The sequence below is a fragment of the Euleptes europaea genome, chromosome 1 (genome assembly GCF_029931775.1).
Source record: "Euleptes europaea isolate rEulEur1 chromosome 1, rEulEur1.hap1, whole genome shotgun sequence".
Lineage (NCBI taxonomy): Eukaryota > Metazoa > Chordata > Lepidosauria > Squamata > Sphaerodactylidae > Euleptes > Euleptes europaea.
This window is the reverse complement of record NC_079312.1, coordinates 144,923,873-145,039,177: the sequence shown is the minus strand read 5'-3', so window position 1 is coordinate 145,039,177 and position 115,305 is coordinate 144,923,873. Positions and strand designations below refer to the sequence as shown.

Sequence of the window (115,305 nt, the reverse complement as noted above, 5' to 3'; positions counted from 1 at the left end):
ATTTTGTATGGCCTGCAAATGATGTTATAAAGATCCAAATGGCCCTCGGCAGAAAAAAGGTTCCCCACCCCTGCTGTAGCGGCAGCGCATCTCGATAGGATGCTTTAGCACTCAAACCTAAAGCTATAATGTTTTGGGGGGGGTTTAGTGCTGAAGCATGCCGTCGCGATGCGGCGCTTCTGAGGGTAAACCCAAAAGCGATGTAATCGTGTTGTGTGCGCGCAATCACTGCTCCAAGGAGCCTGGCGGGTAGGCGGCCAATTGCCCGCCGCTCCCAGCAACCTGACAACCCTAGACAGGAGGCAGATAAAAGGTAGGTTGGTGAATGGCTGAGAAGGAGAGAAGGAGGTGGGGAAAGGGGAGAGGTTGTAGAGGTTGCCAGAAGGAGGAAAGAGGAAATAGTGTGGGGAAAGGGATAGAGGGGACAGTGAGATGCCCCCCCCCCACACATACACACAAGTGCTTGAGGGTTCTCTACCACGCAAGTGGGTCTGGCCCAGAGGCCAGCACCACAAAACTGGACTACAGTTTTCCTAGGTAGAGGCTACTGGGGCAGAGGAGAGAAAGCTTAAGACAGAGGGGCAGATAAAGGTAATTTTGCTGTTGGGTGGGAAGGAGATAAGGTTACCAACTCCATGTTAGGAAATACACGGAGATTTGGTGGGTGGACCCTGGGGAGGGTGGGGTTTGAGGATGGGAGGGACCTCAGAAAGGTATAATGGCATAGACACCCTCCAAAGTAGCCATTTTCTCCAGGGGAACTGATCTCATCTGGAAATCATTTGTAATTCCAGAAGATCTCCAGACCCCACTTGTGGCAATCCTGCTTAGCAAGTCTCAGCCTGGAGAGGGAAAGGAGTCACCAGCTGCCTATTGTCTTCCGCCCTTCTCTCTATTGCCCTCCCCTGTGGCTGGTTAGCTGGCAAGAGGGCTAACATCTTCCCAGGACTGAGTCCCTGACCCTTATGAGTCCCTGGGGTGTGCCCGCTCCTTCCTCTCCAAGGTGGGTTGCCCCGCCCTCCTGGGTTGATGGGTGGAAGCTATGACCAATCAAGTGTGACCGGGCTGGCCTTGCCCTCCACCCCCACCCAGCACACTAAGACTCAGGGCCACCCTATGCGCTGGCTGTTTTTACCTTCTTTGGCACGGATGGGTTGGGTATGCCACTGGCTTCTTGGGCAGGCCTGGATGTGAAGGCCTACCACGTGGATGGTGGACAGGGTTTCCATCTCTGGATTGGGAAATTCCTGGAGATTTTGGGGGTGGAGCCTGGGGAGAAGGGTTTGGGGAGGGGAAGGCCCTCAGCAAGGTATAATGCCATAGACTCCAAAGCAGTCGTTTTCTCCAGGGGGGCTGATCTCTGTCACCTAGAGATCAGCTGCAATTCTGGGAGAGTGCCAGGTGCTACCTGGAGGTTGGCAACCTAATTGGTTGACTGCCCTGCCATGTCGGACAGCAAGGGCGGGGATTAATTAGGGTTGCCAAGCATGGTGTGGCAACTGGTGGGAGGTAGGGGGAGGTGGGTACTTGTCATCTCTGCACGACTTCACTTCCAGCACAACCCAGAAGCACTAACATTGTGCCGCGGCGACACTCTAACAGTAGCCCAATAACTATGAAAATTATAATCAGCCCCCCAAATTTGGCCAGATCTTTGGGTTAAATTTCCCTGCACTGTTGACCAATAGAGTTTTGCTGGGCCTGGTGTATTTACTCAGTACACCAGTTAGGTCCAGTAACTTATTCTTGGTAACTTGGATGGTTGTCTCACATTTTGGGTCAGCTTCCTTTTGAGTTAACATAGTAGTTGTACCGAATGCTGTGTTGGTACATTATAAACTTAAATAAGAGAGTGTTTTCCTGAGGCATGCACCATGTAAAACTTAACACCAAACAGTATTTACCTCAGGTTGTGTGCGTTTTTCCTGAAATAAACTTTGTATTTGCTCCTTTTAAAAAAGAAAATGTGTTATGCCTGTCAGTTTTACTACAGTTATACTCAAGTCTAATCTGGTCCCCTGAACCCATTTTTTTTTTTTTCTAAATTCCTTATTGGAAACCCTAGTGCAGTGGGGGTAGGTGGGAAATTGTACTATTGTGGGGGGGGGCATGTGTAGTGATGGCTAGCCCCCAGGAAATTGGTCACAGCAAGTAATTCTGCTGTGCCTCTGCAGAATGATTCAAAGATACAACAGAATTAGCTACTCTAGGAGAGGCAAGATTGGAAAGAGGCAAGAGCAAAGACATCAAAGCAAACATAAATGCAACAGACAAGCTCCCACATGGATTCACAGGAGCCTTTAATTGCTTAATTGATTTATTATGCTGCACAAGCAGTTACTGTTCTCCTATAACATACTCATGGGCCCCAGTAGTTTGGAAATCACTGTCCTAGCTACAACAGAGGCCATGTGGTTAGATTGTTGGACTAGGACTGGGAAGACCTAAATTCAAAACCCTGTTTCTTATGAAACATACTGTTTGACCTTGGGGCAGTCATTTTCTCCCAGCCTAACCTACTTCAAAGGAATGTTATAAGGATAAAATGGAGGGGGAGAAGATCCACACATGCTGTTTTGAGCTCCTCGGAGGAAGGACAGGATAACAATGTATGAAATGAATAAATAATATTTGAACAGCTATTTTATTACCTGAATTTGGAGCTTCAGTACTGCACCAATGTACCTGGCAGGTTATTGGTCTGACTACCTTACTTGGGAACTTGGATCACATATGCTTTGAACTGAATGTTGGAACTCTGAAAATTGTAATACTTTTTGGAGTGAGACATTGGGAATCAAAGACATAACATTTAAGACATCTAAATCTGCTAATGCTATTTCTAAGTGTGTACAAATAAAGATATTTTACAGTTAATTTTTGGGGAAGGCACTGGCAAAACCTCCCCCCACCCGTAAACAAAGTACGCCTAGTAAACGTCGGGATGTGACATAACCCCATGGGTCAGGAATGACCTGGTGCTTGCAGAGGGGACCTTTACCTTTTACAGTTAATTTTACAAAATTATTTTTGGCAGGGTCTCTTCTCCCCTACCCTCAAAAAGGCTCACTCATTTGGCTTGCTCCTTTGTAGACAACCCCTCCTTCATTTTAAAATACAATGTGTATCTATTTTCCATTCTCAAGTACTGGAGGGTGTTCTAGGCATAACAGAGGTTCTGATTTACTGAACATTGACTAGAACAAATGTACTGTTCCATGCGTGCAGTCTCTCTCATCCCCTTCCCTGACTACCCATATAAGACATGATTCTTTGTGAGCAAGAAATGCAAGAGGTTGATGGCTTTGTTGTGATATCTGCTTATTTACACATATTGTTGTTAGATTCTTAAGGGCTTACTGCTACCATTCAGAGGGATCGGATCGTTGATCATGGTCTATTGAAAATAAAGCTTGAGTATCACACACACGCACAAAAGAAAGACAAAGTCGTTTGTCTTAATAAAAACAAATCTTTACTCTAAACCAGTGGTTCCCAACCTTTTTTGACCAGGGACCACTAGGACTTTTTTTGTTCGGTGCAGGGACCCCAAGGTTCAAAATAAAAATTCTGAGAATTTGAAAATAAACTTTAATCATAACTGTTAGTTAAACATTAAACTTAGAATAATATTTGAATATATATTTTTATAATAGAGAACTTTTAATTGAAAATATTAATTTATTATGGCTTTATAACTTTGTTTTGCGGACCTTAATTTAGTTCTCGCGGACCCCTGGGGGTCCATGGACCCCTGGTTGGGAACCAGTGCTCTAAACTCAGTGTTGGGGGTTTCACTGGGAGCAAACACAAATAAACTTTCTACATTCTAAGTCCGTGTTGGCGAACCTATGGCACGTGTGCCATTTCCGGCACGAGTCGCCCTCTCTGCTGGCACGCACGGCTCAGCTGGGCGGCGGGGCCCCGCCCTCCCTGCCACCAGCTTTGATCTGCTCTGCGCTGCCTGCAGGCAGCGCGGAGCAATTCAAAGGCCCCACCCCCCTCCCTGGACTCTCCGACGCCCAGCCTTTCCCCTCTCCCCCCCTCCCCGGCCGAAAACCCCTTTGCAGAGCGCAGAGGCGGCTGCCGCCCTCCAGCCCCCTTCTCCCTCCCCCGGCCAAAAAACCGTTTGCGGGCGCACGAGGCGGCTGTCGTCCTCCAGCCCCCTTCTCCCTTTCCCTCCCCTCCTCCCCAGCCAAAAAACGCTTTGCAGAGCGCAGAGGCGGCTGTCTTCCAGCCCCCTTCTCTCCCTCCCCCCCTCCCTGGCCAAAAACCCCTTTGCAGGGCGCACGAGGCGGCTGCCGCCCTCCAGCCCCCTTCTCCCTCTCCCTCCCCCTCCCCTCCTCCCCGGCCAAAAAACCCTTTGCAGGGCGCACGAGGCGGCTGTCGTCCTCCAGCCCCCTTCTCCCTCTCCCTTCCCTCCTCCCCGGCCAAAAAACCGTTTGCAGGGCGCACGAGGCGGCTGTCGTCCTCCAGCCCCCTTCTCCCTCTCCCTCCCCAGCCAAAAACCCTTTGCAGGGCGCACGAGGCGGCTGTCGCCTCCAGCCCCCTTCTCCCCCCCCTCCCCTCCTCCCCTCCTCCCCAGCCAAAAACCCTTTGCAGGGCGCACGAGGCGGCTGTCGTCCTCCAGCCCCCTTCTCCCTCTCCCTCCCCCCCTTCCTGGCCAAAAAACCCTTTGCAGGGCGCACGAGGCGGCTGTCGTCCTCCAGCCCCCTTCTCCCTCTCCCTCCCCCTTCCCTCCTCCCCGGCCAAAAAACCGTTTGCAGGGCGCACGAGGCGGCTGTCGTCCTCCAGCCCCCTTCTCCCTCTCCCTCCCCAGCCAAAAACCCTTTGCAGGGCGCACGAGGCGGCTGTCGTCCTCCAGCCCCCTTCTCCCCCCCTCCCCTCCTCCCCTCCTCCCCAGCCAAAAACCCTTTGCAGGGCGCACGAGGCGGCTGTCGTCCTCCAGCCCCCTTCTCCCTCTCCCTCCCCCCCTTCCCGGCCAAAAAACCCTTTGCAGGGCGCACGAGGCGGCTGCCGCCTCGCGAGCCGGCCCTCCAGCCCCCTTCCCTTTCTCCCTCGGTGCCTTCCATGGGCAAAAACCCTTTTCCTGGGTCGCAAGGCAGCTGCCCTGCAGCCCCCTTTCCCCTCTCCCTTCAAAACCCCTTTCCTGGGCGCACAAGGTGGCAGCGCGCCGGCCCAGAAGCCTCATTCTCCCCCCCCCTGCCAGAAGCCCCTTTCCTCAGCTTGCGAGGCTGCAGCTGCCTCTCATGCTGGCCCAGAAGCCCCCTTCCCCACCAAAACCCCCTTTCCTTGGCGCACGAGGTGGCTGCCGCCCTACTCACCAGCCCAGAAGCCCCCTTCCTTCCCTGGCCAGAAAGCTCTTCCTTCCTTTCTTCCTTTCCTTTTCCTCCCTCCATCCCTCCCTGAAAACCTTCCTGATTCCAGCAAATGCCTGCTAGGTCTCTCCAGGACTTCCTCAAGAATGGAGAATACAGCCCTCCCACAACTGGTAGACTGCCTCTGAATGTGAAGGTACCACTATGGATGTCTGGTTCCCATCTATATTAGCTCTAATTCAGTTTTTGTTCTAATGCAGTTTTTGCAGGCAGCGTGGAGCAGTTCAAAGGCCCTGCCCCCTTCCCTGGACTCCCCGCTGCCCAGCAGGGAGTCCAGGGAAGTTGTTTTTTCTAAGCTAAAACCTCAGTATTCAGGTTAAATTGCCGTGTTGGCACTTTGCAATAAATAAGTGGGTTTGGGGTTGCAGTTTGGGCACTCGGTCTCTAAAAGGTTCGCCATCACTGTTCTAAGTTTTCCTAATCTTGCCAGAACCCTCTGGCAGTTGCTAAGCTTACTCTCGAGTAGGCATTCTTAAACGACAAGAAAGCCTCTCCATCCTAGCAGGCTGGTATCCAAAAGGTAACTACAGAACTGCTTTCACTTCCAAACAAAGGATATAGAAAGCAGTTAAACATGCAAATTGTTTGTGTACGTGACCAGCAGGCACGATTGCAATGGTCACCATACTGACCACTTGGTTAATTACAATATTAACCCTTAACTGTTTGACATGTAGCAAAGCTCGCTATCTAATACCCAACAATCCCCTTTTCGAGGTTTAGTTACATTCAGACATACAAGCAATGCATCACGTAAGTATTCAAACTGTTGTCTAGGCAGTGGCTTCATCAGAATGTCGGCCACCATCTCTTTACTTTCACAGTTCTTCACTTTTACAAGACCTCTTTCTTGTTTGTCCTTTACTGAGTCCATTCTGAGTTGAAGAAGTTTCTTTCCTTTTCTAGAGTTCTCGCCTCTCAGTAGCACAATGCATGCTTGATTGTCCTCAAACATTGTAGTAGGTGTCAGTCCATCTATTCCAAAGTCGCGTAGCAGTTCAATTATCTCTTCCAGTTCTATACTTTGCCACTTGGCTGCTATGCATTCAGCTTCAGTTGAAGATGTTGCTACAATTTGCTGTTTCTGGCTGGTCCAGGAGATCAGGTGTTCTCCAAAGTAGAACAGATATCCGCATGTAGATTTGCTGTCTGTTCTTTCACCACCAAAATTAGCAACCATGTATCCTGTCAGTTTCAGTTCAGTATTTGGAGTTATCTTCAACTTTAAATCGATAGTTTTCTTTAAGTATTGTGTGAGATGCTTTATAGCGTTCCAATCATGTTCTGCAGGTGTGCTGGTCCTTCTACTTAGGATTCCAACTGCTGCACTTATGTCCCGTCTACTAACATTGTTCAAGTATAGAAGTTTTCCAATAGCTTCTCTGTATTTGTGGTTGTTAGGCAATAGTTCACCTCCGTCTAGATCCATATATGAAGGGTCAAGTGGCGTGTTCTTGGTTTTGCACTCCTTTATGTTCATGAATTGTAGAAATTCCAGTATTTTGTTCCTTTGACTGATTGAGAATCCGTTGTCTTGGTTTCTTTCAATCGCCATTCCAAGATAATTCTTTACTTGTCCAAGTAGCTTCACTTCTACTGATTCATTCAGTTTGTCTGCAATTTCCTTTGCAGCTGTTTGTGTCACAACATATAAGAAGGTCATCTACAAAAGTTAAAATGTATTCCCATCGATCATCCATTTTCCTTCTGAATAAACATTTCTCTGTTTCCTTGTTCGAAGCCTTGAGCTTTCAGTAATGAGGTAAGTTTATGGTTCCATGCTCTCGCTGATTGTTTAAGCCCATACAAAGTCTTTTCAAGTTTACAAACTTGATTTTTAGCATCACAGTCCTTTAATCCTGGTGGAAGTTCCATGTATATTTCTTCTGATAAGTCTCCATTTAGGAAAGCTGTTTTGACATCCAGTTGCAGTACCACTTTATTCCTAGAGGCGGCTATACTCAGCAAAGTCCTTAAAGTCGTGTGACTAATCACAGGTGCGTAGGTTTCTGTGTAGTCAGTTCCATACTTCTGGGTAAATCCTTTTGCAACTAGTCTTGCTTTGCATTTGTCAACAGTTCTATCAGTGTTCTTCTTTACCTTGAAAACCTATCGGCATCCCACTACTCTCTTGTTTGGTGGGAGTTTGGTTAGTTTCCAAGTATTATTTTTCTGCAGTGAGTCTAATTGTTCTTGGATTGCGTTCAGCCATCTTGACCGCTCCCCATCGGGCAACTTTTGCAGTTCGTCCCAACTTGAGGGTTCCACGTGGTTGTCCATTCCAGTGAAGCGACTCAGTTTCTCTGCTGGTATTCCTTTTGTAGTCCTCGTAGATCTCCTTAAGGTTTGAGAGGGTTGGACTTTTCCATCAGCACCGGGATCAACCTCTTTTGAATCTGCAGTCTCTTGACGTTTCGCAGGAGCAGGTGGATTGAATTCCCATGCTGTAAATGGAATCTCTCTGGTTTCCTCTTCACAAACTTCTGGATCATCAAAGTTATTAATTTGTTTGTTATTAATAACATTTCTTTCATCTATGTATGCTGCATTCAACGCTTGCACATTATAAGTCTTAATGTCCATCACCCTGTACCCTTATGAGAAAGGATGATACCCTAGGAGAATTCCAAGTTCTGTAGTAGGATCCATTTCCCCCCTTTTCTCCTTGGGGACGTATGCAAACACACAAGATCCAAATGCTTTCAAGTGTTTCAGACTAGGCTTCCTGCCATTCCATTTCTCATATGGAGTCATGTTGATAGCACTTGAAATTGTCCTGTTGTAAAGGTAAGCTGCTGTATTTATACATTCTCCCCAGCAGGGGTAAGGCAAGCCTGCCTGTAGCAGTAGACATCTTGGACGCTGCATCAGAGTTCTTTTGAATCTGTCTGACAACCCATTGTTCTTTGGGGTGTCTGCAACTGAGGTTGCGTGCTCTATTCCCTCAGATTCAAGAATCTCCTTCATTTCATTATTAAGGTACTCAGTCCCATTATCAGTATACAGCAATTGTATTCCTCTATTGTGCTTATTCCTCATCAGAGCAACATAAGCTTTGAATCTTTCAGCTACTTCAGTCTTTGATTTCAGCAAGTACACATATGCAGATCTTGAGGCGCTGTCTATGAAATGCAGAACATATTTTGCCCCTCCTGCTGATGGCTTGACTGGGCCAATCAAATCAGAATGTCTTAATAAAAACAATCTTTACTCTAAACTCAGGGTTGGGGGTTTCACTGGGAGCAAACACAAATAAACTTTCTACATTCTAAGTTTTCCTAATCTTGCCAGAACCCTCTGGCAGTTGCTAAGCTTACTCTCGAGTAGGCATTCTTAAACGGCAAGAAAGCCTCTCCATCCTAGCAGGCTGGTATCCAAAAGGTAACTACAGAACTGCTTTCACTTCCAAACAAAGGATATAGAAAGTAGTTAAACATGCAAATTGTTTGTGTACGTGACGAGCAGGCATGATTGCAGTGGTCACCATACTGACCACTTGGTTAATTACAATATTAACCCTTAACTGTCTGACATGTAGAAAAGCTCGCTATCTAATACCCAACAATTGTACTATACATTGGGGAGCAAGCCAGTACTCAGACAGTAGTAGACAATAAGGAAGCAGTGGTTCCCCAAAAAGCTTATGTTTGGAATTCCATCCCTGAGACTACTTCCAGCCAGCTGCAAAACTATCTTGCTGGTCATGTCAAAACTCCATGCAGCTTCTTAGGCCCCAGTTTGAGTGTATGGGGGAGTGTTCAGGTTCAGAATCCACCAACCAGCCATGATCTTTGGAGGAAAAAATTGAGAAAACTTTTTCACCTAATTCTAAGAAAATCAGCTGGCCATTCATGCTCATTAACAAGCCACAAAGTTTTTAAAAGTGAGGGTCGTAGTACATAAGAATAACCATCCTGGATCAGACTAATGCCCCATGTCCAGCATCCTGCTTCCAACAATGGCCAGATCGATGCCATAGGAAAGCCCACAACAGGGGCCTTTAGCAACAGTCCCAAAGTTCCATTTGGCTGACATAGCTAAGAGCCATTTATAAACTTCTCCTCCATAAATGTGTCCAACACCCTTTTAAATCAATATATGCCAATGGCCATCACCACATCTCATGGCAGTGAATCCCATAAGTCAACAACTCGTTGTGTGGAAGTAGTACTCTTCATTCACAACGTTTCTTCATAAAGTGCAGGAGCATCCCCACAACCAAACTTATTCATTATGATGAATGTCTAGTTAGTACCTGGAATCTTGTTAAATATCTAAGCTATTGTGGCTCAGTGATAGAGGACCAATTTCTCCATGCTGAAGGTCCCCCAGATTCAGTCCCTGGCATCTGCAGCAGAAGCAAGACCTTTCCCTGCCTGAGATCCTGGAGAGCTGCTGCCATTCAGAGAAAATACTGAGTGAGAAGGACAGTGATCTGACTCCATAAGATGAATTCTGGGTTGAAGTTGGTAAAGTAAGCTATTTTGTCAGTGCACACTGTTGACAGCAGGTGGCACCCTATAGAAGAGAGAGATGGGGGCGTTTATGCATGGTTGGTTTGTCTCACAATTCTCCCACGATTGTCTCGGTTCTCCGTTGGGGTTATGCATGATATTCTCCTCCCTGGGGGCTCAGCTCGCATCCGTCCAGCAACTTCCCAGGGTTTTCCAATCCCTGTGTTATCATGTTATTTAGTTTAGTTCCAAGCTTATCTCGATTACCAGAAGGTGTATAGTTCAGCCTCAAGTCAATCTTCCCATGTCCTGACATGCCCCCATTCTCCAACTTCTCCAGCAACTCCTCCTTCTGGCAGCCTTCAGCCTGTTGGCGTATGTTAGGAAGCGTTTACAGCTCAATAGACGAGTAATCACAGCAGACTCAGCACATATAAATAAGTGCTCTTTTATTAACAGTGTCAAAGTGCTCCGCTTGGCTATCAATATTCCACAACCCACATCTATACAAGTTCTGTACAACATATATACATTTCTGGCCCTGTCCAGCAGCCAATCAACAGTTAGCCACCCAGTGGTCAGATCTCATCTTGCTTGAACCAGTTCCGTCCAGCTTTACTGCTAAGTCATGAGCAGTCATGTGACACCAGCTGTCATCTGGATGTCACTCAGATTACAGCAATCTACCTGCTTGCTATGACCAGTCTTAAATTCCAACACTCCTCCTAGACTGTCATAGCAAGCCCCAATTTACTCCTGAACTGTTCAAACTTCTCAGTAGGCAAACACTTGGTGAATATGTCAGCAATATTTACACTTGAAGCACAATGTTTCAGAACCATCAAACCATTGTTGACCGCTTCCCTGACATTCTGGTACCTTATTGTGATGTGCTTACTTCTGGTTTTTATTCCTTGATACCCAGCCAATTGCTGTGCTGCAGTATTGTCACAGTAAACACATACAGGCATTTCCCAACTAAGATTTAGATCTTTAGCCAGCTGACTCAGCCATTCCAGCTGAATCTCACAATCGCTTAACGCAGAATACTCTGCCTCACATGTGCTGGTAGCCACATGAGTCTGTTTTAAAGACTACCATATAACCAGTGCCCCATGTAGATACAGCACATACCCAGTGGTAGACTTTCCTCCTTCTCTGTCTCCCCAACTGGAGTCACTATACACCGTGACTGTCTCCTCTGCATCAGCCTTTAAACACAACCTGGCTGAAGCTGAGCCTTTTAAGTAACGCAGCACCCTTTTTGCTGCAGTCCAGTCCTTCATGTATGGGCATGCACATTTCTGGCAAAGCAAATGCACTGCCATACAAATGTCTGGTCTTGTCCAGCAGGACAGATATAACAATGAACCCACCAACGATTGGTATTGACTTTTATCATGGAACACCTTATCATCCACCTCTTTCATATACCCTGTTGTCATGGGAGTCTCTGTGCTTTTGGCTTCTGACATTCTAAATTTTACTAGGAGCTGCTCAATCTTTTTCTCCTGGCACAACTCAAAATACCCTTCTGGGTTTCTGGTAATTTCTACCCCCAGATAATTTTGGATGTCACCAAGGTGCTTTATTTTAAACAGTTTTTCAGTAGCCTCCTTAAACCAGTTTAGTTGTTCCTTTGTGTGACACAACAAACACAAATCATCGACATACACAATTAACGCACAGTCAGAGCCCTTCACACATTTGGTAAACATGCAAGGATCAGCAACACCTTGCTTAAACCCAAGATTTGCCAATGCCTGGCTGAGGCATTGGGACCACGCACGTGCACTCTGCTTCAACCCATACAGTGCCTTGTTCAATTTTAGTACTCCCTGTTGATCTTTACATTCAAAACCAGGGATCTGCTCCATATATATTTCTTCACTTATTTTTGCATTTAAATATGCAGTGGTGAAGTCAAAATGATGCACCAACATTTTATCTTTCACAGCTTTACACAGTGCAGCCCTTATAGTTTCAGCTTTTACAGTAGGAGCAAACAGTTCGTCAAAGTCCTGTCCTTCAATTTGGGAATAACCCTTAGCCACGAGCCTGGCCTTCCAGAGTACCTTCCCTTCTGGACACTGTTTGACCTTGTAAAGCCATCTGCACCCTATGGCCTTTCTCTGATCTCGCAGTTTTGTTATAGAGAATACCTTATTCTCTTTCAGGGAATCAAACTCTGTTTGCATAGCTTCTAGCCAGGCCTCCTTTTCCCTGATTTCCAAAGCCATCACCTCCTGAAAATTCTTTGGTTCTTTGATCTGCACATGATTTACATCAGTAGTCTCAAAACCATACCTCACTGGGGGGATTCCTTTAGTGCTTCTGCTTGACACCCTAGGAATCTGCCTCCCCTCCTCAGCCCTTGGTGATGAAGCCCTCTGAGGAGATCCCTCCTGCTTCACCCCATCTGCATCTTGTGAGAGATCTGTTAATGGTAGCCCAATTTCCTTTGGCTCCTCCTGTCCATGTATCCTGGTCCAGTTACTTCCCTCACAAAAATTCGCAGCCCTGCTGTAGCTGAGAGAATTATGCTCATCTGCAAACCTGTATGCCTTTATGCCAGACTGATACCCAAGGAAAGTTAGTTTCTTAGCTCTTGCTCCTCCTTTCCTTCTCTTGGATACTGGCACATCAACCCAGGCTTTTGTACCAAACACTCTGAGGTAACCTAAGCTAGGATCCCTCTCGTACAAAACCCTGTAAGGAATGTCATTTATGGACCTGGTCCAGATCCTGTTGGAAATATAGCTTGCTGCCTTGATTGCTTCTGCCCAGTATGTCATTGGCAACCCTCCATCCTGCAGTATGGAATACATTTTAGTCTGTAGTATTCCCCCATGTCGCTCAGCAACGCCATTTTCCGCTGGCACCGCCACGTTGGCAACCCTGTGCCGCACACCTTGCACCTGCAACCATTTCTTAAATTCATTTGACATTAATTCACCCCCAAAGTCTGTTTGAAGAGAATCCAAATTATATTTAAGCTGTTTTTGCACTCTTTTGGCCCAATACTTGAATGTTTCAAACACCTCTGATTTTCTTTTCAAAGGATACACCCATGAGAACCTGGTGCAATCATCAATCAGAATCAAAGCGTATCAGTTACCTGAGTGACTCTCTCTGTAGGGGCCTACGACATCTGCATGAACCACCTGTAGTGCAGTATCTGAGAGTCTCTCACTATGCTTAGCCACTGGGTAAGCCTTTGATTTGGAGCTTTTACAAACTTCACAATCCAAGTAATTCCCACACTCTTTAACTTTTTCCTTTCCCAGTAAGGCTAGCGTTTTCTTTATGGTCTCAAAATTTGAATGAGCCAACTTTCTATGTAAAAGATGTATGCAATTATCATGGGGGCTCTTATTAGTTATCATCTTAGCCTCCACATGCCTATTTTCCACCACATACACATTATTACACATTTTCCCTGTAAGAAGCACTTTCCCATCTTTGGCTATCTTACAAGCCTTGTCAGCAAATGTTACAGTATACCCAGCCCTGTCAAGGGCATTCACACTTAATAAATTGTTCTTAATCTCAGGGACACATAGCACCTGTTTAAATGCATAGTTCAATGCTGGAAACCACACTCCCCTCACATGTCACCTCTGAATTTCTTCCATCAGCCAGGCTAACATGCAGCAAACTGGAGTCCTGTGTGTCCTTTAACAGTTCCTCATTCCGGCAAATGTTTTGTGAAGCACCAGAGTCTTAAATCCAGACACCGGCTGTGTCATTGTGTCCAGTCAGCACTAGTGATGCCTTCTGACCGCTCACAAACCCACATGAAGACTGGTCCCTTCGGCTTTTCTTTCTTGCTTCTGGGCAGTCTCGCATCAGATGATTTGCCGCTTTGCAGATGTAGCAACGCCTGACCTTCAGTGCCACATGTTGCTGTAAATCACTCGGCTTCCTTTGCTCCGCATTCCTCTCTCCGCCGGCAAAGCTCTGCGTCTTCTGGCTTGACAGGTTTCCCTCTAGCTTGGCAGGCTTCCCAGGGTTCTGTCGCAATCAATCTCTTCTCATGCTCCAAAATCCTTCCGATTATATATTGCAGAGTTAGTTTATCGGTCTCAATCGATTCCAAAGCAGTGACAAGATATTATACTGCTCAGACAGAGAGCTCAGAATTATGAAAACTTTGTCATCTTCCTGCAAAGTCTTTCCTCTCTGCTCCAGCATTTGAAAACATTCAGTCAAGTCATTTATATGTTTTCTCACAGAAAACCCCGGCAGAAGAACAGTTCTATACATACGTCGTGTTATGGCTATTAAAGAGCCAGCTGTTTTCTGCACGTAGACTTGAGATAAGGAGTCCCAAGTGCTTTCGCTTTCAGAGCTCCCGTGACATGGACAAGCTGGTCGTCAGCCACGCTCAGCACTATTGTAGCCAGTGCCTTCTCGTCTTTCACCACGTCCTGCGGTGTCTCAGGGTCCGGGGGGTTGGAGGCATAAATCCACAGTGCCTCTCTTTTAAGGTAGTGTTGCATACGTAACGCCCACACATCGTAGTTGGTAGAAGTGAGCTTCTCCACAAGCAAGGACGTTGCAGCTTGAGCCATAATTTCCTCTGCTCCCTGCTGCTCCTGCTCTGTGTCGCTCTCCTCCTCCGTCTCAGACGCACTGCTGCTGGCAGACCTGCTGGACACCTCCTCTGCTCTGTCTGAATCAACCTCAGACATTCACTCGCCCTCTGCTCACCACAGCCCTTGTTCCACAGATAGTACCTCTGCTCAGAACCTCCAGGACGTAGCGCAGTTGAGCTGTGCTGGGCCCATAGCCCTGTTGGCGTATGTTAGGAAGCGTTTACAGCTCAATAGGCGAGTAATCACAGCAGACTCAACACATATAAATAAGTGCTCTTTTATTAACAGTGTCAAAGTGCTCCGCTTGGCTATCAATATTCCACAACCCACATCTATACAAGTTCTGTACAACATATATACATTTCTGGCCCTGTCCAGCAGCCAATCAACAGTTAGCCACCCAGTGGTCAGATCTCATCCTGCTTGAACCAGTTCAGTCCAGCTTTACTGCTAAATCATGAGCAGTCATGTGACACCAGCTGTCATCTGGCTGTCACTCAGATTACAGCAATCTACCTGCTTGCTATGACCAGTCTTAAATTCCAACACAGCCATCCCCTCTGCAATGCCCCAGAAAGCCATGCCAGAGAAGGAGGCGGTCATGATGGACGGCTCCTTCTCTGGGTGCCTTCCGTGTGTTTATTTTCTTCTGCTCTGATGGAATATCGACATATCATCAAATCTTTCAAAATACTTATCAAAATCGCAGAGAGAAGCAGCGAAGGCTAGGATCATGCATTTGCTTCCCTCCCCCTGCATTTGGGTGATGAGTTGCCCACTGGGGGGGCAGGCAAGTGAGTGCACGATCCTAGGCTCCGCTGCCTCTCTCTGCAATTTTGATTAGTATTTTGGTTGATTTGATGATATATTGATATTCCATCAGAACAGAAGAAAAAAAGTTAGAGGGTGCCCTGAGAAGGAGGCTTATTTTTTTTAATCAGTTTCACCAAGTATTTGTGTGCAACCGAGAATCTCCCCTCCCTTTTTCTTTTGTGGGATTCACAGACTAAGGGACAACAGAGTACTCCCTCTAAATACCATCTGTTCTAGTCAATTTCAGCAAGTGTGTGTGTGCATCCGAGAATCTCCCCCCTTTTACTTTTGTGGATGCAATTCAGTACTCCATTTTGCAAGATGGGTTGTGAAATGGCCACTTACCAGGGGGAGAGGGGCAGGTGGATGTTTTTGTCAGAGTAAGCACTACTGCCAATGACAATGTAGTGTTTCAAGGGGCGGGGACTCAGACGCTACCTGATATCTGCTTGTGATTATGCAGTGCTCCTGAGACACCCAGGACTTTCTTCACAACAAGCCACACCATGCATAAGGTTTTCCGATCTTGGGATATAAAAGTGTGGGACAAGAGAGGGACAAGCCAGGGACATACTAACCATGCATAAAAGACCAGGGAAAGAGCAAAGTTTGGGTTGAGTTATTATCAAGGTAGTGATAACTGTTACTGGGTTTCACCTGTAAAGAAAAGTGTGATATAAACTTTGCAATTAATATAAAGCTGAGAAAAGACTGTCAAATGAGACAGAAGCTCAGGAAGCTGTACCTTAAGGATTAGAGCAATACTTACTGATTTATCAACAAGGAGGCCCTCATGTCTCAAGAATCTTTAAGAAACAGCGATATTTATCTGCCCAGCTACATTTTCACATACGATAGAAAATGTATCATTAACAACAAAGTGTGTCTTTAAGAAATGAAGACACCCTCCCCAAGGCATTTTCCCACACAACAGAGCTTTTGATGCTCTCTTAAACATTTATGAATGCTAATAACGCTGGAGAGAAAGAGAATGAGTCAACAAATCCTTGGCTGAGGGCTAGGGTTGCCAACTTTTAAATTGGCCCCTCTAGATTTACCTTTAATATGTTTGCTCTGCAGCTATTATCAGGTGATGCTATTTAGAGCCATGCCATGGAATGTTTCAGTTGCCTGTTTCCATTCACTAACAGGGACAGGACATTTCCCCCCTGTCTGGCTGGCAACCCTACTATGGGCCAGATAGACATTTTCCCTCCAGGTTTCATGCTATTTTTCCAATGTATAGGCCAGAATCTGAAGATGAAGGTTAACTCTGATTCCCTGTCTCCCTCCACCCCACCCCTCCATTCTAAATACATCCTTGCACCAGCAGCCTATCTCCACTATTTAGAGATAAATAATTATAGAAGGGCCTTTACCCTGGCCAGATGTGTAGCCTTACCTTCTGCTATGCTAGAGGGGAAATTTAAGAAGACACCCTGGGAGGAGAGATTCTGCCCTTGCAAATCAGGGGACTTAGAAACTGTTGAGCATGCCCTCCTGAACTGCAATGTTTATACATTACCCCGTTCGAAGTTTATTGAGCCCCTCTTATCGAGAATGGGACCTGACAGGGCAGGAGAAAGGATTGAGATGCTCCTACAAGGGGATAATCCTTCAATCACTCTTCAGGTTGTGAAATTTTGCATGGCAGCAGTGAAAATTCGACGCCTTAGAACAGCCTCTTAGCGCAATTGACAGATGTGTCCCAGCTGTAATTTTCTTGTTAAGTGTTATAAGACTCGGACTGTAATTCTTTGCTTGTAAGAATTTATTAGCCCATGTTTTCTGTTTTATCTTATTTTATCTGACTAAGGGCCGTAAATAACTTATCTGGCTAAGGGCCATAAATAAATTGTCTTTCTGTCTGTCTGTCTGTCTATCTGTCTATCTATCTGTTTCTGCACTGGTGGTAGAATTGATGTGCAGTGGTTAGAAGCATCTAATGGATAATTACATCATGGATGACCCAGGCTAGCCTGATCTCGTCAGATATCAGAAGTTAAGCAGGGTCAGCCCTGGTTAGTATTTGGATGGGAGACCACCAAGGAATACCAGGGTTGCTGTGCAGAGGAAGGCACTGGAAAACCACCTCTGTTAGTCTCTTGCCATGAAAACCCCAAAAGGGGTCACCAGAAGTGGGCTGCGACTTGACGGCACTTTACACACACAATGGCAGGGTACATCCTCTTCTAATAGCCATGTAATTTTTAGCAGTTTTAGGGATTTGATCCTGCTGCTGTTTTAATTTTTTTTTTTCAGAATGGGAGTTTTTTGTGTACATGAGAAATAAAAATGATGCTTAGGCATTTATGTAGCATTTTCAAAGTGTACAAAGCTCTTCACATATTACGTCTCAGTAATCCTGTGTTGCTTCCACATGGAGGTTTTTCTTAGTTTCCAAACTGCAGCGATTTTTTTAAAGCTGAAACTGGTGAGCCCTTCGCAGGTGCTACTTTCCAGGGAAATTTTTCCTGCTGCACCACTGGAGGACTTTTTTTAGGGATTTTCAAATATTGGTAATTGCTGTAATGATCTATTGCCATTTATCTCTTTCAGATGCAATACAGCTATCATGGTGTTATAGCTAGGATTGCAAATATGCCTTTCATACAGTGTTATTTACCTCCATGCCATAAAAAGCTTCAACTGCCCATTTCCACACATTAAGCCTCTGTTAAAGGGACAAGCCATTTTTCTCCAGGCCTGTTGGTAACTTTAGCTGTATCACATGTATGAAGAACAAAAACTGCTGCCTCTCCCTGCAGTAGCTTTAAGCCCCAGTAAGAAAGAAAAAATTCTGACCTGGACAGTCCAGGCTAGCCTGATCTCATCACATCTCAGAAACTAAACAGTTTCTGGCAAGTATTTGGATGGGAGACCTCCAAGGAATACCAGGATTGTGACATGGAGGCAGGCAATGGCAAACCACCTCTGAATGCCGCTTGCCTTGAAAACCCCAGCAGAGGTTGCTGTCATGGCTCCCCCTGTGACTGAGGCCTCAGATGCAGAACTGGAGCAGTTGGCCGTCCCATCGGCAGCTGACCCTCCTGGGAATGCAGCTGATGAGCCTTCTGAGCCAGATGCTGAATTAAAGGGGCTGTCAGACGCTTCTACGTCCAGCCAGGCTGAGGGATTCCAGCCCCCTTCGAGGCCCAACTGCCAGAGCCAGCCAGAGATTCAGAAGAAGAATCCTCCCCCATGGTTCACCAAAGACAGAAACTCCGAACTCTGTTGAATAAAAAAAGACGTTCGGCTAGGCTACAAAGCCTGAGAGGCATTCCAGCTGTAGAGAATGACAGTGAGTGATGACAGGACCAACCTCACTCTGATAGCTGGCCAGATTTAAGGAGCAGCGAAAAGCAGCCTAGGCCTGGAAGCAACTTACTGAATTCCGGTTTCAGCCAAGCCTCCACTCCGTTTGCTATCTTGCCTGAGAACGACCTTGGACTGTTTAAAGACAACGCATACCGCCTTGCCTGTGACCCAGACCTTGGACTGATTAATGACAACCCTTGCTGCTTAGCCTGTGATACGTAAGAGACCCCGGCCTGATTTCTGGACTGCTTCTTAGACTTTGCCTTACCCCTGCTGACCCTACTGCTTCAGTACATCTGCCAGGCTGTACCCTCCACCGCTTCCTGCCATGCCCAGTCTCAGCTCCCTCTGCACTGTGCTGCAGTGGCAGCCCCGCCAGCCTGCCCAGCCAGTACAGTTGCCATAAGTCAGATGTGAGTTAACGGCAAGAAGGAAAGAAGGAAAGAAAGAATCTGGTACCTCTCTTTTTTCCTCTACCAGGGTTTAAAGGATTCCGTTTTTCATTGAATGTGGCATGTGTGTGTGTGTGGGGGGGGAATGCCATGGTGCAGAACCATAGCCCCAATGCAAGTCCTCCCATATCTGTTTTTAGAACCAAATTCCACTCCCAGAAATCCAGCATTGCATGTAATCTGGTCCTTATTTATTTGGTAACAACCATCCTTGCAAGGGCTTCCGAAGCAAGTGTCCTTAAAAATAAAATGTAAGAATGTTTAATTAAATGTTTAATTTCACAGTGGATCTGGTTGTACTTACAGGATAGGAACCTCAAACATTCAGCAATATTTGCTATTTGGTGCAGTGGCAATATTGGCTGTGGAAAGGAAGCTGTGCACTGGAATTTGGGGTTCAGGTACACACATGTGCTCAAGTCAAAATACATCTGACCCTCATTCAGAAATGTAACATTTACAGACTTGAGAAAATGGGTTGAAAGCTGAAGGTCAGCAACTTTGCCAACATTTAACTTTTAAAATTGATGATTATACTTTACATTTCTTCTATCATGGCATTCAGGGCAACATACGTAGGGGTTCCCAAGAGGTCTCGCATCTAGACAGTGGCTTGGATCCAGATTAACGTTTCCACGGGTGCAAGGACTTCTGCCCACAGAAAACTATTTTCCTGCCTCCCCCCTCTCGCAGCAGCCTGAAATGCCCCTCAAAATCTCAAGGGAGAACGAATCTCCTAGAACAAGGTTTGGGGGCCATTGCAGGCTGCCACAGGAGAGGGGAGAAAGGAAGAAGACATCCTTGCATCTGTGAAAACATTAGTCTGGATCCACCCCAGTGATCTGACCCAGACATGCTGAGCTTCAGCAAAGTTATTATATCAGTGTCCTGTAAGCCTACTCTTTGCCTCCAGGGTACTTCCAAAGGATAGTATAAAAAAGGTAAAGGTCCCCTGTGCAAGCACCGGGTCATTCTGGGTCATTATGTTCTTATGTCCCATGGGGTGATGTCACATCCCGATGTTTTCTAGGCAGACTGTTTTACAGGGTGGTTTACCAGTGACTTCCCCAGTCATTTTACCGGCCTTCGGAAGGATGGAAGGCTGAGTAAACCTTAAGCCAACTACCTGAAATCGACTTCCGTCAGGATCAAACTCAGGTCGTGAGCAAAGCTTTGGACTGCAGTACTGCAGTTTACCACTCTGCACCACGGGGCTCCTAAAGGATAGTATAAGGACAGGATTAATCAGAGGACTGTCCCTGGTAGGGTAAATCAGTTAGATCGTATCTGGGATGTATTTGCTCCATGTATAAAATAGAGCGATGCACTTATGCTTGTCTATTTGCAGGGTTGCTAAAGTAAGAGGGGAAAACCCTCATTTTAAAATATTGCCTCCACTGGTGTCTTCAAGTTAAACACCAGAGATGTGAGCGCCAGAATTTCTTTCTAGGGTGGTCCTCCCTGTAGGCAGCAGCTGTGATCTCCTTTGCTTGTGATGAAAGTTTTTGCAGCCAGCCCTCAGCAGGGATTAACTGTGAAACATGAAATTCCAAGTTTGCACTAATCTTCTCAGAGGGCCTGGATTAACGTGGCTGCAATGCTTTTGCAACAGAGGGACCAAGAGTCTCGCCTTTGCATAGCGAATCGGGGTCAGATTTAATTCAGAACCCACCACAAGGAGATTGAAATGTTTCCTTTATCTGCCTGAGCGAGCACATTAAATGAAAGGCGTTAGCACAGAGATCTTTACCCATTGAATTAATTGTGATTTACTGCTGTGTTAACATACATAGGACTGGGCTGGTGGTTTGTTTTTGCTCCATTGGCCTGGATTAATAATTCTAGCATAACAGAATAATTCTAGAGTAATAGGAATTTTATTTTTTAAACATCTGGTAGATTTACTAGCTTTCAGCTTTGCTGTAAGATTGTCAGCTGACCAGGGGAGAAAAAAAATCCTGCTTATGCTTTTAACATAAGTGAATCTTATGTGACTCTTTGGGTTATTGTTGGTCACCTGTTCACCATTGTTATAAAACAACTCACCATTGGGAATAATTAGTATATTACATATAGTAGGTAAATAATTTAAAACGCAATCTTCTAAGCTAAATTGGTAGTTATAGTTTTAAATTGTATGTTTTTAACTGATATGTTTTATATTGTAATGTATTGTCATTGGAAGTCACCCTCAACTCAACTTGGTTGGGAAAGGGTGGGGCATAAATTAAATTAAATAAATAAAATAAACAGCAGTTTTATCTGCAGAAATCTGCAGGTCAAGCATTTCATGGCATGGATGTAAATAACAGCCCAGTGAAGATGACTACAAACAGGGTACATTGAACTGAACATCTGCATAGTGCAAAATGCAGTCATACATGCATAGATTCCACGCACAGGGTACAATCTATGCACGAATGGTGAGGAAAGGATCAGCTATCATGATCCTGCTGCACCTCCAACACACAGGTCATTTATGCATGGCTGTTTCCTCGTGGTCACCCTGCTGACTACGAAATATGAATCCAGAAAATGTGGGCAAAATGAATGGGGAGAGTGAGGTGACCTCAGACAGAAAATGCAAGCATAATCAAAGCAAAGCCCCAAAGTAGTTGGCGGAGTAACCACAAGGAAGCAGCCATGCATAAATGGCCACAGTGTATCTTGCTTGTAGTTGTCTTTACAGGATTATCATTATCTTTTCAACCTGATGTGCAGACTTCAGCCGGCAATCCCTTAACCTTTCTGCTTGAAGTAAAATCTTCCCTGCTATATTGTATCCTCACATTAGGACTCGATTGTACACGTCTGAGGCCATGAATCCTAACTAAAAATGATATTTTTGTCAGGTCCCTAGTATTTATTTATTTATTTATCCAAGACATGCCACCAAAATAGTTGACACATGGAAGAATAGGTAAACTGGAGTCTTGTGGCACCTTACAGACTAACAAATTTCTATTCTAGCATAGAATTTTGTGGTCTAGATCTCACTTTATCAAATTCATCTGGTGCATCAAGTGGCCGCAAGACTCATATTTATTTTTGCTGCAACAGATTGAAGTGGCTAGTCCAGTAGAATGATGTGCAGGAAGCAATAGTAAGCGACTGATCTTCAACAGGATCCTGGGAAGTAATATCTTCTCTGTGTGTTTAAGAAGCAGCTCAGACAAAATTTAAAACTCTGATTATCAGCTTTGCAATACATGGACTGATAGATCTTGTCCAACTGATTACAAGCTCTAAGCACCATTATTGGCCAGAGATATCTCTGCTAGAGAGCTGCATACAGCACTGTGGGCAGGAAGAGGAGAAGAGCAACAACAGCTGCAAATTATTTCCTTTATTCAAGGGCAATGATTAGAACCAGTGTGCAAATGCAAAATCCATCTCTCAAGCTTTTCCCAACATACTTTTTACAGTGCGATCCTATGCAGTTATTCCAGTCTAAACTCGGTGGGTTTAGACTGGAGTAATCCTGTATAGAAATGCACTGTTAGATTGGCACAACAGCAACGGTTTTTCAAGCTGCAATGTAGCATTGCTTTTGATTTTAAAAATGTCTGCATGCTGAAGATCTGCATCTATGTCTATAACAACAGACAGAAGTGGGGAAGGTAAAAAGATAAATCCCTATACTTTCCAAATGAGCTCTGGAGTGATGGATACCTTTTTCTGACAAGTGCAGCAATCACATTTGATATGGCTATTATCCTTTCAAGTAGGTAGCCATATTCAAGTATTATCATTTCAAGTAGGTAGCAGAAGGAGAGCAAGATTCAGGTCCAGTAGCACCCTCAAAACCACCAAGATTTCCAGGGTATACACTTCTGAAAGTCAAAGCTCCCTTTGTCAGATACAAGATAACTGGACTACTGGACTTTAAGCTTGCTCTTCTATGGCTATTATCCTGACACTGTTTGCCGGATCTCCCAACAATCCAGCCCTATTTTTCAGGAATATGAAAAATAGTCCTTGGTTCTTTCCTCCTAGCTGCCCTATCATCCTTTCTCTCCACACACAGCTGCAGACAGGACAGAGTTCCAGTTTAAGTCTTAGGGCCTAACTACGTGTTATGGGGGATGTGTGGCCACCATCCCACTTAATTCTCTTCCTTTTCCTGTTTGTATAGATAAGCCATGTTACATGATGTCATCGTGTTGGGCATTTCCATCTCCCTACTCCACTTCATTGGCTGCTGCCTGTGGAGGGCACGTAGTGCATTAACATCAAATCACTCATCATGTTAATTGAATGAGATTAGGAAGATGTACGTGTAGGGTACTGGTAGCCATGCATCTCCTACAATGTAACATTAGGCCTTTAATCTGGAGACAGTTTTTAAGAGAGCTGAAAGTGATTTGGAGAGATGCGTCAATCCTCTGAGTGTGTACACATTTTTTTAAACTACCGTCATCTGATCAAAGTACTTTCAAATCAATGTCTCTACAGACTTCCCATTCCCATATGGAGATAACTTCCACAGGGTACCTCTTCTGGCTATCGTTTGCTAGAGAAATCATTGAACACTTATGGCCTCTTGTACTATTGGCTTTATTTACAAATCTACAGGTAGAGCATAGTGGAAGTAAACAGGCACTCCTACAGCAATTGTCAGATTGCTACCTCTGTAGCCCCTTTAAGGCTGCTCCAAGTTGTAGCTAACTGCAGCTAGAAATCATCCACTCGGTCTCAGCCTCTCTCTCTCTCTCTCTCATTTCAAACTGCTTGCTGACCTCTCTCTCTGTTTCTTCCCTCAATTGGAGGGCTATCACCTTTTCTGAGATCACATTCCCAAAATCGAATTCCCAGCTAGCAGAAGACTCTCTCTTGACATCAGCTCCCACCAACCAGTTGTCCTGGAATATTACCAAATAGTCAGCTATAACAACAAAATAGCTTTCTTACCAAAAGGTGAAAGTGGGATGAATGTACATACCACAAGATGGTATTCCCCTTTCATGCCACTTCCAGCTTTCTGGAAAGCCATCCTCTTTCTCCAACTATAAGTGCATTTATGGCAGGCGCAGTGTAAGATTTTAAATCTCTTTAAGAAACAGAATAAACTGAGATCAATACAATACTCCATGTCCTTTTAACTCTTCATAGCCTCAGCTGAGTTCCTTCAGGACATCAGGATCCATTTTCTCTTCTGAGGATTTTGTTCATGGCATTTCTTTATACGATGTCAGTAATTGTCAACCCAACTATCCAAGTCTCAGGCATGATATCTCTTACCCCAAGATATCTTCACTGGAGATGATAGTTAACAAACCTTGTTCCTGACACACACGGATTCTCTCAAGTTCTTCCTATTTTTGATCTGAACATCCAGAGTCCCACAGAGGAAACACATGAATCCGATAGAAGTTATAACCATTTCTGTTTCCATTTAATATTTGGAAAAGATACAACAAGTACTAAGCATCCTCTCTGGAGTTTACACAAAATGGAACAACAATGAACTAGCTTATAGCAACTGTGGGTCTCTCAGCAGAAAGATGGCCACGCTTACTGTCCATTTTTGGTGAAGAATGGGTATAATTCTGACATGCGGTCAACTTGGCAGGACTCAAATGATCTGGATGCATTTCAAGAGTGTGTGTTTTTTTCTGTGGCCATACCTCTTCCTCAAGACTGACCAGAATCACAACAGCAGGCAAGAGATTTAACACGAACCACAAAATGCACTGGTGGCAATTCCTCTGAAAATTCTGCTGTAAGAGTGAAATTCCTTTGTTCTGGTTAGGTGTCTGAAGTTTTTGTATAGCTTTTGTAAAGACCAGAAAAGAAGACCTAAAGCCTCCGAACAGTGGAGAGTCTGCCCAAAGAGTAGAAAATATGAGGAGCATAGACTTCCAGATTGGCTCGAGACGAACATGCATCACTCAGCATGAATTCAGTTACATCCCATATGCATGTCCTGTTACCACCTTTCCAGCATCTGCAAAGATCCAGCAGGCTTCCCAAAGCATCTTTTATCTCCAAAGAGTTGGTGGTGGACTATTCTGCACTGCCACCACTCTTCCACTTTCAGTGTTAAGTTTCCATGATAACAACCTCAACTTCCCTTGAGGGTCTCCTGTCCCTTGCCAGTAAATTGATCATGCTCTCTGACTTGATCAACAAGTTGCAGCCCAAGAAAAACACCCCAAAGATGACAGTCACGCAGAGCACACACAGGACAGCGATCTGCACCATCTTCATTACGTACCGGTTCTTCTGGACACCTTCAGTTCCTAAGGTCCCAGGAATCCAGGCCTGAGTTACTAGGGTGCAACAGGAGCTGACAAGAGAGTCCACGGTAGGGGTGATTGCCCGAGGAGGGTAAGTGCTGTTCATCTTCGCTGTGCTGAGTGTAGACAAAGGAGACTACAGAAAGCTTCTTGCAGCAGGATTTTGTGTGTGCGTGGTTCAAGCAGCCTCCTTTCCAAGAGCTTTTCACTGAGCTGCTGGCTGCATAAGTGCTCACTGAGCAGGATTGTGGCTGAGGGTCAGTGACAAACGGGGAGGGCTTAAAATGTCAGGATAAGGATGCTCTTCCAGCCAGAGAGCATACTGATACAGAACAGCACCAGGCTCTTTAACATGTAAGGGGTATCGCTTGCCACTCAGCCTTTTTAACTTCTACACTAAAGTCCTTCTAATTTGTGTTTATTAAAAATAGGAGCAACAGTGATCAAATATTTGTGTTTCCTGAAAAAAACAGCACGGCTTGGCCAGGTCAGTGTTGGAATGGGCCCACCTCAGTCAACAGTTTCTAACTTTAGAAGCTTATTTAACTAGTACATTTTTTAATCCTGCCCTTCCTCTAAAGGAGCTCAGGGAGGCATATACCATCCCTGTCTTCATTTTACATTCACAACAACCCTGTAAAGTAGGTTAGGCTGAGAAAGTAACTGGCCCAAGGTTACCCAGCAAGCTTCCATGACAGAGTGGGAGGTTGAATCTATTCTGGCAATGGAAAGGGCTACAGACTTTTACAGAGGAGGAGGAGGAGGAGGAGGGGAAGGAAGGAAGGAAGGAAGGAAGTTCATAGAAACTAGTAGATAATGGAAACAGACCGTTATAACATTATTTGTGCTATAGCACAATAGCAATTACTTAGACTTAGTCTTCCACTGGTGCTGTGGGGGGAATTGCAGGGAAAATGTAGGGTGGCATGCAGAAAGCCCCCCTGTGAATGCCTGTACATTCAAGGTGGTGATGACAGGAAAATGAAGAATCTTCGCTGTGTGGGAAATGTGTACATGAAAGGAAGGGTTAAATAGTCACTCCCCTTCATTTCAGCCCTGATCCAACCCCACACACACACATACACTATTAGCTTTAAAATACCACAGATCACAGATCTTTCATCATCTATTCAAATGAAAGACTCAGATTAGTCATCATAATGATTTACGAAAAAACCAATGGTTTAGGGCCAGCTTGTCATTCTGCTCTTCAGTGGGAAATACTTTCGAATAACCATGCTGCTTGCTCTGGGAACATATGAGCAAGCAGCTGGGTACTGAAAGGCAAACCTGTATATTTTTCATTGAGGAAAATAGTGGGTCCCTGGGGTCATTTCCGAGTATGGAGACAGTGCATGTGTGCAGATTTTTTAATGTGTAACTCCCTTGAAGCGGGTCAGTGCCTTTCGAATGACTATGCTTTTAGAATTGACCCCTTCCTGAGAAGTGGTATGTTATCTTATTCAGATAGTCACCTACTAAGCAGGACTCAACTACTTTACTCACTTAAAAAGTAAGTCTTTTTATTGATGTACTACAATATAATTGTGTATATGCAAGTATTACAAAGTCTTAAAATTCAGTAACAATTTATACAGTAAAGCAAGCAAGTTCTATATAGTATTCAGTTTTAAAATTCAACACTTAAAATATAACAGTTAAAGAAATCCAATTCAGTTCAAAGTATCTAATTCACATACTAGAATAATATATTTGTAAAGCCATACATACCAGCATCATCTTCTGAGACCCTCTGAGAGAGGTCTGAAGTACTAGCCCTCTCCTTGCCTGTATTTATTCTGTTTAAGTCACCTTCAATGAGGTTGACACTGACAATCGAGCAATTGACTTTTTACTGCACATGCTCAGGGGCCTCCCATTGTATTACCAAATAAGGACTTCCTCTTCCACCAGGCTATTTTGCTAAACTTTAAACAATCAGTTTTGAGCTTTATTATCTCTCTATATAATCAATTTTATCATCATTCTCATCTCCAGAAAAATACATTGAGATTGAACCTAGTCATTAATTTATAGCATCATATTTTCATGTCTAAATCATAAAATACAATTATTGTTTACATTACATCATTACATCTTAGTCGGCCTATAATACCCTTGGATTGGATAGGATAGCATTTCTGCACTTAAAGTCATTGGAAAGGCACAAATCAAGCACTCAGTACTGTAACTCAAGAATTATATAAAGTGCTGCTAAGCGTTTCTCTTTAGCCATTGAAAAGGCTGGGAAAGGTCATAGAAAAATACAGAATGTGCTGCTAGTAAATTACTGAAACCTTCAATAGTGTAATAGAAGCATAAGCCTCTGGCAAAGAATATCCAGGCTCTCTTTCCTTTTAACAGGAAATTAAACCTCTGCTTTATGGTTTTGCAGTTTGTATGTGTAATTGGATTTTATATTGAATAATTCTGCATATGTACAACACTAATACCATAGTTCATGTGCTCTAATATGTCAAAGCCCTTTGCACTCACTCTTTAATTGGGGCCCTGCACACCTGTTTAGAGAAAAGCTTCTAGGAGCCATGCTCACGGTGCTCCTAGTATCACTTCTGCTTGAGTTTCACAGTGTATCATGTGAAAATAGAATAACTGCTAGATGTTTTAGAAGACTGATTCTCAAAATTTTCTCCTGTGATACACAGAAGCCTCTGGTCCATGCAACAAGAATTATTTTGTGCATTCACGACGAAGTTGTACAGGTAGCCCTAAAGATAGAGGAAAAACACTACTACAAAGGGCTTTTTGTTCATTTGGATCCAAGGCAACATTTGCTAACAGCTTAATAATAAAAAGGAGAACCCAGACATTTCTGCATCTTTCTCCACTATCCCTACTTGTCACCACAACTGCCAACTGTAAGTTATTTATAGTCTGCCTTTCATGCTGAGACTCTGGGTAGATTTAACCACCCTCTCTAGCTGTATCTTTAACAAACTCTTAATTTGCATGAATGGCATGGAGATATATGATCACTGGCTCATTTCTACAACCCAAGCCCCAAATGAAGGCACAGCTACAAGGGCCAGTAAAAAAGTTGGCAAACCTTGGTGGATGTCATCTGTTTTCTGGTGTTCTTGCGCCTTTGATAATCGCATGACAGGCAGAAATACCTTAGCTGGTCACCCTTTAGGGTAAAAATTAGAACCAATTGAAATGCTACTTGCCACACATCAGTTAAAAGCGTAGGAGCCTGACCTCTTGGTGGCATGCCTCAATAGAGATGGTTTAGTATGAACGTCTGCATTTCAGCAAATGAGGTAAAAAGCTGCCAAGCTATCAGGGGAGACTGAGAGACCAGAGGAAATTACCACTGAGAGCTGCAGTTTAGGCAGTGTGTCATTGTGTAGGGAATGTTGACTGTTGCAACTGGAACTTGAAGCTCTTGTTGCTGCAATCATGCAATTCTCATTTTTAAAATGGACCAAAAAATTCCTATAGATTAGGGAGAGCATAATTGAAAACATGAAGTGTACGGTCCAAACTGCAGAAGGAAAAAAAGCCCTCCCTCCATTTATTAAAAAATCCCTTCTACTCTCAGAACTGTTTAGTTACCTGAAACATTTGCAGTTGCTGCAGTTGCCATTGGTTGCCTGGCTGTGCTTCAGTGCCTTTAAGAGCAGCTGCAAAGATGGACCTTCAAAACGAATAACTATGATGACATCAGCTTTTGTGCACCACACAGCCCACATGCTCTGCTGTAGGCATGGCCTCTGCTCTGTCATCCCTGGTTGATTTCAGCACTACTAGTTTCTGGGGAAATGCTGTGGCTCAGTGGTAGAGCATCTGTTTTATACGTAGAATGTCCCAAGTTAAATCTCCAGGGTGTTGTTGTTTTTTAAGGCTCAGTTACTCTGTGAAATTAAAAAAAAAAAACCCCACCTCTGAGCTGCTGCCAATCAGAGCAGACAATAGACCAATAGCATGACTAAGTATAAGGTGTAAATTGAAAGCCAGCATGGTGTAGTGCTAAAAGTATAGGGCTAGGGTCTGGGAAACCCAGGCCTGAATCCCCCCTCTGCCATGGAAGCTGTGGTCTGACTCAGTAGAAAGCAAGTATTCACAAGAGCAGGCCAAACTGTGTTTTAACATAGCCTAGTTAGCTACTGAATGGGAGTGGAAATTCTTGAAGGAGGATATGACCCATTTCTTTAAAGGCCTTGAAAGGTTACTTTAGAGATGATTAATTTTCTGAGTGTCCACTCAGTGTCTTTCAGATGGGACTCCAAACATGGTGCTGGCAGAAGCCTAGAGCAAGCTCTTTGTGTGTCCTAAACCCCTCTAATTAAATTTTAACTGCAGCATATGTTTGGGATTTTATTGCACTAAAACGACTGTGTACTCTGGCAACGCCAACTTGTAAAATGAGGTTGCTGATCAAACAGCGTAGGAATTATTGCTGCTGGCCCAACTGTGTCATAAGATGTTGGGAGTTGTAGAGCAGCTCTGTTTTGGGGCCAGTAACACGAACTCCTCACCATATTGGTACTTCTGATGATGAGCAGACTTTAGTGGGTGACAGTGCAGCTTTCTGTGCCATGAAAAGCTTCACCTATTCATCTCTGCACATCAGGCAGATTGGATTTTCTGATCAGTGGATAACTTTATTTGACAATCATATTGTCTATTTTTATAAACAATGAAAAAAGCCCTCCTGGGGGCAGGAGGAGGAAATGGCCACTGCGGGATCATGGAAAATGACTGCCATGTGGGTGGGAAAATCCAAACTTTCCTACCCAAACAGCAGCCATCTAAGCTTTACTATGATCTTTCCCAAAATTTTGCAGCAACCTGAGTTTGAGAAAAATTGGAGAAAAGCTAAGGAAACCTGGGAGCTGTATGAATGCACCAAAATGCTGCAGGGAAACAGGAAAATAAACCTGCTTCCCAAAAGCCTTGAACTAGGGGCACACAACCCATGTGGAAATGGCCTTAAATATCAACCTAGTGCAAATGAATGTGTAGATTGCCCCCTAGTGGATTGCCCATTAGGAAATACGTTTCAACAAAATCCAAAAATTGTGCCATTCCTTTTTGTTTGTTTACAATTGCCATATTTTACAAGTAGCTGAGACATTCTACTTCCAGCTCTAAATTAAGTTGAATCCTATTAGATAGGCCCCAGAAACTCTAATTCCCCTCTGGAGATGCTACACAAAGGAGTTACCCCTATCTGCTCCAAGAATCATCTGGGGAGGAGAGGAACATCTGTGGAGCTACGAGGATTTTAACATGGGTATCTTGTAACACTGTAAACCAATGTTCAAACGTATGCAGGATATTTCCTAGACTCTTCCCAACACAAGTTAGATCCAAAGGAAAGCAAGCAGAACCTCACTTGCAGAACACACCTTTTCCTGCCTTCCCATCCCACTACAACTCCTGTACTTTCAAAAAATGGCTTTTAGAGGGTCAGAGTCAGGGGATCCTCAAGAACATCCTATGGTGCAACATGGTAGACGCTGCAATGAGAAATGGCAGTCAACAAAAATTGCCCCCCGTTCAAGTGTAAGTGCCCTTCTATTTGGGGACTTTGGAGCTAAGCCATTACTTTTCCCCCCTATGCTTACTCCACCCCAGTGAAACACTGACTTATTGCGGTCTTTTCGGTGTTGAATTCTAATTCTAGGTTTCAGCATCCTCCAGAATGCAAGGTCTTGCTTATGCATTTCTTGGTAATGGAATGAACTACATTTCCTGTGCCTTTGCTTAATGCACACTGTATTTTAGAAACATATTTGTAAGAAAGAAGCTACCTCAGCACCAGGCCCTTAGAGATAAAGGGCCAAGCAATAGGGAATGTGTGTAGATGTTTTCAGAATAAGTTGTTTGAGCCATAAAATGCTCACACTAAAGTTAATTGGGACATCTGTGCTGACACAGATGGGCAATAGCCTTGGAGTTACAGATGAAACACGTTAGTTAACGGCTGAATTGAATGGATTGTTTATGTCCCTAAGATCCACCCCATAAGGTTAAAAGGGGTAGGCTTCACTGAGGCCTTGTTTCTTTGCCAGTGGACACCCTGCAGGAGAGGAGTCGGCTGTAGATGTAAGTTGGCCTCTCAACAAATTGGGTGGCAGTCTAGCAAAGTTAGTTACTTAGCAGCTAGAACTTATTTTTTATGTGCCTGTTGTTGTCCGAGTTTGTTCTTTCCTCTAAATAATAAACTTATTTGGTTTTATTAAACAAAAGTGTGGGACTCGAGTTTGTACATGGTTTCAGAAACTAACCGTAAGGTTTGGGTTGCTTGGCTGGTTTGTCATAGAAGCTTCCGGCCTTAAAGCGAATAGGTCAACACTCCTCTAGCTTGTCCATTTCTAGGATGGCTGAGATCAGCTCTCAGAACGGGGGTCAAGGGGAGGCTTGAACCTTACAATGTTGTGACTATTTTCATAGAATTCACTGTGAGCCTAATGTGATCCTGTTTATGCACAATTTTATCATTGATCTCTTCAGTCTATGGGTTCACTTTTTGGCACTTGAAGAATTAATGTCACTAGTTCTCAACTGTGCTGCCCTAGGATAGAGGGATGCCAATTCTTCAATGGTACCAGCACTTGTGCCATCAGGAGTAGCTTGATTTCTAATAACTACCAGATGGTACGTAAAATTTCCCCACTGCCAAAAGCTTCTCCTGCTACAGCAGTGCCCTGCACTGTATCTGCTAACTGCAGTCTCCCTAGTTCTGCAACTAGGATCGCTATGATTTTTTTCCCTTGGCCCTTTTTTTTTTTGCCATCAAGTCACAGCTGACTTATGGCGACCCCATAGGGTTTTCAAGGCAAGAGATAGTTGGAGGTGGTTTGCCATTGCCTTCCTCTGCATAGCGACCCTGGACTTCCTTGGTGGTCTCCCATCCAAATACTGACCAAGGCTAATCCTGCTTAGTTTCCAAGTCCTGACAAGATCAGGCTAGCCTGGGCTATCCAGGTCAGAGCTTGGCCCTCCTACTGTATCTTTTAATAGCAGCCTAACAGGAAAAATTAGGTAAGGCTTTGTCTATAATTTGGTCTCCATGCCAGGAAAAGCTTTATCTGCTAAATGTCTGCACACCAACGGGGCCAGTTTTTCTTTAAAGAAGCTGGTAATCCCTCTCCAGGGTCTCAGATTTTTAATGGATACCATATCTGTATTTCAGATATGTGTATCCTATCAACGTAAACACACCAAAAGTGGCTCTGTGCATTGGATAAAACATTAAACAATACAAGAATAAAATCTAAGACCAACAACAAATTGTCTTGCTGTAGGCAGAAAGTGAGGGCCAGAGGCTCGAAGCTTAGTCTGGGAAGTAGTCCAAGGTCATTCACAGATCAGGCAGAATCCAAGATACCAACACAGGCAAGGGCAGTCCAAAGCGTGAGGGTCAGTTCAAGAGATCAGGATGCCATGAATCTGAAGTATAACAGGGAGACAAGGCTGATACACAGGGAAGTTGGTGACGAGTTGCCTGCACAACAGACAAGCCTACTTGATGGCTTAAATAGGCCTGGGGTGAACCAGCTGTTGCTCATTACCCTGTCTCAGCATTCCATGCCTGGTGAAGCTCATTAGTCCCATCACAGTCATCAGGGAGTGTTCTTCATTGGGTTTGCAGTCTAGCACTCCTCAAATTTTGCACTTCTGCTCCAGTAGCTTTGAGGGACTCTCTGGTGACACTGCCTGTGGCTGGACCTCTGACACAGGTGAGTCCCCTGTGCTGAATGGCTGTAGGCATGGGAAGGACCTGGCTGCCTGAGGCTGCTCCACCTAAGGCTGCTCCTTTCTTTCACTGCCTTTTGCTTCAAGTTCTTCTTTGAGGAAGCCTCAGCAGGCTGACCCATGACACAAATATAAAACTGTACCAAAAAGCTTATAGAAGCCAATTTAAAAAAATAGAGATGTTAATTAGTTTTAAAACAGCCAAGCCTTGGCACCAGGTAGTGCAGTAGTTAAGAATGTCAGACTAGTACTTGGGAGACCCAGGTTCAAATCCCCACACTGCCATGGAGTTTTCTTGGGTGACCTTAGGACAGTTGCACACTCTAAGAACAGCCTTGTGAGGTAGGTTATAGTGATGATAAAATGGAGAATGATGTAAGACACTTGTGGGGGAAAGACGGGGTATAAGCAAAAACACACACAATTGAAAAACAGCATCATCCCAATAAAACCAACAACTTGAGTTAAACCCTCTTAAAGCAAAACAGATAAAATATTCATAACTGCAGAGGATTAATAAATAAACAATCTTTGTGTGGAATGTGAAGATCGAACATACGTACCCAGGAAGAGAGCTCCAAAACTTCAGTGCTAACGTTGAGGAGGCTCTTTCTCCTGTACTCACCAACCTTAAGTTAGATGGCAGCATCTTTAAAACTGGGGAAATGTGATCACTGGCACTAACACTTGCAAGCTGTATAGCTGCTACATTTTGAATTACTCGAGCAGCCCTTCACAGAATACATTACAGTAATCCAGCCTAAATGTGATCAAACCATGGGGAACTGTAGCCAGATTATGTCTCTCAAGGAAGGGCCACAGCTGGAAGTCAAAATTGATTAAAGGGGATATGCAGTACAGATGAGAGCTGTGCCTCATTCTGAACACCCAGATCTAACAGCAGCTCCCAAGACTATTCCTAGAAAAGAGATGCAGAGCTGGGGAATTCACTTGCTCATTTCTGCCTGTTATAAGGTTTTTAAAAGGTTGAGCAGGCATGCATCAGCAAGATCTGGTTTGATAAGGGGGTGAGTTGATCTATTCAAGCTAGGCCCACAAGATTTCTTAGGCGGCATCAATCAAGGCTCAATTGTCAAAGAAAGGCATTGACCACCATCCAACAGGCTTCTGTTGTCCTCTCCAGGTGTTTTGTTGATCAGAGACCTGATGCTGCAGATACAGGACTAGAGATTCTGTTGGTGTATCACCCACTCCATTGGCTGACAGCTTTCCTAATTGAGGTGAAACTGGCCTCAGATGTTGTACTGAGGCCCCCTTTACTCCTTGGGGATGTCAACATTTATTCTGAAGCTTGCTTAACTGGTGTGACCCAGGACTTAATGGTCACCAGCTGCAAGCATGGAGTTATTCCAAAACATCTTGAATCATTTGAATGGCAGATCATACCCTCTATCTGGTTTTGTATGTTAAGACAGAATTGTTCAGAGGAAGGGAAGGGCAGGGCAGTGGCCCTGTTGTCCTCATCATAATTACCTAGTGAAATTTAGACTGAGGGGTAGGAAGGGAGTGTTATTAAAATGGTCTATTCCCATATGTGGGTGGGTCCAAGTGGCTTCCTAGTAGCTGTTGGGGAGACCCTGCTCACATGGCTGACTCGGTTATCAAAGCCCTGATTGCTCTCTCAAACTCAGCAGTGATTTTGACAGTTCAGCCAATCACCCCAAGCATCCTTTTCAGCTGCAAAGGTCTGTCACCACCTTGCTTTACTATGAAGTTAGGGGCATGGGAGCTAAAAGATGACTATAGCACTAGTGAAGAAAAACTTAAAATTCATTTGATCAAAGAACCCGAGGAGTGCCTCATCCGTCTTCAAAATTCATCTGCTGTAGCTTGCTGGTGTGGTCAATTAATGTGCTCCACAAGATCAAAGTATTAGCTAATACTGATGACCAGGTTAGTAGACCTAAAAGCTAATCGTTTCTGCCAACCTACACCAACTTCAGGATTAAACAGAAGTGTGTTTCATGCAATAATATCATAGCAGGATTTTCTTTGCACCCTGTAAGGAGGTTGCATAGATCTAATTCTTTTCTCATGTTCAGTTTGTGAAGTATGAAGTTTTTAAATGTAGTAGTATGAAGAATGGAAATAGGTCAGCTAAACATGATTTAAAACAGATACAGGTATTGTGTTGGAACTTATTTCTACCAGTAACAGAGGCTAAAAAAACTTGGTTCCATTCAGAGATTCTGACAATGTTGAATACTTCGCAGGATACTAGACTTGGTACTGAGAACTGCCAAAACAGTGGTGAGTCTCATTCAGTAACAGAAAAGGACTAACAGACAAGAACTTTAATATACACATGTGAGGACTGTGGTTATTTTGAAGGCGGGGACATTTTCATGTACAGACACTCTGATTACCTGCTTTGTAGTCTACCTAGCAAGAAACACCACTGATTTCATCAAACATAAAAATGTTTGTATCCTTGAGTATAAGCTACACCAAAAGTCAACATTTTTGGCACGTGTTCCATAAATCAAATGCAAAGGAAGAAGTCGTTCCACTAAAGGTAATGGGCACTACATGCAGGCCCACTCTCAGCATCATGTCTTAAATACAATTTTGCCTCTGATTTAGCAAGTCATGGGGCAGCCAACCTCACAGCACAAAAGCAGAAGCAGCAGCATGAATGCAGACCTAACATAAGGAGATCTACATGCCCTTCCAGTTCTGCATAGAGACATGGCAGGTTAGCTACACTAACTAAAATTACTATATAAAAGGGTTAGACATCACTATACTAAATGCTGATTTTAAAAGTAATGCATGTTTTAATTACTGTCTTTCTCTGCATGTCATACAGCACAAACGGAAGCTTGCTTACTTACTGTGAAGGTTCTTTCTATGAGGAAAGGAGGGCATCTTGATCAACGGGTGGATTCCTACTGGCTACTCAGGGAGGCAGGATCACACTTCCCCTTCCTGTCTCCTCAGTTGGAATCGCCTGTTGCTTGGTTTGACAGCTTTCCAAGCTATATCTGAAAGGAAGGAAATCTATAACCTAACTACAACAGGTAAGGAAGTTAAGGAGAACCATAACGGTATTAGAAATTAAGAGTAAACCACAATATCTCCAAATTCTAATCCGCTGATTAATCTTGCTTGCATCTTTTTGTTCTTTACTCCTATTTATTGCTGTAGTTATTTTGCTCCATCTTCACCCAGGGTGGGCAAGATGCCCTCCTTTCCTCAGAGCAGAAGGAACCTTCACGGTAAGTAATCAAGGTTCCATTCCTACTCTGAGAAGGAGGGCATCTTAATCATAGAGATCCTAAAGAGCTATGATTTCTTCGGATGGTTTATTCGTCCTCCACCACTTGCTGGAGCACTTTCCTTCCAAAGGCTGCGTCAGCAGAAGCGAAGGCATTCAGACGACGGGGAGGGGGATTGCCACATTACCAGTTCTTTGTTGTCTTAATTGGCCGTGTGGAGAAAAGCATTCAGCTCCGCCAACCTCTGGGTATTCCCCAGATGTTGAATTAGCAGAGGAAATGGCCATGTCGTGCCTTTTTCTGAGGATGCATCAGGCCTTAAGTGTTTATGCGTGATGGCCTCTTCTCCACTCCTCAGTAGAACAGCATCTGTGGCTGCCAGAGGGCTTTTGCCTGAGTTGGTCTTTTGATGAGAACAGACCTGGTACATGATCTTCCTCATTTAGAAATTCATCTTCCCCAGCATCCTGGATCAATCTGGAGTCTCTGGACGCCATCTTAGGAGACCAAAGGACAAGGAAAAGAAGGAAGCCTGAAAAGGGGGGGGGGAGATAGTATAGTCAAGCGACAGATCTAAAAGTTAAGTGTGTGTTTTTATAGAAAGATGAGTGGAAAAAGAATAAGATAGGAAAAGGAGTTTACCTAATCTAGACTTGACTCTGTAGCTGCTGCAGAGAGCTACCTCTACTGCTCCCTATTGAGGCAGGAGGAAAACTGAGCAACAGGCAATTCCAACTGAGGAGACAGGAAGGGGAAGTTTGATCCTGCCTCCCTGAGTAGGAACCACTGGATCAAGATGCCCTCCTTCTCATAGCGGGGACACTTCTCCTTGCCTATTTCCTAGTGATAGGCAAACTGTCTCTTCTGCTCAATCATAATTAGGTTGCAAATTACAAGCCTTAAACACTAGACAAGAGCTCACTTTTCAATGGTGAATTTTAACTTTAATTACCAGTATTTGGGGCACACAGGTTCACACAGTGCAGCCTGGGAATTGTGGATTCTTATGTGAGGTAATATATTGCATTGCTTAGGCGACCATACCCTGCGGACATTATAATGTCCTTCCCATGACTGAATGCTCGCCTGTGCTATATTTTTTTTAATCACCTACTTTCAGTACGGATGTCCTTGTGGAGGAGGCAGCACTGGCTCTGGTGGCAGGGCAGTCTGTGAGACAATTGGCAGTTGCACGTCTGAGAAGACATGCCTGTTGCCACAGTCAGTTGCTACTATCTAGGAACAAGGGTGCAACCACAGCAAAAGCACATAATTTATAGGTTGCCTGTACGTTATGTTCTTTTACCAGAACCTTATTTCTGAAACTTAACTAAGGATTCATTAATCCATTTTTCAAGACCATAAGGGATTAAGCAATCATGTATGTCCTGAATATGCACAAACAGCAACAGTGATGAATACCCATGACTGTGCAGACTCAACAGCAGCATATTAAATCAAAATATGCCCAATTTTAAAATTGAAAACAATTTAAGTATGGGGAATAGTCCAGAAAAATACTTAGGTATTGGCTTAGATCCAGTTATGTGCCCAAAAAAAGGTAAAGGTCCCCTGTGCAAGCACCGGGTCATTCCTGACCCATGGGGTGAAGTCACATCCCGACGTTTTCGATGGCAGACTTTATGGGGTGGCTTACCAGTGCCTTCCCTAGTCATCTTCCCTTTACCCCCAGCAAGCTGGGTACTCATTTTTCTGACCTCGGAAGGATGGAAAGCTGAGTCAACCTTGAGCTGGCTCCCTGAAACCGACTTCCGTCAGGATTGAACTCAGGTCGTGAGCAGAGCTTGGACTGCAGTACTGCAGCTTACCACTCTGCGCCACAGAGATGTGCAAGCAGGAACTTAAATGGACTTACAGCAGTTCAGCTTGCACAAGATCTTATGAAACACTGCTTTCCTTCCTATATATAGTGCCCAGAAATTGGCTGCACATCTGGTGCAAGCAGAAATGCAAGCAGGGATACAATAAGTTTGCCCTAGCACATGTGGCTACTGCAGTCTTTTTCTTATGCTTCCACTTACACAAGAGCTCTAGCACAAGATATTTCACACTGAATTCAAGTCATTAGGAGCAGGGGAAATTTACATTTCATAACGATCCATTAACCGTTCCTTTTCCCTTGTCTACAGTTTTCTACCAACCCCATTTCTCAGCATTCCCCTCTCTGTCCTGTTAAGAGTGCTGGACTAGGATCTAAGGGACCCAGGTTGAAATCATCACTCTGCCATGGAAGATCACTGACTCCTTCGGCTAGTACCACACATTCAGCCTAACATACAAATGAAATGAAAATAACGATGCAAGTTGCTTTGGACCTCTGGGGGGTTCGGGGAGAAAACAGTGTTGCACTTACCTGTAACTGTTGTTCGCCCAGTTTCTTCTGTGCAGGCATATTTTGGGGACTGCGCACACGCAGGCCTGCCACGGCAAGAATTCCTATAGCTTCTAAAAGCTTGAATAGGGGGTGCCAACTCCTCTGCCCATGCGTCCATTTTCCTGCCTGAACAGGAGCCCTCTAGAGGAGCGATGTCCCCTTATTCCCTCAGTTCTTTCTCCTGTCAATGATGTGCCCTGAAAAACAGAATTAGATAAGGCAGCTCACAGTGGGGCAGGAGGGAGGGAATTTATGCCTGCACAGAAGACACTGGATGAACAACAGTTACAGGTAAGTGCAACACTGTTTTCATCTGCGGTCTTCTGTGCAGTCCCACATTGGCAGATTGTATAGCTACTCACCAGGTGGAGGGAGGTGAGCTGTCAATCAAATAACGAGTGTAGAACCACTCTCCCAACTGCAGCTTCTTTTCTACTTTCAGCATCCTCAGCATAGTGCTGGACGAATGAATCAGGAGACAACCACGTAGCAGCTTTACAGATCTCAGTGAGAGGAACTCCACTCCTGAAAGCAGCGGACAATGATTGAGCCCTGGTCGAATGAGCTCTCAAGGATCTAGAACAGTCTAGATCAGCCTGTTGATAGCAGAGTTGAATTGTTTGAACTATCCACCTGGGTAAGTAAGGAGAAGAAGCTGCCCGACCCATCTTGGGGCCAGTGAAACAAACAAAAAGAGAATTTGACTTTCTAAACTCTTTCATACGATGTAAATAATACAATAAAGCCCTTTTAATATCCAAGGAGTGCACAGCCTTTTCTGCTGGAGAAGGATGGTGAGGAAAAAACACAGGTAATGATACAGATTGGCCCATGTGGAACTCAGACACCACCTTGGGCAAAAAATTTCAACTTGGTTTTAACACTACCCTTCTAGGAAAAAACTGGAGGAATGGGAAGAAGGCTCACAAGGCAGCCAGCTCCCCCACTCGACTAACTGACGTTCTAGCTACTAACAAACTTTCTTTGACAACAAAGAGAGTGAAACAGTCACCAAAGGTTCAAAAGGTGGTAACATTAATTTGGCTAATACCAGTGACAACAACCACTGTTCCAGCAACCTTGGGCGGGGTGGAAATAAATTCTTAAAACCTCTGAAAAATAAGAGGCGTGATGTGAAAAAACAGAAACTCCAGCAACCCAGATATGGAAAGCAGAGATGGCTGCAAGATGCAACTTAATAGATAAGACTGAAAGACCTTCCTCCTTAAGAGAAAGAAGGTACTCTAACACCATTGGCAAAGGGGCTGAGTGGGGATGTGAGTCCTTTGATCTAGCTCAGGTAGAAAACTTGAGCCACTTTCAAGAATAGGAATAACGAGTCAAGAATTAATAAGGACATCTAAAATTTTAGTAGAAAAATTCACTGTGGGTGATGGATCAACCAGGCCGTGAGGCGCAATTTGTTGGGCTCCAGGTGCAGAGTTGTGCCGTATTTCAACAGGTCTGGTACTAGGGGCAAGTGAATCAGACGTTACTATATTGGTATGCGCAAATACTTCAAAAGAGTCTCCAGAGGAAAGGTTCTATTCAACTGACCACCAGGATAGTGATCTAATGATAGATCTAGGAATTGAAAATCTCTTTGTTTGTGGGTGTGAAGTAGGATTAAGAACCTTACAAATCAATTTTGTAGGGGATGCATGTTAAACCTGGCATACTGGACTACAGCCATTGTTGATGCCATCAAACCCAATAGAGTCTGAATGTGCAGTGCAGACCGAAATTGAACAGCTTGGAAACCCCCAACTAACTTCCTAATAGAAATCTGTCTCTCACGAGGTAGAAACACTCTACTCAGACCACCATCAAGCAGCACACCTATAAAAAAAACAGACTGTCGGAACCAAGATGGATTTCTTAAAGTTTACTAACAGGACCAACTTTTGGATTTACGATGGTTAGGATGAATTGCAACATGAAAATAAGCGTCTTTTAAATCAAGAACCGTAAACAACCAAGAAGGTATTATTAAAGTTGTATTTAATAATACAACAATTAGCTTGTTGTAGAGTTAACATATGGAACTTTTTTTTTTGTAATCAAAAATTTATGAAACTTTCTCAGGTCCAAGGTGGGCTGAAGGCCTCCATCTTTCTTCTCAATGGCAAACATTCTAGAATAAAATCCCCAACCGAGGGAGTCCAGATGAAGTGTCTGAATAGCCCCTGTGTTAACCAACTCTTGAAAGGCTTGTGTCAGAGAGACCACATTAGGGTTAGAACGGGGAGGTGGAACCATAACCTGAGGGGATTCCAAAAACTTTAAACGATAACTGAACTCAATAGCATTTAAAACCCAAGCATCAGAAGTGATATTACGCCAGGCCTGTATAAATGGTGCCAACCGGTCCCCAAAATGAACTGCACCCAGCAGGCCCTGTTTAGGAAAAGGAGGTCTATTCATTACAGCTCATGTTTGATCTAGGCTTGCTCTGCTGATAGGGTTGATAAGACCTATTTTGCCAGTAGGAGGGTGCGTTCTGCCCGTTTATACTAATGACTTCGGGGATGGCGGTCCCTGTATGGAAAGCGTGGCTTTTGGAAAGTGGTGGTGGGAGGTGCGGAAACCCCCATATACCTAGCTGTTTGCTTTTGTGCTTTAAGTTGTTTCAGGGTCTCATCAGGAGAGGCCAAAAACAAAGTCTTGCCATCAAATGGTAAGTCCTCAATATGATTCTTAACATCCTGCAACAAGCTAGTAGATCACAGCCAGGAAAACGTCTCAAAGGTACAAAGGCAGCCAATGCCCTAGCAGAGCAATCTGCTGCATGGCGACCAGCATTCATTTGGTTTTTAGCCAACTTAGATCCCTCTGACATGACCACTTTGGCTAAGCGTTCCATTAAGGAGCCCATACGGCTCCATAGGAAGACCTGGTAAGCTGCCGTAACTGCTTGATAGTTCCCTATGCAGAAACCTGAAGCATCAGCAGAATAGCCTTTGCGGCTAAGGATGTCAATCTTCCTACTGTCTTTATCCACAGGCATAGAATTAATGCCTTGTCTGTGTTTGGCCTGTACCTCAGCCAAAACCATAGAAGATGGCGGTGGATGAGAAAATAAAAATTCTCAGTCAGCATGGTGACTTTTGTAAATATTTTCTACCTTCCTAGAAGTGGATGGGCAAGTGGAAGGCTTCTCCCAAACCTTAGTCATGTCCATAAAATCAGCCATCACCAGAAGGGATACAATAACCAGTGCTTTCGAACAGATTAAGAGCAAGAACCTTTTCTTTTGGTTTCGGAACCGAGGAAGTAATATCAATCTCCAAAGATTTGGCCATTCATATTCATTTGCTCCACAAACCCTCTGGAATCCTCATTTGGGGATCTGGGCAACAAGCTTCCAACTGCTTCATCAGGGGATGGTTCTGATGGAGCTTCGGATCGGACGTCCGAACAGTATGGAGCCAAGTCTCTTTTGGAATCAGAACCTCTACCCTGGACCAAAAACTAAGATTCTGTAGATTGACACATCGGTTGAGGTGGGGCTGAAGGTTAGTACAATGGAGCAGGTTGTTGTAGTAGCTGATTAGGTGGAATCCACTGCATGAAATAAGGGTTCCATTGGGGAGGATTTTGTGCTGGCCATTGCTGGGGCCACCATGGTTGTGGAACCTGTTGAAGAGGTTGTGGAAGAAAGGATCCAGAAGCCTGTACAGAGGCTGAAGGAACTTGCAAAGACTGTGCCAGAACTGCAGGAGTCACAGTGACTGCCGGAGTTGAAGTTGGAAGGAACATAAACTTGGCTAATTCGATATCTGCCATAGAGAAGACAGGAAACCCCGGCTCAGAATCCCAAGTCAGGTTCCAAGCGAGGAGAAGGGGTTCAAGGAGGAGGAGCAGTCGAAGCATCCTCCAGCACGATCGGGTCCGAAGTCAGTGGAACCGTAGATGTAGTAACTGTTGGCTTGGAACCTTTCGCGGACAAGGGTTTCTCAAGATCTTACACTTGGCCTTTTCCGAAGACGGTTCTGAGGAACTCCTCTTCTTTACTTTCAGATCCAATGAATCCGACCGTTGCTTGTGTAACGGCGGGGTCAGTTCCGAAAGCACGGATCAGATTGGTTCTGACATTACTGACTGCTCACGCCCGGCTGAAGATTTCGAAGCTGGTGTCTGAGCAAGAAAGACCCTTTTCATAGAGCCAAGCTTTCAGTCTAGCGGCTCTCACATTCCTTGCCTTGGGGGTAAATTGAAGGCAAATGTGGCAAGAAGCGACAATGTGGGCCTCACCCAAGCAACATACGCACAAGGTGTGATCATCCGTCTTCAGCATCTTAGTACTGCATTTTTGGCATTTTTTTTTTAATTTTTATTTATATAATTGAAGGGGTACAGGAAAAAAAAGGGAGGGGTAAGCGTTGTAAATATAAAAACAATAGATATAGATATTATATAAATATTAAAAAATAAACTCAGTAGTATATTATAAATTGTATATTGTAAAGCGCTTTCTATGCCAAAAAAAAAAAAAAGAGATTACTACAATATGTCATTAAGTTATTCTATTTATATTGCTATTCTATTATGTAAGAATTTGTCGTTAACTTGACAGTTATTTAAGACAAAATTATATAGTACATTGCCAGCATATTTCATCTAGTTAGCTACAAGTCATATAAGTGTAAAATGATGCCCACTTGTCATCAAATTGCTCTGTGGATTCACTGGATTTTAAATTTATCTCGAAAGTCATCTTAGCCATGCTGGCGTATTCCAACAGTTTTTCTTTCCAGTTTTCTATTTCGGGGATATGATTTTGTTTCCAAGTTCTTGCCAAAACCGTTCTGGCTGCAGTTGTAGCATACTTAAAAACATCGTAATATTTTGAAGGCAAGTTTTGTGGCACTATACTGAGTAAGTAGAGTTTTGGGTCAAATGTGAACTTAATATTTAGCATCAACTGCAGTTCTTGATGAATTCTTTTCCAATATGTTTGTATCTTTGGACATGTCCACCAAACATGAAAATAGGAACCATCCGTGTCTAGACATTTCCAACAAGCGCCCCTTTTACCGGGAGTAGTCATCTGGGAAAGCATATTAGGAGTCAGATACCATCTGTAAAATGTTTTGTACCAATTTTCTTTCACTTCTTGGGACACAGTATATTTCAGTTCATGAGTACAAAGTTTTTCCCATATATCCATATTAATCATTTCTCCAAAGTTTTGCATCCATTTTATCATATTAGTTTTCACTTGTTCTTCTTCTGTTTCGTATTTCAAAAGGAGCGTGTAGATTTTACCTAATAAATGTGAATCATTTTTAGATGTTATCTGCTCAAATTCTGTTAGTTCACGAAATTGCTGGGGATAGAAACAGTCTTTTTGTAAATTAGACCTCAGTTGTAAATATGTCAGCCAGTTCAATTTTTGAAATTTATCTTGGAGTTTAGTCAAAGTCTTGATTTCTCCTGTAGACTCTATCATTTGATTATAAGTAAGATGGACACCCGGTTTCAGTTTGACGTTATCATGATAAGCCTCGACTGGCGACATTATGGATGGTGGAGAAGGACTTATTCTCTTTTTGTATTTTTTCCATACTTTCATTAGCGCTATTTTAACATCGCAATCTTCTGGTGCTTTATCCTTTTGAATTTTTGTTGTAGTCCCACAAGACTTTGTGGAAACCTTGTCCAAGATCCGCTCGTTCTAAGATAACATGTCTGGCTTCGGGATATTTTATCCATTCTGTAATCCAAGTTAGACAAGCAGCGTGGTAATATAATTTAAGATTAGGTAGTGCTAGTCCTCCTCTTTTCTTTTCGTCTTGTAACACCTTAAATCTAATTCTCGGTTTTTTCCCATTCCAAACAAATCGGTTAATTTGTTTTTGCCAACTTTCTATTGTTCTGTCTGGGATTTCAATCGGCAAAAATTGAAATAAAAAATTTAATCTGGGAAGTACGTTCATCTTTATCACCGAAATCCTTCCCAACCATGAAATGTTCATTTTGGACCATAACCTCAAGTCCCTTTCGATTTTTCCCCAGATTTTCAAATAATTTGACCTTAAAAGAGTCTTATTTTGGGAAGATATGTTTACACCTAGATATTTGACTGATTCTTTGGCAATTTGGCATCCAATAACTTCTTTGATATACTTGTCTTCATCTGTTGTGGTATTAAAGGTCATGATTTTCGTCTTTGTTTTGTTCAATTTATAACCAGAGTATTTTGCATATTCCATGATATGGTTATAAACCTGTGGTATTGTTTGTCTAGGGTTCTGACAGATTAAAACAACTTCATCTGCGTAGCTTTTAATTTTGTGTTCTTCGTTTCCTATTGTGAGATTTTTAATCTTTGAATCATTTCTTATGTAGTTCGAAAGAACTTCCATTGATAAATCAAGAAGAAGTGGAGAAAGTGGACAGCCTTGCCTTGTACCTTTTGTGATAGCAAATTCTGATGACAGTAAACCATTGATCAAAAGGCGTGCTTTCTGAGCAGAATAAATTGCATTAAAAATCGTTAAAAGAGTGTCTCCACAGTTCATTTGTTGTAAAGTTTTGGAAATGAAATGCCAAGAGACGTTATCAAAAGCTTTTTCTGCATCTAAAAAAATCATTGCAGTCTTCAATGATTTAGACTTTGTATATTTAATTGCACTAAGGATCAATCGTACGTTATCTCTCATAAGTCTCTTCAGGATAAAGCCAGTTTGGTCTGGATGTACCAATTTGCCAATATATTTTTGAAATCTTTTGGTAATTATAGAAACAAAAATTTTGTAGTCAATATTTAACAATGAAATTGGTCTGTAGGCTTGAGGAAAATGTTGATCTGAACCTTCTTTTGGAATCAGGGAAATATGTGCTTCCTGCCAAGACGAAGGAATATTTCCGTGTTGAAGTACTTCACTGTAAAGAGAAAGTAAGACCGGGGTCAGTTGTTGTTCTAACAACTTGTAAAATTGTGGTGTTATACCGTCTGGACCAGGTGCCTTGTCTGGTTTTAAGTTATGAATAGCGTCTACAATTTCTTGGGTTGTTATCTTCTGATTAAGACTCTCTTGGTCTTCTTTTGGTAACTTGGGTAATTGTGCATCTGATAGATAAGTTCCTAATTCATCTTCTTTCAGATCATCCTTCGCATACAGTTGCTTGTAATAATCAACAAATATTCTTTCAATTTCTTCTTGTTTGTTATAAATTTTCTAATTAGCTTTAGCCCCGATTATCTTCCTTGCCTTCTCTTGTTGTCGAAGTTGATTAGCTAAAAAACGACCGGGCTTGTTTGCTCTTTCAAAAAGTCTTTGCTTGGCATATCTGATTTTTGTTTGGATTTCTTCTGTTTCTATCATCTCAATTTGATGTTTGGTCATCTTGATACCATGTAGAGTATTTTTATCTGGCTTGATTTGAGCTTTTTTTTCCATTTTTCTTAATTGATCTTGGAGATCTTTGAGTTTCTTCTGTTTGTCTTTTTTAATTTTAGAGTTCAAGGCAATCATTTTCCCTCTGATAAAAGCTTTGCTTGCATCCCATATAACAAAATCAGACATACCTGCAGTCTTGTTTAATGTAAAAAATTCCTCCACGTCACGTTTACATTGTTCAAGTGTTTGTTTTCTCCGCAATATTTGGTCATTCAAACGCCATCTTCTAATCCCTGGTCTACCTTTTAACAAAGTCAATTCGATCGGGTTATGATCTGACAGTATTCTAGGTGCAATCTGTGTCCTTTCCACACTTGTTATCATTGATCTGGAGATCCAACACATATCAATTCTAGAATGTGATCCGTGACGATTTGAATAAAATGTAAAGTCTTTTGCTCTTGGCATTTCTTGAACAACGCTGTATCGGAGGAAGGCATGCTGATAAGAAAAACACTTTTCCAAACTCACAATTGAAGTCAGAAACTGAGAAATCGTAGCGAAGCTATAGAGGTCCTTTCCCATGGTGGCAAAGAACTGAGGGAATAAGGGGATGCTGCTCCTCTAGAGCTCCGTTCAGGCGGGAAAACGGACGCATGTGCAGCGGAGTTGGCACCCCCTATTCAAGCCTTTAGAAGCCCAATGTGGGACTGCACAGAAGACCGTAGATGAAAAGCAGGATATAAATAAAGTAAATAAGTATTTCCCAACCGACAGACCTCTGAACCCAAGCCTCTCAGCTATTTTTCCTCCCCACACCATTTTGGCTCACATTTCAAATTTTGCTGAATATCTGCTCTACCCCCAGGGGGGATTATTTGCAAAGTCTGACAGCTGCAGCACGTAAGACTTCCACTTTCCCAGGCCATACCAATTAAGTTCTCTCAGAAGCTCTCGGCCCAAGCAGTGCAGCCGGCTTAACAAGCTGGAAAAGCTGGTGCCAGTGCTATCGTGTGCCTCTGAATCTAGAGAAGGAACTATGAAGATAAAATGGTGCAAACTATCTCCATGAGCTTGCCTTGGGTGGGTCTCAGAAATTTCCACAAAAATGTTAGGAAAAGCATCAAACTACCCAGATTTTAAACTCCCTCTTGAGACTGCAAATGTACAGGTTGAAGGCTGCAGACACTGTCAAATTTTCTCCTGGAAAACCTTGCAGAGACACAGCAAGTATTTTTCATTTTAAAAAATCCTTTCAACTGCAGGAAACATAGTTGGCTGACTCAAGCCAACCATCTCTCAAGCCAACGTTCCAACCATGTGGTATTCAGAACTTCATGTCCAGAATTAAAAAGAAGAGATGTTGGGAAAAAATCAGTTTAACAAATTTTGGAATGCAACTTTTTCAGTAGTCTTTGAAATGAAGGTATTTAACTGTAGCAAGAAGCTTAATGAGTTAAATAAGTTAAGCATTTCAACTAACCACTAGAACGATTTTTTATTCAGCTATAAAAACTTCCAGGGTAAATAAATGCTCTTATGGTTTGACCACCCACTTCAATTTTTATACCAGACACCAAGCTGTGTGGTGGTGACTGCACTCTGATTGGAGTTTGCACAGCATTCATAGGAGTCATGGCCTGATAGGTGCCTCCATCTTGTGGTAGAAGGTCCTCCTTTCAATGCCCAATACCTGGAGGGGGATGCTTTTACATTTATTAAAGGAAGATTCTTTTAGAAGTGTATGAGGAAAATGTGTTGACAATCCATTAGAGATTCCTGGTTTCTCTCCTGCTGTGGTCAGGGATATGGGCTATTCTAAAGTTGTAAGATTGGTTAGATAGAGGGCTATTGAGTCTGATTGTGCCAGCACACAGGGCCATGCAAGACATGTATGCACTGTTTTTGCAACGGAGATTCCCCTCTCTTTGGCCTTTCCCCAATATGTAAGCCTTCTTATAACTCCTGGCCACAGGTGCACTTTTATATTAGGCAAACTGAATGTCCTGCCAACTGCAGAGCTCGGGAACACCTCATCAAAATTCCATATCCTGACCACTACTGCTGCTGTGCATCTGAAGTAATAGAGACCACAGATCGGAGCCTTGTTTACTTACGTGAGGGCTCCTTCTGTTCTGGGATCGAAGGCATCTTGCAACTTTGGGTTTTACCATCACGTGCCCAGGGAGGCAGGACTAAAAACTTCATTTCTTGTCTTCCTGGGCGGGAGCTCCACCCATATCCAGTTTGCGGACTCGCCGAGCTAAAGGAGACAGGTAAGTGCAAGAAACAGCAACAACACTACCCAGGACTCTAAGAGAGTGAGAAGGAAATAAGAGGAAACATATCCACATGAACACATAAGGAAACACACGCTCTTGTTGAGAGCAAGTTGATGGGCGAAGAAGACGGTATAATCCCCTACAGGGTGCCCCATGAAACGCCTGAAACTGATTTCATTAAATTACTACTATGTCTTGGAAGTGAGCTCTGGGCGGGCAAGATGCCTTCGATCCCAGAACAGAAGGAGCCCTCATGTAAGTAAACAAGGCTCCGTTCTCATTCTGGGCTCTCCAGGCATTTTGCAACTTTGGGATATCCAAGAGCTACCCTGTTTGGGCGGGCTGAGGAGCTTCCAAGACGTGTTGCAGAACTCTTCTACCGAAGGCTGCATCGGCAGAGGCCATGGTATTAATCTTATAGTGCCTGGTGAAGGTGGACACTGACGTCCAGGTGGCTGCCTTACAAATTTCCTCCACCAAGGCTTGTCTATCGAAGGCTGCCGAGGCGGCAGCACTCCACACAGAATGAGCCGTGATCCCTTCCAGGACCAGAACCTTACTGGCTTGGTACGCTGCAGCGATGCACTGTCTTATGGCGTAGCTGATAGCCGTCCTAGACATCTTAAGACCCTTGCTGGGGTTGGTTAAGGAGATGAATAAAGAGTCTGACCTTCTCAGGTGAGAATTACGCTTAATGTAGACTCTGAGGGTTCTCCGAAGAGCCAAGTTGTGCCACTCCTTTTCCTTTGGATGGCTAGGGTTGGGGCAGAAAGACGGCAGATGGATTTCTTGCTTCCGGTGAAACACCGAATTAACTTTGGGAACAAATGTAGGGTCCGGTCGCAGGACCACTTTATCCCTGTGAAACACACACAAACCTTTCCTAACTGACAATGCTCCTAATTCCGAGACCCTCCTGGCCGAGGTGACCGCCGTTAAGAAGACTGCTTTCATTCTTAGCATCTTTAGCTGATGGGTTCAAAGGGAGGTCTAGTGAGTGCAGCCAGCACCACGTTGAGATGCCACATAGGGAAATGGTGGATGGCTGGAGGACTGGTCTGGAGCACTCCCTTCAGGAAGGTCTGAATGTGTAGGTGCCTAGAGAGTGCAATGTCGTCAATGGAAGGAATGACTGAACACAGAGCTGCTACCTGCCTGCGTTGAGTAGCTGCCTTCAGTCCCTGTTCCACCCCTTCTTGCAAGAATTCCAGGACCTTGGAAACTCTAGGAAATAGGGTCGATCATGGTATTGACAATCGCTGTGCTGTATCCCTGATCTAGGAGCCGGTTCCGTTCAACTTCCAGGCGGTCAAGCGCAGCCATTGAGGGTCTGGATGGTGCAGGGCCCCCTGAAGTAGTAGGTCTGGTATCGGGGGCAGTTTCCAAGGCTGCTGTATCGCCAGCTCCTTGAGACTGGGAAACCATGGCCTTCTTGTCCAGAATGGGGCAACCAGGATGACTGTTGCCCCCTCCTTCCTGATCTTTCTGACTACCTTTGGAAGAATGGGAAGAGGTGGGAAGGCGAAGAGGAGTTCTGAGGGCAATGAGGACACCAGGGCATCCATTTTCTCTGCTTGTGGATTGAAGTACCTCGTGAAGAACCGTGGGAGGAGATGATTCTCGCCCGAAGCAAACAGGTCCACTGTCGGCTGTCCGAATCTCTCTGTGATTTGGAGAAAGATTGATCTGTTGAGGGTCCATTCCCCTTCGTCGAATGTCTGGCGGCTCAGCCAGTCGGCTTGGAGATTTAGGACTCCTCTGACATGTTCCGCTGAGATGGACCGGAGGTTCTGTTCTGCCCAGGTGAATATCAGGACTGCTTCCTTGTGAAGCCTTGACGACCTGGAGCCCCCTTGCTTGTTTATGTGTGCTTTGGCTGACACATTGTCTGTTCTCACAAGGATGTGACGATGGCGAAGTGCGTCTTGAAACTGGATCAGGGCTAGGTGAATGGCTCTGAGTTCAAGGACGTTTATATGAAGACCTTTTTCTGACCTTGACCACATTCCTTGGGATATGCGAGATTGGCATGTCGCTCCCCATCCTTCCATGGTGGCGTCCGTGTAAATCTGGATCTGATCCTCCATCAGGAAGGCCAATCCCTTGCTGAGATTCCTTGGGTTGTGCCACCACTGTAGACTGGACCGGAAGCTCTGATCCAGCACTAGGCTTTTGTTCAACTTCTTGGTGATCAGCTGCTGGTGAGGCTGTAGAAGACTCTGCAGTGATCTCGAGTGGAACCTGGCCCAGGGAACACAACTCAGGCAAGACACCATTAGTCCCATCAACTTGGTTAGAAACATTACTTTTCCCGATTTTGCCCTTAGCAGTGTTAGGACAACGGATCTGATTTTTTGTATCTTGTCCGGAGGCAGGAAGACTAAATTCCTGTTGGTGTCCAAAATGACCCCTAGATGGCGTAGGCTCTGAGTGGGTGTCAACTGATTTTCCAGATTTATCAGGAAGCCATGATCTGACAGGGTCTGCACTACCTTGTGTGTGCGAGCCTCTCCTTCCACCACCGACCTGGAGCAGATCAGAATATCGTCCAGATAAGGAAAAACTCTTATCCCCTCTAGCCTGAGGGTGGCCACTAAGGTTATAAGTACCTTGGTGAACACTCGAGGGGCGGAGCCAAACCCAAAGGGGAGGGCCCTGAATTAGTAATGTTTCCCAGGGTAGTAAAAGCAGAGAAACCTCCTGTGCAGCGGGTGAATGAGGATACGCAGGTAGGCCTCTTTCAGGTCCAGGGACGTCATGAAGTCCCCCGACTGCAAGGCCTCTATGATGGACTTCAGCGTCTCCATCCTGAACCTTCTGTACCTTACAGCCCTGTTCAGGGGCTTCAGGTTCAGAATGGCCCTCCAGTCCCCGTTGCGTTTTGGGACTGTAAAGAAGATTGAATAAGTCCCGCTGCCAATCTCTGCGGAGGGAACAGCTTCTATAGCCTGCATGGACATGAGATGGGTTATGGCTGCCAGGGTTCTTTGGTGCTTTTCCCTTTTTAGTGATCTGGGGGACCTCAGGAATCTGCTTTTTGGTGTGCTCACAAACTCTATTCGATATCCTTCGGATACTACTCGGGATACCCAAACGTCTGTGTGGGGAGAGACACACTTGTGGCTGAAGTGCTGCAATCTCCCCCCCACTGCCAGTTATCCGGCGTCATTGCTTATTGCCCTTGGAGAACTTGTCTCCCTTGGGGTGGAAATGCTGTTGGCCCTGTTGGGGACGAAAAAACTTTCCACTCCCCCTGCGAAAGGAGCCCCTGGAGCTGTTCCAGCTGTCCCTACGCTGGTTTGGCCTGAAGCGTGGTAGTGCGTGGAAGGACCTGAAGGCAAGGTAGGAAGCGGTGGATCTCCCATCCTTTCTAGCTGACTTTGGTAGTACCTTCTTCTTGTCCTTGTCTTCGACCAGGATCTTTTCAAGCCTTTCCCCAAACAGCTTCCCTCCTTTGAAGGGGTAGGAAAGGGTAAGTGACTTGGTTTTGAACTCATTCTGCCAAGGCCTCAACCACAGGGACCTCCTCATTGCTATGGTGGAGGATAGACCGCTGACTGCGAAGGTCATAGAGTCAAAGGACGCATCTGCCATGAAAGCCGCCGCTTTGGAGAGGCGATTAAGGCCCTCTACAACCCTGCGGTTCTCGCCTGAATACAGCTGAGCTATCTTTCTAATCCAAACTATGGATGCTCTGGCCATGACTGAAGTGGCGGCCAAGGCTTGAATGGCTAGTGCCAAGGAGTCATGGATTTTTCTGGTCAGGTTCTCAGCCTTCCTGTCCATGGGGTCTCTTATGTTGCCCATGCCGTCCTCAGCAGGTAAGTCCGGGGAGTGGACTGCCGCGACTGGGGCATCAATGATAGGTACCTGTAAAAGCTCCATAGCCTGAGGTGTCATGGCATAAAGCCTCTTGACGCTGGCTGGGATCTGTCTGTTGGCCAGGGGTTTGTCTAATTCTGCTTTGACCTGGTTTTCGAAATATTCCGGGAAAGGAAAGGTATGTTGCCAGGGCTGGGATCTGGGAAAAAAATCCTTATACCCTTTTTTCTTAGTGCTTGTAGCCACTGGAGTCGGATCTGGCTCTTCATTCAGATCTAGGGCAACTAGAGCCTTTGTTAGTAGGCTCTGAAAATCCTCTGCCCCAAAGAGACGAGGCTGTTGTTCCTCCCAAACCAGTGGATTGTCTTCGTCAGAATCAAATTCGCCTTCCTCTCTGCTCTCCCCTTCAGAATCACCCATAATGGATGAGTCATCCTGGGATAATTTCCCCAAGGACCTGAACAGAGGGGAGAGGGAATCGCTAAACGCCTGCAGCATCTGCGCCTGCTTTTCCATAACCCCCGTAAACAAATTAAAGGCTTCCCTGCGGTAGAGCGGAGAGTCTGGGGCAAACGTGCATGCGCTCCCCACCCCCGCTTTTAAAAAGCGCGCCTTCCCCTGGCGGAGTACTCACGTCCGGCTTGCCGCCGCGCAGGACCCCGTGGGCGCCATTTTCAAACGGCTCGGCCGAGCGTGCTCTCTTTGTGGAGCCAGAAACGTCCGCGCCTAATTCTGCGGCACGCACCTTCTTTGAGGCGCCTAGGCTCTTCACGCCCGATTCCGCGGAACCGCAAAGGCGGCTGTTGGAATCCCTCTTGCAACTCCGCCTTGTTGAAGCGACAAGGGCTCGGTCGTTCTCCCCCTTGGAGAGGAGCTCCTCGTCCAAGTCGCCCCGTTCGCCCATCATCTTGCTCTCCGGAGCGAAGACGGAGGAGTGGGAAAGGGGGGGGAACGGTAAAAGAAGCAGGAGGGAGACTGTCTGTCTGTCTGTCTGTCTCTCTCTTTTTTTTACAGAGGAGGGATTAGGAAGTGAAGAAGCCAAGGGCACAGAAGATAGAGGAAATCCCGGGTAAAAAGGGTACTCCAATGGCGGAGCCTGTTGGCGAAGCTGCTTCCCTGTACAAGGCAGGACAGAAACTGGATATGGATGGAGCTCCCGCCCAGGAAGACAGGAAGTGAAGTTTTTAGTCCTGCCTCCCTGGGCACGTGATGGTAAAACCCAAAGTTGCAAGATGCCTGGAGAGCCCAGAACGAGAACACTTCATCTTATTCTGTGATCAATGGATGCCACTCAAACCTCTGGATTACACCTATCCTGAGTAAACAGCTGCCTGTCAAATCTCACATGATCTCTTTTTTGTTGGCGGACATCAAACCAGGAATAATAATCTGGCAACAGAATGGGTTGACACTTACGATTTCTTTATGCTGTTAAGATGTGTTTCAATTTGCCATGTTGTATTTTAATGTCTACTGCTTTGTATTTTATCTTCTATCTGTACTGACTTTACTCAAGACCTTCAGTCAGAGGAGCTTAATAATAAAGAAAAGGAACTAACCACTAGCTTGTCTCCTTGGTGGAGTCCATTCTACACTGGGACTGCAGATCATGATTTAGGTAGCCAGTACAACAGACAGACTTGGCACCAATTTGTTACTTCATCAATTTTTAAGCCTGGCTTCTGTTATTGAAGAGAAAACATTGCCTAAAAGTGCACTCCCTCCCCAATTTCTAGGTGGTTTTATTGTCCTCATTTTAAACATTGAGAAGCAGAGTTTCTACTGTCTAAAAAACTATAACTTTTATTTAAAAGATTTATGTTCAACACTCTCCAGAATTTGCCCTAGGTAGCGGATTCTTCTTTTGTGAACTGTTGAGTGGCTCAGCCCAGACACACATACTCACTTGAGAGCATTTTGAAAGCATTTCAGAGATCAAAATGTCAAATGCAGAAGCTCAAAGATTTAAATGAGAACTTTTTTTATTTTAGTCAAATCACAACACTTTCTTGAAACGGCTGTCAGCGTACCCACAACTTACAGATCCTATTTTCTTTTTTTAAACGCTTGCTTGGGAATATTACAACTTTCCTTCTAACAAATGAAATAATCCCACACTATTATTCCAATTAGAAATAAAGTATTCCATTCCAACAAATAGTAAGAATACATGAAGTTACAGCCAGCCAGACAGTTGACAGCCATGGAGTCTTCAACAGTTTATTAGAAATAATGTAGACATTAAAAAATCCCCACTGCTTTGAACACAAATTGAGGTTTTCAGGCTTATCATAAACTGGTCAAAAAAACAAAAATGATCCAATAGTGTATTAACATTTTGTCACTCGCTTCCATACCAACAGTGCAAATACAATTTGGTCTAAATGTACAGACTGACAAGTAACAACGTACAGATTCTTAACCCACCCCCCATATTGAGATGCAAGAGCTTTGAGGATTGAGCAACCAAATGTACAGGCTTCATCCATGTTAAGTTTTAGGGGTTGATAGTTTTAGCTAGGATATTTTGAACACTAACTAGTGATTAAATACAACGAAGTGAAGAGCATTAAACATTAGTGGAACATACCCTAAAGACACCCCTAGAGGTACAGCATGTTACCAGTTTAATTTTGAAAGCCAATTAAAACATTGCTTCAGCCAGTTCTGTTCCAGATATAAAATCTGAAACTTAAGTTATCTGCAGTCCACAATGTGAGGGGGAAAGCACAAATTTACCACTTCATGTAAATTGAGAGTTTTCCCATTGTAGTATCTTATGAGGCAAAGAGGAACTGTAAACCCTTTTATTGCAAATGTTTTGTATCGATTGCCTATACCTCAATTAGTTTCTTTTGTTTGGTTTTTGGAAGTCTGGAAAATGTTCATGCATATCATTATTGCCTCACGTAGCTTAAGACTGCCCTGAACAATGGTACGCACCAATCAGTGAAGCTGCTTAAAACAGGTTGAAGATGAGTTAAAGGAGGCATTTTTTTGCCTGTAGAGCTATCAACTCAGGAATTCTTATCTCAATTGTGAAATGTTGTGATGAAGTTCTTTCCCCCAAGCCCCAAAACACGCCATTTTTTTCTTCTTATTCCAGGTCTGGCATTTCTGGAAAATAAATAAAATCAACATATTGAATACTGTATGGCAAAAGCACTACTGCACTATGGGCTATTTTAAAAACACCTTAATCTTGTCCAAGAAGAGGTCAACCCACCCTCAAAGATGTGATTATAGCAATCCCCACTCTAAACTACTGTAAAGACAAAAACAGGAATGGTACTATGTACCTATTGCTGGTGGCTAATTCTAAAGGTCTCTCATTTCTCTCCTGCTGGGAGGAGGGGCTAGAGTGCACTGCTCACTATCCAACACCTGCCACACTACACAGTCCATGGATCCTCCCTCCTTACCCTACAGGACATTAAAGACCTATTGCCCTATGAGGAGGTTCTAACACATTTACTCAGCAACAAGAACTAATATATTGAAGGGAGGGGAAGATGACTTTTTTTTTAGTGTAAGCCACTCTGAGGACTCTACAGCTAATCAGCAGGATGTAAATGCAGTAAATACATATCTTCCCCTCTGAGGCGCTACTACAGCAGACACCTTTTTGAGCAATAACTACAATGGAAGCTGGCAGCAATTTGTGAGTAGAATCAGGATGATAATCCTACCCATGAGCAATGAAATCGTAAAACAAAAATTCACAACTTCTCCTTCATCCCAATGAAGGAGTTTAGCGATGTTATTTTAATTAAAGCATCACCCAAGTGTTCAGTCAAGCAGGCGTTCTGACAGTGAGGAATCAGTCATTCCTAAGTCAAAACCAACCTCACTGGGAGCAAAGTACACCTAACAAAACAAGGCAGAGGCCCTGTTCTCAGTCATGGAGCTCTCTTCTCCTTGTGGTGTGCCTGCATTTATATTTCCTCATGTTACAAAGAAATCTCTCTCATGACATTAATGCCCTTAGGTTACAGATTAGAAGGTTCTTACCCATCTTTACCCATGAGGAACAATTTGGTAAATATTCATGTGTTCAATTTTGCATAACTTGACCTGAAGTATACAGCTAATACAAGCAAAACTTACTTTCATCATCGCTGTCTGGTGAATCCTAAATTAGAAAGTTAAAAGGTTAGTAAACATACCAACTCCTACAGGCACTACTTATGCTTTGGAATAAGATTCTACAAAAGATCCAAGCCATTTACTTCAGAGCTTCTATATAAAGTACCACCTATATATCTGGAACTTTTAAAGGTCTAAGCTTGAGACCAAATTTAGATGGGCAGAACAATCCTAAGGGGGAGGGGTGGATGAGGTGCACCCAGGACGACGATGCTCCGCTGCCTCTTGAGCAGCTTGTTACCAGGTACAGCAAGCCGAAAATGCGATTTAAAAAAAAAAACACCTGTGGAAACCACTCCACAGGGTTTCACAGGGCTGCACCACAAATTTTGCAGGTGCAAGTTGGCACCTGCAAATGGGGTGTTCCTGGGATGAAAGGGCTTAGGGAACTGACTAAAGTCAGCTCCACCCCTGGGAACACCCCTTTTGGCACCAGCGCAAGCCCCTGCGCCGGAGCTCTGTTCCAGTGGCAGCTGTGCTGGTGCCCAAGTGAGGCACCACTGCGCTGCTCCCCTCTGCAAGAGCTCCATGACTGCGCTGCTCCCCTCTGCTCCCCTCTGCAATCTGTGCCAGCACCGGTGCCATTTTTGACAGCATAAGTGGCATCTACGCCAGCGCAGGGGTTACGCCGCCTACAGAGGTATTTTGGGGGGCCCTTTGGATTGCTCTATTACTTTGATAAAACTAATCCATACATAAATACCATAAAGAAATTTGAGAATGGGATTCTAAATGTACATTCTACTGTGTTTCAAGGTATGAATTTAATGCTGCAATCTGAAAGTGTTTCAATTCAACTGGAAAAATAAAGATACAGATAACTTCAGGATCCTGATAATAGTAGAAAGACTGTATAAATGTCAACATACAACAAGAATGGCCATCAACTGCATTCAGGACATAAATAAAATTTAATCACGATTACTCACATCATCTGCTCCATCTACTTCTGGCAAATCTACATCTTCATCACCACCCATGTTGTTCATCATCTAGATGGTAAGAAAGAGTCCTCAATGGAGACTTGACATTTTGTAGTTTGAAATCAAACACCTAAATCACAGTTCTGGGTGGGAAATGCCAACCCCAACAGCCCTATTAAAATAGCTGCCCCCAGGTACAAATAAGTCTAGCAGCACCATCAGGATGGCTGGGCTCACCCTAAGAGCCCACAAGTGCCAAATTCAGCAACCAGAAGTTGTGTATTCAGAACACAAGTTGGAGCAGGAAAATATACAGCTGATTGTGCTTAAAGTGGAAATAATAAAAAAGTATCACATCAAAAAGCAAGTTCAGTCTTTTCTGGGGATGGCAGTTTATTTTTGACACTCTGTCAATTACTACAATGAGATTGCTGTTCCTTTAATTGATGTGTGCCACAAATGCCACTCAGACATGGTAGTCTGGATGGAACAGACATTTGATACTCTTAGAAGTCAGCCTCATAGCTCAACCAATCCTGCAGGCCTCAGACTTTCAAAAGCCTTTTGTTCTCAGCACAGACCCTTTTGAGAGAGGGCTGGTAGCTCTGCTGATGCAAGAGGGGGTGGTTCAGCTGCCCCATCCTGTAGCTTTCCTGAGCAGGTGGCTATTACCAAGGGAGCAGAATTACTCCACCATACAGAAGAAATGTTTCACCATTGCCCAGGCCACAGAGAAGCTTTGTGTTTAACTGTGGGGGTGCATTTTTTGGCTAATGACAGACATTCATTGGCCTCTTGTGTGGTCAAATCATACCCTGAACCAGACTGGAAACTGCTCCATTAGGCAACTGCCTCACAGGATTTCGAATGTGAGACTCACCATACCCAGTGAGGGAAAATGTTCTGGCAGATGTTCTGTCATAAGAAAATGCCTAAATATGTAATCTCAGGAGAGTTCTTTGCAGTATTAATCCTGTACTATATGAATACAAAGGTACTTGCAGAATAAACGGGTGTCCATGTACTTCAGCTGTGCGGTTTTACTTAGCCTAGGAGCTATGTTATCACAAGAATGTACATATATGTACCTCAGAGAATCTTAGTGAGTTTTGCTGTGATTTAGGAATGTTATAAGAAGTTTTTTTGGTATACGCATGCGTCTAAAATGCCATCAAGTCACAGCCGACATTGCAATCCAGTATGGCTTTCAAGGCAAGAGTCTAAGAAAGGCTGAAATTACAGGGCATATGTTTTTATTCTTGAGACCATGTTATGGCATTTTACCCCAGAATTCATAACAGGCAACTTGCATTTGTATACCATGCAAGTTGCCTATTATGATTTTTGGGGTGAAATGCTATAACAGAGTCTCAGGAATAAAGACATTTGCCCTGTAATTTCAGCCAGACCAGAGTGTATGTCTGATGAGAACAAGGTCTGCAATACTAACTTGGGAATATTCCACTTACTTCAGAAAAGCGATCAAAATTGGACATGTCTTCATCAGAGTCATCTTCCCAGTCTTTCCAGTTGTTGAAGTCCACACTGAGCCAATTGAGCTGTGTATGTAAGTAAGCATATTAGGCAGAAGCCTCTAGGTGCGAAGTACATATAAAGATTAGAAACGTCCAAGAGAAGATTTCCTTCTAGTTGCCATCTATCCACAGATTAATTTTCTATCTTCAGGGACGCATACAAAATGCTGTTCTACAAGCTGCCCCGTTTAGGAGCGGTGACTGCATTTGTATAAAAAAGTGACTATTCAATTGTTTTAGTACTGTTTATAGGTTAGGCAGTAACGCTCTGCGGTAGGTGTGCAAAATTCCTGGCACCAGTAAAAAGGTGCTCCCTCCCCACCACCGAGAACCAAACAGGATGACTGTCTCTTGGATCCTCACTAATGTACACTGGATTTGTACAGGGAACAGGTCCCCTAACTGCCCTATCATCCCACCCCAACTGGAAAAGAAAAGTTCAGAAAAACTCATATTTATTTAGAAAATGTATATCCCCAATCTCTACAGGTCTGTTTTAGTATTTCCCTGTGTTAAGAGGAGTGGTGTTAGGGGGTTACCGCACTTGTATTCCCAGCGATGTATTAAGAGTTTGAAAATGTTATAAAAAATACTGTTCGCACTTTGTTTGGCCCCTTTAGCTGTGAAGACATCTTCCAACCATTTATAAGCTGTGGTATCCAAAAACCCTTTTAAAGTGATGTTTTTTATAACATTTTCAAACTCTTAATACATCGCTGGGAATACAAAGTGCGGTAACCCCTTATGTTTAGAACTGCCTTATTCTATTCCTCTAATACAGTGGCCCAGATTCACAGATCTTATGCCCTGGAACAGGCTGTGAAAATCACTGGATTTTCACGTGCAGAACAGATGGTGGGTGACCCCCAAACGTAAAAAAGATATAGAGAAGAGGACAAATATACACAGATTAAGAAAAGCTGAAATGCAAGCTAGTTTGTACAATAAACCAAGCCATACCTTTGCCCTCTCTTTTGTTAACCGTGGCCACGACTGGCCAGATTCTCCTTTTCGTAAACAACATAAGACAGATCTGTCGGTTCTTTTATGCTTGGATTCCTGGGAGGGGGGTTATTTTAACACAGAAGATTTAGACTAACGATCATACAGGAAATGGACTGCCACACTGCAGCCTTCAGTGGAGCTCACATGATGGTTTGCATCTTCATACCCTCCCCTCCCAATTCTGGCTACAGAAAACCCAATATATCAAGGTTGTTATAGTACCCCTCTCCTGGATGCTCCCAGCTTCATGTGTGAATGCATGAGTACTCAGTCATGTGAACTCCAATCTGCAATCCAGTTGAGAAATAGGTTTGTCACCTCATCGGTTTGTGAGCATTTGGCTTCAACATATACAGGAACCTAATGCGACTAGGATGGCATTCATCTAACTGACCTTGCCACTAGCCGCTTCTTACTTGTATTAACTTTTCACCAGATAATTTAGACTGTACTGAGCCACACAAAGTCGGTCAAGGATCTCTTGCTTTGTCAGTACAGGGGAATAAAATCTTTATCAAAGACGACAGCAAACATCCCCAAGTACAGCAGGTTTAATGAAACAGATTGCTTATCACTGAAAAGCTTTGAAGACTGGCAGCAAGACAGAAGCAGGCCTGCAGAACTGCTCTTTAATACATTCATATCCTGATATTCTTCCAAGGGACTCTGCAGGGTAACACAGGGCTCCTAGCTAGACACCAACTATACCCAGACCTATTTAGCTGCAGTAAGACTGCTGCCTCAGGTGTCTCCAGACCATGCTGCTGCAGGACCATTATTCTAATGGAAAATACTGGATTATATTTAGAACTCTATAAATAGACCACACAGAAATAGTCATCAAGTCACATTAGCTGAAAATCCAGCTGCTGGCAATGCACACAAGGAAGCACTTCTCTCCACATTACATTTGGCTTTCCAATGAAATCATACCCTATATCAAAGCATCCAGTACAATCCATATCTGAATTTCGATGGCAATGCCAATTTAACAATAGGGGAAGGCAACTTACATTTGGATCAATAGAGTTATAAAGATCAACTTCATTTAAATGCTTGAAGTTATCATTTCCTCCAAGACAACTGCAGGGAAAGGAAAAAATGTTCTTAACAGTCTCAAAAACACGAAGTTTAAATTAAAAAAAATCTTTGTTCATGGTCACCTTTCAAAACTTTTACTTACCTGAACGTAAGTTTGGATTTCTCAAAATTTACATTAACATCTTTACTGTCTTCAACACAAAATTCAATAAAGACATAGTCCCTTCGGTCATACCACTTCGCAGAAGCAGGCTGCCTAGAAAGATCATTTAAGAATTAGGTCAAAAATAGTCAATTAACATCTCCACAAAGCAATAAATGTCTCTAAGTGCTAATGACAAGATGCCCTTATCCTCTCATTCGTGTTTTGCTTTTTTTTCCAAGCACTTCTCTTATCTTCATGCCTATGAATTTTAAATAGTTCACATAGTTTACTAAACAGTAGTATTTGTCTCATGATTAGCAACTAAGTAAGATGCCTGACATGAAATGAAGAAACTTCACAGGAAAAATGACCAATGTAAGTTTGTTTACCACCTGAACACACCTTAATATGGTTACAGGCTTCAGTGGAATATATGCACTATCTTGATTTCTATATAGTGGTAGAGCATTATATGCATAGTCAACTCCCAAGATGTCTAGGTATCTTTTTAGTAATTTGCCTTCCCTTACTGGTACTATTTATTGTGTTAGTGAACCTTATTACAATCAGTAACCAGATTTCCAAAGAATCAGAGGGCAGGGTCCAAGACTACTGGCTCTCAAGCAGACATCTAAACAAAAACCCAGAAGGGATAGTTATCTCCGCAGCTGACAAGTCTTAACCCACCCAACCCATCAGTAAGCCTCTTCAAAATTTATCACTTACATCAATACAATCCAAACTCCTTAGTTGTTCACTAGAGACTGGGGGGGGGGTGCAGTTCAATGTTCCGTTTTCATTTGAGGAGGACGACATCCTGGCTCTTTTAGGATGTTACAAAGCCAGATGTCCCATGGGAGGGTTTCCAACTGCCAACCACAAACACAGGCCTGTTTACGCTACCTGCTGCAGCACCCTTCAGCCAAGGAATGCATCTGCTGCTGCCATAGCGTCCATCTTGTAATGCCTGACAAATGTTGACTTGGATGCCCAAGTTGCTGCTTTGCATATGTCTTCCACTGAAGCATTTATATGGAAGGCTGCAGCGGTAGATGCACTTCTGGTAGAATGTGCCTTGATTTCTTCAGGTGGGACAAGGCCTTGCAATGAGTAGGCTATTGATATGCACTCTTTTAGCCACCTGCTAAGGGTAACTCTAGAAACCTTTTTGCCCCACATTTATCACCCAGAAGCAACTAACAAGGCCTCTGACTTTCTGGCTGGTTTAGTTCTTTTAATGTATATACACAAGGCCCTGCACAGAACCAGTGAATGCCAATTTTTCTCTTTTGGATGTGATGGACTAGGACAGAAGGATGGTAAGAATAATTTCTGTGTCCTATATAAGACTGAATTCACTTTAGGCATAAATGTAGGACCGGACGTAGGACCACCATGTCTTTATGGAAGACACATAGTCCTTTGGAGACAGACAGTGCTCCAAGTTTGGATATTCTTCTTGTTGATGTGATTGCCACTAGAAACAGTTCTTTAGATGTTAGAAACTTGAAACTTCTTGCAGTGGTTCAAATGGTGGATTAGTCAGAGCTTGCAGAACTATAAGAAGTCTCCACACAGGGAACGTTGGAATTGCTGGCGGATTGGATAATGATGCACCCTTAAGCAAGTGTTTAACTGCTAGATGCCTGGAAATGGGAAAGCCATCTATACTTGGAATGACTGAAGCCAGGGCTGCTACTTGTCTAAGTACGGTGTTTGGTCTAAGATGTTGAGACAAACCATCTTGTAAGAATAGAAGCATCTGTGCAAGACTTGCTGACTGTGGTTGGCATTGCTTCCTCCTACACCATCTTATCCATGTGTAATCATATAGACCTGATGTAGATGGTCTAAGTGCACATAACATTGTGTAAACCACCTGCTCAGAAAAACCTTGAGCTAACAATGTCTGCCATTCAATTTCCAGATTTAGAAAGCGTATCCACCGCCCAGGACTTCAGCCAAAGGTACTGACACACCACCACACTGGACGCCATAGCCTTTGCTGAGAATTTCATGGAGTTCAGGCTGGCATCAGCCATGAGGGTGGCTGCTCTCTTCAGCCTATGAAGGGAGGCTAGGACCTTCTTGTTCAACTCAGGGAACTCTCTTAGCAACTTTCGGAGCCACATAACAGAGGCCCCGGCCATAAGAGAATTTGCAGCCGCTGCTCTAATAGACAGAGCCATGGCTTAATGTGATTTGAGGAGCACTGCCTCACCCCTCCTGTTTTCCCTCCCCTTCTTTAGGAAGTGTTACTCCTGATGCCAAGCTGGTTATCTGGGCATCAACTACTGGAATTTTTAAGAGGCTGGATACTTTAGGAGAGAAGGCATACATTCTTTTAGCCTGCCCCACATGGGAATGCTGAAATACTGGCGCAGCCCACTCCTCCTTCATTTCCTGCTTAAAGAACCTGGGGAAAGGAAAGGCACATCCTATTTCCCTGGAACTAGACAAGACTTCTGGGGCCCATCCTCCTCCTCAGTGTCCTCAGGTTGTTGGATTTTGGGAGGAGAGAGCTGAGGATTTTAAGGGCCTTGTAGAGTAGTGGAGGTAGTTCCTCCTGTGTAAATAGTCTTTTAGACTGCTGACTTTGTTGAGAAGGATCATCTTTTGATAATTCCCCATCCACTCTATCAAATTCGTAATTGGAATGCTCAGAATCTGTGGATGAATATCCTTCCTCTGATCCATAGGAGGAAGGGATGGAATGTCTGCTTGAAGCAGAGGGACGGCCCTTGGGTGCTGCCTTGGTCGGTCAGGCAGGGGATTTGCTGGTGTCCAGTATTCCTGCAGCCTGAGTAACCCTTTTAGGCTGGTGGTCGGGGGACCCGAGAGTTGGCTTGCTAGCATCACTGTGCCTCTTTCTGGAGATCTGCTTGGGCTTACTGGAGGTTTTTCTACTTCTTTTTTCTCCATTTGAGTATTAACAAATTCCTCCAACCAAGATTGGAAGGAGGGGGAAAACTAATAATCTCTGGTTCATTATCTGGGCAGAGGGAAAGACAAATAACTTCAACAAGGAAGGTTAGGCACACAAAAGGGAAAGTTTTGCAATCTAGCTGCTCTGTGAGAATTGGTGTCCCAGAATCCGTGGACTCTCTGAGGAGGCAGGGTGATGGTGGTGGAAAGAGCAATCTAGTGCCTGCCTCCTAGGATGATAGGAAGAGCAGTACCCAAAGGTGCCAGGATGTCCTCCTCCTCTCAAACAAAAACAAGTCTTCACACAGTGAGCAATGCAGCTGGAATGGATGATTGCCACCAGCATTGAGGTTTTAAAAAGGAATTCAGCAAATTCATGGAGGATAGGTCCATCAATGGCTACTAGGCATGATGAACTAAGGGAACCGCCACATCCATAAGCAGTAAACCTCTGGATATGAGTGCTAGGAAGCAACATCTGGGTCTCACTGGCCTATTAATCAGCCCTCCTAGTCATATGGTTTGTTATGTGAAACAGGATGCTGGACTAGATAGACAACTGGCCTTATTATCCAGCAGGACAATGAGATCTGCGGTAACGCAACAGAATGAAACATTTTTTTTACTTGCTTCTTTTAAAATTACCGTATTTCATTCATTTTCACAGATAAAATACTACCTAAAAGGTACTCAGTTTCCAATGAAGAATACCCTGGGGCCAGGTGTGGAGCAGGAAGAGATTCTCAAATTTTCTAGGTATTCATGTATCAGATCAGCAGCAACTGATTGATTCAGAAACCAGCACTATTTTAAGGTCTAGGTGACATCTATAGAATAATTAGCAGCAAACTATTCACATGTTAAAGAAACTGATTATGAAGATTTGGAGACTTTTCATTTTTGGATTATTGAACTGGTCAAACGGCAGAAATCTGCATTGAAGCAATAAAAACAAATGACAGCAGTTTCCAGTTTCTAAACTTAAAGTAGTAACTATCCCTCCCAAGTCAAACATTAGAATAACGAGTTAAAATTATACCACAAGACTTCAAATGGCCAATGAGCACTAAAGTTTATAATGAAGCTTCTATCAAGTAATTAAATCCTTAGGAATGTTAACTGCTTTTGTATTTGTGGTTAACATTATAGTAATATCTCCCAAATTATCTCAAAGATTAACTTTCAATGCAGGTATTATAGGTAGGCTGTTCAGTCATATTTGACATTCCAGGTTCCATGTATCCAACAATTAGTTTATTTTCTAATTTTTAGCAGTATTACATCCATCTTTGTGAAGCCAAGCACGATGGCAACATCTTTCAAATGGATCTTTCCCCTACCAGGTGGAAGATAGTGTGAGCCAGAAGTGTCAAACTCATTTGTTGAGGATCAGATATGACATGTTATTTGGTCGGGCCAGGCCATGTGTGCCAGCCCACAGTGGGCTCGCCAGTCCATACTGGGACAGGGTGTGTGTGTCTGCCTCAGCTGACGAGCCTGAAGCAAGCACACCAGTTCAGATCAGAAGCAGGGGATGGCATTCTCAGCTGGCGTCCAGTGCATATATCACCTTCCCCAGCATCCCCTGACTTCAGGGGCAAGGGAGAAGGACAATCTATGTGCTGGACTGGAGCCCCCGCTTTCCAATCCCCACTGCCTGAGGGCTCGGACCTCCATGTGGAAGTGCCAGCCAGCAAGCGGCATGGAACAGTAAGCACCCACCTTCCGATCCCACTGCCTGTGGGCTCAGATCTTTACACTGAGGTCCCAGCCAGCAAGCACCGTGGATCGGAAGGCCCCCACAGCATAGAATTGGGAGCGGGTGTGTGTGTGGCTCGGATAACAGCAGTCAAAGGGTCGGATCCAGCCTGTGGGCCTTATCTTTGACATCCCTGGTTTGAGTCTTCTTTCAGTTACTGGCATCTAGCCTACAAGCTCTCTCAATATTGGTAATTTCATTTTAGTGGATGTGTTTCAAACACTTAAACCAGCAGCCCCTACGTGAAGGGCATAAGCTCTCACATCTCTGCAAGTTATTTCAGGCTACAAACATGGCAGAGACCTGGTCTACGGTGAAGTGCTCACATGGGATCCAGAGTTACTAGGAACCATGAAATACACTGTCCTGCATATTTTCAACATCCAAGAATAGGAAGCAAAAATACAGAACCTTACAAATTGATGAGCTCAGTTGAACAGTGCATGGTTAGGCCCTGGAACAGCAACCTTTTGTTGCTATGATCTTGAAATAACACACACAAAGCCGGCAAGACAGGTTATTTGATGCAATCAAAACAGAGATGTATCAGAATTAAAGGCATACATCCTTGCACCTGTTTCTTCTCTTTAACTCTCAAGTGCAAAAGTAAGCATTGGTTTTGCACAAGTCATGACCAGAATGGTTTATCAAAGAATATAATTCCAGATTAAGAAAAACAGCTTCTCCAATATTTCAATTTCCTAATGCATCTGGGTGTACCACTTTAAAGAACACGAACCACTTTAAAGAATGCCAGGTGGAAAAGTGGTTAGTATGCTGAATAATCAAAATACTGTTACAATTGGATAGTGATTCAGACTGTTTTTATTGCATGTTTTTTTGTCAATTAATGTGCTCAGGTTACAGTCAAATGTTCAAATCAGGCTTGAGCAAATTTTCTTTGGCTTTAGGAACAAACCCCAAAATTTAGGAGACAAACTCATTTTTTTATTCTTCAGGGGTTCACATTTTAATAACTACCTTCTAATTATTGCTACCGCCAACCTAACTGCTTTGTACTTTATAATAATTTTATTAAAGCTATAACAATGTAAATAAATGTAGAGCTAATTCTGATAGTCACAACAAAAAGCCAGCCTCACTAATCCCAGTTTAATTTATCTCACTTTTTAAATACTTCCATTATCAGATTATAAAGTTCCATCTAATTTATTAGAACCAGTGTAGAACGCAACTGATTAAGAAATGAATTTATCCACCACCACTGAAGATATAAAGTCTGCATATACACAAGCAAGGACAAAGACTTTTAATGTTATACAACAAAACATTCTGATGTAAAATAAGTAAACTTTGGGTTGCAACCAGCCAGCTTTTCCACTTAACCTCTGCAGATCTCCTTCCTTATTAAAGTCCTCATTCCACATGACTTCTGCCCATGCAGGTCCCATAATCTCAAACATAGCCATTTTGATAGTCAAAGGAAACCTCTTTCCTTCCTCTTTCACCAGAGGAAAAGATGGTTGGATTCATTTGACCCTTCGTACTTCCACTGGAAGTTGCTGAGATGCTACAATAAAATCATAGTTGAAAATATTAGGCACCACAATGAATTTTTTAGGAGCCATGGCAATCTAGCATTTGGGATTTGTCAAGTCTAGATTTACATCAATAGCTACCCTCACCCTAAAGGTAAGCAGTATACCTGTTCAAATCTCCCAGGATCTTCCAACAGAACTGCTTTTCAGCAATTATGCTACATGTTCATGAAGCACAACACAGATTTTCTTCTTCATCAAGCCAATATTCCCTTCTGGAAATTTTCCCTTCTGGCCCCAACATTTTAGTGGTATGACACATACTTTAGGTCCAAAGAATAAGCAGCTGTATCAGTATTACAAAGCAAAAATTATGAGAATTCCCAAACACACTGCAAGATCTTTTAGCGAAGACTATTTTGAAATAGTTTGTGTCAAAGATTCACATTAGGATACCACTATTTGATTCAGCTCATAGAAACTGTCACGGTGGATTTGATTTAAATCAAATAGATTTAAATCACTAGTCAGTAAGTCACTAAAAACTTGATTTAAATCATGGTTTTCTACATAAAGACTCATTCTTGCTGGTATAATCTTAATATTTACAACTAGATAAAGGTTTCGTTTTTAGATTTACAAAAATTACTGGTTTGGTTATACTATCAGAAATACACAGATAAGTATGAAATTAATTTGAGGCTAACTATCTCCAGTTTCATTTGGGCCACCCGGTCTTGCATTTCTTTGTTGCAGTTTGAACTTCACTAAAATATTCCCAAACCGGGTCTCTTGTGTGGCCTGCTGCCATTATAAATTTTCTCCTCCTGGGACAGAATAATACAATAAACCTCAGGCTGTTCACACAAAGATCCCAAGACTTGTGGAGTATTCTGCTCAAAAGGTTTCACTTTCTTTTTACTGCTTGCCCCTCCCTCCTCACACTTAGCTCCTTGTGCAGATCAATTCCACTCCAAACAATCTTCTATTCATTGAACTTCTTGAAACTTAGCATTTAAGAGGTAATGGGTTGATTCTGTGTGCATAGATTTGCAAAGGAACAATGGGATTAAGGTCTTTTTCTCAACCCTGTGTGTTTATTTTATAACATTTTTGCTGTGACAAAGAAGCATGTTATCTCTGCAGACACAACTTCGGTTTTGAGATATTGCATCTGCAATATCTTCTAGATGGAAAAATTGCCCAAAATAATCTTACAGAAACCTCTGGAAGAGTGTGTCATTGTGAATGGATTAATGGAATTCATTTACCAAAAAATTTAATTGCATGAATATACAGCCTCATGCTACATAATTAAAAAACTAATTCTTATTGCATGATGAATAACCTTTGGATTATAATATACCTTAAACAGAAATCTATTCAAACTATCTTTAGATAGATTTCCCCTCAAAAACCATTTTATTTAAAAAATCTGATTACTTTTTCCACATCAGAATGCATTATAGGAATCCAGGGCACACTCTAGAGTGTATATATGGAGTGCCATTTTGTGAACCAGGTGTGCACTCTAGAACACACCCAACATTCTTTACAACTGTAGACTTCAGGGGAAGAGTCAGTAGAACCACCATTATCATTTTCAGGAAGTTCATAAACCAGGAGTGTCGAATTCATATGTTAGGAGGGCGAGATATGACATAAATGTCACTTGGCCAGGCCATGTGCACATAAATAAATATACCATAAAATGTAATGCCAGATACTGGAGATACAAACTTTACAAAAGACCACAGGCAAAGTCAATTAATGATATTGTTTTTTACTTAAAACACAAACAAGTTTACAACAATACCATTCTTACAGTATTTTTATTTATTTAACAGTCTTATTGCTATTTTGTAAAGTACGTTTGTATTTTAAGTAAAGAATAAATTTAAAAAAAATTGACTTTGCAGGCGTCTTCTATGAAGTTTGTATCTAGTCCCTGCCATTAATTTTTGTTAAAAATTTAAAACCAGGGGGGGTGGCTGCCTTGGCTGGCGAACCTGCAGCGGGCTCACCAGCCCATATTGTACTGGGAGGGGGGTGGCTGCTTTGGCTGGCGAGCTTGCAGCGGGCTCACCAGATCTGGACGGGGGTGGTGGTGGCGTGGCTGCCTTGGCTGGCAAGCCTGCAGCAAACTCACCAGCCCAGATCTGGAATAGGGAGGGCTGGCTGCCTTGACTGGGGAGCCTGCAACCCTCTCCCAGTCCAGAAAGACAGGGAGAAAGAGAGAGAAGAGAAAGAGGGAGAGAGAAAGAGGGAGGGAGAGAAAAGGACAGAGAGTGACAGAAAAAGAGGGAGAAAAGAGAAAAGACTCCCCCCCCCAGCCTAAAGCCTTCCTCCCCCCCACACACATACACGGCCGCAAACACAGCCCTGCCGTCCGGCATGACCGGGCTGAAGCCATCCTCCCCGCCCCCCCCAGAATGGCCTGAAGCCTTCCTCCCCACCACACACGGCCGCGAACGCAGCCCTGCGGCCTGGCATGACCAAACTGAAGCCTTCCTCCCCACCCACACACACCCAGCCACACACGCACCCCTGCGGCCTGGCTGAAGCCTTCCAGAAAAGGTTGGGGGGAGGAGGGAAAGGGGGACTAGGTGCCTCAGCTCTGTGGGCCAGATAAAAGCCCTCCAGGGGCCGGATCCGGACTGCGGGCCACATGCTTGACACCCCTGTCATAAACTATTGCTGATTTAAAGGAATTTCCGAATGCCCTGAAAAACCTTAAGCAACCAGTTAGGGTAAAAAATGCAATTATGTTTCTAATCTCTTGAAGACAATCAATAGATTTTTGTAGCGGCAACTCCAATGATGAACAAACCAGATGGTAAAAGGCTAGGACCTCCTCTCTGATATGACTGACCATGGTTCATGCATCGAAGATGAAAATGTTGCAGACATCTAAAGATTTAGATAGTTCACATACTGAAAGAAAACAATTAAAGGGCTTTTCTTGGATCCTTACCACTGACTGTGAGCCAGTGTACTTAAGAGTGCTGCACTAGGAACTGGGAGAAACAGGTTTGAATCCCTGTTCTGACACGGAAGCTTGCTAAGTGACTACAGGTTAATCACTCATGCAGCCCAACCTACCTCACAAGGCTGCTGTATGAATACAATGGAGAAGAATAATGTGAGCCACTTTGGGTCCCCAGTGGGGAAAAGATGGGGTACAAATGTAGTCAAAGATCACACCATTAACAGTTCCGTCTATACACCAAAAGAATTAACAGTATAATTGTTGTTACTGTTCCATATTTGTGACTGTTACCTGGCTTGGCTGAGGAGCTTTTTGACAGGAAATCATAATACCCCTATTTGTTTAGCCCTATTTCTTTTAACAATGTATTGTTACCCACCTGAAACCTTTAAAGTAAAGAGGGAAATAAACAAGTTTGGTTCCATGTGTAATGAACTTACATTTGATTTATAACCTGCTCTAGTCACAAGGGCCCAGGGCAAGCAACACCCTTTACTGAAAGCTATTTAATACAGAAGATAAGTGGCAACATGCAATTAAACTGCCGAGGGTGGTTTCCATCCTGCTGTGTTCCAAGCAGGATAGCAACTTAACATCTCACTCAAATATATTTGCTCTTCTATTTAAACACAAATCTCCCCTTACTTCACCAGCACCCTGCCACCAGCACCCTACCCCTTTCAATTCTATCTCACATGTAGCAATGCACCTTGCCACACACATCTATATACTCCTTTGCTCCCACAGCCATGTACCCCTCATCTCATTTGTAAACGCACTCAACAGTTCATTGATACTTACTATCCTCCCTGCTCATGCAGATGCCCCCTATGCTTTATTTACATTTATTACACTGCTCTATGGTGATGAAACCATACTGTAGATCCTCATGGCATCCACTTGCTCTTAAAAAGGGTTAACAAATCCCTACCAGGATAATGTTTGTTTCTAAGAGTTGAATCAGTATCCCAGTCCCTGCTGTATTTAAAACTACCTTTCCATCAGGGCTACTGAGAGCCATTGAGGGGCCCCACTCACATCACCCAGCCCCAAGTCAAAAATCATATGCAAAGGAAACATGATACACCCATCTCCATGGGTCCCCAGAATTTTGTTCCCCTAGACCAGTGGTGGCGAACCTATGGCATGTGTGCCAGAGGGGGCACTCAGAGCCCTCTCTGTGGGCACACACACTGTTGCCCCAGCACAGAGTTCACCTGAGTTCATTACTAGAAAGCCAGAGGGACAAGGGGCCAGGCTGCTCCCCTCCCCCTCTCCAAGTGCGCCTGAGGGCATTTCTCACATCACCCGCCCCTCTGCCCAGCAGCCCAATGGGAGCGCTTCCTCCCGTCACATGCGGCACAGCAGCTCACATGCCGTGCGTCTCACATGTGGCGTGAGGGTGCGGTGCGGATGGCAGCCTGTTGAGTCTGTGGCTAATGTTATTCCAGTGGTGGGGTTGGAGAGGAGCTAGGTTGGATGGGAGCATAGCTCACAGCGTGGCATAGCTGGAGGGGAGCAGAGCACTCAGGCCAAAGCGGGCTTTGCGGCGCCTCCCACCTTTTAGTTAAATCCCCTACTAAAAGGGTAACACCCACTTACCCGGCATGTAATTAACCTGTGGAACTCCTTGCCACAGGATGTGGCGATGGTATCTAGCCTAGATGCCTTTAAGAGGGGATTGGACAAATTTCTGGAGGAAAAGTTATTGTGTTTTTCTTTTAAGACAAAAGATGTTAATATATGAGTTGTTTTTTCTAAACTAAAACCTCAGTATTCAGGTTAAATTGCCGTGTTGGCACTTTGCAATAAATAAGTGGGTTTTGGGTTGCAGTTTGGGCACTCAGTCTCTAAAAGGTTCGCCATCACTGCCCTAGACCCTGCCTTTCAGCAACCCAGCTCCCACTACCTTGCTGTGATTGCCATTTTACTCTGGTAAAAGTTGCTAGGCATGATCATTAATTCCAAGGGGGACTTTATGGTTTGGGCAAGTTAACTTTTTGAGGGATTATTTCCCCCCTTAAAACAGCTATTCCTTCCCAAACGGCCTTTCAAGAATTCCTTCGAATTTCAAATTTGTTTCAAGCCATGAATCAGCTATTCTTATCCAGAGTATTACTTTACCCACTCATCTATAATAGTCCTAGTAATTCAGGAGTAGTGATCTAATTGCACAACTAAATGAAGACTGGCAAAAGGATGGCCTTTATATGTTGCATGGATATGTGTGTGCAGTATGAACAAGACCTCTTGCCTCCTTTCTTCACTAGGTGCCTCTTGGTGTAAGCTTGGCTACACACTACTAGGATGGGGGCAAGTTTTGTCCCATCATAATGCCTCATTCTGCTCACCCCCCCCCCAGGAATGAACAACTAGTCATTTGTATGAGAGAAGTGCTATGGAAAGCATTGGGATGGGGAACCAGTCTTATCCTTGGTCATACTGTCATGGAAGCAATTCCCCCCCTCCACAGAAGAACTGCTGACTACAGGCAGTTATTAACATAACAGAACCCACAGAGAATCAAATACACTGCCATCTGCCTATCCCTGCCTTATGTTTCGATTCTTGAGTTACAATAGTGCGGTGGAACTTGATGAACTAGTTTTTGCTTTTACTTATACAACAAATGTTATACACCAAGCTCTCAACACAACCATGGCCCTTTACACTAGTTAATTATTTTATTTTGGTTTACCCATTTAGTATCTGTATTCTGATGTTGCTGGTTAGATTTGCGTCATGTCTGCTAAAGAACAGCACCATAAGCCCATCAGTAGTTGTTAATAGCTCAATTTGGATGCCATGTTTCTTAGTCTTCAAACCATGCTACCCCTGGCTTCTGTACCCTTCCTGCCATCATGGATTGCAATAACCAGAGTTTGCCATCATATCTAACCGAACTCAGTCCTGATCCAGATTTCTCCAAGTCATACTATGCATATGCACTTCAAACCACAGTTTAGACACAATCCTGGTCAGCATTAACTTTGGCCAAATTCAGGCAAATTATGGCTACAGACAGTCACAGAAGGAGCAGGAGGCTGAGCTGAGACATTTTCTACCTGAACATTTTTATGCCATATGTTGTACATGCAAAGCTGCTATGAATATCCAGACAGGAGAATTATTGCTGACAGCATGACATAGAAGCAGCTAATGATTTCATTCGCATTCCGTTATAAACAAGCCCTACATAGGTGTGTTGCCAACTCTAATTAACATCAACCATGACAAGTTTGGTTTGTCTTTAGAGGAACTATTAGTCAGTACCTTGAAACATAAAAGATTTAAGTGTCTTAGGTACCTGGATTCTTATGCATGGGTTCTGGTCTGGTCAGCAACTACATTACCAGTTATAATATCAATTTGATTAAAACCTCAGAAAGTTGTTTTTTCCTATGCATGCTGTAGTACACATTGGTAACAGGTATACAAGTTTAGTGGAAGATGCACTGGTGGGCATTCCCCATCAGTGACATTGCCAGCAAGGCAATGCCAGCAAGACATTGCCAGCAAGGCAATGTCATTGAATCATTACCATGTCTTGCTTCCAAAGCACTTTAACATCTATACTCAGTACCGCCAGAATTTACAGTAAATTTGATCAAGGTTACAAAGCATGTGCAGAGTCAGAACATCTCCAGGCTCTTGGCTTCTCCGCATACATGTTTATGGCTTTAAGCTGATCTTTGAAATAACTAAATTTGGTTTCATTCATGATTTGAGACAATATGTTCAATCCACGTTTCCTTCTACTGACACCAAATTATACCTAGAACCGGGGATCTCTAAGCATTGCTCCCTTCCACACACACTTAATCTACCTTCTGGGTTCTTCAAAGCAACACCAACACTGTTCAACAAGTGAGTGCGTACAGATCTTTGCATAATATCATGTACACATAGCTGCTCTGGTGCTCAGGGATCCATCAATGGAGGCACTAACCAACACCACATTAAAAGAGAAATAGAGAACATCTCTGACAACTACACATAAAAAAAACAAAGCAGCAGCCCTTCTATATCAGATAAGACGGCTGTGGCAAGAAGCATGACTAACAATGCCAACTAGCCTTAGAGATTTCAAAAACCTAGATGCTGAAGTTCACAGCACTTTCTCTTTTATGGTGAGCAGCAATGACAAGCGCTTTCTATCCTGCCTCACAATAAGAAAATGAAAACTGTTGCATAGCCCGAAAATATTAACAGACCCAGTATTTGCAAAACCTCTGCATTTTCCTAAATGTCTCACATCTCACCTCAAATAAATAAATATACAGCTTTCACTAACTTCCTTCCACACTTCATGCTCCTCTACCAATGAACTTCCCATGGTCAGTCCTCAGTCAGCCTCAAGCATTGAAACCCATTTCACTCCTGCCTGCAACTGGACTAAATGCACACACATACACACCCCGCAAATCTATTACAGCCCATGCCCCAAAAGCAGATCTTCCAAAGCCCACATTTAACTCCTTCTCACATGCCGCATCTTACAATTCTTGTTTCCCTGGTTTCGCTACAGAGCCCTTGCTCCTCCCACCCCATCCGAAACTACTTCCCTCTCCCTAACCGAAGATGAACTTCCAGGTTCACTCTCCTCTTCTCCGAACAGCTACCTAGAAAACTAAGTCCTACTTCTTTCGGCATTTTTCTAAGGCAAATTTTAAACCTGCAATCCCAACAAAACTTTGCTAAAAAGCAAGCAATGTTAAATGCAGTTCGGAATTATGATCCCAGGACGGAGCTCTCTTTCTGTGAACCCTCCCCCCAAACACACACGTTTTCCTTTTCCAGCACCTTTAAGCCCGAGGCCCAGTAGGTGCCATTTAAGCACGGCTGAATTGCTACGAGAAAGGGAGAGTAGAGAAAGACAACCCTCCGACCTGAAAGGCCTTCTCACTAATCCCCGGCATGCTTGGCAACTCTCTGTACTTCTCCATCGCGAATGAAAAACACTCTGCAGCCGCTCAGGTGCGACTTCTTCCCTCAGAAATTGTAATATATGAACCCTCGCACTAATTAAGCCCCATACGTTGAGTCCCACCTCTAACATTCACTCTACACTCTCGGCTTTCTTCCCACCTGTTCCCTCCTCCTAAAGTACTTTCTTTGAGGGAGTGGGAAGCCGCTTCCGTCCCCCCACACCCAATATAAATCCAGATCCATTTCCATCCTTTCCAACCCAGCAAGCTCACGCCGCCCCGCCTCACTCACATGGCGAACGGCGTTAGCGGTTCCGACTCGGGCTCCCTTAGCTCACTCCCTTTCCTTCTTTTGTTTCTCCCTGTCTCTGGAAACGGCTCCTCCGAGGAAACGAAGGAGGGGCCGGAGGACTCTCGGCAAGGACGAGGCGGCGGCTTCTTCTCGGGGCTCAAAGGCTGAGGCCTGCTACCCACAAAGCACCGCGCGCGCGCGCCCTCGCTCCCTCCCTCTTCAGTCAACGGCGACTTCCCAAAGGCTGGTGACGCAGCAAAATACCCTCCCTTCGCCACCAACTAGTACCACCTCTCTCCAACTAACTACCCCAAAAGCGCATGCGCCTTAACCGCCAACACGTTTGCCGCTTCGCCGTTTCAACGGCGCGGATACCCGCGCTGCCAGGCCTCTTATTATTGCGCGTGCACCTTTACCCGTCCCAAACCACCGCCTCCTCAATGCGCGTGCGCCCTGCGTCTTGCGCACGTTCTCAGGTTTTTTTAAACGGTTCAAACCCCCAAGGGTGCGCATGCGCTTTGCCGTCTTTCGCGCACGTTCTCGCTCTCTCTAGATTTTTCCGGTTCAGAGCTGAGGCGCATGCGCTGAACAGCGACAACAACAACAAAAACCTGTGTGTTATGTGTGTGTTAAGTGCCGTCAAGTCGCTTCCGACTCATGGCGTCCCTATGAATGAAAGTCCTCCAAAATGTCCTAAAAAAAACCTGCTCAAGTTAATCGGTCAACCACCTTCCCCCTCCCGGTTTCTCCGGTGGCTGAGTTTTCCCAGTCGGGGCTGGAGTTCAGGCCGCTCTCCTGTACACGTTTACCTGCTAGGAGTAAGCCACATTGAACTTATTGAATAAAACAAAAGCAGCTTAGTTCAGGTACTCAGATTCTTATGGAGGTTTTAGTACATTACACCGGTTGTGCTCACTAATGCACCAGCTGTGAATTGTATATTCAGATTAGAAATTCACACAGCATGTTTAAATTTGCATTGAAAGAAATCCCTCTCTTTTTATCACCCTTGAAGCATTCCAACTGCCCAAGAGATGACATTTATAGACGTGGCTCCCATATCTTCTTTAAGAGCATATATGCATTTACTTAGGAACATTTATAAAAAGTTTTAGTTCTCACCGACCCTTCACTCAGCGTGAATTTATTTAAGAACATTAACAAATGTTTCTAGTTTTCACTGATTCTTCACACTGTATGTGACTGTTATGTGTGTGCAAAGTGCCATCAAGTCGCAGCCAACTTGTGTGTGTGTGTGTGTGTTAAGTGCCGTCAAGTCGCTTCCGACTCATGGCGACCCTATGAATGAAAGTCCTCCAAAATGTCCTATCTTTGACAGCCTTGCTCAGATCTTGCGAATTGAAGGCTGTGGCTTCCTTTATTGAGTCAATCCATTTCTTGTTGGGTCTTCCTCTTTTCCTGCTGCCCTCAACTTTTCCTATCATGACGGTCTTTTCCAGTGACTCTTGTCGTCTCATGACGTGGCCAAAATACGACAGCCTCAGTTTAGTCATTTTAGCTTCTAGGGTCAGTTCAGGCTTGATTTGATCTATAACCCACTGATTTGTTTTTTTGGCAGTCCACGGAATCCGTAACACTCTCCTCCAACACCACATTTCAAAGGAATCTATTTTCTTCCTATCAGCTTTCTTCACTGTCCAGCTTTCACACCCATACATAGTAATAGGGAATATGATGGCATGAATTAATCTAGTCTTGGTGGCCAGAGTCACATCCTTACACTTCAAAATCTTTTCTAGCTCCTTCATGGCTGTCCTTCCCAGTCTCAATCTCCTTCTAATTTCTTGGCTGCAGTCTCCCTTTTGGTTGACGGTGGAGCCAAGGAATAGAAAGCCAACTTATGGCGACCCCTTTTGGGGTTTTCATGGCAAGAGACTAACAGAGGTGGTTTGCTGTTTTATGCAGCGTGCTAAATGTACAAATCTATTTTAAAAGGTGACTGACCTAAGTCTGACATGATGCCCTGGGCCTCTCCCACACAGGGGACCCCAATTTTGGATGGTGTACAGATGCAGATATTAGCATGGCCCTAGGAGTAAAAAAGGAGTCTGGATCAAACTGCTATCAAAATGACAGTGAGTCATACTGAAGGAGTGTAAGGAATGTGAAGACAGTTCCTCCATTAATCATGGTGGGAGTCAACCGAAGGGCCTTTTCTCGGGGTACCCTCCCTGATACTCTGGACTTACTGAACAACCCATATAATCAAGACAATAAGCAACAGGCCAGCCCCAGCTATTTCCTCCTTATCTTAAAGACTGGACAGAAAGATCTCTCTCCCATTCTATCGTATAAAATACTTAGAACACTTCTCGATACTTTAACCTTTAATGCAGAAGAATTCCCCCCCTCATGAACACAAAAAGACTTTTCAAATTAGCTCATTTCCATAAAGATGGACTTTTCATCATTCCCACATTCCAATGCCAACACCCGTTCCCCTCTTCAATCTTAGCAAAAAAGTATAAAAGTTATTCCTCAGCCCATCCAATTTGTAGCTGGTTTTGGATCCCAGCCTGCTACCCCAACTGTATGGTTGGCCTTCCCTACTTTTCCACCCCATTCTGTTGTGCTTATCCAGTCTGGGTAACTCCCCTCTCTGGATCTGCCCCATTGTCTTCAGGAAGCAGGCTTGTAGGTTTTTGATTCTCCCTCTTATTCTCTCCCATAGTAGCAGATAGTTATGGAAAGGGCTTAAACTGTGTTTGTACTTCACAAAAGCATTTATTTACTTTCTGTAGTGCCTCTATTTGTATTTACTTGATTTAATTTGATTCTTTTAATTCAATAAATTTCTTTTCTTATTTAAGGAACTTCTTCCTCTTTTTTTTTTTAGTGTTGGTCTGTATCTTGACCCTTGTTAGCAGGAGGATGTGTTTGCTGGGTACAGGGCCTTTACGTGTATTAGGGATTTGGGTAACAGACAATATGTAAAGATTCTCTCCTAATTAAGAACTTTCAAGAGAGACAGCTCGGGATGGAGCTATGCAGATAGGACTGATCTGAATCTTAAGGACTGCTCCTTCCAGAGTGGCATTTCCACAGAGGAAGAACAGGTTTAGCCTGTAGCTAAGTGGAGTCCCTACTTGAACCCCTTCCTCCCATATAAATGGTGGTGGTGAAAAGTGCTGGGGATTAGGGAGGGAGGCAAGAGACGGAGTGCCTGCCTCTGCGTGGGCTGAGAGAATTCTGAGAGAACTGTAACTAGCCCAAGGTCTAGGCAGGCTTCATGTGGAGGAGTGGGGAATCGAGCCCGGTTCTCCAAATTAGACTCCACTGCTCTTAACCACTACATCATGCTGCCTCTCTTCTCATATAAATGCATGGTTGCTATTAACTGCAGTGAGGAAAATCAAGCAGTGCAAAAGTTGCCTTCCCATTCCTTAATGGTCTGACATCACTGAAAGGGTACAATAGTCTCTGCTCAAAGACAAGAGTGTGTGTGTGCATTCCCCCCAGGAGACTTTTGCACATGGATATATATTTAAGTGCTGTCACGTTGCTTCTTACCTACAGCAACCCTATGAATTAATGACCTCCAAAACATCCTATCATTAACAGCCTTGCTCAGGTCTTGCACACTGAGGGCTGTGATCCATCTCATGTTGGGTCTCTCTCTTTTCCTGCTGCCTTCAACTTTTCCTAGCATTATTGTCTTTGCCAGTGATTCTTGTCTTCTCATAATGTGACCAAAGCCTCAGTTTGGTCATTTTAGCTTCTAGGGAGAGTTCGTGCTTGATTTGATCTGATTTGTCTTTTCAGCAGTCTACGGTATCTGACCTACTCTGACCTAGTCTCCTCCAACACAACATTTCAAAGAAATCAACTTTCTTCCTGTCAGCTTGTTGTGTTGGGGAGGGGCTGTAGCTCAGTGGTGGAGCATCTGCTTGGCATGCAGAAGGTCCCAGGTTCAATCCTTGGCATCTCCAGTTAAAGAGACTAGGCAAATAGGTGATGTGAAAAACCTCAGCCTGAGACCCCGGAGACCCGCTACCGGTCTGAGTAGACAATACTGACTTTGATGGACCAAAGGTCTGAGTCAGTATAAGGTTGCTTCATGTGGTCTTCATTGTCCAACTTTCACACCCATACATAGTGATGGGGAATACTATGGGATGAATTAACTTGATCTTGGTTGCCAGCAACACATCGTTACACTTAAGAATCTTTTCTGGCTCCTTCATGGCTGCCCTTCCCAGTCTCAATCTCCTTCTGATTTCTTGGTTGCAGTCCCCCTTTTAGTTGATGATGGAGCTAAGGAAACAGAAACCTTTAACAGTTTCAGTTTCTTCAAATACCTTTATTGGCATAATATGTTTAAAAGAGAGGTACAAAAGCTGAAATTTAAACAAATTAAGTGTTAAAAACTAGTTTGGATTCAATTTATACTTTAATGTTGTGATCCTCCTTCTGGCTGAGTTCCCATTGGATGACTGCTGTCATCAGAAATTTTGCAACACTTTCTGTAATTTCCGGGTCTCGATCAGCTAGTAGTTTTTGAAGTGTTTTCCTGTTGTTTGAAAGAGAATTCAGAACTAAAGGTTTTATAAAGTCTCTTGAAGTGTCATAAAGATGGCATTCCAGGAGTATGTGGGGCAGGGAGTCAGGGCATCCTGCACCACATCTGCAGACTCTATCTGCATAGGGTATTTTTAGAAATCTGCCACGAAGAATCGCCGAGGGCAATGTGTTGGTTCTGGCTTGCATAAAAGCTTTCCTAAGCTTGGGATTGTCGAGGCGTTCCAGGTATTTGGGGCCAGGGTTTGATGAGATTCCAAAATGTTGAGGTGAACAGATTGGAGGGGTTAGAGGGAATTTGCTCTGAAGTTCATGATCAGTTAATCTTTGTTTTATTTGGTTTAAGATGTAGCTCTCGCCAGCAAGGGATAGGGAATCAAAGTCTATGCCTAGCTGGGCGATTTTCTTTTTTTATCTTGATTGACCAGTCAGGACGATTAGCCCAGTGGGTACCTTCCAGTAGGTATCTTAGCGTCAGGATTGTTGTCTCAATGCCTGTCAAAATGTATATTATGTAAATAAATGTAGTCATTGTTAAGGATTGTAATAATATGGTGAACTCTCCTGCCCAGGAGGTGGCAAGGAGAGGCAGTGTGTGCGTAATGGCAGTGTGTGGAAATTCTCACAGCTCAGTGAAGCTGATGCAACCAGGCTGTAACTTTGAGATAAGGCACCTGGAGGGGGGAGGGGCAGCAAGTTGGATGAGAGGGATTGGGGGCTGGGTGCATACATCACTGAGGTGGCTGGCTGCTGCCCACCTAGAATGATAGAATCATAAGAGTTGGAAGGGGCTATACAGGCTATCTAGTCCAGCCCCCTGCTCAATGCAGGATCAGCCTAAGCATCCCTGGGGTTGAGGACAGCGACGGTTCCATCATAAGCTGGCCTCCCTGTTCCATTATGTTCCATCTTTTGTCTACTTTTATATGCCTGCCCACTCCCCCACCTGAATGTTCCAACCACTGTTGATATGAAGTGTCATTGAAGTTACTGGATTCTGGAATTTGTTTTTTTATTTATTGGTTTAGATTTTTATCCTGCCCTTTCCCTCCCAGAGCATGGCTCAGGGCAATTCACACCCTTCTTCTCCTGATTACCACTCTCTTCTGTACCTGCTCCATTCTGTCCACATCCTTTTTGAAGTGAGGCCTCCAGAACTGTACACAGGTACTCCAGGTGCGGCCTGATCAGTGCAGTGTACAGCAGGGCTAATGACATCTTGCGATTAGAATGTTATGCCTCTGTTGATTCACCCCTAAGACCGCATTAGCCTTTTTGCCACTGCATAACAGTGGCTGCTCATATTTAGCTTACAATCCACCCGTACCCCAAGATCTTGTTCACACACACTGCTACCCAGAAGTGTATCTCCCATCCCCTATGTGTGCTCCCCAGGTTTCTGCCAAACACATTCTTCCCTTATCTTAATAAATGGTCCATCACGTGCTAGTAGGTCTTCCAGAAAACCTAGCCCGTGATCCCAGAATCCAAATTGCACCTGCTGGCACCACCAACACAGCCAGTTCACCTCTCTTATCTTCTGTTCCTGTTGCATTTCTCTTCCTCTGACGGGAAGGATAGAAGAGAATACCACCACAGCCCCATTCCCTTCAACTGCCTCCTGAAAACTTCATAGCCTTAATGCATGTGATGGTGTTTACAGCTGCGCTGTTATCTACGTGGCCATCAGTTTTGATCAGTTTTGTCATCTGGTCTGCAGTACCTTGAACTTTTCCTCCTGGCAAGAACATATCTCTTGACCTAGGGGGTCAGGCCTGGGCACATTACATCCCATGCCCCTCAGCAGAGAGTCACTGATGACCAATACTTTCCTTTTCCTTCCAATGCCATTTCTTCGTATCCCCATGCTCTCTTCACTCTGTCTTTCTTGTCCTTGTGGTTCTCCATTTAGCAGAGCTAGATGGCGGGAAAGCTGCATGGAGGGGGAAAGTCATATGTTTGAACAAAAAAGATTAAAAATTCCTGTACCTAGAAAACAAGCGCATCAAGGAGAAAGCCGCCTGCTTCTAAAGCATGTAGTTGCTTACCCACATCTTGATTCTGCTAAATGTATAAATTGGATTTGACTTGAGAATTCTTTCTTTCCTAAGATTTAACAGCAACTGGCTGTCCATCAACCACTTCACACTTTAAAAAGGGGAGATTAAATTTAATTTTTCCTTGACACTATAAAGAGAAAAATTGCCACATCTCTCACACAATTGACCGATCTATTTGACAGCAGATAATGCAGTATCAGCTTCTCAAAAAGCGTCTTTACCTGTTTTACCCAGGGAGTGATATATTTATTTTGTGCAATATGTGTGTGTGTGTAAAGTGCCGTCAAGTCGCAGCCGAGTTATGGCGACCCCTTTTTTTCGGGGTTTTATGGCAAGAGACTAACAGAGGTGGTTTGCCAGTGTCTTCCTCTGCACAGCAACCCTGATATTCCTTGGTGGTCTCCCATCCAAATACTAGCCAGGGCTGACCCTGCTTAGCTTCTGAGATCTGACGAGATCAGGCTAGCCTGGGCCATCCAGGTCAGGGCTCCAAAATAATACACGTGACAAAATTGTGCAGAGTAGCAAATGCAAAATTTGCTCAATTTCTACATGTCATGAAATCCAACTTTTTTATTGGTTTTTTTTTACAGTGAAGTACAAACCACCCTGAGCATGGACACTCAGAGCACTGCAAAGATAGCCAAGCCAGCTTCATTCATTTTGCTGTGACATATACAATCCTAAAAAGAGCTATACCCTTCTAAGTCTATTAATTTAAATGGATTTAGAAGACTGTTAACTCTAATTAGAATTGCAGATAGTCTTCCTTACCCTGAAAAAGAAGGAGGAGCTTTCTGTCTAGAGTCTCCTGCTGATGGGCTTCCTTACTGGCCATGTCCCTTGGAGCACAGCTATTATTAAGTAACCAAACTCGTGGCATCATTTTCATTTACATAAGAAAGGGAGCAGACAGCATGATGTTAGCCTACAAAGTTCCTGCAGTTTTCAGTTAATGTTATGGTTAAACTGTAGTAAACGAAAGCCATTTGGGGCTGTAAGCCATAGAACCAATTTTGAAGTAATTACTGGATAAACACAGTGTATTCTCTTATCATATTGATAAGAACATAAGAAAGGCCATGCTGGACCAGACCAAACTCCATCAAGTCTAGCAGTCTGCTCACACAGTGGCCAACCAGATGCTTCTAGAAAGCACACAAACAAGACAACTGCGTTTTATGGTGATCGTATGTTGTTTTGATTTGGTCAAATGACTTTAAATTAAAGATTGATTGAACAAGACGACTGCAGCAGCATTACCATGCCTGTGTTCCACAGCACCTAATATAATAGGAATGCTCCTCTGATCCTGGAGAGAATAGGTATGCATCATGATTAGTATCCATTTTTACTAGTAGCCATGATAGTTATTTCTCCCACACCTCAGTCACACCGGTATGGATGATTTTCTCTCTCCCCACCCTAAGAATCATAGAGTTGGAAGGGACCACCATGGTAATCTATTCCAACCCCCTGCACAATGCAGGCAATTCACAACTACCTGCCCCCCCACAACCCCAGTGACCCCTACTCCATGCCCAGAAGATGGCCAAGATGTCCTCCCTCTCATGATCTGCCTAAGATCATAGAATCAGTATTGCTGAGAGATGGCCATCTAGCCTCTTCTTTAAAACCTCCAGGGAAGGAGAGCTTACCACCTCCCGAGGAAGACTGTTCCACCGAGGAACTGCTGTGTTAGAAAATTCTTCCTAATGTCTAGACAGAAACTCTTTTGATTTAATTTCAACCCATTGGTTCTGGTCCGACCTTCTAGGGCACTGGTTCCCAACCAGGGGTCCACGGACCCCCAGGGGTCCATGAGAACTAAATTAAGGTCCGTGAAACAAAGTTATAAACCCATAATAAATTAATATTTTCAATTAAAAGTTCTCTATTATAAAAATATATATTCAAATATTATTCTAAGTTTAATGTTTAACTAACAGTTATGATTAAAGTTTATTTTCAAATCCTTCGGAATTTTTATTTTGAACCTTGGGGTCCCTGCACCGAACAAAAAAGTCCTAGTGGTCCCTGGTCAAAAAAAGGTTGGGAACCACTGTTCTAGGGCAACAGAAAACAACTCGGCACCATCCTCTATATGACAGCCCTTCAAGTACCTGAAGATCACCTCTCAGTTGTCTCCTCTTCAGGCTAAACACACCCAGCTTCTTCAACCTTTCCTCACAGGACATGGTCTCCAGACCCTCGCCATCTTTATTGCCCTCCTCTGGAAACTTTCCAGCTTGTCTACATCTTTCTTAAATTGTGGTGGCCAAAACTGAACACAATACTCTAGGTGAGGTCTAACCAGAGCAGAGTAAAGCGATACCATCACTTCACGTGATCTGGACACTATACTTCTGTTCATGCAGCCCAAGATCGCATTTGCCTTTTTAGCTACTGCATCACACTGCTGACTCATGTTCAGTATTTGGTCTACTAAGACCCCAAGATCCTTTTCGCACACACTACCGCTAAGACAAGTCTCCCCATCCTATAATTATGCATTTGATTTTTCCTACCTAAATGCACAACTTTATATTTATCTCTGTTGAAATGAATTTTATTAGTTTTAGCCCAATTCTCCATCTGTCAGGTCATCCTGTATCCTGGCTCTGTCTTCTACCATATTTGCTACCCCCCTTAGTATCACCTGCAAATTTAATAAGCATCCCCTCTATTCCTTCATCCAAATCATTTATAAAGATGTTGAACAACTTAGGGCCCAGGACAGATCCCTGAGGCACTTCTCTCCAGGTGGATGAGGAACCATTAACAAGTACTCTTTGGGTGCTATCTGTCAACCAGTTACAGATCCACCTAATAGTAATAGGATATAAACCACATTTTCCCAATTTGTCAACAAGAATATTATGTAGAACCTTATCAAAAGCCTTACTGAAATCTAGATAAACTATGTCTACAGCATTCCTCCGATCCAGCAAGGTAGTAACTTTCTCAGAAAAGGAGATTAGTCTGACATGACTTGTTCTTGAGAAACCCATGCTGGCTTTTAGTAATCAGATCCATCCTTTCAAGGACTGTTTGATGATTTGTTCAAAAACTTTTCCCAGTATAGATGTCAAACTGATGGATGGGTAGTTACCCGGCTCCTCCTTTCCCCCCTTCTTGAAGATGGGGACAACATTTGCCTGCTTCCAATCTTCTGACACCTCACCTGTTCTCCAAGGATTCTCAAAAATAATGGACAGAGGCTCAGAAATTATATCTGCAAGTTCTTTAAGTACCCTTGGATGCAATTCATCTGGCCCAGAGGACTTTGTTTCCTTTAAAGAAAATAGGTGTTTTGTGCACTACCCCAATGCCAGTCCTCGGCTGCAACTCCCTTCCCTCATCATGTGTTCTCTTTATGCCATGTTGAGCACCGCTTCCCTCGCAAGAAAAGAGTGAGGAAAAGTAGGAATTGAGCATTCTGTCCTCTCTTCATTTCCTGTTACAATTTCACTTTCCAGTCCCTGCAGTGGGCTTATCATGTCCTTGTTCTTATTCTTACTCTTACATAGGAAAAGAACCCTTTTTTGTTGTGTTTAGCATCTCTCGTTAGCCTAAGCTCATACTGAGCTTTAGCTTTCCTAACGCTCTCCCTACAAGCACTAGTTGTTTATATTCCTCTTTGGTTATAAGGCTCTCCTTCCACTTCCTAAATGAGTCTTTATGTCTCAAATCTTTAAAAAGCTGTTTATGGTGCCACCCTGGCCTCTTTAGGCTCCTCCCATTTTTCCTTCTCATAGGAATGGTTTGTGATCGCGCCTTCAGTATTTCATTTTTAAGAAACTCCCACCCTTCTTGAACTCCCTTCTCCTTAAGTATTTCTGACCATGGGATTCTACCCAGCATAAGTTGTTAAAGTTTGCTTTCCTAAAGTTAAACCTATATATCTGACTACGTAGTTTTTCCTTTCCCCAAGATTGTAAATTCCAAGATTACATGGTCACTACTACCCAGGGTGCCTACTACTTTAATCTCATCAACCAGTTCTTCCCTGCTGGCAAGAATCAAGTCTAGCAGATCACCTTGTTTCCCTGTCCACTTTCTACAATATTAAGTTGTCAGGAAGACAAGTCAGGAATTTATTGGATCTTGCATTTTTAGCAGTTAGACTTCCAACAGATATCTAGGTAATTAAAATCTCCCATGACCACTGTGTCCCGTCTCTTTGAGAACTTTGTAATCTGGTCTAGGAGTGTCTGATTGAAGCCCTCTGCCTGGTTTGGTGGTCAATAGCAGACCCCCACCATAATATCACTATCATTTCTTACTCCTTTTATTTATAGACTCTCAATTGAGCTTCCATGCTCAGATTCATATATTTCTTCACAAGTATACACATCTTTGACATATAACGCTACTCCTCCCCCCTTCCTTACCTGTCTATCCCTTTTAAACAAGTTGTAAATTTTAAACAAGTTGTGTCAATTTCTACAGCGTATTACAGGAGCGCCAGGATGTATAGCTGGAGTTAGCCTAAGGTTAGAGTTAGGCCAAGGCTCTATTGAAGCCAAAGCATGGCTGCAAGCCTTTAAACATCGCCTAAAAATTATATTCGCGACTGTGAAGGACGGCCTTATCAATGAACTAAAACAAGATCACTTCAACACCTGTTGGATGCAAAAAATCAACAGAAAATTACAACTTTTTGGTTTGTCTAAGGATACCCTACTAAATATGGGGGAAAGGAAATCTGTACTAAGAGATACATAAAAGAATTAGACCACTATAGCTGCACAATGCGTGCTTGGAGAGTATGTTCAACTCAATTCTTTGGCATTCCTCCCCCTTAGCTAACTCCACTATACTTTTACAACCTGACAGTCCCTTCCTTCCAAAGAGCCTTTATGCTCGCCCATTTAAATGCTGCACCCTCAGCAGTATTAAACGGAAGATACAGAAATCGACCATATTCTGACAGCCTTTGTCCATGCAATGAATGACACATTCTCTCATAAGATGATAAAATGCCTTCAAACACCACCGAGATAAATGGATTACCCCCATATTGGCGAGAATTCCTGCCCCCATGACAAGAGTTGGGCGAAAACGCATGGTCGCTTTATCCTCCTTTAATCCCTGTTTTAGCCAGGATCGAACACACATTAGGCGAAATGCATGTGTTCGATCCTGGCTGAAACAGGGATTAAAGGAGGATAGAGACCATGCGTTTTTGCCCAAAATAGTCCCTTTTTTACTGATGGAGATCCAAATATAACATTGGCTGTGGCCAAATATCTCTCCATCATATTTTCCTCTAAGACATAACTGCTCAAAACCTATGGGTCATAGGAGCAAAGAAGGAAAGGAAGGTTGTATCCCTCAACCTTAATATTCCAATTGTGGGTGATATCCCACCAAGTTTCAGTAATGCCTATTAGGTCAAAATCCCCTTTCTGTATTAGGGCTTCAAGTTCTTCTTGCTTGTTTCCCTTACTCTGTGCATTAGTGTACAGACATCGGAATCCATGGTTTATGTGCCCCAAGGTTTTTGTTTCTGTACTTACCCGCAAGTTTGTTTCCTCACATACATGCCACTCCCTGCAAATCTTTATTCTTCTCATCTCCAGTTGTTGCCATCATACTAGGCTTTAAGTTTTTGTCTCGCTCCCCCTTAGGATTTAGTTTAAAGCCCTCCTGATCAGGTTTGCAAGGCTCTCACCAAACACATCATTTCCTACCCTCGTGAGGTGCAAACCATCTCCCGATAGAAGAGCTTCATCTTGAAAGCATAAGCCATGGTCCAAAAATCCAAACCTTTCTTGATGACACCATCCACGCATCAAGTCATTAATTTGTAGTATCCGTCTTTCCCTTCCTAAGCCACCACTTTCAACGGGAAGAACTGAAGAAAACACAACCTGCACCCCCAGGTGGTTCTTCTTACTCAGAGCCACATAGTCTTTTAATATGTTCTGGGCTGTGTCGGGCAATATCATTTGTTCCCACATGAATGAGAGAGGATAATAATCTGTGGGCTTGATGAGTCTTTCTACCCTTTCTGTCACATCCTGGATGCGTGCACCTGGTCGACAGCATACCACTCAAGACAAGTCCGGTTGGCATACTTTAGACTCTACCCCTCAGTAGGGAATCCCCAGTTACCAGAACACACCTCTTCCTAAATTGGGGAGCTGAAGCTTGAGTCCTCTCATTCCCAGGAGCCTGAGAAATTTATTTCAAACTTGGAGGGAGGGGTAGCCCTTATTGTAGTGGTCCAGAATCAATATCTATGGGGAGATCCTGGAACCGATTGCTGAGCAACCGAGGATCAGAATGACTCCTGATTTTCCTGCTCCCGTGGGTCACATTCTTCCAAGCACCCTCCCCCCGTGATGGTTGCACCTGCATTTGTTGAGATACCTTTCTCTCCTCCTCCTGTTGTCCCCTAAAGAGTTTTTCATGCGTTCTGTCCATGAACTCTTCACCTTCCTTTATAAAATGGAGTGTTGACAAGCATGCCTCAAGACCCTGTATCTTTTCCTCCAGCAGGGCTACCAACTTACACTTGCTGCAAGGGTAATTACTGTTACCCTCAGGTAAGAATACAAACATGCAACAGAAGGTGAGATATATACTTATATATGTATGTATATAAGAAATAAACTTACAGGGATCTTCACTATACTAGAAGGGCTTTTATACATTTTTTACTGTTCTTTATGATATAATTATATAGTCAGGATGTAGGCTAAATTATAACTATATTACTGACCACTGAGGAAGGCCTTAGGCCGAAACGTTTCTGGTCCTTTTTTGGATCCTACTTAGGTTAATGTAAGATTGTACATCGCAGGTGTTCATGTTTGTTTACATTGAACGTAAAAGTCTTGCCTATGCTAGAGGCCTTATGTTTTTAACCTGAATGTGCACCTTATTAAAATTTATATATTTGTAATTTTAGCATTTTTCAGCTCAACCTCTTCGGTTTGGAAAGAATGCCACAGACATTGAATGTTACTTGCTCAGCTCCCTCATTAGCCACGCTGCTGTGACCCATTGCTGGTTCAGTTTCTTTCCTGCACTTCCCTAATAGCTCCTCTAACAACTGCCTCTCAAGACTCCCTGCTTGAAGAAGCAAAAACACTCAACACATATAAAATGTATAAACTTGTCAGCTGCTTACAGGGCCCCCAGACCAGACCCCCTTTGGCTCTGCCTCTGGGGAGGAGCCTTCTTAATTACAGGCTCTCAGCCCCACCCCCCAACAGCTTAGGGCGGGGCCCGCAATTAACCTCAGTCACACCAGCCCTCCTCCCTCAGCAGCAACTCTCTAGACGCTCTGGCCTCAGCTCTGCCTCGAGGCAGAGGCCTCTCTCATATTCCCTCATTCACATACTCTCAAACTACATTTGTATGCTCTGCGGTTTTGTACTGCAATCTCCTGAGGCTTCTTTTAGTTTTACTCATGAACATAGGCCCAGCAAGGAGAGAGATGCTTGCCTCTCTGCCTTCTCCGTTCAAAATTTCCCCTTCCAGCTGCTTTAACCTCTAAAGGGAAATATTTTTAGGTCTCTCCCTCAGATAATTCTGTACATCAGATTAACAGAAAATAGGCAAAATGTACTCTGTAGTGCAGCCAAACTGCTTATAAAAACCAAAATATTTTAAGGAATGGAATTATTCTGCTGTTGGTAATGGGACTCTGCCTATGCATTTTGAATGTATGCTCACTGACAGTGATAAGCAACAGCGGGAGTCCAAATATGAGGCAGATCTAGTGAAGGGGTCCATGCCAATCATACCTTCTGAACCAGCAGCAAACATTAACCTTTGGCTCACTGAAACTAAAGGATAAATTGTTCCTCATACAGCACTACCCAGCTACCTCCTGCACATGTGTATGTATGAGATAGAGAGGGAAATCTTTAACAGGATGTTTCTGCATTACTAGCGCTGAATCTACCACAGCTTTAGGTTTTCAGAGCCAGAGCTAGAAACAGAACTCACATAGACAATCTGCCTATAAAGAACTACACACCCAGCCCAAACTCTCTGGCACTCAAGCAGGTTAACAGACTTTCAAAGAATTTATAGCAAGCTTTTTGGTAAATAGTCCAAAGCACTGGAGGAAGGTCAGATCAGGAATATCAACCGAAGTAAAGCTTTTAGCTTATTGGTATCCAACTTCTTGTGGGGGGGAAAAGGGTGAAACCATTTAAACCACAACTTTTATTAACTGATAGAAATAGTACAAATTTTGAATTTAGCTGCAATTTAACTTTCTTCTGAAACACCAAAAAGGTTCCCCTTTCTGTGTGGTTACATCGTCAATTCCTGAAAAGAAAGAAAGAAAAATGAGGCATTAGAAAGGCTTCCTATTCATGACTAGGAGTTAGGATCTGGAAGTCCATGGGACTTTTCCAGTGCAAACCAGGCAGCTTGTTTACCTATATATAATAAATTTAATACAACACAAAATTAATATAAATATAAACAACTTGTATGTAGTCCTGTTCTAGCCTCTATATAGCTGTGTGGAACATGTCAAATAAATATAAAAACACAAAATTACAAACGTGTGACAATATACCCAAACAATATCACAGCTCAGACCATACGAGTTTCGGCTGCGAAGCCTTCTTCAGTGGTCCAAATAATACAAGTCTATGCCGTCTTGAAAGTGCACGAATGTATAAGAAAATTGCAATCCTCAGACTGAGTAAGCTGATGTTTGTAAATTGTAAAGTCTAAAATTTGTTTATGTATATTTCATCTTAGGCTCCTATAGAAGTATTCCTTTCACAGTACTCAGTCATCAAGATATATTTTTTTCAATATATCTTGATGACTGAATACTGTGAAAGGAATACTTCTATAGGAGCCTAAGATTATAAAGGCAACTCTGGATGAAATATACATAAACAAATTTTAGATTTTACAATTTACAAATGTCAGCTTACTCAATCTAAGGATTGCAATTTTCTTATACATTCATGCACTTTCAAGATGCCATAGAATTGTATTATTCGGACCACTGAAGAAGGCTTCACAGCCGAAACACATATAGTCTGAGTTGTGATATTGTTTGGGTATATTGTCACACAGTAGTAATTTTGTGTTTTTATGTTTATTTGGCATGTTCCGCACAGATATATAGAGGCTAGAACAGGGCTACATACAAGTTGTTTATATATTAATTTTGTGTTTGCATTAAATTTATTATATAATATTCACAAAATCACTTGTATCAATATTAGCCTATGATTTCATGTTGATTCCTTACCTTTTGGGTACTAGTTTTATAGGGTCAAGGTTTTCCCCCAGCTTTTTGTTTTTGCTATAGCTTGTTTACCTATCCAGCACAGCCAAATGACCTTGGGGACTATTGTTATGGCTTCCTGTGATTTCAGAAGAAAGCAAAGAAACTGCCTGATTTCCAAGTTGCCTAGGATACAACACTGAGCATGGATGCAGTGATGTGTGCCCAAAGGAAATATAAGATGCTTGAAACAGTTTAACTCTCACAAGTCTCCCTGCTCCCAAGGACCTTTGGAATTGTAGTAAGGAGACTTACTATGTCCAGCAAGACAGGCTTACTATGTCCACCTCACAACTTCTTTGCAAACTTAAGTCATGGTAGTTAAAACTGTAGAACACACATGGCCTTGAATTCATTTTCCCTGCCAGAACAGTGTTGTGCACTGCTACCCACTTGGACACAGAAGCCTTAAGTGCATATTTGCTGATGTTACCTTTTTAACCGCCCCCCACAACAACATATGCAAGTACCATTGGAAAAGATATGTGTCTGATAACAAATTAATTTGGCAAAAAGGCAAGGACCCAGTTAGCCAAACCAATGTCCTTGCACTTAATCAGTGCAATAACTCTTCTTAAGCAATGTTTTTCCGAGTGTTAAAAATGTAATGTTGGAAGCAGCACATTTGCAAGCATTCTTTCAGTGTTCAGAGATCATTAAATTATTGAACTAGCGTATTTTCTCTTCTGTCTTCTTGTCACAATGCTGTGGTTTTATATGTTTAAACAACAGGACAAGACGGAGGACAAAATAAGTGTTTTCCAAGGAGCTGATTATTCAGTGAAATGGTCAAGTAAAATGCCCCTTCTGCATGCATTCTCCAGATCCAGGCATACTGGCTCAGTCAAATAAGCCACTTAACTGGGAACTTACCATAATCGCATTTACGATATCATTACTGTTATTCTTCAGGGCGCGGACGGCTTTTGCCCGGGAAACATTTGCTTGGGACATTACTAACTCTATGTCCTTCACCTCAACACCAGTCTCGTCAACCTGGATGGAAGGAGAATGATTATTTCTCAGGTCAGCAGTTTAAGTCTCCTTCTCCCCAGCAGGAAGAAGTAGCATGGTCTTAAGTTCTCATTCAACCTACGGATTTCCAGTGGCTGTAATGAACAGGCAAGGAAACCCAGGTTGTTGCCCTACACAAACTGATAAGCTTGGAAAGAACTCCTGCTGTCGCTCAATCCTCTATTTGCTAAGACAGAAATCCCAGCAGCACTGCATGACCTTACTATAACCCTTTGGGGTGGAGGGAGATATGCTGAAACTCAGTGGAGTGTAGTATTAAATAACAGGCACAAGCACAAATCAGAGGACTAGTTCACTGATATTTGAAAATTACATCTACAAAGATAGCTGAATAAAAGAGCTCTAGTAAACAGATATTCCCTTACTCATCACAATAAATTCTGCATTGCCAGATATGCAAACTCTGCAGCTTGAGCAGCACAAAAAAGTTGCAGGTTAGCAAGCATACTTTCTATACCTCCTCAAAGCTCAAACAACTTGGCCTGGCCCCTGCAGATACTGCAGGTTGCTTATTCCGATTTACTGGAGTGGCAAAGAAACGGCCTGTAATAATGGTACGAATGTTATCCATAAAATGTGAACTTGGAATAGTTAGTAATTACTTTTGACAGTTGCTCCCTCTTGTTAGCCTGCTAACTGTGTTAGTTCATTCCACAGGGGATGAGATTTTCCAAGCCCCAGTGCCATTATTATTAATTAATGTATTTTTGCCATCAAGTCACACTTGACTTATGGTGACCCCTAGTGAGGTTTTTAAGGCAAGAGACATTAAGAAGTGGTTTGCCATTGCGTGCTGCCATGTCATGACCCTGGTATTCCTTGGAGGTCTACCATCCAAATACTTGCCAGGATCGACCCTGCTTAGCTTCTGAGATCTGATGAGATCACGCTAGCCTGGGCTATCCAGGTGAGGGCAGCACAATTATAGTCGCTAGTATTTTGTAAGGCATGCATGACTACTAATGAAATGGATCCCTGAACTGAAAATGCACCCACTGAATCTGCTTCACTTCCCCACTACCACATCTATAACAAGAGACAAAAACTGGCTCCCTTATTACTTGCAACTGCAGCACTTAGTGCAATGGTTCTGGAGTGATTCTGAGGATGTTCACCTGGGAGCAGTTCCCCCCACTCCAAATTAAAAAGATTTAAATAGCTGAAAAACTGCTGCAAGGATCAGCAGGACACTGACCATTTGAACAGGAAACTCAGACAATGACAAGGAAGACTGCCACTTGCAAACACTGAATTAAGGGACCACATTCAGGGGTGCAGCATACCTCCTCTTCTTCGCTCTCCTCTTGGACAGTGGGGGTCTGTGTGTTTTCCTGAATGTTTGAAACAGCTTCTCCTTGCACTTTGAATTTCTCAGCAGCAGCCAGTTGTGCTTGCTGTGACAGATCTTCAATCTGATAGGGTCAGATGAGAAGACATATTGGCGGCTGCATAGCTAACCATTACACCAAGACAAACAGAGGTGTCCACAAACTCTAGAAATACCACTATTCCAGCAACCCTCTTTTTTTGCCATCAAGTCACACCTAACGTATGGTGACCCCATAGGGTTTTCAAGGCAAGAGATGTTTGGAGGTGGCTTGCCATTACCTGCCTCCGCCTCAAGACCCAGATATTCTTTGGAGGTCTCCCATCCAAAACTAGCCAGGGTTGAGGCTGAGTGCGGGTGACTGGCCCAAGGATCCATGGCTTGAGTGGGGATCTGAACCTGGGTTTCCCAGGTCCTAGTCTGAGATCTTAACTACTATACCACAACAACCCTCTGGCCCTCAATAAAGTTTCAGAACCCGTCCCTCACTCCTCTCTTGTATCATATACCCCCTCAGAGTAAGAAAGATGCCTTAGTGCAGGGCTTCTTACTTTTTCCACTCACGACCCCTTTTCGCCTGAGAAATTTTTACGCGACCCTGGGTATATAGGTATATAAAATAGGTATAAAATCAAACATTTACTGATAATAAATCATAAAGAAATTTATTTTAAATTTTTTTAAAAATCGCAACCCCCACATTCCATTACGTGACCCCATATGGGGTCATGACCTACAGTTTAAGAAGCTTTGCCTTAGTGCAGCTGTTGTCTTTCTCAAACAGTAACTAAAGGTTTGGCTGGAGAGCAAAACCGCTCTGTTGCTGCAAAAAGATAGCTAAGGTTCCTCCTGCCAGGCTTTCCTGGCCTCAGCTCACCTTTGCCTCACCAAAGACTATATAGGTATCTGACGCAGGACTTTTGTATACATCTGGCTTGGTGATGACAAACAGGATGTTCTTGGATTTCCGGATAGTAACTCTGGTTACACCTGTGACCTGGCGAAGGCCAAGCTTGGACATTGCCTTAAAAACAAAGAAGAAAGATAAACCCCCAAAACCAGTCCTGAACTGTTCATGCAGAGTATTACTCTTGGCTGTAAACCTCCCCTGGCAATGCAAAAGCAGCATTTGTTTTGTACTAGATTAATGCAAAGGCCTTTCCTGAGAGGGAAGCAACATGGAAGAAAGCCCAAAGCAATGAGTCTGCTTCTAGGTATGTTACTAACATTTTGGTTTCTCCAGTAAAACAGGGAAACTCCTGTAGAACCAAACAGAGCACAGTGTGAGTTTTCTGACTTCAGTCATCATACATCTTCACTGGACATAAATTTTAACTGATGACAAACCAACAGGCTCAATATATGCTAGGATTTGTTCTGTATTAGTATATTCATCCCATTATGTATTTTTGTGACACAGATTTAGAACGCTTCCCTGTTGTCTACTATCTTTTATGAGAGGACAAGAAAAACAGAACAGGAGAATGTGGATTGCATCCTAGCTTTGCCAATGACCCTGGCAACTGCTTCTATATATTGAGGATGCTTTTTCAAAATGAACAAAGGCACAGGACCTCTGATCCATCTCATAAAAGCCTTACTGAATGAATATATATTGGTGCAGTCTTCTGAACCTGGTGAGAGTTTCTTCAAGCAACATGCCTGAATTAAATCTAAGAATGTCTCAGAACAAATGGCTTGAGTAGCTACAGCCTTTCCTGGCAAATCCAGCAGGGATTGTGTTCATTAGCCACATCCATTAACTCAATTTTACCTTCCGTGCTTTCTTTTCACTCCGACTCTGTTTTGCTTTGCTAACTGGTTCTTCGTCTATTTCAGCTGCTGCTGCAAGCTGCCAGAAGAGAAACAGGATTGGATTAAATGGAACCATAGCAGAAAAAAAATATATCTGCAAAGATTTCCTATGTCCTCCTCCTCAAGTGGAAATGAGAGAATAGATTTGTATTTTGCAGGTTTAGGAGTATGCATGTGTGAAGCACTCCAGACCCAAGCTAGAAGTCCTCTTGACCCAAACAAGAAAAATGGATTTTGCAAGCATGCGAAGAGATTGCTCCAGTCTGTGTTCCAGAACTTTACAGATCAACTGGGAACACTCTGGAAGTATATTATCAATTCTCCAGGGTAGGTCTGCAAGAATATGTACAGATTAAGCCGCTCTCTAACTTTGGAATTATCTTCCTTTGGTGACTTGCCAAGCCTGAACACCTTCTGGAAGCAATGTAAGTTTTTAAAAAGTATTTTTACTGAAACTGATTGGTGGTCAGGGATAGGATATTTATCATAATTTAACCCACCTCTAGCCTTCTGGATGAATGGATTATAATAACTGTCCGAGTGCATCTCATCCTAGTCTTACAGATGTATTTCTACTCCCTATTGTCCCCTCACCTTTTTGAAAATTTGCAATACCAAATCCCAATTCCCCCTAAACATATGCAATTAAATGTTAAAGAAAACAAGCACAAATTTAGCAATCACAGAATTTGTTCTTTGTAGTCTTGGATTTGGGATTATCAGGACAGAATTACATATTCCTACTTACCTACCTAGCCACTGTCTGCACTATGTACTGCAGTGCAGATAAATCTTTGTGTGTGTCAATGAACAATGCTTATTTGCAAATGGCTAAAAATCCCACAGAGTATGGAACATCCTGGCTGCAGTTATTAGGAACTGGTTAAGTCTACTCCAGGATCCCAGTGCCCATTATACGCAACCCACAATGATTTGCTTTCTGTCTTGTCTCCAAGCTGTTCACCTGTGCCTGCTGTGTTGTGGCCTGTGTGGAGTCCTGTTCTTCAAGTTCTGGCACTGATTCATCGCTGTCGGATTCTGTCCCAGACCCTACAGAAACAAACATGCACAATTTTTTCCAACTTGGTTTCTGCTGGGAGTGGCAGGCAGATCCAGGCAAAACATGCGGGGCTTCGCTACTTGGTCACATGGTATCTTTTGTTCCTCTTCTGTAGCAGTGCACATTTAAAATTGGTATCAAGCCACACTGCTGGAGAAGTTCAGCATTACCAAGATAGGTAACAAAGCAACAAACTCACAGAGCAAGAACACAACCTAGAAACAAGCAAGGAACTCTGAAGTTTCAGGACTTCTTAAAATGGTGGTTGAGAAATAATAAGGGAAAGTCTGGTGATCCGGGCTCATTTAGCCTGGTCTGTTAAAACATGTGTATATAAACTAAGGCTGAAATCAGATCAATATTTCTCTGAGGCTGTTAAAGTGACAGATGCTGCTTGAACTTATCATTAGACATGTGATGTGTGTGACAGAGAGAGAAGGGCGTATATCATTGGGAGACAAGCTTGTAAAGACTTAGGAAGAGAAAACCACCTGGAAGCAGAGCTTTGCTTGCGCTCACAGGATTAAGATTTAACCTCTGCAATGAACAGGCAATTCAGCAATAAGGAGAGTGGCAGCTACACTCCAGCTCAATTCAGATCATCACAAGAGATCTAAACCATGAACTGGCAAGCAGAGCAGAAGACTGTGCCTCCTTGTGTTGCCATCCCCTCTCCCCAGTGGTTTGGAATAGTCCTGATTTCCCCTGCTATCCAAATAGGGCCAACTATGATTAGCACTAATCAGGACTGCCTCCAAATCCACAGTTTCACACACTCATTTAGTGCTAATTGTGATGAACATGAGATAGCAAACAACAGACTTGGACATGCTTCACTTCAAGCTCTTAGAGCTAAGCACATCTCTGAGTTTTTCAGATAGAACCCTCCAAGACCAACCCTCCCTCTGGCTCATTACAGGGCTAGCATCTCTGGACGCAAGCCTACATACACCCATTTCTTCCTGGATTACTGCTGGTTTAAGAGTTTATTTACTGCAATGCCAAACTATTGAGAGGCAGGTGAGGAAACATCCATGACTAACACAGAGAGATGAAAATAAAGGACAAACCTCAGAGGACAAACTATGTTCCTGGAGAAAGAGCAGCTCACTGCCCTCTTTCATTTGCCAATGAACCCAGGAGTTCATTCTAGCTTATGTGCAAAAAAGCCCCTGCGCTTTCCCTGACAGTTATATGTGCATCAGACTATATTACCAGGGGATTGGTGACTGCAAAAAACCACAAGCTTGTTTCTGATCTTTGGTGGATACCCAAGCACTATACTCAGCATGCATCTTGTTCAATGTGAATTTAACAGAACAACTTCTACTGAAATCAAGAAACACTCCTGTGCCTCAAGTGCAATTACAGACGAAGCACAATAAGACTGGAAGAGGGATGTTAATGTTCAATAGCAATTTATTCTCCTAGAGCCAGAGCAAAATGTTACATCATAAACACAGAAAACTAAATGGCACTGCATGCTAGGTCTATGAACATTACACTCCAAACAGTCAACAAAAGAGAATCTACTGGCTATCCAATCACAAAACAAGCACAAGGACTGGAGAGAGCAGGCCAAGAAGACAGCAGGTGCTACAGAAGATTGTGATTAGAGTTTCTCGATTAGTACTATGCCAGATATTCCAGTCGAGGCAGTGCCGGCACATTCTCTACAAGACACTCGCACCATGCTCAGCGTGTGTGTGAACGGACTTTTTCAGTTATGGCACACACTCCTCTACATAAATCTCATCCCCCTCAACACAAAGCAGCCTTCAACTAGGTCTGACCATGACTGGTTACAGCTCAGCCAGGACTTCTGCTGGGTTACATTCACTTCTTTGCACTACTTTTCTAAGCTACCAAACAAAGCAGAGGACATGAGTGGAGCCTCAAGGCCCCCTCCCCGCACAGAGAGGTTAGTATTCAGTGAACAATCGGTGATATCCATGCACACAGCAAATGGAGGAGGCAAATACCCTTGTCATTCTTCAAGGCAGGCTGTTTGGCAGGAGAAGGAGGAGCAGCAGCAGCAGTAGTAGCAGCAGCAGCTGGGGCCTCAGCAAGGGCCACAGCTGGTTTAGGAGAGAAATTCACCAGGGCTGGCTGCAGAGGTGGCTCCCCAGCAGGTGCCTCTGGAGGAATCAGAGGTGGTAGATCGTCGTCTTCGATGATAGCAGAGGCAGGGGTGGGAGGTTTGGCTGGCACTTCAGGTGCTAGACCAGATGGGGGTGAAACTGGTAGTGACTTAGGAAGTGCAGAGGAGAGTGTTAGCTTTTTCACAGGGGAAACAGGCACTGGGGAAGCAGGCTGAGGAAGGTTATTTGCTGCTGGGGCAGAAACAGGGATGTCAGCAGATGCAGGAGGCAGACACGCTGCTTTCTGTGGATGCACCACAGACCCGGCAGGAGGAGCTTGGGACACATCTGAGGCTGAGGCAGCAGAGCCTGGAGGCAAAGCTGGTGGTTTGGGGGCAGAGATAGGCACAGGAGTCACTGGAATAAGGGGAGGCGGAGCAGATGGGCCAGTAGACGACACAGCAGGAGCCACTGGGGGAGTTGTGGCCACAGGGGTAAGAGGAAAGGGAACAGGTGCTACTGCAGAGGGTACCAGGCCAGCAGCAGGGGTAACAGGGGGTGGAGAAGGAGGGGTAGGGGTCACAGAAGAGGCCACGGAAACAGACACAGGAGGAGCCCTCAGGCCAACAAAAGCTGCAGGGGTCACAGGATCAGATATCATAGAGGGCATAGTACTACTACCAGCAGGCACTACTGGGACCATCTGTGCAGACGTCGGAGGGTTAGATATTGGTATCAAAGGAGAAGACACAGGGAGAGAAGTTGGTGAAACAGGGGTAACTGCAGGGGCTACAGGCCAAGAACCAGGCACTGCTGGAAGCATGGGCCAAGCTGTAGTAGCCACAGGGGGGACCACAGGGCCAGAAGCAGGTGCCAAAGGAGAAGCAGGCTTCGCTGCAGGAATCGGTGGGATAGGAGGAGGCCCAGATGGGGCCACAGGGCCACAAGCTGGAACCACAGAACCAGAAGCAGATGCTGCTTTTGCTTCAGGGCCAGGAACAGGTGACATGAGAGAAGTGAGCTTCACAGGTGACGCTTCAGAGGCTGGTGGTGTAGTGGCAGACCCTGCCGGGGCCACAGGGCTCAAAGCAGGCACCGCTTTGGGTGCAGGCCCCAAAATAGGTGCTGAGGGAGAAGTAGGTTGCACAGGAGGCAGTGCAGATGCTGGTGGTGCAGGAGCAGGTCCTGCTGAAGCCTCAGAGGCAGAAGGCACCAAGGGAGAAGCAGACTTCACAGATGATACTGTGGGGGCCACTAGTGTAGAAGCAGGCCTGGCAAGCACCTCAGATGGAGCTATAGGACCGGAAGCCAGTGCCACGGAACTAGGAGGAAGGACCACTGGAAGGGCTGCAGGGCCAAATGCAGCTGTCAAAGGTTTAGGAGCAGGAGAAGTTATAGGGCCAGAAATAGTTGCTACAGATGGGGAAACAGATGGAACAGGACTAGAAACAAGCACTGCTGGAGCTGCAAGGCCAGACAGAGGTGTCAAAGGAGAGACGGGTTTCCCAGATGATATTGCAGGAGCAAATAGTGTAGAAGTAGGCCCTGCTTGGATTAAAGGGGCAGGGTCAGCCAAGGACAGAGGGCAGGGAGCAGGTGCCATTTGCTGGGAAGAAGATATCATGGTAGTAACAATGGGGTTCATAGAACAAGAAGTAGATATCACAGGGGACATTCCAACTACCATTGATTTAGATGCAGGCACTCCTGGGACCACAAGAGGTGCTTCAGAAGAGGCAGTTGCTAGAGGAAGAGCATCAGGTTGGGATGTAGGTGCCACAGGACTAGAAGAGAGTACTACTGGAGCTACGGGGCCAGACGTGGTTGCTGAAGGAGAAGCAAGTTTCATAGGTGTCAGTGGTTTCAAAACAGGGAGAACTGCAGGGGCCAAGGGGCAGGAAGCAGGTACCACAGGGACAGCTGCCAGTGGCAGTCTCACAGGGTTGGAAACAGGCCTCACAGGCAGCTGTACAGATGCTATAGGACTGAGAGTGGTCATTGCAAGAGAAAGAGTAGACGGACATGTGCTAGCAGAACCCATGGATGTGGCTGCAGAAGCATCTGAAAGGGTCAAAGGAAAAGCAGGCTGTATCTTTTTGTTTTGAGATGTAGCTTCATGGGAAACAGGAAAAGACACACTGGGTGAAACAGGAGCCACTGGGCCAAGAATAGGTGCCCCTGGAGTAACAGGAGCTGGAGAAGGGATCTCAGGGCCAAGAACAGGAAGTGACGTTGCAGGGGGAGGAACAGGAAAAACTGGGGGAAGAGATGGAGCCGTGACTGGGACCACAGAAGGAGAAACTAAAGCAGGAGCTGGAACAGTAACAGCATGAGAAGTGAAAGGGACTTTGGAAGTGACAGGAGAAGCAGGAAAAGGATTCGGAGTGGCAGGGAGAGCAGTAGGAGCCAAAGAAGGAGAAACAGGGACCACTGGGAGAATGAAAGGAACTGGAACAGGCAACTGTGCTTGTGTCTGAGAAATTGGTGCAGCTGAAGGTGTCTGAATAATCAGAGAAGTTTTGAGAGGATCTGGAAATGTGGATGGAGTTGGTGGCACTGTAGGAAGGGCAATGGAAGAAGCATCAGCTGCTGGAGGAGGGAAGGAGGCCATCAGTACTGGGCTTACAGGGGAGGCTAGGTAAGTTGAGCCATGAGCCTCAGAAGGAATGACCGAGACTGCAGGAGAAGCCAGAGGCCCCAGTGTAGCACTTGGAGGTGGGAAACTAGCTATCGTTGAAGCAACCTGATTCTTTGAGTTCAAAGAAGTGGAGGGAGTTGGATCTCCAGGTGGTAAGGAAGGGCCACGAGTGTCTGGCACTGTGGAGGCAGAAGGAGTAGCCACTAGGGAGAAAAAATTCTCAGGTGAGGCAGGTGCCGGTGGAGTATTGAAAGGGCAGAGTCCAGCGAGGGGAGAGTTAGCTTGGTGGGGTGAAGAGGAAGGGTGAGACGGACTAGAAACGGAGGACCTGGAAACAGCAGCAGCTAAAGGGGAGAAAAAGTGAATCAATGATGAAAAGAAAAACATGGGGGAAGAAAAAATGAGTTATCTAAAGCCACCCACATGGAAACACAATTCAGTGACCTGTGGGGTAGAAAATGCTGCACCTGCTGCCAAAAACTCCCTCATCCATACTCTTCAGACAGTGCAAGTGTTTCACAGAAGACATACGTAGGATCAAGCCATCTGAAGCATGTCATTGCCTCATAGCTAAGCTCCACCCCCAGGTATCATCCTTCTCCAACTGGATCTACTGGTACAAGCAAACATAATCCATATATCCAGTTGAAGAAGTACTATCAATATATGTATCAATTCTAGGCTGGTGGCATACATAACCTGTCATTTGGTTTCTAAGTGCACATGTTTTGACAATGGCTGTTACCGCACTTGTATTCCCAGCGATGTATTAAGATATTGTCGAAGGCAATACCACACCCTCATTAGCACATTATCTTGATACTTACAGGACAATGATTAGCACATTACCTTTGATACTTTTTGCAGGACAATGATTCAGCTCAAACCCAACCCCTTTCTGACCATATATTACTCTTCCTACACACTTGACACTGAGAGACACTGTCCTTCAGTGTTACTCCTCTGAAGATGCCTGCCACAGCTGCTGGCGAAACGTCAGGAAAGAAAATACCAAGACCACGGTCACACAGCCCGGATAACCTACAAGAAGCGATGTATTAAGAGTTTGAAAACGTTATAAAAAATACTGTTCACACTTTGTTTGGCCCCTTTAGCTGTGACGACGTCTTCCAACCATTTATAAGCCGTGGTATCCAAAAACCCTTTTAAAGCGATGTTTTTTACAACATTTTCAAACTCTTAATACATTGCTGGGAATACAAAGTGAGGTAAGTAACCCCCAATGAGTCACCAGATTATTTGCCATTTGCGACATAGCTTTCATTTATTGCACTGAAGGCTGCTATACCAGCAAGTTTAGTTTGGGAGAAAAAACACAAGTTTGGAAACATGGACTGACATTTCTGTTGGGAGAAGAACATCCATATGCCTTCGTATCTAAATTAGACCAATACACAGGAGATGGGACTTGATTCTCAACAAGTTCTGCCAAGTCCAGGATTAGCTCCCGGATTCCAGAATACATTTCTGCAGGGATATGAAAGCACTGGTTTCTTAGAACTTGGGAGATTCATCTCAGGGAGCAGAAGATGCCACCAGCCTGGAACAACAGTGCAAGCTATCATAGATTCTCTCTGTGTAGCCACTTCCTAGAACAAACATTTGCACCATAAAGCCCAACCTATCCATAATGCCTTCCTTATGCTAGCAAATGCTGACATTGAAATAAAAAGAAGTTATTATTCTGCAGAGTAATTTGCATTACTTAAAGCTTGGCATTTCTTAACATCTACCAATATCCACCCTGCCTTGCTGAACTCTATGGTTAATATAACTCAATTAATACAGCACAGAAAAAAATTGTTAGTGACACACACACCGTAGCAAATACCTGTTGCTTGAATGAGAGGCTGAGAAAAACAGGCTGAGGGTGCTTCAGGAGCACCAGCAGAAAGGGTGGGAACAGCAGGGGCTAAATTATCAAGAGCAATACATTAGATTGAGCAATAAACTGGGGAAGGCTGCCGGCCCTGAATGAACATGCCTTTCACTTTAAGCTTGCCATTAATCAAATCTAAATGGGACTTGAATTAAAATAAAGTTGCTACGGGAAGATATCATCTCTACTGTTGATTTCTTGCTACAACAGATGGTCTGTGGTTTGGGAATTAACTGGCATACCAGTGTTTGCCCAAATTGATGCTAAGGGTATCACCCAATCACTTCCCTACAGAGATATTTTGTCAACGCCTTAAATGGCATCTTTATTAATCATACTTAGAGAGACAGTGAGTAAGAAGAGGTGCAATTGAAGTGTTTGCAATCTGCTCCAATGACCACCAACAGATTAAAATAAAGTTAGACTACTCCACATGGTCATGTAGGACAAACAGCTAAATGCTTGTCCAAGGCTTTCACGGTCAGAGTTCATTGGTTCTTGTAGGTTATCCAGGCTGTGTGACCGTGGTCTTGGTATTTTCTTTCCTGACGTTTCGCCAGCAGCTGTGGCAGGCATCTTCAGAGGAGTAACACTGAAGGACAGTGTCTCTCAGTGTCAAGTGTGTAGGAAGAGTAATATATGGTCAGGAAGGGGTGGGTTTGAGCTGAATCACTGTCCTGCAAAAAGTATCAAAGGTAATGTGCTAATTACATGATTAGCACATTACCTTTGATACTTTTTGCAGGACAGTGATTCAGCTCAAACCCACCCCTTTCTGACCATATATTACTCTTCCTACACACTTGATACTGAGATACACTGTCCTTCAGTGTTACTCCTCTGAAGATGCCTGCCACAGCTGCTGGCGAAACGTCAGGAAAGAAAATACCAAGACCACGGTCACACAGCCCGAATAACCTACAAGAACCAACTAAATGCTTGTTTCACTGATTTTGACTCCATTGGAGAAGGAGGTTCCTATCACATGCAGTTAAAACAGTGTGAGATCTTTGAACCTTGGAAATATTATTTTGTTCTTAAAGCTGTCCAACCAGAATTCTAGAAGCTCTAATCCTAGATTCAGATAATACACTACTGAACAGCTCATCTTTATTGATTCTGCCTCCTATTTCCAATGAGCAGACTAAGAGAGAGGGCAAAGGAATCACTACACAAGCTGTTTTGTGTTGACCACACAACTGGAAATGACAAAAGTCAGTTTATGGGACTGCATCATGGCCTCATCCACACCACTGTCCAATAGTGCTTGGATAGTGGCTGGAAATGCAGATATAAAAAAGCAAGAAAACTGCAAGTAAAATTTATAATAAGATCAAGAAAGGCCCAAAATATATCCAGGGAATTTATGCTACACCAGGTGAACAGTTCCTCAAAAGGTTTTCTGTAAAGCATAGTTAAAACATGAGCTAGCCAATAAATGCTCTAACTGTACCACAAAAGCACATGGATCCCATCTAAATTCCAGAAGGGCAGCCCCTAGAAATGTTGCTCCTGGAAGACAGGGACCTGCATTCAGGTTCAACATGAAGGGGGAGGCAGAAGTAGCTGCCACAGAAGGGGGAATTTCCCCTCCACCTATGTATGTGGATCTTTTCAACAGGATCCAACACACAGTCATTCCAACTCAAAGGGTGTTCTAAAGAATTCTTTATAACCTTTATGGCTGCTTTCCCCATAATTCATCTGAAATACTTTAGGGTTTTTTACAAAGATGCAATATCTCTGCCTGCCTATAAATACACACTGTAAAAAGTATTTGCAGGGATATCTCCAGGAAACCCTGACACCATCTTTTTGAAACAACAGTAATAAAACCAAGTTCCCTAGGGTCCACCTGAGGGGATAACATTTTTTAGCTCTGCTATTTATTTTGAGAGGACAGATTTGGCAAGGAGGTCCCAGCCCTTTCTTGAAGGTAGGCTTTATAATGTGGTGCTGGGGAACTGCTGCTCTGCCCCTTGTCCTCTGGCCTACAGAGAATCACAAGGTTCTATCTTGTCCCTCACGCTTTTCAACATCTATGCAAAGTTTCTGGAAGAGGTCCTCTGGAGATTTGGCCTGGGTTGCCACCAATATGCAGATAACATTCAGCTCTATCCCACGCTTCTAGCAGATCCCAGGGAGGCTGTGGAAACTGTAAACAGGTGCCTGGCTGCAGTTTTGTGACGGATGGGGCTAACAATCTGAAACTTAATCCCAGCACAACAGAGGAGCTACTGGGGGGGGTTAACCCAGGAATGGGGTATCTCCTGTTCTGGATGGGATTGCACTCTCCCTAAAGGAGCAGGTTCGTAGCTTGAGGTTGCTCCTGGATCCAGGCCTCCTGTTAGAGAAACAGGTGGCAGCAGTGGCCAGGGGTATCTTTCACCAGCTTCAGCTGGTGAGCCAGCTGTGGCCTTTCCTGGGCAGGAAAGATCTTGCCACTGTAGTGCACGTGCCCTGGTAACAACTAGGTAAGATTCTTATAATGCGCTCTACAAGGACATGCCCTTGAAAACTGTTTGCAAGCTACAGTTGGTACAGAATGCTGTAGCCAGAATGTTAACTGAAGTGGGTCATAAGGACCACATCATTCCAGTCTTGTTCCATCTACACTGACTCCCAATTTGTTTCTGGGCTCAATTCAAGGTGCTGTAATTGATCTTTAAAGCCATATATGGACAGCATACTTGAAGGAATGACTTCTCCCGTATGAACTGCCCTGCCTGCTTCAGTCATCTTTGGCTGCACAGTTTCAGGTTTTCCCATCATCTGTGGCTAGATGCTTGGCAACCCAAGAGAGGGCCTTTTTGGTCATGGCACCAAAACTTTGTAACTCCCCAGGCAGATTTGTCCCTCTCTCTATCATTGTCTTCTGTCAGCAGGTGAAGACTTTTGTTTGGTGTACCCACAGTTACTGTTATTGGTCCTCATCCCTGGCTGTGTTATGTGTGTTCATGTTTTTATTGAGTTGTTTAAACATTTTATATACAATCCGATTTTAAATGCTGTTTTCATGTCTTAAATGTTTTAATGTTGAAATTTTTACTGCCTCTAGGACAGTGGTTCTCAACCTGGGGGTCGGGACCCCCAAGGGGGTCGCGAAGTGTTTTCTGGGGGGTCGCTGCCACTGTCCTGGGACAGCCCCCATCCCGGGCTGCCCAGGACTAACCCAGACACCCTGTAACCCTGATCCGTTCGCGAGGGCAGGGGAGACCCCAAGCAGAGAGGTGAGGAACTGGCCGACCGACAGCCAGAAGGAGCCGGGCTGCAGAGATGCGGCGGCGTGCCGCCGCACACCAGCTGTAGCCCCGCTGCCCAGCTGAGAGGCGAGCGGGCCAGCCCTGGGTGCTGTCGCACCTGCGCCGGGCGGATGATATGGCAGGATGTGTGGGAGGCTGAGGAAGCTCCCCTGGCTCGGCCAGTTCAGGTCTCGGAGGAGAAGAGGGCGGTCCCCCTTGAGGCCGCTACAGCCACGTTGTTTTTACTTTTAGACGCGCTCGGGTGGGGCAGGAGCTTCAGCCTGGAATCCAAGTGCGCATGTCTGTAGCGTGGCTTCGCTTTTCTGCCCTGAGTCATCAGTTCCGCTCTGCCCTGCGTCATCAGTTATGCTCTGGCAAGGCCCAGGGGGAGAGAGTCGAGGTGCATGCGAAGTTCAGGATTTCCCCCTCGAGCGCGCAGGTTCGGTGAGGCGCAGGAGCGGTGACTGGCGGAGGGGAGAAAAAGGCACAAAAAGTCTGAGCGGGATAAGCAGCCCTCGGCTCTTTCCTGGCCCTTCGCTCTTGTGAGGTGATTAAACAGAGCTCCGCTTTGAGGGATAACTGCAGTTCTGTGCACAAGCAGTGTCCCAGTCACAAGAGAGGGGGTTTCCTTGCGAGAGCCCCGGCCTGCTTGAAAGAGTTTTGGGGGAGAGAGGGGAGGACAAGGAACGCAGTGCATGCTCAGAGGCACTCTTTCCTCCATGCCAGGAAAGGTTGCCACGCCACACAGTCACAGCCGCTGCGCAACAGGTGGTAGTACCGTTTGCTTGTTTGTTTTAAACTTTACAATTTAAAGTAATTATATATATGGATACCCTGGACTGCCAAAAAAACAAATGTATTTTCTTTATCCTATTGAAAATGTCATTTATGCAAATTTATGCTAATGTGACGAGGGTCGCAGGTTACTAGGCAATTGTAAAAGGGGGTCGTCGCGACTCAAAAAAGGTTGAGAACCACTGCTCTAGGACCTTATTTGGGCTGAAAGGCTGCACAGAAATGCTTTATATAAAGAAAAAAACAACTTATGCTACAAATCCAACAGAAGAATATTCAGTCAAAAGGAAATTATGAACCATCTGTGTTGAAAATATTGTCGAAGGCTTTCACGGTCAGAGTTCATTGGTTCTTGTAGGTTATCCGGGCTGTGTAACCGTGGTCTTGGAATTTTCTTTCCTGATGTTTCGCCAGCAACTGTGGCAGGCATCTTCAGAGTAGTAACACTGAAGGACACTGTCCTTCAGTGTTACTACTCTGAAGACATCTGTGTTGAGTTATGCATATCCATCTCAATTTTATCCTCCCAAACTTATGAGTGACTGGCCCATGATCACCTAACAAACCTCATGGTTGTGTGGAGGTTTGCTGAGTTTCTCCAGTCCTAGTCCAACACTCTAGGCACACTGGCTCTCATGACCTTCCCCCCCCCCCCAGATACTTTCATCTATCAAGGCCTCACTTTAAGCTGAGCTGGTATTTTGGGTGTCTTCAATCATTCTAAGCCTTTTACATTTATTTTTTAAATAGAATGTAGTGATTCCAAATCCACCCTGCTATTTTAACTTGAAACTTACCTGATGGCTCCAGAATTGTCTCAGACTGAGAACCCTTGCCTGCCACCTCAGGATTCTTGGTGGCAGCTTGTTTGGACTCCTCAGCTGCCAGCTTCACTTCCACGGGAATCCCAAGAACTGGGAGTGGAGTTACTGCAATAGTGTCAACTGTTCAGATACCACCCAGCAATTCTAACAGTCCTTACATGCCTTGTGTGTTGGCTAGAAGTCCAAGAACAGCAGCATTCCAACAGAGAGGAAAGGTGTGAGTTATCCTCAGTAGCCCAGAGACAATGGCACCAGGCCTAACAAAGCAATCCCTCATATGCAAAGCAGAAGAACAATCTTCTATTCTGGACTGGAATACTACAACATGAGTTATTTTGCCTAGTAACTACTATGAACTGATCTCATGCTAACAGCTTTTGCTACCAGACTTGCCTGAGGGCCTATTCTCATTACGTGTTTCAACTTCTGGCACTCAGACACATGTGGTGCTGTCACATTACAGAAAAGCTGATAAGGTGGCGTTCACTGCCATATACCTAACTTACCATGGGATAGCACAGCTGGAAGTGAGAACTGTAGCTGCCACAGAACATGTAGCTTGTCATGTCAGGCACTGGGTACCACTGGGATAGAAACCTATGCCTATGACAAGAGAGGAAGACTCACACCTACATACCTACCAAATTCTGGTAAGCATGACATAGTGTGGATCCACTCAGCAGTCCTGTATTAGATGAAGGTGTACTAGTGCTGCTACTCTCCTCCATATCACTCCCAGGCTTAGTTTGGATGGCTCTGGCAGAGCTGCTGTGCATTGCCTCTTTGTCTCTTCTCATATTTAAGAAAGAGGTAGGAGGAATGCTTAACTGGAGCAAAAATAAGCCTGTTCACCGTGCCCTACTCATCTTACTGCACTTGTTGCAATACAGTAACACATACTGCCAGGATGCCTACTGAAACACTTGCTGTCCCCACTCCACATCAAGATCACAGAAGTATTGGAACAATGCCCTGAGATGACATTCTACCAGGACAGTAGAAAAAAAAATAAAAACCAGTGCAGATTTGACTTATATTTGGAATGCCACACAGGATCTTGCTATCCTCAATGTGGATGAGCAGACATTGCTGCTTGTCTGAAGCAATCACTGATCTGCACTATGCAATGCCATTTCATCAGCCATCAAAAATCCACAGGTTCTCTCTGTCTCTAAGTCTAACTCACACTTTCCTTGGCAAGGAATCAATGCATTTAGCAGACATGCAGTGAGCAACATCCTCATGTACAAATGTGTGTAAGGAAGACACAGTCTCAGTCATGCAGTATTTTCCCCAAGCCTCAATGTAGAAGTATAGCAAACAGGAAGACTGGGTCCTCTGCTAACTGGACTGCATCATCCATGATACCTTCAAGACAGATAGTTGGTAAATGTAATATTCACAATATTTGAGAGTTAATGCCCCGTGTAAAAGCACACAGACTTCAAGAACACAACAAAATGTTTCTAAAGCCAAACTAGCTTACTATTCTAAACCACCCACAAGAGCCACCCATACCAGCAGCATATAGAGCAGCTGTGAGTTATGGCTAAGTGCAGGATGTTTGTGAAGGCCAGAGAACCATTGTGAAGGCCAGAGAGAAACATTGCCTGAAATCTAATCAGTTTCAAATAAATTGATTTAAAGAGCGCTCCAGGTCTGGGATATGACTAACCTGGAAATCTGCGTGGCTTCATGGCCACACAACAGAAAATTTGGCAAACTACAGCATATCCTATCTATATTTAACTTTTTTTATTATTTTCATAGAAGATGGAGTTATAGTTTCAATGTTACAACAAAAAAGAAAAATAGTAATGCTCATTTTACCCATTACCTATCTTAAATAGTGGCCACAATGGGAGAGAAAATACAAGAGCAACAAAGTAACTAGGGATGTCATATTCTAGAGCAAAGCTTCTTAAACTGTGGTTCACAACCCCATATGGGGTCACGTAACTGAATGTGGGGGGTCATGAAAAATGTGGCAACAAGCACATCCATCTTATTAGTATGCAAATTTGCTTTCGTCTTTAATAAATGGTAAAATTATATGTATACCAAATAATTTTAAAATAAATTTCTTTATGATTTATTATCAGTAAATGTTTGATTTGTATACCTATTTTATATACCTATATACCCAGGGTTGCATAAAAATTTCTCGGGCAAAAAGGGGTTACGAGTGGAAAAAGTTTAAGAAGCCCTGTTCTAGAGTAGGGTTCCCCAATATGGTGCCTGTGCGTGCCGTGAAGCCAGCCAAGCAGCACTATGTACTGTAGTGGCTAGAGCCAGGTAGATCTTTTGCCCAGCGGGGCTTCTGATCAACCACTGGAGATCTGATTGGCTGTGCAGATCTTTCAAAAGTTGCTTTGGCTACCACCATAGCACAAGGGTCTTCACTGTATGACTGGAAATAAGCTGTGTATACGCAAGAAAATTTAAAACAAAATGTTCATTTTAAAAGGCATCTTGTTAAACAGAACTTCTGCTTGAAACACTGAAGAGTTACGCATGACCTCCCACACATCACCTATTCTGTGGCTTGGGTCCATCTTTTGTGGCAGCTATTGTGTAGTTGGCTCCCACCTCTTGTTGCAGCCATTTTGTGATTGGGCCCACCATCCAGTGTCAGAATTCCAAAGGTGCCCCACAGGCTCAAAAAGGCTGGGGACTCCTGTTCCAGACACTTGCAATTCCTGGTTGCCAAACAGATTTTAAAACATGAGGCTGTACCCTTTAATTCTTATTAAACCCTTTCTCTCTCCTCACTCGAGTAACACTCACAGACACTATGGCTGTTACCGCACTAGGTATTCCCAGCGATGTATCAAGAGTTTGGAAATGTTATAAAAAACATCGCTTTAAAAGGGTTTTTGGATACTACGGCTTATAAATGGTTGGAAAACGTCTTCACAGCTAAAGGGGCCAAACAAAGTGCGAACAGTATTTTTTATTCATAGTGGGTAGCCGTGTTAGTCTGTCTGCAGTAGTAGAAAACAGCAAGAGTCCAGTAGCACCTTAAAGACTAACAAAAATATTTTCTGGCACGGTATGAGCTTTCGTGATCCACAGCTCACTTCTTCAGATACCTCATACCCTGCCAGAAAATATTTTTGTTAGTCTTTAAGGTGCTGCAGGACTCTTGCTCTTTTCTAGTATTTTTTATAACCTTTTCAAACTCTTAATACATCGGTGGGAATACATAGAAAGTGCAAACAGTATTTTTAAAAACGTTTTCAAACTCTTAATACATCGCTGGGAATACAAGTGCGGTAACCCCCTATAAAGGAGGAAAATTAAGATAGAAAACACCTCTGAAACTGAAGGCCTTACTTGCAACAGCCTATCACAACACTGAAATTGTACTTTGAGGCACTGCTGAATAAGAGATGGAAGATTTTAAAGCATGGACAATTTCAACTTCTTTCCCATAACTTATCAAACCATATTAATAATGTTCATACTTTGAACATTTAACTACTAGCAACATGGGGAAATGATTGCAAGAACTCACGTGGAGATGTTTTAAGATAAGCACACACACCCCAACCCCTAAAGCCATTAAACAAGTACCTAGAGCTTGACTTGGGTTACAGCACTCAAGACCCACATTCTGGCATTTTGTTAATCACAGCAAATCAGCACACCCATAAACCAGAAACAATATGATTAGTACTTAAGCATATCAGACTCTAAAATCTATACAACAAAGCTGGATAAAAGCATTCACCCAACTTGTGATTCACTTCAAGCAAGCTAGTACTATGTTCCAGAGACCCTGCAACTCATCCAACTTTAAAAAGACAAAACTTGGTAGGCATGACAGCGCAAATCTAAAATAAAAACTGGGCATGTTAATAACCATGCAGTTCATTTGGATGCTCAAACTGTTCATTTGGATGCTCAAAGTGTATCGCAAACATTCCAGATGAAGTGCCAAAAGCATAAGCGTGGTATCCCTAATGACATCTAGTGAGTTCAAAAGCAGATGTGAAATTTGAACCAGGGGCTTCCTAGTTCACATAATAGCATCTCAGCTATAGCAGCTCTCAATTACTTGCATGTTCCTTTAGCCTCCCAAAATGGTTTTGGGAGAGCCAGCATGGCATAGTGGTTAAGGTGTCAGACTAGGATCTGGGAAACCCAGGTTCGAATCCCCACTCTGCCATGGAAAGTTGCCGGGTGACCTTGGGCCAGTCACACACTCACAGCCTCGACCCTGGTAAGTGTTTGGATGGGAGGCCTCCAAGGAATACCAGGGGTGTGATGCGGAGGCAGGCAATGGCAAACCACCTCCCAACATTTCTTGCCTTGAAAACCCTACAGGGTCGCCGTAAGTCAGCTGTGACTTGATGGCAAAAAAAATTTGAGGGGCTGTGGCTCAGTGATAGAGCATCTGCTTGGCATGCAGAAGGTCCCAGGTTCAATTCCTGGCATCTCCAGTTAAAGGAACCAGGCAAGTAGGTGATGTGAAAGACCTCTACTTGAGACCCTGGAGAGCCGCTGCTGGTCTGAGTAGACAATACTGACTTTGATGGACCAAGGGGCTGATTCAGTATAAGGCAGCTTCATGTGTTTTACCTGTCTCGTTCATCTGGCTGACTGGATGAGTTTCAGGGTCCTTTCTGAAAATGCATAACTTATCCAAAACACTAACCTGTCTCAGCCTGAGGCTGTGGCAGCTCCTGTTCTGTTGCTGGGACGGTTTCCGTGGCTTCACCAGGCATTTCTGGGAGGCGGACAGGAAAATTCAGTCATTTTTCTGTAGTGTTGGCAGTGTAAAAAGATTTGCCCTGGCTATCTGACAAAAACATCTTCTTTACCATCAAAATGTCCAGGCATGTTACATATCAAACAAGAGTCTAATTACTTTTTTCCTACAGCATGGTTTTCCTAACTTCCAGGTGTAACTTGCTCAATCAGCCAATCTAAAATGGTCTTTATATGTACGCTCAGCTGGAAATTTTATATGTTCAGAACTTTCTGTCAACTGTAGTAAATTTTCATGCCTCTGCTAAACTGTCAGAAGAGTGATTCAGTGGTTACCATGGTGGATTAGAACTGAGGAAACTCAAGTTCAAAGTCTCGTTTGCCATGAAACTTACTGGGTGACTGAGGGCCAGGCATCCTTTCTCAGTCTAACCTACTTCACAGAGTTTGTTATGAGGAAGAAATGGACAGAGGAAACACCATGTACACTGTATTAAATCAATAAAGACCACCTCCATTTAGCAGTGAAGCAACAGCAAAAGTGACCTGATTGTGACTGGAGCACTATAGCACTATATTTCTTGTAGCTGAACCAGGAATACCTTTAATTTTAATAAATGAATTCCATCACTCAATAAAGGCAGGTAAGCAGCACGAATTGGATTATCACTCAAAACAAGAAGACACCCAAGGCGTGTCTCAGGGAGGAAAGACTTATCAACTGCTATCAGCCATACTAGGTGCAGAACAATGGGAAAGGAATGCTGTCTTTCTATGCTGCTTCTAAGCATTTCCAGAAGCATCTGGAGGGTTACTTTTGAAACAAAGTAGAACAGGAGTTTTATTTGTACTTACAAAATTTAGCATGAGCTTTCACAAGACACTTCATCAGAATACCCAGTTTAGTTACTGTGGATGAAGACCACGCTTAATTGTTGACATCTAGTGGAAATGTAGTGTATGATAAACAGATACAGAATGGCTAGATTCGAGTCTAGTAGCACCCTAAAGACCAACAAGATCTGACAAAGGGAACTTTGACTCTTGAAAGGTCATACCCCAAATATTTTGTTGGTCTCTAAGGTGCTACTGGACTCAAATCTAGCTGTTCTACTGCAGATCAACATGGCTACCCTCTACAAACGCTGGCCTAGCAGTACCTCTGATGTAATACACCAAGATTCTTCTCATATTCATCTGTTGAAACATAGCCTTACTTTTAGTGGCCATCTATTTCCCCAAACCTATAATCCATCAGAAAGGTTTCCATCCACTCTCATGGATCTTACCATATATCTCCCTTCCTGGAAAGGATAAAAGTTTAATTCATGCTACTAGAACAGTGGGGCAGGGTACTCAACAAAAACTTTTAGCCCCATCTCTCTCAGCACCATTTCCCAACATAGTCATCATTGCCACCCTTTCTCTTCCTGTACAAATTCTAGACTAATTAGAACTCTGGTTACCAAATACATCTCACATAAGTCCATGCTGAGAACACAGTGATTAGGAGAAGGCACTCCCACCAACTTGGCAAGTTAGGATGCCAAACCACCAGCCTCCTCCTTTATATTCCATCTTTTGCCCGTGTTCACAATTATGGGGAAAGGACAGCAATCCGCACAATTCAGCCAGCTGGATATGGCCTGGGGATCCCCAAGTGCTAACCCTTAAACACGCTTGCCAATTCCAAATTAGGAGTTTGGGGAGGTTGGAGTTTGGGGAGGGGAAGGACCCAGGGTATAATGGCATACAGTTCCCCCTCCCAAGCAACCATTTCTCCAGGGGAACTCGATTTCTGTAGCCTGATGATCAGTTCATAATTCTGGGAGATCGCCAGGCTTCCCCGGGAGGCTGGCAACCCTACCCCTAAACTAGAAGCATAAAGATGATGCCCTTGTACTCCCTACAAGGACTCCAGTAGGGGAGTCGCCCAGGAGCAGAAAACCCGTTTTCTCTACTGCGTTCCTAAGCGAACGCTTCTCCCGCCCGAATCCCAGCGACCCGCCCTCCCCCACACTCTTGTCGCCGTCCCCCTTGAACCGACAGCTCTCTCTCAGGCCCCACCACCCAAGGCTAGTCGTTCAAGCGGCCTATCACAGGAGCTGTCACCGGCTCCCGAAGCCCCACTCGACCCACGACGCTTCCCCGAGAAAAGCAAAAACCCTCCCCAGTATCGGTGGCTTTCCAGCGGGTTGGTAGGATCGCGCCCCGAAGCGGATGGAGGCAGATACAAGCCACAACACTCACTGAAGACGACTAGACGGGCTCAAGATGGCGACAGAAAGAGAGCGAGAAGGGGAGGGCGGGCGACTTCCGGCCCAAGCGAGGATGGCTTCCGGGTCCCAGGGGGGGCTTCCGGGTTCAACGTGCTGCCCTGGCAGCCGCCTTCCTCCCGCTTGGAAGACGAGAGTTGCTCTCTGCTGGAGGTTCTCTTTCCGAGCAACAGGGAAATTTAGCCAGCGCCAAATCAGGTGTCACGGGAGGAATAAAAAAGAAGTAAAAGGTTTAGAAAACGTTATCATTATTATTAGAGGCAGGTAAAAGTTACGAGCAAGTTTTGGATACGCACAGCCCTCATACCCCCACCCACACAAAAAATGTAAAGCGTCATGTACGGTGCAGCAGTAAAGGTGGGGAAGGAGAAAAATAATCGGCCTGGAATAAGTCAGTAGTACTGACACAAGAACCTAAACCAGGGCCTTGCTGGATCAGACCAGTAGTCATTCTAGTCCAGCGAGAGGGTTTAAA

General features: G+C 43.9%; 2 protein-coding genes across 2 annotated transcripts; both read right to left on the bottom strand.

Annotated features, from left to right (window-relative positions):
* Positions 1-53,897: 53,897 nt before the first annotated feature.
* Positions 53,898-75,294, bottom strand: PTGES3 (prostaglandin E synthase 3). The gene is made up of 8 exons (XM_056857391.1): positions 75,249-75,294; positions 60,854-60,967; positions 60,684-60,753; positions 59,626-59,724; positions 58,600-58,689; positions 57,137-57,199; positions 56,169-56,193; positions 53,898-55,178 (listed from the first exon to the last, which is right to left on the bottom strand). Coding segments are annotated over exons 1-8 (483 nt in total). The 5' UTR covers positions 75,251-75,294; the 3' UTR covers positions 53,898-55,158.
* Positions 75,295-90,019: 14,725 nt separating this feature from the next.
* NACA (nascent polypeptide associated complex subunit alpha) lies at positions 90,020-114,876 on the bottom strand. The gene is made up of 8 exons (XM_056860963.1): positions 114,805-114,876; positions 112,502-112,573; positions 96,266-96,351; positions 95,261-95,338; positions 94,364-94,510; positions 93,443-93,571; positions 91,998-92,120; positions 90,020-90,139 (listed from the first exon to the last, which is right to left on the bottom strand). Exons 2-8 carry the CDS (start codon positions 112,569-112,571, stop codon positions 90,125-90,127), a joined length of 648 nt encoding a protein of 215 aa, XP_056716941.1. The 5' UTR covers positions 112,572-112,573; positions 114,805-114,876; the 3' UTR covers positions 90,020-90,124.
* Between the last annotated feature and the right edge of the window lie 429 nt (positions 114,877-115,305).

Excerpts from the sequence above, each read along its gene's own strand:
- PTGES3 (XM_056857391.1), bottom strand. Across the intron at positions 58,690-59,625 it reads TAACAAAAGAGAGGGCAAAG|CTCAATTGGCTCAGTGTGGA; the intron begins GTATGGCTTGGT and ends TTACATACACAG. Across the intron at positions 57,200-58,599 it reads ATTTTGATCGCTTTTCTGAA|ATGATGAACAACATGGGTGG; the intron begins GTAAGTGGAATA and ends CTTACCATCTAG.
- NACA (XM_056860963.1), bottom strand. The coding sequence starts at position 112,571 with ATGCCTGGTGAAGCCACGGAAACCGTCCCAGCAACAGAACAGGAGCTG. Across the intron at positions 96,352-112,501 it reads ACAGCCTCAGGCTGAGACAG|GGTCTGGGACAGAATCCGAC; the intron begins GTTAGTGTTTTG and ends TTGTTTCTGTAG. Across the intron at positions 94,511-95,260 it reads GTGAAAAGAAAGCACGGAAG|GCAATGTCCAAGCTTGGCCT; the intron begins GTAAAATTGAGT and ends TTTGTTTTTAAG.